We start from the raw sequence: 144,179 nt of genomic DNA, 5'->3' as shown, positions 1-144,179 counted from the left end.
TGTCCTCTCTCTTTGCAGAGGAAAGTGTCCAATGTATGCACAGTAGACATTTTTTTAATGCACCCAGAAAACTATTCCCCAGTTAAGAATCAATCCCATAGAAAATATACTTTTCAATGGAAAGAACAAGATTTGTGCTTTCTGACCTATCACTAAATTCAAGAGAGAAGGGAAAAAATCACTTTCTTTGTGAGATAACAGCACTAGAAGTGAGGAAGGGAATGAAACTATTTTACAGAAGAGCTCTGAAACGTCCGCACCCTTAATGAACTTTGTCCCTGAAAAGATCAATATGAAGAATCTGCTGCAGAAGAAAAAGAATCAATAGCTGAGTGCCTGGTAAATCAGAAGAAACCTTCAAGCATGTGTAACGTGAACATTTCCAGAGGGGGGTAAGAAAAGAGCAGCAGAGTAACCTGGAGGAATGTGGAATGGGAACTTAAAATGTATATTGCATGTGAACTTTTCGTTCAGCCACACAAACCAAAATTCCTTGGTTTCTCAAGAAGAACTAGTGACACTAGACACAATCAGTATCACACACTGCTATTTATTCAATGGCAAAGAGATACATCAGGAATGATTGACGTCCATACAAGAGGAGCAGGGAGGGCTAAGAGTCTAACAGCACCTTAAAGACTGAGAAATTTATTATCGACCAGCAATTCATTAACCAGTTTAGTTAAAAGGGGGCTTTGGCTTTAATTTCCCCATTCGGGATTCTGTTTGGCAATATGCTAAAAACTATATTTCAGGATTAAAGTCCAGCTCAATGCACACAGAGACATATGCATCCTTTCAAGAGCGAAGATGTAAGATATTAACACGATTTATCCCCTTGAGCACAGCAATGTCTTGGTGAAGCTTTTATATTTAGGACAATTCTCCTTGCAACTTGTAAATTTGAAGGGGTGGGGAGAATCTGAATCTCAAACATGGGCCAACCCATGCACTGTTTTTCCTGATGAGACTGGAAAAATGCAAAGCACATTGTAGACTCATCTCTGAAGCAAACCCTCTTGAACATTGTACTTGGAGAGTATTGCAATGGGGATGATGCACTGCACAGCTGGTCTAGCTGAGTGAAGATTATTTTCAACAAAAATGGTTTCCTAAACTTTCCTCTTCTTCCCCCTCCCCCATAAAACAGTTCCCCAGAATAATGCCATGGCTTTATGAAAACGCCATGTAGCAGTACAGTAAAGCCTGCAATCTCCTGCTAGCCATCTGAACCGGAGAAAGGGGAGCCAATGTAATTAAGAATATAACGACACACATGATGGAAAAGTAAAGGTTAGACTGTAACAGAGAACGGAAGCGGCGGAAGAGCTGGCTGCCAGGGAGAGGAAATGATCTCCCTCCAATGAGAATGTTTCTGTAAAACAGGACCCTGAAAATATTTGTGGTGATGGCTCCAGATTTCAACCCCAGGGTCACTTTCAAAACGAAAAGCACTGAAGTCACTATCTTTTAAGACGGAGAATATAGTTAAAGGTTTAGTTTAAGGGGGAGTGAAGATAAGCTCTGGCTATGACCAGCTTCTGAAGCCTGATTAAAAAGTTAATCTGCCAGACAATGACTTTCCGCACTCATTTCATCCACCTTGGGAGATAAGTGTGTCTGTCACTTACTAGAATTTGCCTTAGCAGGATCTTTCCCTTTCCATGTTCAGCCAAAGCCCTTCACTGACACCATCCAGATTAGGACAAAGTCTGGCTCGTCTCATCTAATGAAGGCACCTCATCTGCCCAGGAGTAATTTCATCACTGCCAATTATCATAACTCATTGTGCGGGTCAATAGTTGCATTGATAAGCTACCTTGAAGATGGGACTCTGGCAGAGCAACAGCAACAACGCCCTATCCCTTTGTGCTAGGCTTAAGTGGGGATTCTCCAATTCCCTCCAGCCCTTTATTGGAACAGGTAGTCCAATACCTGATGGGAAGCACAAGTTTCACCAATGATGCCAGAGCATCCACCATCTCTGCTTTTGTCCACTATCCGAAAAGGAAAGTCAAGGTGGCAGAGACAGAACTCTCTAGAGCTTGAGGCTTAGAAGCCTGTGTAGTGGTGCTATCAACATTTTCAGGGATTGATTTTGTGAATTAGTTTGTCCATGTGGGTCTCTACACATGATGGCCACAATCTATCCAAAGATGAGAGTGCTTTTGAACAGCAAACATGGTGGCCATCTCTCACGCAGCCTCCAGGCAGAAGCCACAGTTTAAGGCATCTTCCCCAACCATGAATTCAAATGCAGTTCTCTGAAGGCTTAGCACTGACTATATAGGAATGAAATAATTATAACAAACTCCAGGGTGGTGTAGTGTGCATATTGGGACCAGTGACACTGGAGTTCTGATTCTTGTTCAGCTATGAAGCCCATTGAGAGATCTTGGGCCAGACACTCCTGCCCTCTCTCTCTCGCCCTAGCCTCCATCACAGGGTTGTTTTGATAAAGGATGAAGAAACCATTTATGCTTCCCTGAACTCCTTTGAGAAAGGGTGGCATATAATAACGAAAACCTGACATAGAAATGCTAAGAGTAGGGGCTGGTCCATTAGGGAGAAGGGAGCAGTCCCCAACAACTTCCATCTGCCTTCAGCCAGGCCCCACCTGCCCACCTTCTTACTTGCAACCAGTTCGGGGAGTGACTCTGCCTGTCACTGGCTCTGTCTCCCCCTACTGTTGGGACTAATCTACACTGGACAGTTAAAACATTAAATATGTGTTGTAAACATGTGACACCAGAGGGCACTGTAGAGTAGCGATCTGTCATCAAAGGAAAATTGCATTGAGAGTTATATAACTTTTAAAATGTGTTTTTACAGATCAATGCAGATCCAGCCTTAGTCTCCCAGCCTCCCACCCCATCAATCCCGATCAACACTAAATGCCAAAGGTTTTTTCTGGAGCCTTGTTGTTTTTGTTGTTGTTTGCAATACACACATACAACTGTCTTGTGTGCAATCAATTGCTTTATATTCCACTTCCCCAAAGTGTCTGTTTTGAGAGTGCCAAACAGAAACCATGCATTCAAAAAAAAGCAACCATGAATCAAGGAACTCCATGTTGTTCCATCTCATGCCTCTTGGGCGAACTGCCTTATTATAAGATCTTAAACCCTAAAACCACACAAGTTGAAAATTGCTATATTTAGCATTGCTTCCGACCCTCCCCCTCCAGCCCTGACACCAGGCTCTGCTTTTACAGGAACTCGTCACATTTGGCAGTATAACCTGTACATTTGTTGTCTGATAGCGTATATGCAATGCATTTTCTATAACAAGCACCGCTCCTGTGAAGGTCATCGCAGAAAAGGCAGGGAGGATCAGAATGAGACCGGCGTAGCTGCAAATCACATTATCAGTCCAAGTAGACAGAACACCCTTTGAGGGTATTAATGATGGTGTTGTGGGGAAGAGAGATATCCCTGTGAATATGTGAACACTGAAAGTCTTCTAGGAACAGTTTTCTTTGAAATAAAATAAAAGGCTGTTGTCACTTAACTTTCTTCCCAGCTCTTCTTCAGACTCATCAGTACATTTCAAGACAGCTTCCATTCAAGAGACTCACTACTAAGCAGCACTTGGGGTCATAGCAGCTGAATAGAAAGTAGGCTTTCTCCCACCTCGGTTTTATGATAGTGGTATAGTTAGAAGGGTAGTTTGAATTAGGGCAGAACCACATATTCTGCCTGCACTGCGTGCTGGGAAACCCTTCCGACTGCTCTCAGCTGTAAGATCAGTGCAAGGAGAGGGCACTTTGGGGTTTTTGCCTCCTCCAGCCAGGGTCTTCTTACGTTAACCCTTCCCATCATATCACCACTTTCCCCCTTCACCCTGTCCCCCAATAATTTTCTTGCTAGTGGGATTCCAGGAGTGGTTCTTCCCCCTACACCCCACCTCTCTCTTTTACATACACACAACCGTGCACATAGACAGTGGGCAATACATATAGTTCCTGTTAAGCACAATTGATCTACAGTGGTACCTCGGGTTAAGTACTTAATTTGTTCCGGAGGTCCATTCTTAACCTGAAACTGTTCTAAACCTGAAGCACCACTTTAGCTAATGGGGCCTCCTGTTGCTGCCGCGCCGCCAGAGCCTGATTTCTATTCTTATCCTGAAGCAAAGTTCTTAACCTGAAGCACTATTTCTGGGTTAGCGGAGTGTGTAACCTGAAGCGTATGTAACCTGAAGCGTATGTAACCCGAGGTACCACTGTAATTGATACTGAAATGGGAATACCTGTGTATGGTTGAAAAGGTTTAACCTGGGAAGATTCCGCAGAAGCTAAATTAAGAGGGTCTTTGAGCTCTAACTGAGTCGATAATTAACTGTGGTTGTTTTCTGCTAGCTAACACATGAGTGTTTAACCTTAGATAGCATGAGAGGTATTGAATTGCAAATCACCATTTTGAAAGGAGTTGCCTTTAATCTTTGATCCCAGGCTCTGTGGAAGTAAGGGTGGGTAATTGCAGCTCTCCAAGAAAACAGTCTAAGGCAGGATGGTCAGTGGTCAGGGATGACAGAAGCTGTAGTTCAGGAGATCCAGAAGACCCTTGTACTATGCTCTTAACTCTTGCTAATGGTTAGGCTATAATTTTCAGTGGAATGTGGTTTTATATTGTTTTTTTTCGGCCATCCTGTTGATCCTCCTTGCCTCCTTCTTTCTTCCCCTTTGCTTTGTAAAATGCTTTGCTTTGCAGGGTGGAGGGGTCATAGAGGAAAAGCAGTTCATGAATTTTAACTGAATACAATAAAAGTGAAAATGGATCGACCAATTGCTATGCTGAAACGTATTTTCCCTGATGCTGTAATTATCATTAGAATTTAAAGTCATTTTCCCCTACAGGTTATTACCTCCTCCTAGAGACATCACAGCCGTGCAGCCCCAGTCAAGCCTCAATAGCAGGATATACATTATTAAAATAATAATCAGAAGCTACAGTGGTACAACTTGTTTTCCCTGCATTGAACTTTTTTTTGGGGGGGGGGTTCCCTATGCATGTTGTATTTACTGGAGTGTGGCATTAATTGGGCGGAAGCAAAGATGTAACTGAGCGAGAGATTCCATTCTCCCATTTCATCTGATGGGAAAGGCTTCAACCCAAATTGTCCCTCCTGAGGGAACCCTTCATAAACAATACAAGTTTAGAAAGAAAAACCTGGTAACTAGGTAGCAGCACTACTGTGCTTCAGAATTTCATTTACAAGCCAGATGTGTGTTGACTGAGCCAGTCAAATTTCACTGTGTCGTGCAATAAGACTCAAGTTATAGTGGGCAGGCCCGTGACGCTGCAGCCTTCCTGCAACTCTAGGTCTGGACGGAGGCAGATCTACACTCAAGGTTTGTTATGCAAAGGAAGGGTTAAAGGGTGTTTTTCATAACGTAGATGGACACATTACGTTCTGCCTTTAATAATGCGTTATTAAAATGTGACACCAGACGACACTGCAGAGCAACTGACAGCATTCTGACGGAAGAAAACCAAGAAGGTAAGAAAAACACTTTAATTTACAAATATCACCTGTGACGTTTTAGGACTATATACACACACACACATACACACACACACACACACACACATATATATATACAGTGGTGCCTGGCAAGACGAAAAGAATCCGTTCCGCGAGTCTCTTCGTCTAGCGGTTTTTTCGTCTTGCGAAGCAAGCCCATTGACGGCTTAGCGGATTAGCGCTATTAGCACTATTAGCGGCTTTTAGTGGCTTATCGGCTTAGCAGATAAGCAGATAAGCGGCTTAGCGGCTTAGGAAAAGGGGGGGAAGGAGGGAAGCGCAGGAACTCGCAAGATATTTTCGTCTTGCGAAGCAAGCCCATAGGAAATTCGTTTTGCGAAGCACCTCCAAAACGGAAAACTCTTTCATCTAGCGAGTTTTCCGTCTTGCGAGGCATTCATCTTGCGGGGCACCACTGTATATATATACATATATAATATTGTTCTACTAACATTAAACAGGTCAGTGTAGATCCAGCGAGGGCCTGGGTGAGAGATTACCTGGGAACCTTCTGTATGGCAGCTTGAGCTCCCTGGGAGAATTTTCTTGCTAACTACCTCTCTTTTCTCTGTGTGAACAACACAGCCCTCCTGTCATGTGACAAAGGAGATGTTTCTGAAATGCAGGTGATCTTACAATAGCATGAGAATCATCGCTACAGGGCTAGGGGTATCCTAGATCAGGTGTGGGGAATCAGCAGCCTAGTCTCATGTCGGAGAGGGAGAGAAAAAGGGAAGGGGAAAATGAAGAATAGAGACAAAAGTGATGAACCAATGGACAGAGGGGAGAAGCCCTCTGAAAGCCCTCTGAAAGTGATCAGGTCAGATCTCTGGGGGTTGGAGAGAGAAGGTGGTGGTGAGAGGAAGGGTGGAAAGTGGCAGACAGAGAGAGAGAAGAGAAAATGAGGTGACCTACCCAACACCAGCTCCACCCCTACCCAACATGCAGCCCCTAACAGGTTACCCCTGATTGAATGTGGCCCTTGAGAGAGAGAAATCCACACACACACCACCCTAGATAAATGCTTTGCTGTGGGAGTCTCACTGTATGATCTGCTCTGTCCAGAGCCTGGCATGCCTGAGAATAATTAGATCTCGAACAACAAGAATAAATGGTTGGGGATACATCTGGAGAAGATAATGGAGAACCAGAGAGGGGAGACACACACAGAGAGAGGGGGGGGAGCCCACCTTGTGGGAGTTGCAGCAACTGCAGGAAAAATGACAGCAAGTTTCCAGAAAGCTCAAAGACAACAACTAATAATGAGAGATGGATGGCTGGAGCAGATGCAGCAAGTCCAGATCCCCACCTCTCCTGGGAGCAGGCAAAATTCATCAATTGTCTTCCTCACTGTGGAAGTCAGAGAGCTTCCCGCTTCGGGAAATGCCTGTTTATAATAGATAGGCAGCTAGTTACACTTAATCCATAAAGGAACCCAAGTGGAGCCTTTGTTCGCAACCGGCAGTTTCCAAATTATCCACAGAAACGACTCAGTGGTCACGGCCAGCAGCAAGGAACATCACAAGCCAAGTCTGCAAAGGACTCGGTACCCGAGACCAGGAAAGAGCCCTAATTCATAATTAACACGATTCACAACAGATGGGAAAATGTGAGCACTCCTGTTTGTGAGATGCAATCTCCCGACATTGTGCAAAGCTTGCTATTCGCAGCAGAGTACTCTTCCCAAAGTACCAGCGGTGACTCTGCGTTAAGTGCACTTAATTTTGTTTCGGCCCCAGTTCAGACAAGTGGCCTCACTCAACTGACTGCAACAAATCTCTGCCTTTCTTCAACAGCTACGGAGTTAGCCCTGGGCTCAGGATCTCATTTGAAGGGCCTTGCAATTGCTAAGGAAAGGACTTGTGGCACTTCAAGGAGCCTTATCAAAAGAGTTGAGGATATTTAGAATTCTGTTCTCTGCCATATAAGAGCCAATGTTCATCCAGTATAAATGGCCATGCATTGTACAGCATGTTTTTTAAGGGGGAACACAGTGCCAGCTGTAATGTATGCAGGAGTCATTTTTATTTTTTTTAGTTTTTGTTGTTTAGTCGTTTAGTTGTGTCTGACTCTTCATGACCCCATGGACCAGAGCACGCCAGGCACTCCTGTCTTCCACTGCCTCCCGCAGTTTGGTCAAACTCATGTTCGTAGCTTCAAGAACACTGTCCAACCATCTCGTCCTCTGTCGTCCCCTTCTCCTTGTGCCCTCCATCTTTCCCAGCATCAGGGTCTTTTCCAGGCAGTCTTCTCTTCTCATGAGGTGGCCAAAGTACTGGAGCCTCAGCTTCAGGATCTGTCCTTCCAGTGAGCATTCAGGGCTGATTTCCTTAAGAATGGAGAGGTTTGATCTTCTTGCAGTCCATGGGACTCTCAAGAGTCTCCTCCAGCACCATAATTCAAAAGCATAAATTCTTCGGCGATCAGCCTTCTTTATGGTCCAGCTCTCACTTCCATACATCTTTTTTTAGTTTACTCCCACATAGAAATGCACATGGAAAAATTTGGGTTGCGACTGGATTTTCCAGCGTGTTGTGAGGCCCAGAGGGGGGAAAGGACTCCTGAGGTGGTAAGTGAAGAATTGTTAACCTAGAGGGTGATCACTCAAAGTTGTCACACACCAGGCTGTCGAAAGTAGCATTCAAGAATCAAAGCTTTCTTCCTGTACCTTTAAAAGTTTCATAGATAACCAGCCTTACAAGTCTATTTTTAAAAAAATATGAATGACAGAACTATTCACACAAGACTGTCAGACTTCTAACGGGGCATTTCAAAATGCAGGATTTCCCCCAATAACCATGTTCAAGTTTTCATAGATACTCCTCTCATAGAATCATAGAGTTGCAAGGGACCCTGTGGTTCATCTAGTCAAACCCCCAGCAAGGCAGGAGTATGCAGCTGACTCCCTTATGGGGATCAAACCTGCAACCTTGGCATTGTCAGCACCATGCTCTAACCATGATTTTATCCTGAACCCCTTTCCCATCCCGATACAGCATATTCTGTGAATTGAGAACTGTTTGGGCCAGCTCCTTCCCCGCCTAGCGCCTCATCCTCATTTGTACCCCAGCAATTTGTTGTTCACGCTAAGTAAAGGGACCCCTGACTATTAGGTCCAGCTGTGGCCGACTCTAAGGTTGCAGCGCTCATCTCGCTTTATTGGCCGAGGGAGCCGGCATACATGCTGGTCATGTGGCCAGCATGACTAAGCCACTTCTGGCGATCCAGAGCAGCGCACAGAAATGCCGTTTACCTTCCTGCCAGAGTGGTACCTATTTATCTACTTGCACTTTGATGTGCTTTTGAACTGCTAGGTTGGCAGGAGCAGGGACCGAGTAACAGGAGCTCACCCCGTCGCGGGGATTCGAACCGCCGACCTTCTGATCGGCAAGTCCTAGGCTCTGTGGTTTAACCCACAGCGCCACCTGCATCCCTTCACATTAAGTATATTTGGTTTAATTCACACTGGAATGGGAAGGGCGATGTGTTTTGGTGAAAGGGTTTAACTGGTAGATTCCATTGAAGCTAAATTTAGAGCAAAAAGAGCTGCCTTGATGGGTTGATAATTAACCATTATTGTTCTCAGGGAGCTCTGATTGGTGTTTGAACCTTCGATCACAACTCCCATCGTCTCTGATCACTGGCCATGTTATCTGGGGCTGGTGGGAGTTGTAGTTCAGTAAGATCTGGAGGGTGACAGATGTTGGTCTTCACAATGTCCCCACCTTTGCAATAGGTGTTGATCATATATCAGCTTCCTTTGTTATAATCATAACAGGGCATGATTTCTAGACTGAGCTTTCATCCCTGTTCTTCTTGGTTCTTCCTTGGATTTATTGGGTTCTTCCCCAATAAATAATGGCCAGTTTCCATCGTTTTCTTTTTAAAGACCAGCGTATTATTTTCTTTAGCTACTTATTTCAGGAAGATCACACTGCTGAAAACCAGCACTGTAAATACCACAAAAATAGGACTTAGGAGCTAGGCTTCTAAGAACCTGAAGGAACTTTCTCCACACACAAATACCCTCAAGAGCAGCATAGACAACAGATTGGCATAATCTTTAAACAGTTTGGACTTCAGCAACCTTTGCAGTGCTAGAACATTTACTGATTTATCATTCTTGACAAGCTAGAACATTTCTCCTAATGCTGATTGACACATTGTGGCTGCATCTTTGCATTCCTCGGCTTTCTACTGAATCACCTATTTGTCTGCTTAAATCAAGAGGAAATGGAGGATTATTCTCAATAGTTTTGTTGCAGCATACTGAACAACCGACAGCTGGTTCACACGTTAGACTCTTAATGAGGTGCCATGTATCGTGCAGAAGCCTCCTTTTCGTTGTACTTGTAGTAGCTCATGGATTTGCAAGCCAATACAGGAATCCAGAGCTAAAGAGGCTCCAGCCCATGTCTTGCCTTGGTCTCCTGGGAATCCAATAACTTTCGTCTCTACCTCATTCATCAATGGTGTTGACCCTAGAGACCCTCAAGCAGCCCCACTCCATCTTCTTTTCAGGGGGCAGTGAGATCAAGAAAATGACTGCATGACGCATTTGGGGAAATGATACACAATGAGATAAAAAATATGTTTAAAATGAGTGTGTGTGTGTGTGTGTGTATCCCAAAATGTTTCTGCTAGGGATTATAGAGATAGAAATCACCCCAAAAAATGTTTAAATTGTTTATGTATGTAACAACAACAGCTAGGGTTCGATATGTGCAGAAATGGAAGGAAGAAGAAGTTCCACAAAAGAAGAATGGATAAATAAGATAATGGACTGTGCAGAACTGGCAAAATTAAGAGCAAAATTAAGAGAACCTAATGATGAGTGTTATGTGGAAGAATGATGTCTTTTTTGACTAGTTAAAGAAATATAGTATGATAAACTCGTGAGCAGGATTTGAGCTATGAGCAACAAAAGTAATTAGATTGTAATATTGTGGTTATAATTTGATAGATGATAGATAGATAGATGATAGATAGATAGATAGATAGATAGATAGATAGATGATAGATAGATAGATAGATAGATAGATAGATAGATGAAAGATAGATAGATAGATAGATGATAGATAGATAGATAGATAGATAGATAGATAGATAGATAGATAGATAGATAGATAGATGATAGATAGATAGATTAGATAGATAGATAGATAGATAGATAGATAAATGATAGATAGATAGATAGATAGATAGATAGATAGATAGATAGATAGATAAATAGATAAACAGATGATAGATAGATGAGAGAGAGAGAGAGAGAGAGAGAGGGGAACAACAACTCCATGGAAAGGGAGATGAGAAGTCGACAAATAAGAGAAAAGACGAATTTGTGTTTTGACTGTATATGTTAAAAATGTTGAAACTTAATAAAATATAATGGGGGGGGAGGAAATGACTGCATTGCCTGTGTCATGGATCATAGAATCATGGAGCTGTGTTGACAGAGGTGATCTCTGCCTCTGAATCACTCTCTAGAGGAATCTGGGACATGCCAGAGTCCTTTTATAAACCTCAATTACTCAGACACCTTTCCTTGTGTGTCTACTAGGCTGATGCGCAGGAGTGAGCAGCTGACAGAACCTTTCTTGTTTTTCACACACCGCAAAGGAATGATTTAAAGAGCCTTTTCCTTTCATCTGAGTTCAGGGGAAAGTGGATAAGTGATGTGGTGCCCTTGGAAGTGCAGACATTTACTAATTCTCATTGGTGTTCCTTTTTTCAGATTGCCATTGTGTATTTTATTTATATTAAAAAAAAAAAAATCTGTTGTAAGCTGCCTTGAATATTTTATAGAAAGGCAGGTTGTACATTTTGTTTATGATCCTGGTAATGGTCTACCACCATTCTAGGCATCATAAAATGGAAGTCTGTGAGACCAAATGGGTCCCTCAAACCATCAGTCACATATCCTTGGCGTAGGGGGAACTGTGAAAAGAAAATGGCAGGGTGGTCCAACCTGGTGTTGAGCAGGCAGGCTAGACAACCTTTGGGTTCCTTTGATCAAAACCCAAGATCCACCAGGATGCAGGGGCTGTTGGGATGTAGCCAAGGAATCGGGGGCAGTTGGCAGGCTCCCAGCAGGCCCCAGCCCACCGGCCGGTGTGCCAGGCGATCTCCAGTCCTTAGACCAGCCTTCAGAAGCTGGGCACGCACGACTCAGCAGAGTAAATAACTGCACAACAGAAGTGGCAGGGAGAGGCTGTGTTGAGCATATTTACAAGCAGTTTACTCAGCATAAAAAGGTAAAGGTAAAGGGACCCCTGACCATTAGGTCCAGTCGTGGCCGACTCTGGAGTTGCGGCACTCATCTCGCTTTATTGGGCCGAGGGAGCTGGCATACAGCTTCCCGGTCATGTGGCCAGCATGACTAAGCTGCTTCTGGCGAACCAGAGCAGCGCACGGAAACGCCATTTACCTTCCCGGTGGAGTGGTACCTATTTATCTACTTGCACTTTGATGTGCTTTCAAACTGCTAGGTTGGCAGGAGCAGGGACCGAGCAAAGGGAGCTCACCCCGTTGCGGGGATTCGAACCTCCAACCTTCTGATCGGCAAGTCCTAGGCTCTGTGGTTTAACCCACAGCGCCACCCGCGTCCCTTACTCAGCATACATCAGGACAAAAGGAAAAACATGTCTTCTCCACTTCGTGTCCAAAGCAAGCAGCTTAAAGCAAAAGCTATACACAAACGGAAGTTCCCAGCAAGCTGTGCTAGAGTGTAAACAGGCATGTGACACACAACAATCATGCCTGTACTTAAGGTGGAATGGAATATCCTAACAGGGGCTTGGAATAGGCAGAGTCTGCCATCCTAACTTAGCTGGAGAGGCACCAATATAAGCCTTCCCTCCTTACTCAGCCAGTGCTCAGCCAAGGAGCCCAGGTGAGAGTGAGCCCCCAAAGATGGAGATTCTAGGGGTGCAGAATGGACACTACAGGGCAGCAGTGACTTGCCAGTAGTCAAAACTCCTTTCGGCTCAGCCACATGAGTTAGGGAGTTAGGGATATTTCCTTTTTCATTTCACTTTTAATTTGCATACCGCCTTTCTATATTACTATACACAAGGCGGGGTTTTTTACGAGCGGAGGAAACAACGAAGCAGACAGCAAAGATCACACACGTAATAACAATCGGATCCGATACCAGAAAGTTGCAATAACTTTCAGGTGAACTACTTAGGTCAAATAAAGCAATATTCAGTAATCCCTTAGAATATAATAGTAAACAGTAAAATTTAAATAACAGCAAATAATAATTAGACAGTTTACACTTATCAATTACAATAAAGAATTACTAAACTGCAATCAATAAAAATAACGGCAAGTCACAATGCATAGAATACTACAAACATATGAAACCATGTAAAAGGATCAAATTGAGAAACAAGGACACACAACTTATAAAATTATTATATATATATATATATATATCCCTGAGCTCCAATATACCTGAAGGAGCGTCTCCACCCCCATCATTCTGCCCGGATGCTGAGGTCCAGCGCCGAGGGCCTTCTGGAGGTTCCCTTATTGTGAGAAGCAAAGCTACAGGGAACCAGGCAGAGGGCCTTCTCGGTAGTGGCGCCCGCCCTGTGGAACGCCCTCCCACCAGATGTCAAAGAGAAAAACAACTACCTGACATTTAGAAGACATCTGAAGGCAGCCCTGTTCAAGGAAGTTTTTAATGTGTGACATTTTGATGTATTTTTAATCTTTGTTGGAAGCCGCCCAGAGTGGCTGGGGAAACCCAGCCAGATGGGCGTGGTACAAATAATAAATTATTACTGTTGTTGTTGTTGTTGTTGTTGTTGTTCTCTCTATCCAGCTGCTTCTGCTGTCCTCAAAGTCATAATCCAGGAAAGACTCCTAGGGTTGGAAGCTGGAGCAAGGCAGGGGAAATAATCCCTCTCCTTCCTATAGTTTGGACTGCTCTGCCTGTCTAGGATATAGAATTGTCTGACTTTAAAAGTTGATTTCATAGTTGTTGTTGTTGTTTTAAAAAAGAAGCAGTTCCTCTAAACTTTGTATTGCATTTTAGCCCTGAAAGACTGGCTTTAATCTTTCCCATAACCAGGTTTGATTGCCATCTAATGTGCTTTGGCCTTTCCCCAATGCACTTTTTAAATGAATTTGCTTCCTGATGTCTCTCCTTTTGTCATTACCTGTGCTACAGTGGGCAGACCGGCAACAATAAGCTGGGAGTGTTCAAGCTCCATAAAAAGTATTAGCATCACCTGACATCTTAAATCTGTCTGAGGTCGATGCAATTAACAAAGAGCAGCGTTTCCCTGTGTGGTGTTTGGGAAATGACAAACTGTGTGTAGGCTCATCCGTCCAGGAAAGAGTTTATAAGCAAATGTTGGCAATTTAAAATAAATTACGGTTTAATTTCTATATATTCCCCATACACTCACACAATATGGAGTGATTTGTTCATTTGCATCTGGAGTTTTGTCCGTTTTAAGATAGCTAGACTTTCTGCACCCTACATAGGGACAAAAAAAATATGTTTTTTTGTAAAGGTGCCTCTCTCTCTCTCTCTCTCAAATTAAGAGACACTTTTGCTTGACAGACCAGCCTAGTTGTTGGCCAGAGCCAACTCTATTATTAGGCAAAGTGAAGCTACTGCCTCAGGCAGTAGATGCTGGATAGAAAACAGTGGCAGTCCTCTGACTGTATTTCCTAAGCCACCAGCCACTCTGTGGGGGACAGAGTTCTGCGTGGTGCTGTGATCGAAACCGCTAAGCCTCTTGGGCTTGCTGATCAGAAGGTCGGCGGTTCAAATCCTCGCGACGGGGTGAGCTCCCATTGCTCTGCCCCAGCTCCTGTCAACCTAGCAGTTCGAAAGCACAGCAGTGCAAGTAGATAAATAGGTACCGCGGCGGGAAGGTAAATGCGTTCTGGTTTCCATCATGGTGCTCCGTTGCACCAGAAGCCAGTGGCGTAGCGTGGGGGGTGCCAGGGGTGCCGGCCGCACCGGGCGCAACTTCTGGGGGGGCGCGAGTCCAGAGGGAAGGGACAAGTTCCTTCCTCCGCCGGCCTCCCCGCCCCCGCCGCCCCCGCCACCCTTGCGCCCTAGTGCGCGCGCGCCCCCCGCCGCCACCGCTGCGGCTGCGCTCCACTCACTGCTCGCAAGAGGAGCAGCCACTGCAGCAGCGCCGCCGCCGGCACCAACACCTCCGCACCCCGCCGCCGCCGCCATTCCCTCGGCCCAGCCACAGGCGGCGGCTGCTTCTGCCGACTGGGGGGGAGGAGAGCTCCGAGGGGCCTCGCCGCGCCCTGCGCTCCCCAACACCCTCCGAGAGGAAGCCGGCGGGCGGGCGAGGGTCTCCCGGCTGAAGGGGGCGCCGCTAGCTCCGGCTCTCAGCGCAACTCTCAGCTGGGGGGGGGGTCGGGCGAGGACGGAGCGCGGCTGGAAGCCCCCGGTCCAGGCCGGGGGGGGGAGGAGAGGCGCTCGCCAAGCCCCAATCTGGAGCGCCTCGGAGCGCGGGCTCCACCTACAGCCCAAGGAGAGGAGGGGGCGGGGAGGCGCCCGAGGGGAGGGGGCTTCGGCTGCCTCGGCCCGCGGGGGCGCCGCAAATAATAAATTTAATAAATTCCTGCTGAGCCTTAAGGGGGGGTCCTTGGCTCCTTCGCTCGCCCCCAGCCCCAGTGGCGTAGCGTGGGGGGTGCAGGGGGGCCGGCCGCAACATCTGGGGGGGCGCGCTCGCACTCGAGTGCTAAAATCCAGGGGTTAGGGGGCGCAAATTACTTGCCTTGCCCCGGGTGCTGACAACCCACGCTACGCCACTGCCAGAAGCGGTTTAGTCCTGCTGGCCACATGATCCGGAAAGCGGTCTGTGGACAAACACCAGCTCCCTTGGCCTAAAAGCACCTTTGACTGGACTTAACTGTCCAGGGGTCTTTGACCTTTTTTATTACAGGTAAACTAGTCTGCTGCCTCAAATGCTGCTATCCCATCACCACTGCTGAACTAAGATTCAACTCCCTGTCAGGTCCGCTTTTGAATATGGAGTGAGAAGAGGGGGCCATCTTGTTTTCACCTCAGGCAGCAAAGGCAGCAAAATGCCTTGGTTTGGCCCTACCTGCGGTGGCCATTTTTGATATTCACTATTAAGTGCCTAGAAACTGTTCCAATAACTTCCTGGAGGGAAATACTGTTCTGGAACGTGAGTTGTATGAATGAGAAAAATTAAAAATGGATGGTGATTGGGAAGAAAGACAAGCTTTGGCCACCGTTTCCACCAGTCCAGCACACAGAAATTAGGTAGAGAAGCTCTTTCCTCTCCCTCAGATGGCTTTTCTTTGCACCAGCTACATTTCTGTGTCAGGCCTCTCTTAAATGTCCCAGAGTCTCATCAGATTAAAAAGAAAAAGGCGTTCAATAGACTAGCAGGTATGAAGTCACTACCAGCAAGACGCTGAAGAAGAAGAAGAAGAAGAAGAAGAAGAAGAAGAAGAAGAAGAAGAAGAAGAAGAAGAAGAGTAGTTTGGATTTGATATCCCACTTTATTACTACCTGAAGGAGTCTCAAAGCGGCCAACAATCTCCTTTCCCTTCCTCCCCCACAACAAACACTCTGTGAGGTGAGTGGGGCTGAGAGACTTCAGAGAAGTGTGTCTCGCCCAAGGTCACCCAGCAGCTGCATGTGGAGGAGCGGGGAAGCGAACCCGGTTCACCAGATTACAAGTCCACTGCTCTTAACCACTACACCACACTGGCTGGTAACAACAGTCATTTCTGCCAGACAACCAGGAGCCATAGGACACAGTCAGGGTTGTGGAAAAAGAAAGGAGGAAAGATGGGAAATAAACTGAATTTCCTTTACATTTAAAGGTGAAGTGAAATAATTTGAACTTCCTAAAATCATACGTGAACTGAAGCACAGCCATCCTTCTCCGAAATTTGTGATGTGGCCTTGCAGGTAAGTAATGTGTGCAAAAGTGCATATACTAAAATGTACTTTAAGCAAAATCACACGCACAAATGTGTACTCTGGGATATATTTGCACTAAAGCACTGACAATTTTTTGGTGAGGTTTTTTTTAAAAAAAAAAATGCAAACTGGAAATATGGAGAACTGGACTTAAGATGGGGAAAATGAGAAAGTGAAATTGACAGATTCACCCATAGATAGCCCCCTCCCCCCCAAAAAAGGAATGCCAGCCCCCACAACACTTTCAAGAATGGCACACTCCACGCATTATTTTCAATCAAAACTGTATGAACGATATTTTGGAGGACAGCATTTGCATTTTCAACAGGCAAATGAACCTTGTTTAGTCACGGGTGTATTTCACGAGCTCAGACAAGGCTGCTTTATAATCTGCTTGGCAGTGTCTGCTGATTTGCCACCATGAAACCGAAGTGTCAGTGGGAGAAAGTCATTTCAAATCTTTTTTCTCCTCCTCCCCTGGTCCCTAACTCCACTTAATGCTTCACTTCCAATTGAGTCAGAGGACAGCCATCACAAACAAGTTTTTCTTTGGGGCCATTTTGAATCGCAGTAGAACACACAGTATAAATACTGGTGCTCCCGCATGCTCCTTACCTCCCCTGTTTCCTACTCTATCATTTGCTGTAAGAATTAAAATTGGATAATTGCTATATAATTTCTTCATCCTGCTCTGAATCAGTGCGAGTCAAAGCTGCTCCAGAGGAGTGGGCGGAAGAGGAGCTCGTCCAAAGTGCATTTCTCAAGAGCGCAGAAGAGACAGTGATGGTTGGGGAGGGAGGAAGTCAGAACACCGGACTCCTCACCTCATTGGAGGCAATGACAAAGTGGGCAATAGACGTGGGTTATAACATTGATTTTGAAAGGTGGTTAGAATTATGGAATAATAACACAAAGTTTACGGCGTGTATGGCACTGAGGGAAAATATGTGGAAGATGATATATAGGTGGCATCTTACACCTGTGAAACTAGCTAAAATCTACAGGTTAAAGAACAAAAGATGCTGGAAATGTGGGGAAGCAGAAGGCGATTTTTACCACATGTGGTGGTTATGTAATAAAGTGAAAAAAATTTGGGAACTAATATATAATGAACTTAAAAAAATTCTTAAATATACTTTTCCCAAAAAACCTGAAGCCTTTCTGCTAGGAATGTTGGGTAAAGAGATTAAAAAAGAAGACAAGAATATATTCCTCTATGCCACCACAGCCGCAAGAACTATGCTGGCACAAAACTGGAAAATGGAAACCATACCTAGTATAAGTGATTGGCAGATTAAAATGGTGGAATACGCCGAACTTGCTAGATTAACGGGTAGAATACGAGACCAAGATGAGCAAAAATTTCATAAAAATTGGAGTAAATACTGGAAATATATTGAAAATAAATAGTAGAAGACACTGGTGGGCCTGGATTAACTCTAACAGAGAATGTCTAATATTTAAGATTAAGAGAAAATACGTGAATGTAGGATTATTTGATACTTACTAATAGGGTGGAGGGAAGTCCAGGACTAAATAAAGTCCAAAGGGTTTTGTTTTTTTGTTTTTGTTTTTGTTTTGATGATAAGAAATTTTTGTTTTTTGATCCTTTTTTTTCTTTCCTCTTTTGTAAAAAAGAAAAAATTAACAATAATTTATTTATATGTATGTTTATACGTTCAGTGATATGATGATTTGTACAATGTATATTTATATAGACATGTGTATTATTTAAAGCTCGAATAAAAAAGTATTTTAAAAAAAAAAAAAAAGAACACCGGACTCCTCACCCTGTAGCCTTGCTCAGGAATCTCAGTCCCCTTGCAGTTGGAATTGGGTGAGGGAGAGCAGGGACAAGAATGCAAGCTCCTCTCCCTCCATCATAGGCCCTCTCACCTTCCACAAGTAGGTGGGCTGAACATTTGCAGCAACTAGCTTCCTGTCCTGCTCACAAAGGAACACAGGAAGCTGCCAAATCAGGCCATTGGTCTATCTACCTCATTACAGTCTATACCAGTTGTCATGAACTAGTTGGACGCAGAGGAATGGTGGGAGGAATCAGCTGGGAAACCACCAAGGGAAGAATGTTCAGAGCACAGGGAGTGGTAGTGGGACGACAATGCGTGTCAGGGTGCTGTCAGCAGCTCCCAGCTGGTTGCCCAGGAAATTAGAGTCATACCTCGGGTTAAATATGCTTCGGGATGAATATTTTTGGGTTGCGCTCCGCAGCGACCTGGAAGTTACGGAGCACGTTACTTCCGGGTTTTGCTGCTTGTGCAGGCGCTCAGAATGACATCATGTGCATGCACGGAAGCGGTGGATCACGACCAGTCCTGTTCGCATCCAGAGGTACCACTGTATAAAGACAAGGAAAAGTTTCTTACAGCCCTTTTTTATTCCAAACTTTACAGAGAGAAGCTATAGAACCCAGCCTCTTGGATAATGGTGCTGTCCCAAGTGAATTTACACACACACACACACACACACACACACACATACACACAGCATCTCGCCCACTTCCTCATCTGTCATTATCATCACCTCCTCTACGGGTGCTGTTAAGTGCCCTCTGTCTTCAAGCTCTTTGCTCTCCTACTTTTGAGTTGTTTATTTTAAAATTATGTTTTATTATGTTTTTTTATTGGATCAGATGGTTATTAGATAAATTTATTATTATTATTTAAAGCCCTAAACATCTTCAGCCCAGTACACTCCCAACATTCAGCCCGGACACTGAGGTCCAGCTCTGAGGGCCTTCTGGCGGTTCCCTCACTGCGAGAAGCCAAGTTACAGGGAACCAGGCAGAGGGCCTTCTCGGTAGTGGCACCCACCCTGTGGAATACCCTCCCACCAGATGTCAAGGAAATAAACAACTACCTGACTTTTAGAAGACATCTGAAGGCAGCCCTATTTAGGGAAGTTTTTAATGTTTTATGTTTTATCATGTTTTTAATATTCTGTTGGGAGCCGCCCAGAGCAGTGGGGAAACCTAGTCAGATGAGCGGGGTATAAATAATAAAATTATTATGAAGATGATTTTTGCTATTTTGTTGTTTTTTCAACCATCTTGTGTATTGTAATATAGAAAGGCGGTATAAAAATTAAAATAGAAATGAAATGAAATGAAATGAAAGCAGGTGTGCTACCATTGAACGATGGTTCTTCTCACATTATGGATTTACTCCCAGGAGCCAACATTCCTTGACTCCGCTGCCTGTAGAGTGAAGTGTCATAGCAACACACGTTATGTTGAGCTGCCGGTTCTGTATTTTGTCACTGTGCGTGCATACGCACATATACACACAGCTGTCCCTTGCTTGTTTTGAGCGTGTATGAACTAAAGATAGTGGATTATCATTAAAGGGATTGTTCTGTTTTTTTAAAAAAAAACATATTCATACTGTCACTGCATTCTTTTTTATTTTAAATGGCTTAGGAGCACTCCTCAACATAGCTGCCTCTCACAATAAAGCCATACTTTCAGATTTCAGACTGGCCTGTGGAACGGAACGGCTTTTGCTCGAAAAATCTCTTTTCATGCCTAGCCTTCTTTCTGCTGTCAGCATCAGAGGGGGCAGGGGCTGTAAAAAGGAAAAGGGGGAAAGGTTCGGTTCATCTCTCTGCTCTCGGCTCCCTTTTCTTCTGTAGAAAAGAGCTCTCTGCTGCACTCTAACCAGAACAAATAAGATTTCCAAAAAGGAGACAATTTCATGGAGGATACACTTTAAAGCCAATTACAGCTATAGTTCACCTTGGGTCTCCAAATTCCCTCCAAGTTAAATAACTCCTCACTGGCGTCTTGGACAAAGCTCAGTCACTTTCCTCCATCCCTTGAACATCTCCCTCTCTCCTCTTCTTTTTGTTTCAGAGACCCGTCAGTGACAAAATTTTAACGGAAATGAAACTTTCAAAGGCTATTTGCTTGCAAGTGGTCCTATTCAAAAACAGATCACACGAGTGAAATTATTTCTGCTTTGCACTGACCAGGGTTGGGGGGGGGTGTTTCAGTGTGTGTGATTCAGATGACTCAACATAGATATTTCAGACTTGCTCTCATGTAAAAGGAATGGTAATCTGGCCTGTCAGGAGCAGCCCACCATTGGGCAAAATGCGCCATTTGACCATGACTCCAAATACTTATACATACATCAACCAGTCATCATATTTCGGAGTTATGAAAGGTACTGCTTGAAGACCAGGGGATCAAAAGATGATGAAAATCCAAATGAATGTGAGGTATTGCTTCCAGAATTTTCCAGACATAATCGGTATTCAGCCCCCATAAGCAGTGCCCTGGCAGAAATCAACAACTTTGCCCCCCAAAAATCTCAACAACTTTTGTGTCCAGATCTTCATTTTACATATATATATATATATATATATATATATATATATATATGGACCATAAAGAAGGTTGATCGCTGAAGAATTGATGCTTTTGAATTATGGTGCTGGAGGAGACTCTTGAGAGTCCCAAGGACTGCAAGAAGATCAAACCTATCCATTCTTAAGGAAATCAGCCCTGAATGCTCACTGGAAGGACAGATCCTGAAGCTGAGGCTCCAATACTTTGGCCACCTCATGAGAAGAGAAGACTCCCTGGAAAAGACCCTGATGTTGGGAAAGATGGAGGGCACAAGGAGAAGGGGATGACAGAGGACGAGATGGTTGGACAGTGTTCTTGAAGCTACCAGCATGTTTTTGACCAAACTGCGGGAGGCAATGGGAGACAGGAGTGCCTGGCATGCTCTGGTCCATGGGGTCATGAAGAGTCAGACACGACTAAACGACTAAACAACAATATATATATGGGGCAACCCTATTATTGGTGGTCCTGCAAACAGTGCTGAAGGCTTTACTAAATCATTATCAGAAAGAAAGTTATTTAACATGATGAAGCATATGCTGTATATAAGAAATAAGCAGAGAGGAATAAAAGCAAAGTGCAGACCAAAGTACATGAAGTATTGCTTGTCCCCCCAGTCCGCAACGTTTGCTGTTCCATTATCACGGTGTTACACAACTGAGCATCCACTGCACTGCCTGGTCTTAGGAAACGACAATGCCATCTGTTGTCATAGAAGTGACAGGCATTTTTGTGTGAGCGATACGCAAGGAGTATTATCGTCTGGCCACATTCCAGTGCTTTGGATTGAGAAATACAGGAGGTTTAAAAGCCACTGAACACCTGCCAAGGAACCAGATCTATAGCTTCCACAGGCATTTTCAAATATTTGCCCCAAGATTTTGTGTGTGTGTGTTGCATTTACAAATCACCCATCCTCCAGGAAAAGTCCAGGACAAAGCACAATGAAAAATAAAACAACAAGATACATCAGTCAGTCAGTAAGTAATGAATACTCACCCATCCATGTATCCATAAATAATTATTTTTTTTTTTAAAAAAAAGCAAAAAACAGATCTCTATCACCCAACCTTTTTGGGCCATCTTAGCTCCCATGAAGATGCATTCTCAAGTCTCAGGTAACTTCTGGAGAGCTGAGCATGAATCCTGATTTGTACACACAAAGAACATGTGATTTATTGAGCATTTGCTCTGATTGGTTTTCCTTGCACTTCAAGCAAATTTAAACCCACACGTTCTTGTGTATTTTCCCATCACGTTCCTTATCATAAATAATAATAATAATCTGCTTTGGGGTGGGGAGTGGGTTTGTTGCACGAGATAAATCAGCTTTAATTGCACAGGCTGATTTGGCCAGTACTGAATCCCACTCAAACATAGTGACAGTCTCGGAATATCTTAAGGATCTGACCAGGTATTGCATCGGGGCAACCCACACTGCTGGCAGCCACCCAGGATAATTGATTTTAGGAGAAGAACTGGAAAGCAAATCAAGTTTTCTTGTTTATTCCTATGCAATGAAAGGACAAGCAGGGGTTGGATTTTGTGCTCAGGATCAAAAAACGTGCACCAAGAAATTGACAGAATCTGGGCGGGCGAGAGAATTAGAGTTTCTGCAGCAACAGCTGGTAGCTCCATACTTTGAAAATGGAGTATCGATTCACAATTTATGGGCATTATGAAGTGTCATTTGTCACGAGCTACTTCGAGCCCCTGTGAGAAAAGCAGGATACAAATGTTCTGAAAATGAACTGCTTTTCACACCTATACTCTACCTTTCAGTTGCCGTTTATGACCGTGCTGTATCCAGGGTAGAAATAAGACTCTGCTTTTAATTGCATGAAACTGAAAAATGTGTTTAAAAACATACACACTGGAATCGTGGAGAAGGATTATGATGAAACACGGGGATCTGGGAAGCTAAATAGGTCTGTTTATGCAATAAAAGCTAGCCAGGTGTGTGCATGTCATATTTTTTCTCTCTTAGATCAAAGAAAACATTCTTCCCTTGAATGAAAGCCAAATAAACTACCCATATGCTAGCCTCAGACATTTTTACTGCAGCTGCCTAGCTAAAATCCTGGCTGTCAGGTGAAAAACTTGGATCCTAGGCTGCTCTGTTGTGTTGGGTTTCTTACATATGTTTCTTACATCCTGTGCAATCCTATGCATGCCTACTCAGAAGTTAGCCCTGTTAAGGGTGTCTATAGGATTGAGACAGTTGTAAAACTGTGCCACAGCTGTTTACTGGCTTCCAACAAAATATTAAAATACCGTAATGCATCAAACATTAAAAGCTTCCCTAAACAGGGCTGCCTTCAGATGTCTTCTAAAAGTCTGGTAGTTGTTGTTCTCTTTGACATCTGGTGGGAGGGTGTTCCACAGGGCGGGTGCCATTACCAAGAAGGCCCTCTGCCTGGTTCCCTGTAACTTGGCTTCTCGCAGTGAGGGAACCGCCAGAAGGCCCTCGTCGTTGGACCTCAGTGTCCGGGTAGAATGATTTGGGGTGGAGACACTCCTACAGAGTTTCCCACAGTTTTAATACATACATTTTCTACTTACTTTCATCGTTCTAGTGTATTTGAATTCCCCATCCCCGTCCCTTCCCAGTTTCCCAATTCCTCCTTGTCCCACTGCATATCCTACTTTCTTTCCCTCTTCTTTCAATTTAGTATCCTAATTGTTTATTATTGCTGCTCACATTTCTAATCCTACTCGTACGTTTATCAGACTATTATACTTCTTCAGATAATCCATAAATGGTTTCCACTCCTCCCTTAGCAATGCTTACTCTTGATCCCTAATTTTTTTACCAAAAAAAATTATTTTTTGCCATACTTGCCAGCTCTACGCATTTTGTCCATTTGTTTTGCCATTCCTTCTTAGTCAGAATTTCTTGATCTTTCCACCTTTGTGCATAAATTATTCTTGCTACTGTTGTCGCCTATAGGAAAAGATTAAGTACCTCCTTGGGAATATCAGAGTTTGTTATACCTAAAAGGAAGGCTTCTGGGGTTTGTTTGTTTTTTTTTGGGGGGGGGAGGTCATCTTAAACATCTTTGTACTGCAATTGTTTGCCTTTCACTTCTGCAGGATACAAAACTGACAACAACAGGCTCACTCTGCCTACAAGAGAGGAGGGACTGTGTAAAAGAGTAAAAGAGTATTGGGAAATAACTTATAATGAATTGGAAAAAATGTTTAAAAGCACCTTTCCAAAACAACAACAACAAAAACAGAGTCCTTTTCATTGGGGATAATTCAGATGGAAATTCCCAGGTGTCAAAAAAAGGTTATTTATGTATGCCGCTACAGCAGCCGGTGTTTTGTTAGCCCAAAAATGGAGAATGAGCGTGGTCCCAACCAAAGAAGAATGGCAACTTAAACTGATGGAATATGCACAGCTTGCAGATCTAACTTATAAAATAAGAGAACAATAAGAGCATTCATTAAAGAAGACTGGAAAATGTTTATTGAATATATGGGGGGGAATTGTGTACACTTGAAAACATTGGCAGCATTAAGATAAATTCAACAGTGTAAATAAGTTTTGATGGATGGAATACTGGAATACTGAATGGTTTAGTTTATATAAAATATGCAGGGATTTATGCTATGCAAAATGAACTATGGAAAGAGAAGAAAGAAAGTCATTGATATTTTAAGCTTGTTTAAATGAATATTCTAAATTGTAAAACAGAAAAATGTAATTGTGTGTGTGTGTGTGTGTGTGTGTGTCAGATTTTGCTGAAACCCATGTAAGGTGACTGGATGTAGCAGAGAACAGATACCCCTGTATCTTTAATACAGGGGAGAGGTACCAGTAGCCACCGCACTACAGCTCCCATCATGCCTGGTCACTGACCATATTGGCCAGACGTTGATGGGAGTTGGAGTCCAATAGCATCTCGAAAGCTACAAGTACTCCATCCCTACATGACAAGGGCGATGTCACAGACTGGTTGGACACAGATGAATGGTGGGTGGAACCAGCTGGGGAACCCCCAAGGGCAGAAGACTCAGAGTGGTGGTGGGGTGACAATGAGGGGTCAGAGGGAGAAGAGGGAGAGGACTGGGAAGAGGAGGTGTTGGAAGCTGAAGAGGTAACAGGGTTTTAGTGAGTGGGGCGAGTCTGTGGCAAAGTCCAGAATCAGAGGCAGAAGCTGAGGCACAGATGAGTCTGGCTGGTGAAGAGGCACAGGCGTCTCGGCCCAATATACCTGAAGGAGGGTCTCCACCCCCATCATTCAGCCCAGACACTGAGGTCCAGCTCTGAGGGCCTTCTGGCGGTTCCCTCACTACGAGAAGTGAGGTTACAGGGAACCAGGCAGAGGGCCTTGTCGTTGGTGGCACCCACTCTGTGGAATGCCCTCCCATCAGATGTCAATGAAATAAACCACTTTTAGAAGACATCTCAAGACCGTCCTGTTTCGGGAAGTTTTTAATACATGATGTTTTATTGTGTTTTTCATATTCTGTTGGGAGCCGCCCAGAGTGGCTGGGGAAACCCAGCCAGATGGGCGGGGTATCAATAATAAATTAGTATCATTGTTATCGTCATCATCATCCTGTGACAAGCTCCCCTCCCTGCTGGTCCCCCAGGTCCAGGGGAGGCATAAAGAGGGCGGAGGAGAAGTTAGCTTCCTACATGCACTGTCTCAGATTGCTTGAGGGAAAACCCTGGAGAGGAAGGGACTTAGGCAACTGTGGGGAGGTGCAACTGCTTCATGGAAGCAAGACCTGTTGGAGATGAGTCATTTTGCTCATCAGGCCTGAGACTCTTGGACACATCCTGTTTTTGCTCATAAAGAGTTATCTCAGATTTGTTGGGTGCAATTTACTGCTGGCTCGCTCCTGTCAGGTAGACCTAAACCTTCCTCAGAACCCTTAAAGGGGTGGGGTGGGGGGAAATGGCTTGCAATTGTCTATTTTTGTAAGGAGATTGACATGCAGGGAATAATTCGGCTCAGTTCCTGAGTGAGAAGGAGGAGGTCCACTCTTGAGACCATATGAATGGGAAATTTCCTCTTTTTTCCATTGTAAGTGAAGGAGAAGCTGAGTCAAAGCAGGGACTTGGCAGGCTTGTTTGTGTTTCGTTGTGTAAGTGCTACAACACCAGAGGGCAACGTCCAGTAAGGGAACAAGAGCTGAGGTCATGGCGCAAGTAAATCAAAAGAGTGATGCACTACAAAACCAAAAGCAACGTATCACATGACTCACCCCTGCTGTGAGGTTTTGGCTCCTCTTTAAGAACTGTTTTCATATGAGAGTGCTTTGACATTTTTCTCTCTCCTTTCATTTTTGTTTAAAGCCACTCATAATTTATTGCTGCAATATATCACGTTTGCTGCTACAGGTTTACTTATTTATTTCAAACTGGGGCTTTCGGCTTTCCAATGACTTATATGCTGTCGGGAAAGAAAAAGAAAAAGCACCCTCTGCTGGGAGAAAACCAGTAACTCGTTTGTTCAATAGGTTTAATTTTTAGCCATGCATAGGGAAGAATTAATAAACTTTATTGCACATAACCAAAGGCCTTTGAAAGGAGAAAAAGAAAAAACCTCACATCTTGTTCATACATAATCTCTTTAGCCATTAGCAGAATATAATGGGCATTTACCATATCTGTAAGATCCATCATAATTAAAACTCGTATCTGCAGTGCATCAGTGCACCAATATATCAATTCATTAAATACCATTAAAAGGTTTTCCTTTAAAAAAACAAAAACCTTGCATGTAGTTTACTAGCTGCTGTGGCAAACAGTGCCCTCTTATCAGTAATGTACCATCTTTTATCTATTAACTATTCTATTGCGGTATCTTGTGGCATCTTACTCAAGTATACTGTACAAGAATAGCTGATCAATTTGTCCCTTGGTTCAGTACATGAAGGGCAAAACAATAAGTAATGTGAAATATCTTCAATATCCAAGCACACATTTTTGCTCCTACTGTGGTATTCCTCTATACAGCTCCCCAAAAACCCACAAAAAACGTGAAAAGCATTACTTGGAAGTTAGAACCAACAGACTGGTGCAAAATCTTAACTGCTCTGGAGACACCTTGGACCTCAAGCTTTCCAATAGTACAATGCCAGGTCCTGTGTGAGAATGAGATTTGAATTCTTATATGTCTTTAATTGAGCAAATCTCCAGGTGGACTCTTTCAAGGAGATTATCATTGCCATCTAACGGAGGGAGAGAGCCAACGCTTATCAGGTTTTGTTTTGGAAGTTGTACTGCCTTTCATCTTGGATTATAGATATTTAAAGCAGGATGGTGACTGTCATCTACCAATCAAAGCTATGGCCCAGGTAGCTTTAAGAGATCAGAGGAGCATCTGTCCGATGCAGATTAAGACTGTTTGCGACTAGGAATTACCTGCAACTGAGCCAAGACCAGCTCACGATGGCAGCCGTCTCATCTGCCCACAAGGGAGAAAAATCTTGCTCCCCCTTTAACTACTGAGTCTTCTCCTTTCTCTTCCCAGTACAATTATGCTGATCACGTTACTCTAGATTCAGGAATTAGCAGAATCACGACCAGTAGCACAGTCCAAATGGGACTTCGCAACAGCAGTGCGCCACAAATCCCACAGTGCTTTCCACCCTTCCAGTTTGCACAGCCAGCAGTAGAGAGAGTTTCCACCTGAAATAACTTTTAAAGCTGATTTCCCATGAAGTTGGAGAGCTAACATGATGTCAGAGATGTTACTAGGAGCAAACTCCAACCTTGGCAAGCGGTCTTTCCACCTGCAGAGCCTTTTTAAGTGGAGAAACATTCAGCCACATGATGCCTTCCCAGCATTCCAAAGTGGTATGGTCCAGTGATGACTGTACCATGCGATTCTGTTGATTGGTTAGAATTGGTTCGTGCTGTCTTTTTGTTGTTGTTGTTCTAATAGGAAAGTGTATTTGGTCAAAGGTGTGATGATCTAATTACAATTTCTTTGGATATAAATATTGTTGGCATCTGTCTGTCTTGAGAGACAATAGATGAAGACACTGCTGTGTCAGCAGTAGCTAAGTAACCTCTCTGGGGCACAAGCCCAGGCAGTGTGAATGGAGGTCCTAGACTGTCCAGATGACAAGACTCCCCAAACCCAAATAAAAGAATGAACTGCAGTTACATACCCTCCAATGAAAATAGTGACGTCTTATTGCATAACAATAATAATAATTTCATTATTTATAACCCGCCCATCTGACTGGGTTGCCCCAGCCACTCTGGGCTGCTTCCAACATATATAAAAACATCATAGAACTTTAAATACTAAAGAACTTCCCTGTACAGGGCTGCCTTCAGATGTCTTCTAAAGGTTGCATAGTTACTTATCTCCTTGGCTCGGGGGTCGCATAACTCCAAACCCTCCAACATTTCTCCGATGAAAATAGGGACATCCTAAGGAAAAGAGATTGGGACGCGGGTGGCGCTGTGGGTTAAACCACAGAACCTAGGGCTTGCTGATCAGAAGGTCGGTGGTTCGAATCTCCGCAACGGGGTGAGCTCCCATTGCTCGGTCCCTGCTCCTGCCAACCTAGCAGTTCGAAAGCATGTCAAAGTGCAAGTAGATAAATAGGCGGGAAGGTAAACGGTGTTTCTGTGCGCTGTTCTGGTTTGCCAGAAGCGGCTTAGTCATGCTGGCCACATGACCCGGAAGCTGTACGCCAGCTCCCTTGGCCAATAAAGTGAGATGAGTGCCACAACCCCAGAGTCAGTCATGACTGGACCTAATGGTCAGGGGTACCTTTATCTTTAAGGAAAAGAGGGACATTCCGGGATCAAATGAGAAACCAGGACAGCTTCTGTAAATCCAAGACTGTCCCTGGAAAATAGGGGCACTTGGAGGGTCTGTAGTTACTCAGATTTGACCATGCTTGGGGTCACTTTCAACCCTACACTTTTATGATTCTATGCTTCTAAGACTGGAAGGAGAAATAGGATCCTGTCACTTTCCTCCCTCGAGTTCTACCCTCCCATAAGAATCAGCACACTGGCTAAATTGCTTCATATGGGTTTCACTTTCGCAAATAAAACCCCATGTTAACAGAAACACAGGACAGTAAAGCCTTGCTCAATAAAACATGAGACTTGGCCTCTTCTGCGTTTCACAATGTTATAGCTAATTCATTTTTAATCAAGCCTCTTTTCCTAGCCCATATCTCCAGATACATTTCTTTCCTTCAGAATGCATCTCTTACCCACGCAACCAATAAAAAGTGCCTCCAACTGAGCAATTTATTTTTCCACATTATTTTTATTGGGGGGGGGGTTAAAAAAACACACACATATTTACAGACAATAAAACAGGGAAAAACATACGGGTAAGCATATGGGTTTGTTAGGGTTGCCATACGTCCTGAATTTCCTGGACATGCCCGGGATTCAGCCATCGGGAACTGTGTCCAGGCGGAAATGTCCAGGGAAACCCTCAATAACTTTTCTATCCAGATTTTCACTCCCTGAAATATGGCACCCCTGGGTTTGTATATTGCCTTGTTTTTTGAAAAATTATGGTTATGATGTCCAGATTTCCCTTTTAGGTACAGTCAGAGCCCTGTAGATGTGTTGTCAAAATATGAAGTGCCACCCCATTGCATAGATGTGTTCTTTTCTTCTGGAGATACTAACAGTGCAATTTAAACCAATTTAATACTTCCTTGGTCATGAGCTGGTGAAGTTGGCTGCCCCTTTTTCTCCCCTGGAAAGCTAAACTAGGAAGTTGGAAGAGTGATGTTCTTTCCCACTTTCTCTGTCAGCTCTGAGTGCTTTCCGTCACTCAGATTAATTCTACTGGACCTGACTTTCGCCTGATCCATTGGGGGGGGGGGAATAAAACTACGTGTGCACTGTCCCTCTTTCTGTCTCTGGTTCAGTGATACCTCAGGTTAAGAACTCAATTTGTTTTGGAGGTCCATTCTTAACCTGAAACTCTTCTTAACCTGAGGTACCACTTTAGCTAATGGGACCTCCTCCTGCCACCGCACGATTTCTGTTCTCATCCTGAAGCAAAGTTCTTAACCTGAGGTACTATTTCTGGGTTAGCGGAGCCTGTAACCTGAAGCATCTGTAACCTGAAGCGTCTATAACCTGAGGTGCCACTGTATGTGGTGGGGAAGGCTGTTTCACAGAAGGGACTGGCAAATATGTACATTTCTGTTTCTCTCAATTCCTTATATTCAGACCTCTGCTTCTCCACATCTGTTTGAGATTATTCTTTTTTTAAAGTCCTTGTGAGAATTCATCAGCATTTTGGCAAGGCGATTCCCCCTAATATCAGACGGGGTGTTGTTGTTTTTGCTATCTCCACTGCTAAATGTATTTCCATGCCTGAGTATACCCGAGTATATGCATTTTTGTACATTTTCCCAGGGAAGTGGGACCGAACTGCTCTGGCAATTGTAGCTCTGTTAGAATTGTGGTCTACTGACTAATCTCAGCATCCCTAACAAACTATGAGCCTCAGGATTATTTTGGGGAAAGCCATGACTGTCCAGAGTGGTACGATCCTGCTTTAAACAGATAGTGCAGATGCGACCTTTGTGACGCAGTTCTCCAAGCAAATAATGTGTACAAAAATGGGCATAAAAACACATACATTAGTAAAAATAACATACAATAATGCATTATATTAGGGGGAAGTGCTTGCAAAACTGTGTATATTAGGAGGGATACGCACTACAAAGTTGAGGGATCTTTGTGAGGACTTCTTTTGAAACAAAAATAATAAACCACCGACTGAGGTGGAATTGTGGAGAACTGAGCATAAGACTGGGAAAATGAGAAACCATGAGAAGCCAAAACTGACAGATTCATTCAGCTCTAGCGCCTACTACCTTCTCAGTTGACAAGCTTATATATAGGGAAGTCAGCTGAGAATTGGCACCTGAAATCTCTAGGGGGACGTGCTGTTCTTAAATCAAGCCACTGGACTGAAGGTTTCCTGGCTTCTCAGTTCATTATATTCCTGATAGGCCAGAATCTTGCCTGATGGCAGGGGACAGGAGAGTTCTTAATAATATTTTCCTTTTCTTTCTTTTTCACTTATTTTACCCTTTTACAATCCAAGTCCTGCAAAAATGTTTCAGCTCCATAGTCTCTATAGATCTGCACAGTGCTTTTTTTTTTCTTTTTAAAAAAATGTTTAGGGGTACTCTCATTTTCCTACTCATATTGAAATACTGCCCCGCAATGAGGCCAAACCTAGATTCACAAAATGTTTAGGGGTATGTGTACCCCTGCGTCTCCCCCCCCCCCGAAAAAAAAGCACTGGATCTGTACCAAACCAAAATGGTCAGCCACTTTTCTTCAGGCTAGATGTATAAGACCAATTATTTTAACAATATATCAGTGTTGAAGCAATGATTCTTCCACATCAACTTTGTGGGACTGGTTCATGCTGTGTAGATCTGTGAGTGCTCCAATTGGAGAACAGCCTTTACCAAAGGTGTCATGGGCTTTGAAGACACTCAAACTCAGGACAAAAAGGAGAAACATGCTAAGAGGAAGGCACGTTTGGCAAACCCTCACCATGATCAACTCCCGCCCGGAAACCAATGTTCTCACAGAACTGGCCTCCACAGTCCCTTACAGACTCACTGTTAAGACTGTGTTCATGGAAGACAATCTTACTCAACTACAAGTGATTGCCAAAGAAGAAGATGGGTATCATCAAAAATATTCAGTAACATTAATTTTGGATGACAAACAAGGGTTTCTTTGGTAATGTTTATCATTTCTGTCAAAATTTAATTCCAAAAATCTTGCAAGAGTTGACATTCCCAGCAGAAATGATAATATTTATTAGCTTATTAGTTGTGTTATTTCTTGAGTGTCTTACTCTAGCCACTAGATGGCCCCCTTGTCTTGTTATCTAGACAAAAAGCCTGTTGCTGAAAGTTTGATCAGCCCTCATCCTGGTATTTTCCAACCATCTCTACTTTTCCAAACAACTCTAATTATGTCTTAATTATGCTGGAGTGCAGTTAGCTAAGCACAACAATATTACAAGGGCTTTCTTTGGTCAGTTAATTGCTTGTGTACCACCCATCTGTCCGGGACATTTTGTCTAATCTAACAATTTATTTACATGTGAGATCTCTCGTGGATTTTCCAGGAGAAGAAAAGAGCTCAGCTGCCTGCCTGGGTCCTCGCACATCATAGCAGCAACTTTCGCCACAAACAATTTGGCGATATGGAACGGCTCTCAAAGATGTGTGCGTTAGGCAGAACTTTGCTTCTACAGAGATGAACGAATAGCTTTTGTAATGTTCAAGAGTGTGTTTTGAGTCCTTTGGGGTCAAATTTTATTAATTTGAAAATGCATAGTCTGCTTTTCGTTTCATATGATTTCTCAAAGCAAAAAATGACACCCCCACCCCCACACAAAAGCAATTGAAAACAACTAGTCAATAATAGAATGCCAATAATAAAAAATGCAGCTTATCTCTAAGCCAGAAGCCCCTTTCATATGATCACTCCTAATGCCATCAAAGTTGCTTGTAAGGAGAGATTGGGGTCATGCTCACTGGCTGTGCCCCCCCCATGCCCTCCTCCAACACCCATGGATTAAGAGGGAAGATCTGAAACAGGGAGTCTGCCCCATCACACAAATTTCCACCCTTAGTTGAGTCCGGGGGGGCGGCGCTTTTTTTAAAGCTCTTTTTTGGCAAAGTTGTTTATTGTTGCTGGTTTTTAGTTTTGCCCTAAATTGTTGGGCTTTTTTTTTGCAAAATCGCAAAGTTTTTGAGCTATTTCTGGGGAGAATCAGCAAAAGCGACACTGCCGACATGGGCTGCAATTTGCAAAAACTGCTTGCGACTGAAGCGTTCCGGATATGTCCGGCAAATTCTGGATGTATGGCAACCCTAAGCTCAGCGTTGTATTGTACGACACTCACCATGACCAGGCAGAGTAGCTCCACCTTTTGGGTTGTATCCAATGTTGCTTCAGCTCAAGGTTCAACCACACTTCTGGTTGTCCTGTGATTTGTAGACACAAGTCTGAGAGAGTTTTGTTGTTGTTTTTTACCTCCTGCCACTATCCCCAGGAAATCTTGCTATCTTACTGTTGAATTGGAACAAACCTGAATAGGATTTTCTGTGGGCTGACCTTATTCCAGTTCAGCGGTAAATGGTGGCTTTTCCTGGGACAAAAGGAAAACTTCTCAAACCCATGCCTAGAAGTCACGAATTGGATAAAAAGTTGGACGAAACAGTTAATGAATTAAAAGGTCAAATAAAAGAAGTATTTAGGAGAACTCAGGCAACAGAAGAGGGGTTGAAAAGGACGAGAATAGAATTGAGGGAGGTAAGACGTGAGGAGGAGAGGACCAAAGTAGAGCTATTAGAACTAAGTAAAGCGCAAGAAGACTTGAAAGACATAATTGCCATGAATGAATTAAGATTAAGGGAGACTAACTTAAGACTTAGAGCAGTGCCAGAAAGACAAGGAGAAAACATTAAAGAGAATTTGATTGTAGAATTAGCCCAATGGATGGAAATATCAATAGAAGAGATGGCAAAATCAGTCCAAACGGCATTCAGACTAAAAATAAAAACAACCAGAGCTAAAAAATTTGTAGGAGATTGCCTGATTATATTCAAAGAAAAGGAAATGAGAAATATGATTTTGCAAAGAAATAGAGAAAAAAGACTGTGCATTGATGGGAATTATATAATAATTTTCAAAGATTTACCAATTAGAATTCTGAAACGTAGAGAGCCGTATAAAGCATTGGCACAGATGTTGAAGAAAAATAATATAGAATTTAAATGGGAGTATCCGGAGGGCATCTCATTCATGTATAGAAACAAGAGGCATAGATTAGTTAAACCAGAAGAAACTAGCAAATTCCTAAGAAAATATAAAGAACTGAGACTAGAAAAAGAGGAAGACAAAATAGGAGAGGCAGCAGGGGGTGCTGAGGAAGAGATAGAGGAGGTAGCAGAAGGGTCAAGAAGTGAAGAAGAAGAACAGGAGGAAGAAGAATTAGCTGAAACATAAGAAAAGAAGTAATATAGGTAGGTTCAATCACCATGGCATTAAAGATTTGGAGTTGGAACATTAATGGGATAAACGAGAGGAAAAAAAGGAACAAAATCCAACAAATTTTGAAAAAAGAAAGTCTAGACATTATTTGTTTACAGGAGACCCATATAGCAAGAAGACATAAAAGAATTCTGATAAATAAAACACTGGGAAATGAGTTCATATCATCTGACAGAGTCAAAAAAAGAGGTGTGGTTATTTATGTTAAAAAACAAATTGAGGCCCAGCAAATCTTTAAAGATGAAAACGGAAGGATAATGATGGTACAAATTAAATGGCAGGGACAAAACTTAATTATAGTAGGACTATACGCTCCAAACGATAATAAATCTGAGTTTTATCAAACCGTGGAAGAAAAGCTAGCGGAATATGTAGATCAAAAAATGATTATACTCGGGGATATGAATGGGGTGGTCTCACTAGAAATGGACAGACTCAGAGATGGGGGGGGTAAGGAAGGGAAGCTGCCCAGAACCTTTTTCTCATTGGTTAAAAACTGTAATCTAATAGATGCCTGGAGACTTAGACATCCGCTGGAAAAGCAATTTACGTACCACTCTGAGCCTAACCAATCACTGTCCCGAATAGATCAGATCTGGGTCTCGAACGAATTAACACCAAGAATTATACGAGTAGAGATTCAGGCCAAAACAATATCTGATCACAACCCAATAAAGATGGAACTGAAAGGTCTGGAAGAAGGTACTTTTAGATGGAGATTGAAGGATTATCTCTTAGATGACCAAGATATAGTTGAAAAAGCGCAGAAAAGGATGAAAGAATTCTTTAAGGATAATATGAATAAAGGCACCAAAACTAAGGTGGTGTGGGACGCGGGTAAGGCAGTGATGCGGGGCTTTTTTATTCAGCAGAATGCCATTAAAAATAAAGGAAGAGATAAAGGGAAAAAGGATATTCTGAGACAGATAACGGACCTGGAGGGGAAATTAGTTAAAAAACCTAACAATAAGAGAATAAAAGAAAACATTAAAGTACTGCAAGCCCAGTACGCAACAATAATAAATAGGGAAGTAGAATGGAACATAAAAAAACTAAGACAAAGAACGTTTGAGTTTGCGAATAAGTCAGGGAAGCTTTTGGCATGGCAAACCAAGAAAAGAAAGGAACAAAGCACAATAAACAAAATTGTAGCGAACGGAGAAGAAATAACTAACCCCAAGGAAATAAGGAAAGGTTTTCTGGATTATTATAGAGGATTATACAAAAATAGAGAGAGATTTAACCAGAGAAAAATAGAAAGATTCTTGAAAGATAAACAGGTTCAGAAGATTCCAATAGAGAAAAAAGAGCAATTAAACACCCCAATAGAGACAGAAGAAATAAAATCAGCAATTAAAGATTTAAAAAGAGGGAAAGCTCCGGGCCCAGATGGCTTCACGGCAAGTTACTATAAAGAAATGGAAAATACTGTACTGGCACCACTGAGAGAAGTAATGAATAATATTTTGAAAGAAAAAGAAATACCAGATACTTGGAAGGATGCCTTCATTACTTTAATCCCAAAACAAGACTCAGATCTGTCGCAAGTTAAGAACTACAGGCCGATCTCGCTGTTAAATGTCGATTATAAAATTTTCGCAGGAATATTGGCAAGTAGAGTTAAAAACATATGGCTAGAATATATCCATGGAGACCAGGCGGGCTTTCTGCCTGGCAGGCAAATGAGAGATAATATTAGAAATATAATAAATTCCATAGAATACTTGTCTGCCAGGTATGATAAGCAAGCCATAATGATGTTCGTGGATGCAGAGAAAGCATTCGATAATATAGTTTGGGACTTTTTACTAAAACAGTTAGAATATATGGAGGTTGGTACGAACTTCTTCAACGGAATAAAGGCAATCTATACGGAGCAAAAGGCCAAATTAATTATAAACAACGTGGTGTCAGAAGAAATAACGGTAGAAAAGGGTACAAGACAAGGCTGCCCACTCTCCCCGTTGCTATTTATAATAGTACTGGAAGTACTCCTGAACTCAATAAGACAAAATAAGAAAATAAAAGGGATTAGAATCGGTGAAAATGAATATAAAGTTAAAGCATTCGCAGACGATTTAGTAATAACAACAGAAGACCCGCTGAACTCAATAAAAGAGATACTGGAAGAACTGGAACAATTTGGTAAGGTGGCTGGTTTTAAGTTAAACAAAAGGAAGACTAAAATAATGGTGAAGAATTTAGATTCGAAGGCAATCGAGGAATTACAACAACAAACAGAAATAGAAGTGGCCAAAAAGGTAAAATATCTAGGGATATGGATAACCCCGAAAAATATAGACCTATTTAAGAATAACTATGAGCAGGTATGGAAAGAGATAAAAAAGGACTTGGAGAGGTGGGGGAAGCTGAGATTGTCATTCTGGGGTAGGATAGCCTTAATTAAGATGAACGTTCTCCCGAGAATGTTATTTCTGTTCCAGAACTTACCGATAATCAAGGGCACTAAGATATTCAAAGAGTGGCAAAGAGGAATCTCAAAATATGTCTGGCAGGGCAAAAAACCAAGGATTAAGTTTAAATTGTTAACAGAAGCTAAAGAAAGAGGGGGATTCGCCCTGCCAGATCTGAAGTTATACTATGAGGCAGCGTGCCTCTGCTGGGTGAAAACATGGATAAAATTGGAAAATAAGGAACTATTAGATCTGGAGGGGTTCGACAATAGAGCAGGATGGCACGCGTACTTATGGCAGGGGAAGAGGAAGCACAAGGGTTTCGCAACACATATTTTTAAAGGCCCTCTATTGGAAGTTTGGGAGAGGAATAGATTTTTATTAGAACCTAAAGTACCACACTGGCTATCCCCATTGGAAGTTATGAGCGTGAAAAAAGTAAACATGAGAGGTGACTGGATAACTTATGAACAATTGTTAACAAAAGTAGGGGGGACATGGAAATTGAAACCATATGACCAGGTTAAAGGAAAAGTCTATGATTGGTTACACTATTTCCAAATAAACGAAATGTTTAGACAAGACGTTAAAGAGAGAGGATACGCGGATAAAGAATCTAAATTCCAGACTGAAATAATAAACAATGATTACAAAATTCTTTCTAAAACGTATAATATGCTATTAGAGTATAACCTGATAGATGAGGAAGTGAAGTCTGTGATGATTCATTGGGCAAGGGACATCGGCCATAATATATATTATGAAGAATGGGAGAAACTCTGGAAAAAAAACCTTAAATTTACAGCTTGCATAACGTTAAAAGAGAACCTCATGAAGATGTTTTACCGTTGGTATATAACACCTGCAAAATTAGCAAAAATATATAAAACTTGTAATAAATGCTGGAAATGCAGGGAAAAAGAGGGATCCTTCTTCCATATGTGGTGGGACTGCAGAAAGGTCAAAGGCTTTTGGGAAAGTGTATATAATGAAATGAAAAGTATATTAAGATATAACTTTGGGAAAAAGCCGGAGGCTTTTCTGTTAGGCCTAGCAGGAAGTGATATAAAGAACAATGACAGTAAATTCTTCCAATATGCAACAACGGCTGCAAGGGTCTTATTGGCTCAAAATTGGAAACAACAGAACATACCGACGCTTGAGGAATGGAGAGCAAAACTACTAGAATACGCGGAGATGGACAGATTGACGGGGAAAATTAGATATTTAAAAGACCAAAGGTTCATTGAGGACTGGGGGAAATTTGTGGAATATCTGGAAAATGTAAGTGAAGGTCAGATAACGCTAGTTGGGTTTAAAAAAGCTCTGTGAAAAGGTTGGAATATTGTCTAAAGAGAAAAAGAAGGAAAGAGAAAATAATGTCAATATAAGCTAGGATTTGTGTGAATTTGTTAAATTAGGGTATGGATGATTTCAGGGGAAGCTGAAGGAAGTCTTATAGAAAGAAATCTGTGACAACAAGGTGTAAACTGTTTTATTTTCTTGTTTGTTATGATTTAAAAACAATAAAAATTATGCGAGAAAAAAAAAAAAAAGAAGTCACGAATCAAACGGATCAAATCGCAGGACAAAGGGAAGTATGGATGTAACATCTAACCACTTTGTGACTTGGGACCTCCAAAATGTTGTCATATGTGGACCTTAAGGTCCTCTGCGGGGCATACCAGGAGAGGCCGTCCCATAGGTACGTGGGCCCTAGGCCCACGTGATGCTGAAAGGACAGTATGTCTGTACAGTGGTACCTCGGGTTAAGAACTTAATTCTTTCCAGAGGTCCGTTCTTAAACTGAAGCACCACTTGAGCTAATGGGGCCTCCCGCTGCTGTGCGCCACCGCTGCACGATTTCTGTTCTCATCCTGAAGCAAAGTTCTTAACCTGAGGTACTACTTCTGGGTTAGCGGAGTCTGTAACCTGAAGCGTATGTAACCCGAGGTACCACTGTATCTTTATGTCAGTCATTTTGTTGTTGTTGTTGCAGTTGTTAGTGCCAGGGACTGGCAGGGCTCCAAAGAGTGTGTGGCAGATGCAGGGGTTCCCCAGGAGAGGGGACCAGTGATTTATGGGATGTCACGCCAACCACATGGGGAGGAGGGAGAGTCAGGGCAGTCCGAGGCAGAGGAAGGCAGGCAGAGTGTGGCAAAGGAAGACAGTTCAGGTGAGGGATGGATGGATCAGTAGATTCCCCACCTTCCCCTGCCCCACTGTCTCCTAGAATGAAAAGAGCAGAGCAGAGACGACTTTCATACAGGACAAATCTCAGGCTGTATGCACACAAGCTGTCAGAGGACCGTAACTTTAATAACTGGTTCCCAAGTTTGCTTCCCCATCTCTTTTTCTTTTTGTGGCATGTCTTTTAAACTGTAAGCCAAAAAGCAGGGCACATATTATTATTATTATTATTATTATTATTATTATTATTATTATGCAAGTTACTCTGGGAATCTTTTCGGCTGAAGAGAAGGGTAAAATTATTTTAAATAAATATTCAGGGCTGAATGCTCAGATGTTGCATAGCCACCCAGTACCACACATTTTCACCTTGGTGACTGCAGAAAACAACAATTAGGATAGGTGCTATATTTCGGCATGAAATCGTCTGGATTGCAAAGACAAATGAGCAGCCTGAGCTTGTCATATCATACGTTAATCGGGCTGCATCAGAGATTTGGCAAAATTTAACGCACTGCAGCTAAAAGAAAAGCGACACAGTAATTGTGTAAAGAACTTGGGATTTGATTTCCTTTCTTCGTGCCATCAATTGTTTTTATAGCAAATGTAATCACAGTTCCGGTTGTGGTCAGTTCCTACATCTGCTGCCGTTTAGGAACTATTAATTTAAAAAAAAAAATGGAAAAGAAGCAATTTAATTGCATTTCCTAATTTCTTTCCTGTCCTGAACGTACAACCAGAAAACTATCGGTTGCATCAGCTGTGGTTACGCCACATGGCGGAGTTCTGAAACTCTCCTATGATGTTAGCACTTTGGGATCTCCAGGCCTACCAAACTCCTGTTTCATGTAACCACTGTGCTGGTTCGAAATCTCGAAAGCCCCAACGCCATTTCCTCCCAGGAGTATACCAGAGGAAGTACAGCCTCAGAGCTGGGAGAGGCACCAATTCTATGAGTCAGTAGCTGCACGAGAGATTTGCTTCTATGCAGACTTTTATTTTCTTGGTGAGGGGAGGCTATCATGTTCTTAAACAGAAGATTGATTCAGCTCTCCAGTTCCATGGGTTGAGTCATACCGCGGCCATTTCCACCAATCACTTCCAGGAGCACCTAGTGGCAGGGGGCGGGCAGGATCCTGCTGGACTCGCAGCTAGGAGACATTCACACAACAGCAAACTGGGCAATTGCCATTATTTTCCCAAACAGTTGCTTTTTTAAAAAGCCTTCACAATTGCAGTGGATTGTGGGTAGCAGTCGCATGGCACACTGGTTCATAAAAACGTCATATCCTCAGGAGAACCACCCAGCGATGATTCACCATACCTCTGAAGAGATTGCACAGGGACCGTATGGATAGACTATTCCAGAAACTTGAGAAGCAAAGGGCCACCCCTACCAGTAGACAGAGTGAGGCAGCCACCTTGGGCAACTGATTGAGAGTGTCATGAAATGGCAGCAAATTATTCATTGCTTAACTTTGTGTTATTGTAATTTTTCAATGCTTCTTTTTTAAAAAAACTGTTAAAATGTTTTGCCTCATGTGGAAAAATAACTGGGTTGGTCTGGGGTACTATATAAACTTGAGTAAAGGCAGGAGGTGTAATTTACTGCTCTGACTCAGGCAGCAAAATATTGTGAGCGAGCGCTGGAAATATCTGCCTCTGTGCCTAAGTGTCTCCCTCCTTTTATTCCTCCGGTCCAACCTACTTTAGTGAGAGACACAGCATGATGCACAAACCTGACAGTTGTGCAAATGTCTACAACAATTCTGGCAAGACCTACAAAGAAGAAAATTCACCATCTGATTTTCCTGCAGCTTCCTGATCTGTCTACAGAAACCCTGTAACTTTATTCGTAATTTGATAGCAAAAGACATCGAAAAGGATATTTTGCGGGGGGGGGGGAGCTTTCAATTAAAAAATAACTTTTAATCGCTTTGTGAAACCAGGCTGGGTTTTTTTTAATAAAACGTGTTGGAGTTTTGTAAGGTAGATTCTGAATTGAACACCCATGCAAACATGGGAATATAAGCAATCTTCCTTGCATCTGTGAAGCTCATGGTGCTCTCATTGCTTGCATTGAGAGCAGGGTCAATTGACATTCATGAGGGGATTTGAATGCCCCCTTTTCTTCCCCCTGCCATGGTGAGAACTCTCCATCGCAACTGTGAGTTTCAGAATGAGACAATGTGAACCTTTTTAACCTCAGCTCCACCCTGTGCTCTGCTGAAAGTTGTGGTTAGCTACCAGCTCGTCCGTGTAGCTAGAAACAGTTTTGTCGTGCAGCAGATACTTCTCAACATATTAGAGTCGTCATGCTATGTAAAAATGCAAAAATAAAAACGGAGAGCAAGATTGCCTTTCAGCTGGGCAGGAGAGGACTTCCCTAGATTAGAGACCATCTTCTTGTCCCATTGCAATCAAGAATGAACTTTTGGTCACATCGTCATGGCATCAAGTCATATGCTGAGAGTTCACAAAGAGCTGTTTTTATAGTAGCCATTTCACCATTGAAATTGTCCTCTTCTGGAGATTCACTATACAGTCGTACCTTGGAAGTCGAACGGAATCCGTTCTGGAAGTCCGTTCGAATTCCAAAATGTTCAAAAACCAAAGTGTGGCTTCTGATTGGCTGCAGGAAACACCTGCAGCCAATTGGAAGCGGCAGAAGCCCTGTCGGACGTTCAGCTTCCCAAAAGCATTCGAAAACCAGAACAGTCACTTCCGCGTTTCGATCATTCGCAAGCCGATTTGTTCAGGAGCCAAGGCGTTTGAGATACAAGGTCCAACTATACCATAGTCCTGAGCAGCTTCTGTTGTTGGTAGCATGAGCCTTTTTCTTTCCAGAAGCCATTGTACTGTGAAATACAGCAACATTTTATCTTGTTATCTTGCTCTTAAATAAAATATAAATTTTTGATGCCTCTTGTGATCCACGAAGCAGGGGCGAATGACTTAAGAGTCTGTCTTTGTAAGATGATGGATATGCAGTGCTCCTCTACATCAGGAATGGGGAACCTGTGGACATCCATTTGTTGTTGGACTTGGTGGTCGACTTTGGGCTCTCAAATCTCACTGGCGCCCCATGGCTCTTGCGCTCTGTTCTACAGCATTGTTGGGTGCCCCCTGCAGCGCAATGCCCGGTGCAACCAAAGCGGTCACACTACCCTAAAACCACCTCTGGTTGGCCTTCAGGTCCCATCAGTCCCAAGCAGCACGGTCAATCGTCAGGGATGATGGCAGTTACTCCTGGAGGGCCACAGGTTTCCACATCCTGGCGCTACTTGAAAGCAAGATCAAAATGAATTGCCCCGGAAATGACATGGCATTAATATGAGACTCCAAACTTGCCAAGTATTGGAATATCCTCTTTTAGCCATTTAACTTATATGCAGAATTCATCATGCAAAAGGCTGGACTGGATGAATCCCAAGCCAGAATTAAGATTGCCGGAAGAAATATCAACAACCCCAGATATGCAGATGACACAACTTTGATGGCAGAAAGTGAGGAGGAATTAAAGAACCTTTTAATGAGGGTGAAAGAGGAGAGCGCAAAATATGGTCTGAAGCTCAAAATCAAAAGACTAAGATCATGGCCACTGGTCCCATGACCTCCTGGCAAATAGAAGGGAATGAAATGGAGGCAGTGAGAGATTTTACTTTCTTGGGCTCCATGATCACTGCAGATGGTGACAGAAGTCACAAAATTAAAAGACCCCTGCTTCTTGGAAGAAAAGCAATGACAAACCTAGACAGCATCTTAAAAAGCAGAGACATCACCTTGCCAACAAAGGTCCGTATAGTTAAAGCTATGGTTTTCCCAGTAGTGATGTATGGAAGCAAGAGCTGTACCATAAAGAAGGCTGATCGCCGAAGAATTGATGCTTTTGAATTATGGTGCTGGAGGAGACTCTTGAGAGTCCCATGGACTGCAAGAAGATCAAATCTATCCATTCTGAAGGAAATCAGCCCTGAGTGCTCACTGGAAGGACAAATCATGAAGCTGAGGCTCCAATACTTTGGCCACCTCATGAGAAGAGAAGACTCCCTGGAAAAGACCCTGATGTTGGGAAAGATAGAGGGCACAAGGAGAAGGGGACGACAGAGGATGAGATGGTTGGACAGTGTTCTCGAAGCTACCAACGTGAGTTTGACCAAACTGCGGGAGGAAGTGGAAGACAGGAGTGTCTGGCGTGCTCTGATCCATGGGGTCACGAAGAGTCAGACACGACTAAACAACTAAACAACAACAACAATACGTCTAACATTTTGAATCACTAACACCGATTGCCTTAGGGTCGTTTTGGACATTCTCCAGAAATGGCAAGAGCATAAGTGACTCATGTTTCCAGGAAGACATCCAAGTTAGGAGAGATGTGCACCTCTCCCGTGCATTCCTCTGACACAGACACATATCAAGCAGAGAATGCGCACATCTCTCTCCTTCCAATACAAAGCAGGCGAAGACAAGGGAATCCACACTTTGGGAGAACCTCTGAAGTGGTACCTCCAGTTATGAACTTAATCTGTTCCAGAGGTCCGTTCGTAACCCGAAACCGTTGGTAACATGAGGCGCGCTTTCGCTAATAGCGGCTGCTGCGCTGCCAGTGTGCGACTTCCGCTCGCATCCCAGGGCAAAGTTCGCAACAAGGGGCACCAACTTGTGGGTTAGCGGAGCTCGTAACCCACAGCGTTCACAAGGAGGATGGTACGTAACACGAGGTTCCACTGTACCTGATGGAGATGCAAAATGCCCCCATTCAACCTGGGTAAATCTATGGGAAGGAGCCCTGTATCGAACCATGTATTGAGCAAAGTCTTTCTAAACTGGAATCCATTCAAGGCCAGGCACCAATCCTTTTATATATTATTTCATCGCCTCTTAAGACAGTGCAGAAAACAACATTTTATATTCTATTTCAGCCAGACTCTGAATCTGAAGAGCTTGGGAAGCAGACCGGCCTGCACTGATTTATCCCGTCGGTCAGAGTTAGGCCTTTGGTGCAAACGAAATTTCTCTCAGCTCTTTCTGCCTCTTCCATGTAAATGTGAGAAAGGAGCAACCTGCAATCTTTTGTAGAAGTCTTTAAACTCTGAAAATAAGCTTCAGTCCTTCATTACAGGAGAGAGAGAGAGAGAGAGAGAGAGAGAGAGAGAGAGAGAGAGAGAGAGAGAGATGCAAGAGGCACACCAACAGACTTGGTACTCCCACCTCCCAGCGGTACAAGGGCACAATTGTAATAGGGTTGCTGCGGTGCGGACACAGCAAAGCAAACACTTCAAAGGAGCTCTCTCTCTCTCTCTCTCTCTCTCTGATTCAGAGTTCGGAATTCCGAGAGGATTCTTCTTTTCTGCCAGCTCAAGAGAACAGACCTTAATGGTGGCTGGCAAGGAAGGGGTCAGGGTCGGAGCGGACAAAACATATGAAGCAAAGAGGGGGAGGGAAGAAATCACAGAACAGGAAAATGTGAGGGAAGGCGGGAGAGAGAGAGAGAGAGAGAGAGAGAGAGAGAGAGAGATAATAGAACACCCAAAAAAGCAGAGGAAAGTAGAAAAATAAATGGCAAAGTCATTAAAGAAAGGAGGAAAGAGGTGGAAACAAAAAAGCTGGAGAAAACCAGAAGACAAGATGATGGGTGATGCTCTTGAGGGGATGAACAATTATGCCTGCACACTTAGATTTGCACTAACGGGATGAGCCAATTTTCACACAGGCTGAAAATGTTTCAAGGAGTTGGCCCAGTCTACCCTTATGTGCTGTCATTATCTCTGATCAACCCTCCATTTCCTGGTTGCCTTCATTAAAATGGATGGCCAAGCTACACATTAGGTTAGACCCCCATTTTTTTAATAATAAAAAGTCTCTCTTTTTATATATAGATAGAATGCTATTTCAGAGCACCTTGGGTTTTTTCCTGTTCCCTGCTCTTTTCCTGAAAGCATAATGAAGCAGTTGTAATCACCCAATGACGTTTTTTTTAACCCAGAAAAACTTACCCAACCAACTTGCTCATAACTTTAAGAAAGTTTACTGAAGTTTTTCTTTATTTCTCTGTCTGTCTGTCATGAATGTTTTAAAATTCATTTGCAAAAGCTTAGGGCTTTTTGCAAAAAAAGCAAAACAACAACAACCTGTGTTTCGTCTGCTGTTGCTCGGCTAGCATTTCACTGTTTTAAATTGAAGGGAATCTTGTGTTTCAGCCATGTAATATAAGTTGCTTTGAGGACCTCACTTGCGTCACAAACACATGCCTTCCAACGTTTCATAACTGAAAATAGGGCCTTACTTGCAGCATCCCAATTATTATGCTAAGAATCATTGCCCAGCCCGTCTTCATGTACATATTCTTTAGCTTAAAGCAGAGCCAGCCCACCCAGAAGGCAAGGAGCAGTAATGGCCTCAGGCGGCAGAATCCACAGGGGCAGCAGCTCCAGCCTCCAAGGAATGGAGCATTGCCCACTGCGGCTGCTGTGGTACCGCCAATGGCTATGACATGGTCCTTGGAGGCCAGATCTTACGCCACCTTGGCAGGCCCCACCCACACATTCTGCCCTATAGCATCCTCTTGGCAAATAGGAGGCACTGGTGGCCTCCTCCCACCCCTAAGGAGGAAACTATGGAGGCTGTCCTCTGGAGTCTCTGGGCTCTGCACCTGCCCAGCAGAGTACAGTGGTACGTCGGGTTAAGAACTTAATTCATTCTAGAGGTCTGTTCTCAACCTGAAACTGTTCTTAACCTGAGGTACCACTTTAGCTAATGGGGCCTCCCGCTGCCGCTGTGTAATTTCTGTTTTCATCCTGAAGCAAAGTTCTTAACCCGGGGTGCTATTTCTGGGTTAGTGGAGTCTGTAACCTGAAGCGTTCTGTAATCTGAAGCGTCTGTAACCTGAGGTACCACTGTAGAGCTCTTTCCCAAAACTGCCCCATGGAGGCTGTTGATTTCCAGTTCAACCAGCGGGGAAGGTTGATTTGATTCCTGCCCTTTTCTCCAATGTACAGCTCTGTTAACTCTCAGTTCCTGATGTAGATCTTCACTTACCCCTCCTTCCCTGGCCGGGGGGGTGGGGTGGCCCATTTTGTGATTAGTCTCAGGTACCAAAATGCCTTGGGCTAGCCCTGGCTTAAAGGTATTCTAGATGCCAACGGCATTGTCCTAATGCATGGCTGTCAGCCGTTCAAAATATACCCCAGCAGCTGAAACATAAATAAAATAAAATAAAATAAAATAAAATAAAATAAAATAAAATAAAATAAAATAAAATAAAATAAAATAAAATAAAATAAAATAAAATAAATAATAAAATAAAATAAAATAAAATAAAATAAAATAAGTCTGCAGAATGGCAGCCTGTGCACTAAATGGTTCCTTAGGGGTTTCATGGGCATGTTCCAGTGTGCCATCAGAGACTGAGATGTACCTTCTGAGCATAGGAGCCAACTAATAAGACCAAGGTCTCTTCGGTCCCCTCCAATAAAATACTGCCCCCCCCCAAGCTGATGGACATTGCCATTCAAATGTTGCATGTGACCATGTCATGTGATCAATTATGTCAGACGGGGCTTACCTGGGCACCCCAATAGCTTATTCCAGTTGGTAGCCCTGCTTCTGAGGATGCTGTAAAGACAGTGGTGTTCTGAAGAATGGCAACCTTTGCAGTTCACTCTCAGCACGTGTACCAGAGTCCAGTGGACCTGAAGTACTGTCTCCACTCCCATCATTCAGCCCGGACACTGAGGTCCAGCTCCGGGGGCCTTCTGGTGGTTCCCTCCTTGTGAGGTGAGGTTACAGGGTACCAGACAGAGGGCCTTCTCAGTAGAGGCGCCCGCCCTGTGGAACACCCTCCCATCAGATGACAAGGAAATAAACAACTACAGCGGTACCACAGGTTAAGTACTTAATTCGTTCCGGAGATCCGTTCTTAACCTGAAACTGTTCTTAATCTGAAGCCTCACTTTAGCTAGTGGGGCCTCTTGCTGCCGCTGCGCCGCTGCTGCATGATTTCTGTAATATTTCTGGGTTAGCAGAGTCTGTAACCTGAAGCATATGTAACCCGAGGTACCACTGTATCTGACTTAGAAGATATCTGAAAGCAGCCCAGTTTAGGGAAGCTTTTAAGGTTTGATGTTTGGCGTGGACAGGCGGAGTCCCCAGATCCCGAGTGGTCCCCCCGTCATGTGGAATAACGACTCTAGACAACGTGCTATGGGATTAAATTGGCCACAACTTTATTAAATTTCAAATGTGGGTAGACCTTGGCTCAGGCATTGGGCGTTCTCCCTCCCTAGTCCCCAGCCGGGGACCTAGGGAGCATCAGGGTTATCCAGTGTGTGGGGGGGGATGGGCCGGCTCTGGAGAACATATGTTCAAGCAGAGATAGCCGCCCCCGTTACGCTGCCGTCGCAGGGGAGAGCAATGACGACCTTTCGGCGTACGGCCAAAGCCTCCCTTCAAAAACCCCTTTAACGGGGAACCCTGGTATCGCCGCCGCAAAGAGGAAGATGGACTAAAGGATTCCGCCCAAGGCCTGATACCGCCAAAGTTGTGACGTTTTGCTACGGGAAAGGCGAAACCTGCCAATGCAGGGAAATTCCTTTCTGGCCCTTTAACAGCGACCTTATCGTAGCAGCGCCCGCATACCTGTGGAGACAGGTTAACCTGCAAAACCTATGAAGAAAAGTTAACCTGCAAAAGAAGACATTAACTGAGGGTGGGTAGGGTGGGAGAAGCTCTGGAGCCAAGTGAGGATTAACAATTAAGATCCACCCTCTATTGTGTGGGCAGGTAATCCCTCCCCTTACCTGGCCTGGTTTCCCTGGCAACACTTCCCCCAGGTGGGATTGGACAACTCGCTGGGGTAGGCGGGGACCTCCAGGTATCCCACCTGAGGGAAGGCAAAGCCTATGCTGATGGGGCCACTCCAGATCCAGGGCTGCACGCGTCCACGCAAAAGGCGCCCCCCGTTTTAAGTGGGGAGCGGTCATTATTGTGCTTTTAATATTCTGTTGGGAGCTGCCCAGAGTGGCTGGGGAAACCAGACGGACATTGGGGGGGGGGCAAATTCAGGTGTATTTCCTCTGCTTTGGATGACTCAGGTCTAAGAACCCAAATAAATAAAGCATGCTTTAATTTAAAATAACAATAACAATGCAGATTCATTTTAATGTGGCATTATCTCCTTCACAGAGTCTAAGATTACAGACTGGGATCTTGACTGATGGCATTCCTTTCAGTATTCCATCCCCATCTCTCTTTCCGCAAGTCCCCATCACACACCCTTGCTGCCTATGTAAAAAGATTCCAGCGAGCCGTCTGAGCACAGATCCTCTGAAATCTCTTGAACTTGGTGGGAAAAGCCTCCGCTCACTGAGCCTTTTATGTTCGTTCATCCTATTAAAGCTCTTACCCTTTGTTGTCCTTCTCTGAACCCTCTTCAGGGGCCTCAGCAAGTGTTCTCCCTCCACACAAACAAGTTTAGTGACAAGGCAGACTCAGTGCTGTTTTGTTAATGAAGCCTAGCCAGAATGATGATTGCAAAAGGTTCATTTCAATTTCCAGAGAAAGCGAGAGCCCATATTATCTGATATTGGAGGAGGGCTGTTGTTTTTTGGGTCTGCCTGCGGTACTTACGGATCTCTTGCATAATTATAGTCCTAAATGGAAGAGCGTTGACAAAAAACAGGAAATAACGTCCCTGTGGAAATTGTCCTGAAAGAAAGTACAGCAGCAGAAACAGTTGCTAAAGTACAGTGGTACCTCAGGTTAAGTATTTAATTCGTTCCGGAGGTCCTTAACCTGAAACTGTTCTTAACCTGAAGCACCACTTTAGCTAATGGGGCCTCCTGCTGCTGTTGCGCCGCCGGAGCACAATTTCTGTTCTCATCCTGAAGCAAAGTTCTTAACCCGAGGTAATATTTCTGGGTTAGCAGAGTCTGTAACCTGAAGCGTATGTAACCCGAGGTACCACTGTACTGACAACTTTGATATCGCTGAATTTGAGGCTGGGAAACAGAAAAGAAAATCTGTTGGACATTATGAAATTCATTCGTACAACATCCTCTTCCTAAAAAGGGAGACTTCTGTGTCATTTGCCTTCCCTGCAATTGATGATAAATGTTGGGTTGAAAAGACAAATCCTTAGGGATAGCTCAGTCTTAATCTAAGGGTTCTGGGTTCGAGCCCCATGTTGGGCAAAATATTTCCACATTGCAGTGCTAGATGCACAGTCTTGCCAATCTGTCCAATGCTTCCAGTTGTTTTATGCATGTGTACAATGTCATTTTGAAAAACTGTTTCTAGATAGTGAAACTTTGGGAAATTATCTTTAAAACGATATATGACATGTTAACTATACAGTGATACCTCGGGTTACAAACGCTTCAGGTTACAAACTCCACTAGCCCAGAAATAGTACCTCGGGTTAAGAACTTTGCTTCAGGATGAGAACAGAAATTGAGCGGCAGCAGGAGGCCCTATAGCTAAAGTGGTACCTCAGGTTAAGAACAGTTTCAGGTTAAGAACAGACCTCCAGAACGAATTAAGTTCTTAACCTGAGGTACCACTGTATAGGAAAATAAAAAATAGGTCTGGCATGTTTTCATGGGACTATCCTAATGTGAATCATTTGCGGGGTTTGAAAGTAAATTACAAATGCTGTAACACAGTTGTGGAAATCCCCTAGGATATAACAGAGAATATTGCAGCGGTAATGGAAGATACCTAAGGTGCTTTTAGAATCTCAGTTCGAACATTTTGAACAAAAGCTTGACAATAAGCTTAAGGAAACCAAGAAGGATTTAGAAAGTTGATTAAAGGATATTGAAAGATCCTTATTAGACTTTGAGGAGACTGAAGGAATTAACTGGTCCAGAGCTTTACGTTTTTTAGCGTTTTAAAGGAAGATCAAGAGGTATTAAAGAACAAATCAAATAAGCAAAATCTTCTATAAAAAGTAATGAGCAGTCTCCAATGTGGGGAATGCATTTAATGTCTGGACTCTTGAAGATAAAGTGGACCATTTAATAACTCGAGTACATGCCATAATATCAACATTAGAAATTTAAGGTGGAATCCAACAGTGTCTGTGTACTGAATTAAAAAAAAAATCCTTCGATGCCATTTGGAGAAAATGTGGAATATAGATCGGAACCCACAGCAGCAGAAGAGGGGAAGGAGATACACCTCAAGCCCCTTGAAGGAAAGGTGGGATAGTAATGCAATGGTAAAATAACACGTGTGTTTTAAAAGGCCAGTTGTGATGGCACTAATCCTGGTGTTCATATGTACCTATGGCCTCTCGTACACAGTGGAGTTAGATGCATTTTTTTCTTTTTTTAATAATTTTTATTAGTTTTTCAACATATCATTTTCAACAATAATTAAACATACTTTTACATCTTATACAATTTTTTTTGACTTCCATCAATCACATCTGAAAATTTTCCAATCTATTTACTTAGTTTACATTTCTTATTTTCACTATTACATTTAAATCTCCTAACTAATATCTCTCTTCTTTCTCTTCTTTGCAATATTTCATGTATTTCTCTTTACAAAACTTCTTGTAGTCCTACTAGCGTAATTTGTTGATTACAGTTGCTCTTCAAATAATTCATATATTTCTTCCAATCTTCAGTAAATCTCTGGTCCTGCAGGTTTCGAATCCTTCCTGTCATTTTATCCAATTCTGCGTAGTCCATTAATTTTGTCTGCCATTCTTCTTTCGTCGGTATTTCTTCTTGCTTCCATTTCTGGGCCAACAATACTCTTGCTGCTGTTGTTGCATATAAAAACAGTTTTACATCCTGTCTATAAATATCCTCATCTATAATGCCAAGTAACAATGCTTCTGGTTTTTTAAGAAATGTATATTCCAACATCTTTTTCAATTCATTATATATTATTTCCCAGAAGTTTTTTACTTTCTTACATTCCCACCACATATGATAAAATGTTCCTTCTTTTTCTTTAGATTTCCAACATTTATTATTTGTCTTATACATTTTGGCTAATTTCACAGGTGTAATATACCATCTATACATCATTTTCGGAGTTAGATGCATTTCATTCCACAGCACTGCGGAGGATGTTTTTCTTCCAGGCAGGTCCTCTGTTTCCTTGACAGCCCTGTCCGTCATACACACAAAGCATAAAGGAAGCCTGAGAGAACTGCAAAGAGAGCTCTTTTCCCAACCCCATCAGAGTCCAAAAACAGCAATTCTCTGAACATGCAATCTACCACAATCTTTTTTGGTATCCCAACAACTTCCATACAAAAGGCTTATGATGTAAGGGAAGCAGCAAGCAGTACTGCCCTTAGATTACAGTAACACATACCGAGTGATTCATGCAGTTTGGTGCCATCCTGTCACACCCATCAAATCCTGGTCTGAAGAAGAGACGCCTCAAAGCATTCTTGACAGACAGGAGAAGCAATAGTTCAGAAAGGCTTTCAGGCTGCTTATATATCCAGAACCAAAAAAATCAAGGATTTGGTGGATCAGAGCCTTGCTATTTCTGAAAAATAAGTCATGTCAGACTAACCTGATCTCGTTTTCTGACAGAATTACAAGCCTGGTAGATGAAGGGAACGCGGTGGATGTAGCCTACCTTGATTTCAGCAAGGCATTTGACAAGGTGCCCCATGATATTCTTGTAAAGAAGCTGGTAAAATGCGGTCTTGACTATGCTACCACTCAGTGGATTTGTAACTGGCTGACTGACCGAACCCAAAGGGTGCTCATCAATGGTTCCTCCTCATCCTGGAGAAGAGTGACTAGTGGGGTGACACAGGGTTCTGTCTTGGGGCCGGTCTTATTCAACATCTTTATCAACGACTTGGATGATGGACTCAAGGGCATCCTGATCAAATTTGAAGATGACACCAAACTGGGAGGGGTGGCTAACACCCCAGAGGACAGGATCACGCTTCAAAACGACCTTGACAGATTAGAGAACTGGGCCAAAACAAACAGGATGAATTTTAACAGGGAGAAATGTAAAGTATTGCACTTGGGCAAAAAAAAATGAGAGGCACAAATACAAGATGGGTGACACCTGGCTTGAGAGCAGTACATGTGAAAAGGATCTAGGAGTCCACAAACTTGACATGAGCCAACAGTGTGACGCGGCAGCTAAAAAAGCCAATGCAATTCTGGGCTGCATCAATAGGAGTATTGCATCTAGATCAAGGGAAGTAATAGTGCCACTGTATTCTGCTCTGGTCAGACCTCACCTGGAGTACTGTGTCCAGTTCTGGGCACCACAGTTCAAGAAGGACACTGACAAACTGGAACATGTCCAGAGGAGGGCAACCAAAATGGTCAAAGGCCTGGAAACGATGCCTTATGAGGAACGGCTAAGGGAGCTGGGCATGTTTAGCCTGGAGAAGAGGAGGTTAAGGGGTGATATGATAGCCATGTTCAAATATATAAAAGGATGTCACATAGAGGAGGGAGAAAGGTTGTTTTCTGCTGCTCCAGAGAAGCGGACACGGAGCAATGGTTCCAAACTACAAGAAAAAAGATTCCACCTAAACATTAGGAAGAACTTCCTGACAGTAAGAGCTGTTCAACAGTGGAATTTGCTGCCAAGGAGTGTGGTGGAGTCTCCTTCTTTGGAGGTCTTTAAGCAGAGGCTTGACAACCATATGTCAGGAGTGCTCTGATGGTGTTTCCTGCTTGGCAGGGGGTTAGACTCGATGGCCCTTGTGGTCTCTTCCAACTCTATGATTCTATGATTCTATATCAGATGTGTGTCTTCTCCCCAAGAATGGCCAACCAGGTGGGTCTCTGGATGCTCTCAGGCAGAGAATGTGAAGGGCAGCCCTGTGCTTTTTGCGGGGAACAATATTCACCTGGGGCAACTAACTAAAACTGCTTTCCCCCGCTCCCCAATCATTGTATTTAAGGTTGACAGGGTCAAGAGTTTCTGTCAGAAGCCAAAAGGGTAGTCAGTTGATAGTGAACATTCAGATTGGACTCCTGGAATTTCTTTTTCTGCTGAGGATAGCAAGAACTGTAGCTGTTCATTGCAGTGATATTTATCACTGCAGTGATATTTTTGCACTAATCTTTTTAGTAAATTGAGTATCTTGTGTTCAGAATTTTATACTGTTAAGAGAAAAGTAGGGTATAAATATTAAATCTGCATAATAGGCTAGCAATGTCCTGTTTTTCTTCAGCACCCAAGAGGTATGCTGTTTCTAAAACATGGGTAGGCCCAGGGGCTGGATCTGGCCCAATCGCCTTCTAAATCCAGCCCACGGACGGTCCAGGAATCAGCATGTTTTTACATGAGTAGAATGTGTGCTTTTATTTAAAATGCATCTCTGGGTGATTTGTGGGGCATAATAATTTGTTCATCCCCCCCCAAAAAAAATATATAGTCAGGCCTCCCCCCCACAAGGTCTGAGGGACAGTGAAAGTTTGCTGACCCCTGTTCTAAAACAAGAGGACTGTTTTGGCTCAAAAGTAAATGCATACAAGATGGAAGGGATCACATACTAAGGCTAGGGGAAGTGTAAAAGAAAGCCATTTGCAACTGAATCCAAAACCAGAGGGAAATAGCTGTGGCAAACTCTGCTGGGAAGGGGGGAATCCCATAGTGATACCAGGAGAGGAAGGAGCTGTTCTGAGACTGGTTCGTCTATGGATATGAAAGTAGGGCATGGGATTCTCCCATCTCTATTATTGTCATTTGCACAGGCACCCGCAAAAATGCCACAGAAACTCCACACGGGGTGGGGAAAACCCAGTGGGGTGTCCCTGTGTTGCTCTCCCTAATATTGTAAAAAGAGATTCCAAGGCTTTCTTTGGCTTCCCTCAAGAAAAAGCTCTGCTTCTTATGAAAGAACATGCACTGTTTATTTGAGGAGAAAAACCACAGCTGAGGAAACAGAGTCTTTCACCACAGTCCTCCATCTTACCAGCAGCAATGTGTGTTCGCCTTTCCACACAGTTTTTGGGAGGCGGGTATGTGTTTGGCTGCCTGAAAGCATTTCAGTGCGAGGCGCGGCTCAGGGCTTAACATCAGTCTCTGCTGGAAGATGGGTAAATAAAGCAGACAGAGTCCAGTGGGAAATGTTTGCTTAAAAAATGAGAATACAACTTGAGCAGAATGAAACAAAGACGTTTTGCTCCTTTTTTTGACAGACCTTGTTCAGAACAGTTAGATTCAAGTACAGGACACTTCAAGAAAACTCCCTCGCAGCTGGACAGCCTATCAGAGCGTGTTCTGCCTCTCTAAGGATCATGCCACTTTCCCTGGTTGCTAGGCAACGCCTCCACCCGCCTCCCTCTTGGCTGGTTGACTTACGGACAACAAAATTAACCCTTAAGTTAGGCAGTGAACGATCTTTGCTGTTGCCCTTCTAACACCACACCCATGCCTCAGGAACGATGGGATCATTCAGTGACTCCTGAGGCCAGGGCCAGCCCAAAACATTTTGCTGCCTGAGGCAGAGCCACTAATAATACCCCTGCCCCAAAGGGGGTGAGGGCACTAGGCAGAATGCCCTTGTGTGGACTCCAGCTCTCCTGGACGCTGTCTCTGATCGCGCACTAGCTGCAGCAAATTGGAAATAAACAATTAGAAAGAAGCAAATGCACATATTTCAAGTGAAGAACGGGAGTGAAGACTGCTAATTGAAGGGACCTCTGCGAAAGAAGAGCAACAGGTTGGATCAACAGGAATATATCATGAAGAATAAATCAAAGGCTTGGTATATCGGCAGCAGGATTGGATGGGGGGGGGTTATTTTCTTCTATGTGATTAACCAATAACCCCTCCTCAAGATAGAACTGTTGCTTAACTCATCCAAGCAGGATGATTAAGAACTGTGTGGAAATGAATTCTAACCAAAAGTTTGCTTTACGGAGATTGAGAAAAGAACAAGAGCTTTTGGAATGACGCAGCAATAAAAAACAGAGTCGCCAAGTTGGCTGGTTTTGTCGAAAGATTTACGACCAGGAGGAGGAATGGACTTGTTTTCATACTGGACTCCTAGCGAACTTCCTCAAAGGACTGAGAAGGGAGCGACAGACCAGTGAAGATTAACGACGGTAAGAGCGTTTTTATTTATGGAAGCGATGATATATGGAAGCCGTCTGATATGGCTCTTGGATGAACAGAAAAAACCTACACAGGGTTACAATTTGTCTTAACCCGCTTGTGGAGACCATCAGAGGTCACAAAGAGAAGGGAAAAATATATGAAAACAACAAGAAGAGATGTGGAAAACAACAAGAAACAACAAGAAAGGATTGGATAGAACTGTGAAGATTATTTGGACAGATTTGTGGACTTGAAAGCAGCAGCAAGAAGATGATTGGACCCCCTTCGGAACTTGAAATATGGGTACCCCCAACAAAAATTTAAAATTCGGCTTTGTAATTTGTAATTTATGTGATTTGATTTGATTTGATTTGATTGGTTGGTTGGTTAATAAAAAATATTTTAAAAAAATAATAATACCCCTGCCCCAAACGCACACCACCGTGAATGTACAGAGCATCCAAGGCCAACCAAGTTATTTTGCCACCCGAGGTGGAAAATTTCACAAGTCTGTCTCTTTCTCCCCACTTGGTAGTCTAAAAAAAAGAAAGAAATCAATAATAGCTTAAACTCCTGCCTTTTTGTGACAGAGAAGATTAGCTGCCAAAAAATGGCTGCCCCGCTAAGGCTGAGATGCTGCAGAATTACCAACTACAGAGGACACTGCCTGTTGTGTCTCTGCGTGAGTCAGGGCTGGTCCATCCATGAGGCGAGGTGAGGCAATTGCCTTGGGCAGCAGATCCAGCTTCCAATAAATCAGGGGTCAGCAAACTTTTTCAGCAGGCGGCCGGTCCACTGTCCTTCAGACCTTGTGGGAGGGCAGGATTATATTTTGGGGGGAAAATATGAACGAGTTCCTATGCCCCACAAATAACCCAGAGATGCATTTTAAATAAAAGCACACATTCTACTCATGTACACCTGGAAGAAGCAGACCATTTGGATCCCTTCCAGTCGCGATTCAGGCCTCATCATGGGACTGAAACTGCCTTGGTCGCACTGGTCGATGATCTCCGGCGGGCTAGGGACAAAGGTGAGAGCTGTTTCCTAGTTCTGCTGGATCTCTCAGAGGCTTTTCACACCATCAGCCATAACATCCTTCTGGACCATCTAGAGTCTGTCTCACCAGAGTGGTGCATGCTCTAGTTATCTCTCGCTTGGACTACTGCAATGCGCTCTATGTGGGGCTACCTTTGAAGGTGACCCGGAAACAAGAACTAATCCAGAATGCGGCAGCTAGACTGGTGACTGGGAGCGACTGCTGAGACCATATAACACCGGTCTTAAAAGACCTACACTGGCTCCCAGTACGTTTCTGAGCACAATTCAAAGTGTTCTTGCTGACCTTTAAAGCCCTAAACGGCCTCGGTCCAGTATATCTGAAGGAGCGTCTCCACCTCCATCGTTCTGCCCGGATACTGAGGTCCAGCACCGAGGGCCTTCTGGCGGTTCCCTCACTGCGAGAAGCCAAGTTACAGGGAACCGGGCAGAGGGCCTTCTCGGTAGTGGCACCCGCCCTGTGGAACATCCTCACACCAGATGTCAAAGAGAAAAATAACTATGAAACTTTTAGAAGACATCTGAAGGCAGCCCTGTTTAGGGAAGCTTTTAATGTTTAATGTATCACAGTATTTTAATATTCTTTTGGAAGCCGCCCAGAGTGGCTGGGGAAACCCAGCCAGATGGGCCGGGCATAAATTATTTATTATTATTATTATTATTATTATTATTATTATTATTATTTAAAAACCACCAGACAGGCCCCACAAATAACCCACAGATGCATTTTAAATAAAAGCACATATTCTACTCATGTAAAAACATTATGATCCCGGGACCGTCCGCGGGCTGGATTTAGAAGGCGATTGGGCCAGATCTGGCCCCCAGGCGTTAAGTTTACCTACCCATGCAATAAATGATTCACCAGCTGCTGCTGATGTGGCAACTCTGACGGCTGTGATGCACACCTTGGAGGCCGGATCTGCCACCCCCTCAGCAGCCTCTTGTCAAATAGGAGGTGCTGTGGTCTCCTCCCAGCCTTGATCCAGACGTCAATCTCCCCCCCCCCCCAGTTCCTGATATAGATCCTCACTCGCACCTTCTTCCATACCCTCCAACATTTCTCCGATGAAAATAGGGACATCCCATTCCATAATAATAATTTTACAATTTAGACCCCCCCACATCTTCCTGGGTTGCCACAGCCACTCTGGGAAGCTTCCAACATATATATGAAAACATTAAACATTAAAAAGAAACTTCCCTATACAGGATTGCCTTCAGACGGCTCGGATAACTCCATACCCTCCGACATATCTCCAATGAAAACAGGGGCGTCCTAAGGCAAAGTGGGACATTCCAGGATCAAATCAGAAACTGGGACAGCTTCTCTAAACCAAGGATGCCCCTGGGAAATAGGGACATTTGGAGGGTCTGTTCTTCACTGGTGGCGGGGGGCACCATTTTGTGGCCCAAAATGTCTTCGGCCAGCCCTGCCTATGGGGATGGCACCAGGCGAGAAAGGGAACAGGCACAATAGATGGTACAGTGGTACCTCGGGTTACATACACTTCAGGTTACATACGCTTCAGGTTACAGACTCCGCTAACCCAGAAATAAGGCTTCAGGTTAAGAACTTTGCTTCAGGATGAGAACAGAAATTGTGCTCCAGCAGCGCAGCAGCAGGAGGAGGCCCCATTAGCTAAAGTGGTGATTCAGGTTAAGAACAGTTTCAGGTTAAGAACGGACCTCCAGAATGAATTAAGTACTTAACCTGAGGTACCACTGTACTCAGCTGTCTTGTTTCTTCTTTTACAAGAGAGATTTCAAGCATCTCGTATCCATGTTAGAGTGACAACCCTAATTCCATCGCCTTCTAGCTACAGTGGTACCTCGGGTTAAGAACTTAATTTGTTCTGGAGGTCCGTTCTTAACCTTAAACTGTTCTTAACCCAAAGCACCACTTTAGCTAATGGGGCCTCCCACTGCCGCTGCGACACCATTGCACGATTTCTGTTCTCATCCTGAAGCAAAGTTCTTAACCTGAGGTACTATTTCTGGGTTAGTGGAGTCTGTAACTTGAAGAGTCTGTAACCTGAAGCGTCTGTAACCCGAGGTACCACTGTATTTATCTTTGCAGCAGTAGACTGCATCTGCCTTGCAAAGCTTTTTCTTCACAGCTGTGAAAAACAGGGAAAAAATTACAAGGTCACCCTTCCAGCAATACCTACTTGCCCCCATTTCATCTTGAGGGTAGAACAGAAATCTAAGAAACAAAAGAATTCAAAAAGGTCTATAGTAAGAGAGCATTTTCCAGATACAGACCTGACATTTCCCTACCACCACCACCGACAAGCAAAAGAAAAGGAAGTGATCACAGATGAAATCATTGCTTCCGGTACAGGCAGACAGATGGAGAGAAATCCCAGTCTGTTTCCACTTTTTGTCTTTGGGGCATTTTTGGAATTTCCTCCAGGAAGTAAAAGGTTGCGACCTACGAAACCTCTTTCGGTTAGGCAGCGCAGTTTCCCACCATAAACGTTAGAGAGAAATGACACAGCGCCTAAGAAGGTGAGGATTATCTTTGCAACCCAACTGCATCCTGTGCGTCTCGGTAAAATTCCAAGGCATTACCTAGAGAGAGGGAAGTGGAGGGGGCAGGAAGAGAGGAAACGCCAACATATGGAGAGATACAGGACCAAGCGATCGAAGTCCAAAGCTCTGAATCACTGCACAACACATCTGCAGCAGTTTTACATCTGCTACAAAACCTGTTTCAGATTCACATCATCTCAAGATGCACAAAATTAAAAGTTTGCAGAAATGTTTTGGAGCAAGAGAGAAAGAGAGAGAAAGAGAGAGAGAGAGAGAGAGAGAGAGAGAGAGAGAGAGAGAAAGAAAGAAAGAAAGAAAGAAAGAAAGAAAGAAAGAAAGAAAGAAAATTTGGCTCTCAGAAACTGTTCAAGTTATCCAATTAATCAGGACTACTGGATATTGCTTGGACATTTATCATTTGCAACCAGGAAAATGATTTTTAATATAATTGTGGTGTGTATGATTAATGAGGCATCTGCAATTAAAGGAACAGTGCCGTCCTATATGTCAACTTTGAAGCAAACCCTAATGAAAGATTGCAGTCCAATTTTATGAGAGAAACAAAAGGGAATTGAAAATATTGTTGTAACATTTAACATTATTGTGCAATGTATTATTAGCATGATATATTCTGTATATGTATTTTTAATAAAAAAATAAAACAAGATCTTGAATATTAGTGCTCTCTGCATGAAAACATCAGGTGGGGGAATATTCTGATCAAGGTGTCCAATCCTGCACCCCACATGTCAGAAGAAAAGACTGTTTGCCACCACTCTAGCACAGGCCATTACGGTAACTTAAGTGCCTGTCATTGCTCTGGTTGTGAGGAAGCAAGTCTACACCCTTCTTCCCTTGGCACAGCACAAAAACAGGGCTGGGGATAAAAATCAGAGACTAGCTTCCTCTAGCTTCCTTGCATATTCTTATTCCAGAGCACTGATATATCCATGCAGCAGAACCATGTGCTAACCTCCCCAAGAGTGAACCATTCAGATGGCTGGCAAGGGCTGCTCTTTTGATTTTGTTCATTAGCGGCTTTCAGTGCTGATGTATTCACAAGATATCCTTCTGTCCTGTCTACTGAAGTGAAAGGTCCACATGGCTAGAGAACAAAAATATACAAGCAACCGAGGTGTTGTGATAGGGAAACGGGGACCAAAAGATTTTCCTTCAATATGTCAGGACTGGAGTCACTGGGATCAGTGGCGTAGCGTGGGGGGTGCAGGGGGGGCCAGCCGCACCGGGCGCAACATTTGGGGGGGGCGCGCTCGCACTCGTGGCTCTCTGCCCCTACCTGGCTCACTCTCTCTCTCTCTCTCACTGCAGTGCTGGCTGTGCAAATCCGATCCGAGCTGCCGGGTCGCCGCCCACTGTGGAGGGGGAGGGTGCCAGGCGTGCGTTGCGGTGCGGAGCGGAGAGAGAGCGAGGGAGGGACTATCTGGGGGAGGGACAGTGCAGCGGCCACCCAGCGCAGTGCTGAGCGCCGGAGAGAACCACACCCGACCAGCCCAGGCAGCAGCAAGAAGCTGGCAGCGGCGGCAGGTTAGGGGTTAGGGGCGCAAATTACTTGCCTTGCCCCGGGTTTGGGGGCGCAAATTACTTGCCTTGCCCCGGGTGCTGACAACCCACACTACGCCGCTGACTGGGATACTGAAGATTCAATTCCAAAAAGTTCTGTGTGTGTGTGTGTGATTTTAGTAGTCCTTTTTTTATACCGCCCAATTACTAGAATTGGAAGTGTTCATGAGAAACAGTGGGGCGTCCTTTGAAATGGGTTGCTTTCTACCCTTCATTACCTCAGACCCGCTAATGAGCAGCTCTTCGTCTTCTGCATTTTTCTTGTGTTGCCTTTTGCAAGCGTGGCTGAACAAACGTTCGCATTGCGAACAGGTTGCAGCTCAGAAATTGCCCATCTCCTTCTGTGTGCAATGAGGCTGTCCCTGCAACTCCCACCCTGTTCTTTCCCAAAATCTGCTACTCAGCTTATTTCTCCAGGCTGAACTGAAGCCATTGCTTCATCCGATGTTATGTTGGCCTGTGGCACTCTCTCTTGCTGCATATGCAAGGGAAAGAATTCACCCCACAGTCATCCCTACCCAGGTTTTAATGTCCTCAGTGTGAAAGTCTGTAGAGAGCATTTGCCTGCTTCTTGTGCTTTAATTTGAACCACAAACACTTCCCTCCTGCTTGAGGCCAGGACATGTTGAATGACCTAGGTCTGGCACTGTCGCATTTAGGTTGATCTTAATTGCTGCAAATGTATTGCTGGGAAAAGGGAGTTTAATTACTCCAATTGCTACCTGCCCTGGTTTGAATGCTGCCTTGTTGAACCGCTGACCAGAATTTGCTGCTCTTGACAGGTCTTTTGCATCTACGTGTTCTGTTTACCACACAAATGTTAACCTGCCTCTCCTGGGCATAGAAATAATGTGAACTGTAAATTGTCCAAAAGACTGTCGTAAGAATAGGTACAGATAAAAATGCGACAGAAGGAATGTTCACGGCAGAACTTGTACAAAACCCTCAGTTTATTAATATTTAGAGGTCAACGCAGCTATGTGCAAACTGTACAACCAAAGTCAGAATCAAGTTAAATTCTATTTTTGTTTTTACAAAAAGAATTGCACTAGGAATACTAGAAGGCCGGCAGTCTTATTTTTTAAAAAAAAACACCACTTATATATTCAACCAATATTTGTACATTAATGCACTGAATTCAACAGTCCTGCACAATTACCACAGTAACACTCTCGGACAACAACCTTCAACCGTTGGGTCTGGGCCCACATCACTGAACACCCCACTGCCAATTTCTTTTCAATGTTTAGATTTGGAATTTTCGGCACACAAAACATGAGCACTGTAACTCAGCTATGGCCCCTCCTCCCCAAAGGAGGAAGAGAGTCACTGCAACTTTTTAACAGCTGCGTAACAAAAGTAATTTCAGGTGGCCTGGCTTTTTGTATCATCTAAATTTCCTACACAGCTGAAATACAGCAGCTCTGCTATCCTCCTTTGCATCCAGTCACTCTGTTTGGAGATGAGGGAGGGGGAAAAACTTGAGAGAGGCACCAAATAATTTAAACCAGGGACTCAGCTACATTCGTAAAGATAAAGGACTTTATATGCATTATAACACTGCGACACCAGGTGGCGCTGTGGAGTCCCGTTTTTCGCCAACGGGATTTCCCACTGTGAAGTTTACAACGCGTTTAACTAAATCGTTTCTTTGATGTGTTTAGAACCAGCCCAGGTCCCATGAGATTTAAGGTGAGTCCCAAATTATTGATACCAATGGAAAACTATTACTCTTAGCACAGGACAGCTACTATCCTGGTTAGCTTCTCTACACACTGTACACACAGAATGTACACACAGAATGTGTACCCAATTAACTCGGGTCAAATATATATTTATATATATATATATTTACACACACACACACACAGCCCAGCAATTGATGCTGTGGCAAATTACATTCAATTAACACAACAAATACTTTCTGTGGACATCGGCAAACTTATAAACACCTTTTAAAATTGCAAACGTTCTGGGATCTAAAAGAATCTGGGGTGGAATGCAGACCATTGGCTTCATTCAAACTTTATCCAGCTTTCAAGGCTTCAGATGCCTCCAAGAGCCATCGCTTGGCCTAAGCTATGATAGGATTATTCTGAGAAGAAGTGAGACAATAGTTTGTATGGCCCCTCATGCGCCGAGGTGCTATCGAAATTGCTAACAATAAATGCACCTTGTTATTGAGTGGCATATTTATCAAATCAATTTAATGCCAAGGTTCAAATGAGGCCCCTTCCGTTCCAGACACCCCCAGCCTAACTCAAGCGTAGTCCCATTCAATTCAGGGGAATTCAATGGCAGCATGCAGGGAGAGGCAGTGTTCTTCAAACTAACCATTGAAGCCCTCCATGCCCCAGTTCCCACCAACTTTTAATTGAAAGTCAAGTGGCGCTTTGGCCAATCTTGAAGCAAAACACTCAGATTCTCTTTAGATTTACCCAGAAGAGAATCGACAGGGAGATTGGCTCCCCTCGCTGCTCAGTAAGGTGGGGAGGGCTGTTATTCAAAAGAAGAAGGAAAAACCCAGTAAGCTCTTTATTTTATAGGTTCACATTTTTCTGGAGAGGAAAATAGTATTTTCCACCCCCCCACCCACTCTCATTCAACAGGTGTCGTTTCACCAAGGTTTCAGTCTTCAGAGTTATATTGGGCATGAACACTTCCAGCAACCCTAAGTGGCCTTGTTGCAATCCCAAACGACACACAACAAACTTCCAGGGAGGAAATGTTTTCAAGTCACACAATCTGTCCCCGCTCCTCCCCTCACAAGTGCCACACAACTCCCCTTCCAGCCTATCCCTTCCCTCATCTTGGCAGGAGAGATGTGATCAGAACCATTCCACGCGTCGGCCTTCGGCGGGCCCACGCCTCCTCCATTCGAGAGTTCCTACGATGACGAGGTGACATTACCCGAAGACACAATAGTTTCTGGAGAGTCCCCCTCATCTTTCTGCGGGTGGGAGGAGTTGTCGGATCTGCTACGGCTGAACTCAATTCCCCCAATGATGGGCCTCTTGAATTTGGTCCCAGAGTCTGCAGTGGGACATTTGCAGCATGACATAATCTTGACAAAAGCTCGCCGCATCTCCTTGTTCGTTAGCGTGTAGATGATCGGGTTAGTGGCCGAGTTGAGAACCGCCAGTACTAAGAAATATTCGGCCTTGAGGAGAACTGGGCAAGTCCGGACTTTGCACCGCACGTCCAGTAAGAGGAGAATGAACAAAGGAGCCCAGCAGATAATGAACACACTTAAAACAATGATCACTGTCTTGAGCAGAGCTAGAGACTTCTCGGAGCTCCTGGTGGCTTTGGCCATGTTCTTCCGGAAAGTCAGCTGACGGCTCTTGGTCCTTACCAAGATGTAGATCCTGCAGTAAAGAACCACGATAGACAACAAGAGGCCCGTGAACACCGAGGTGCAGAAGAGGATATAATACTTGTGGTAGAGGGGCAACACGGTGGAACAGCTTTGTAGACGTTGGATGCAGTTCCAGCCCATAATGGGAAGACCTCCTAATATCACAGAGATGACCCAGCAGGCACTGATCAACAGGAAAGAACGGGAACTGTTGCTGCTGTTGTGAAGCTTCATCTTCAACATTGTAATGTATCTCTCAATGGCGATGGCCAGGAGGCTGAACACAGAGGCGGACAACGCCACAAACATGCTCCCTTCCCTAAGAAACCACTGGGCAGGGGTGAGGGTGTAGGTCTTGTGTCCAGACAGTAAGAGGTTGGCGACATAAGCCACCCCGGCCAGCAAGTCAGAGAGTGCCAAGTTGCCAATGAAATAGTACATAGGCCTGTGGAACTTCTTTGTTTTCCAGATGGTCAGAAGGACAAAGATGTTCTCCAGGATGATGAAGCAACAGATGATGATGAAGACCGCAGAACTTGCTTTGATCCCGGTGTCCGCATTTTCATTTAGCTTCCCCGTGAAGTTGTAATGTTCTATGATGATCTCATAGTTGAGATAGTCGCTGACTCCACCGAAGGCCTTCACGTGGGGGTCCTTGGTGGAGTCCATGGTGCCGGCCTGAGTTGCAGTTCTCCAGACGGCCACCAAGAGGCGATGTGGAGCAGGTAGTTCAGCAGCTGCCCCGGGCTTCAAGGTCCAAACGTCTGCGGCTTCCAACGTCTAGCTCCTTCTGGGTAACCTCAGTAACCACAGTCCTTAAAAGCAGGAGACACAAGCAAAAAAAACGTTAATTTAGGAGAAGTGATTTATTGTTATTATACTGTTGTTGCAAGTCCAAAGTGAACATTCTGAAAACCCAAACATGAAATCCTGCAAGTTTGCTGCTAGTATGCCCACTGGCAAGTAAAATGACATACCCGATGGGGTATATTATTCAGATTTTATTAGTTAACTAAACCTCATCCAGCGTCAGCTGAAGTGCTAACAGCTTATATGAAACTGTTTACACCTATATCAGGACATAACACCTAACGGAATAAAGGTGTTAGCACTTCAACTGATGGCAGATTGGGTTTATTTAACCAATAAATAACACCTCAGTAGCACAGGGGAAGGCAATGGGTAAAAAAAGCCACACTGACATCCTCTGCTTTTGACACATGTTCATACATTCATGCTTATAGCCATGAGACCGAGAGAAACTCTCTCATTTTATATAAAAGCTGCCCAGATTTCCACACCGAAAGCCAAGTCATACCGTTTGCAATCAGATCACAGCAGCAAAGTTAAAACTTCTGTCCTTTTTTTAAAAAAAAAGGCTCACTCTCGACATGACCGCAATCTAAAACTGCTGACTTGTCTCATTGTACACGGGGGTAATGCATAAAACAAATTTGACTTTTGAAAGGATTAAACAGAAGGAACCGGATAATCTATCCGCTGCACACGCCTACCCAGAGGTAAGCAAGGTGTGTTTAGGACTGCAGTGGAACCCACCCTAAATTAGCTTTGTAAGAGAGGTTTAAAGGAAGGTGTAATTCAGAGGTGAGGAACCTGCTCCCCTCCAGAAGCAATTGGATTCTCATCAGCCACTGGGGAAAGACTGAATTTGAGACATGTGTATTGCATGCAGACATCTCAAGTTCAATCCCCAGGTATGCTCCAGAAATACTCATCTGAAACGCTGGAGCTGCTGGTCAGTGTAGACCAGTGTTTCTCAAACGTGGGTTTCCAGCTGTTTTGGGACTACAATTCCCACCATCTCTGACCAATGTTTCTGCCAGCTAGGGATGATGGGAGTTGTAGTCCAAAAACAGCTGGAGACCCAAGTTTGGAAAACACTGGTGTGAACAATATTGGGATAGGTGGACCCGTGACTCAGCTTCCCAGGTTCCAGCCCCAGTCGGCATGGCCCAAAGTCAAGGCTGATGGGAGATGTAGTCAAGCAACATCTGGACGGCCACCGCTTCCGCATCCCTGGCATAACTTGCACAAAATTGGGGAAGTTGCCCTCTGTCACGAACAACAACTGAAGAAAGTGTGGTGTCAGCAAAAATAAAAATCAGTAAAGCTAACAGAAAGCGAGGAAATAAAATGCAAGTCTCCCGGTACTTTCTATTTGGGAGTTGAGAAGAGATAACAGAATGGCCTTTGGCTACTGCCCTGCATGCAGTTTGGAGATTTGTGTCCCATGGATTCTAGTAGCCCAACTCGTATCTGTGCAGGATTTGCCATCTACAATTAAGTTAGCAGGAGGAGGAAAGTAAGTGTAAAAGGAGCTATGGAATTGAGGATTAACAGAGCACAGAAGGCACCCACAACACTGTGACCACACTACTGATTGTGGTCAATTAGCTTGACAGAGGAAATAAAGCTAAAACCTTCACTGCAATCCTGAACACACTGGTAAATCCCAGTGAATTTATTATTAATTATTATTATTATTATTATTAGAATTTATATAACACCCTATACCCAGAGGTCTCAGGGCGGTTCACAGAACAAAATCAAAATATAAAGCCACAAAATATATAATCAAAATATGCTTAGGAATGTACTACAAGCTTTTCATGAAAGGGAAAAGTGAAGCTCACTCTATTCATTGGATACCCTTCATTCAAGGCTGAACAATACTGACTTTTCAAAGGGTGAGTATCATAACAAAGTCCAAATCACACAAGACCTTTCCCATTGAGTTACAAGACATACCAGCTTAAGTTACACACACAAACCCAATCATCAGTTTCAAATGGCATATACCTTAAGCCTAGAATCAATGGCTGAACAGGCACGGCGTCATTTAAACGTGATGTACCGAAGTTTCAAAAGTACAAATCTGAGTCAGGCTTGGAACCCAAGCAGATCCTCACCTCCAGACCCAGAAATCATGCAGCCCTCAACCAGATTGCTATCCCTAGAAACACACCACATTCAGGAATTGAAGATAATTGGGCTCTTACATAAGCCCTGTGAACGCATGAAAGAGAGGAAGGGGATCTGTACTTTCTGCAACTTCTTCAAACCTCCACGCATTCTGCTTAAGTTCTAAACAGGACCTAAGTTCCCACAAGTTGCACACACAGTCCAGTAATGCTGCCTCCTCCAGAGTTCCTAATCGCGCAACACGCACCAATGCGCATACAGCTAGTACTTTGCCCAGGATGGGTAAGTTATGAGAGGTGACAGCAAGCAGAGTTGAACCGTCCCTGCTTCCCACACGTACAACAGGCACAGGGATACCATACGACAGAAAGAGCTCTGAAGGTCATCAGGTCCCGTGGACTCAAGCAGGACCAAACACTTTTCAGTTTATGAGTCCATATGATTGAAGCCAATGGCTGAAGGGGCCCTGGCGGACTTTGGACAAAAGGGTTTGAGCAAGTAAGATGCTCCCACATACGACGAAGAGGAAAATAAACTGAGTGCATTGGACGAAACGAACAGAGTGAAAATTAAACAAATTCCTTCCAGTAGCACCTTAAAGACCAACTAAGTCAGTTCTTGGTATGAGCTTTCGTGTGCATGCACACTTCTTCAGATAGGCACACGAAAGCTCATACCAAGAACTGACTTAGTTGGTCTTTAAGGTGCTACTGGAAGGAATTTGTTTTGTTTTGACTATGGCAGACCAACACGGCTACCTATCTGTAACTAGAGTGAAAATTGCTTACTATTCCCAGACATGGCAAGGCTTTAAACTCACGTAGCTTGAGAACAAAGCTCCTGTCCCTTGGATCCTCCAGTAAATTTATGTCCTGTTCCTTTGACGTCCGCTCTCAAGTTTGCCTCCCTGCAGTCCCCCCTGGGAGGGGGCGGGTGGAGGAGAACACCCTCTTTTAAAAGAAACAAATAGTTGTTCTAGTACCTTGGTTGCACTAAACCATCCACTAACCACTTTCTTGTTGTAATCTGCCATTTCTAACTCAATACCCAAGTACATCAGACAAGGGTTCTAATCTAACCACAGAGCTCCCTTGGGAAAGGTTTCCACAGAAAGCCTTTCAGCAGCCGAACCTTTGGCTCCTGAAAACCTCTCATTTTTTGCGCATTAAAAAAAATAAATTGCACAGATATACTTGGGGAAATCTCCGTCTTATGAACATTTCCCATTCTCAAGGCCAGCATATCAACTTCTACACCATCATCAAACTCAGCGATGCACCCATACCTCTACATAACAGGATATGGCTTATGCGCTGCCAATATCTCTAGTACATCTTATTCATTCATTCCGATCTTCTCCTGTGCCTCGCTTCATAAGGCATGGATCCCAGGCATCGCCTCCTCAGTGGAGTCTGCACAGTGAAAGCGCGTGCCATCGCAGCCCTTGGAAGTTAGCCCCCGCAACTGAAGTTAGCTTGTCGCCAAACAAATGCAAGTTCGTTCTCAGTTGCCTGCAGGACCAGCCGCTGACTGACATGTGGCAAGGAGCCTTCGGGGATCAAATATACAGATCAGACCCAGAATGCTTCTCAGCAGAGGAGACCAGGACCTGCAGGACCAGACTAGAGGCAGTTTGTATGCTCAACTGCTAGGCACTAAGTATGGAGAAAGTTGAGAGAGGGGGGCACCAAGTACACAAATCACAACATCCCTGGGGGAGTTTGCTGCTTCAGATTAACACAGTTTATTCCTAACTTTCTTTCCCCAACAATTCAGGGGGGCAAGCTGAGGTTTTCTGGCGAGATCCCAGCAAATAGATCCAGGCCACAGCCCCTTCCCCAAACCCCCAAACCCATATAATTCCACCGTGTCCCTTCCAACACTACTATTCTATGATCCTGCGCATGCTTTCCTAGAGTCTCACTGAACGCAATGGGGTTCGCTTGCAAGTAAGCCTGCATAGGGTTGCATTTAAAAATAAAATAAATCACAGCCAATTCCACAGAACGACAACCCCCCCCCCAACAAGGCCAGTCCATTCCCCCACATTACGGAGATGCAAAGCTGGGGTTGCCGTCGAATGCACGCTGGAGAGTTCACTGAGGCGAGCACTTGCAAACGCGTGTCGTTTTTACATTCACACGTGCACCCAGCCAAATCGGACCTCGCCGAGACCCAACACCCACAGCCAGCAAGTCCCCTTCTCCCAAATCTTACCTCTCTCGGGCAGGACGCGGGTCTCTCCGGAGGCGGTTGCGCTTCGCATGGCGCGCGTCCCGCCGGCCGCCTCCTTTGCAGAAGAAGAAGAAAAGCCGGGCAGCTCATGGAAAAACCTTTCCCTTTCCCCCCCCCCCTCTTTTTCTTTTGTGCAAAGTGGCGCCCACCCCTTCGCAGTTTCCTATTATTGTCGCGCTTCCCCGCCCTCCCCCTTACTTACGCGGCTCTCCCGCGTTAACTCTTGGCAAGCCTGGAGCGCACGGCGCGCAGACAACGCGGAGGCGCAGCGCTCGCTCTTCGCTTGCCAAGTCCCGGGCAAAACTGGCCGGCGGCTCTTGGGCGGCGGCTCTTAAACGGAGCGCAGCTGCGGAAGGGTTAACACCTGTTTCCTTCCTTCCTTCCTTCCTGCTCGCCCCTACCTCCCCCCCCCCAAAAAAAAAAAAAGTTCGCGTCTGGCTCTGTGCGGGGACTGCGCGCGCGCGCAGCGGGAGAGGCGGATTTCACACGAGAGGGAAGTTGTCCGCGGACCACGCGGCTGCCTCTGACCCCTGCGGCCTCAGGGCTGCCATCGTCTGGTTGCAAACTGCTCCTGTGCCTTTAACAGCCTCCGGATTTGCAAGACTGAAAAGGCTTATCTGCATATCTTGAAAAGCTTTTCTTTCTTTTTTTCTGGAGGCTACACTGCTGCACCAAACCAAGAGCCGGATTTTCCCTCCTGGCCAGATGGGAAAACTCTTACGTGGATCTGCACGTGTTTCACATAACCCTAGAATTGTAGGGGTCATCTAGTCCCACCCGCTGCAATGCAAGAATTTCAGCTAAATCATACGTGATAGATGGTCATCCGACTTCTGCTTTAAAACCTCCAAGGAAGGACAGTCCACCACTTCTTGTGGCAGTCTGTTCCACTGTCCAACACTCTGTCACTCTGAGTTACTTGTTTTAAAAAAGCAACAGATAAGCTTAATAGACAAGGCAAATCTTTCTGCGTCCAGTTCACACCACACATTTAAAATACTTGTGTTCCCCCCAAAGAACCATGGGTTTTTAGTTTATTCCTCCCAAAGCAAGGATTCCCGACAGTTCCCATGATTCTTTGAGGGAAATCATGTGCTTTAAATGGATGGTGTGAATGAGACTGCCAGTCCAGCCTCTCTCTCTCCCTTTCTCTCTCTCTCTCTCTCTCTCTCTCTCTCACACACACACACACACACACACACACACATACACAAACAGAGTGGAACAGCTTGGAAAGGCAGAATGAAATCAGCTCACCTGCCTGAATTTGATAAATTCCAGTATTTCTTCAAAATCCAATGATTCCTTGAGTTTATTGAGGACTAGAAAGCTTGGTACCACACTATTTTCATCGCTATACAATTGCATTATCCATCTTCACTCATCTCCTCCTTACCTTCAGCCTCTTCTTCATCAGACTCCTTCTCACTACTGGCAGAACCAAATTCCTCCTTCCCTGCTTGGTCTTTGGCCTGATCCCGCGTCTCCAGGAAGTCCTTTAGGAAGGTGACGCAGCCTGTCGTTTCTGACTCTGCTTTGATCTTGGCGATGATCTCAGAAATTTCAAGGCATCTCCCACTTCCTTCAAATTCCTCTCCCTCATCATCTGGACGGTCTTCTTAGATCACTTCCCAACAACCTGGTTACATCTTGATCTGTTTTATGGGAGGTCAGAAGATGTTGCGCCGAGCAAATGTTATCCCAAACACTCTGGTGCCTTTTCCTCTTGCTTATCGCAAAAAAAGCCCCCAAAATATTTGAAAAGCAAGTTTGTTGGGCAAGAGCTCCATAATAACTTTAATTGCACAATCTGTCTTTGCCAGTATGCAATTGAATCCCATCCAAAAATAGCAGCGGTCTGGACAGGCCCTTAATATCCTTCCTTTTTGTGCAAGGTCTTGTGGAGAATAGACTCTCAAATTCTGTGGAAGTGCAAGTTGAGCTGTCTTCAGGGCAACTCTTCAGCTGATGGAACCACTAATAAGGAGAGCAGAGGTGGATTGAATAGTTGGCACAACCATATCCAGCGAAAGGAAAGGGTACGATGTGCTTGTTCATGCATGCATTAGTCACTCGATGGCACACATGAACCGACTCCACTGAAAAGTATTTTTCTTTAGGTACCATTGGTGACTGGGAAGTTCTGGAGCTAGGACTGGTCAAAGTCACCAATCATGTCTTGATAGGTAAAGATTGCCATTTTATCACACATGCTTTACTATATCTGCTCTCTTTTCTTCTGGAAAAAAAAATCTCTCAAAGGACCAGTTGATGGCATTTTACCATTGTACTGTTGAGAGTGTATTAACTTATGGTCTGTGTGTGTGGTTTGGGAGCTGCACGGCCAGGGAAAATACAATGCTGTCCAGGGTTGTAAAGACTGCGGAGAGAATAACTGGGTGCACTCTTCCCACCTTGGATCAACAAATCTATGCTTCCAGGTGCCATAAGAAAGCTGCAGAGATAGTGCAGGATAGTGCCCTGGAAATGATCTCTTTCAGCTTCTGCCTTCTGGAAGAAGGTACAGGGTTATAAAGACTAGGACTAGCCGTCTGAGAAACAGTTTCTATCCAAATGCGATTTTGGTTTTAAACGCAGTGTAAGGAGTCTCTATGGGAATATATTGTATTTTTAAAATGGGGTATCAGAGTTTTTAGGGGGCTAACCAGGTTGGGATAGCAGGGATAGCAGGCTTGTTGGTTTTGAATGTCTTATGTAGATTTTTTTCAATTTCGTTGTTCTGTATGGGACAATGACAATAAAGATTATCGTATCGTGTGTTTTTTAATTTTAAAAATCCTCTTTACCATTCAGCACAATGTTCGATGAGATATTCCACTCTTCTTCGTGGGCTGATCAAAAGGGTAGCTGCAAATACTTGCATGGGTGTCACCCAAGGAACCCCATTGGTGGAAGCACTCCTCTCCACCCCCCATAGAGCCCCCAAATTGGCTCGAGGGGACCCCAGAACAGCATGAAGGGGAGGAGAAGGAGGGTCATCCCATCTGGCAATGCTCAGATTAAATGTTTATAGTGCTGTGGCCCTGAATACCACCTTCTGCATCTATCCTGTTTAATGTACACACCACACACGTGAATCGGACCTTTAAAACCTAATGGGTTGGTTATAAAGTATGTCTTTCAAAATCCCTGTTGAAAGCAGTGGGGGAATGGTGCTTAACTATGCTTCCTGCTCGGCTCCTGTTTGCTTTGGCTAGCTCTCTCCTACATCGAACAAGGCCCCTTAAATGTGTGCACACCAAGTTGGATGCTCCCCCTCCTATCCATTCTGAACAGAGCAGAGGTGCAAAGCTGCTATATACACATCTATCAATGTGGAGTAACAGCCGTCCCCCTGAACCCCTGCTCCCACAAATCAGAATTGTCCTTACTCCGCCTACGAGCTTGCATAAAGAGTGAAAATATCAGAGCGGCGTAGGAGTGGCAAAAAAGTATTCTGATTTATCATCTCGATTTGCCAGACGAGGTGGTTAACAGGGAGGTAACAGGAAACGACTCTGTACTGTCTTTGGCAAGCTCTTCTTAAGGGGGTGTGATAAAGCCAGAGAAATTTCCTGCAAACTTGCAGACACAAATGAAGAGGATCAGGTCTTCTACCAGCAATTGCCCAGTAGGGAGCAACTTCCCGTTGGGATGGGTATACACGTGAACCCAAAGGTCAAATGCCCTCCCTTTTTCTGGCACCCTGCCCCACTAGCTTAGGGGGATACTGATTCACTGCTAGCGACTGTACTGGGATCTGCACCTTATTCTGGGCCAGCCCAGTTAAAGAAAAGAAAGAACGAAAGTCAAGATGAAGCAAAGGACCAGGACGACTTTTCTACTTCTGGCCTCGTCTGTTATTCTCATGATCACTGATCCTAGCTGATGCATAGTGGGACTGCTTCTCTAACTTTCTCTCCACAACCCGAGAGATGGATTTGTGCAAAGAATGCATCAAAAGTTTATTTCCTCTTGCCTAAAACATCTGCACACTACCTACCACTTCATTTTGTAACAAAGTGCAAATATTTCCTCTTTCATTCTTTCATTGCTTGTTGTTTGTGCCACTCTGATATGGTCCCATATCTGAAACCATTAATCAGCCTGATGTAATTTCCCCTTGTCTCTGATAACTGTTGAAGATCTCTAAGATTATAATGGCAAAACAAAACAAATTCCTTCCAGTAGCACCTTAAAGACCAACTAAGTCAGTTCTTGGTATACCAAGAACTGACTTAGTTGGTCTTTAAGGTGCTACTGGAAGGAATTTGTTTTGTTTTGACTATGGCAGACCAACACGGCTACCTATCTGTAATTATAATGGCATTTTGTGTAAAGGAGTATATGATAAAGTGCACAAGATATAGGAGAAATAGTCCTTTATCAGTTTGGGGTGGATTTCTGGGGGTGTTCAATATGATGTTGGAGAAATTATAAACCTGCTATCAATATATTACTCCATTTATTTTGAACAAAGGAAACAATAATGATAATCTCCGTTGCTGGAAATGTAATTGGAAGGGAGGTCTTTGGTTTGATTTCATTAGGTACGTATTGGGAAATTTTTAATGTCTCATGTTTTACCATTTTTAATATATGTTGTAAGCTGCCCAGAGTGACTAGGGAAACCCAGCCAGATGGATGGGGTATAAATAATAAAACTACAGTGGAACCTTGGTTTTCTAACGTCTCAGTTGACGAACATTTCGGAACCCAAACACCGTAAACCCAGAAGTAAATACTTCCATTTTCGAATGCGCCTCAGAAGTCGAAGTTCTGAGGCAGCTTCCATTTTGAGTTTTCCTATTGTATTGAGGCTTCTGTACTGAGTTTTCAGTTTTCGGACGTTTCGGAACAGATTACGTTTGAAAACCGAGGTTCCACTGTACTATTATTATTATTATTATTATTATTATTATTATTATTATTATTATTTTACTACCCAGAAGACGGTTTCAGAATAAGCCACCATTGAGGTCTGCTCCTGAGTTGGAGCAGTCAAGATTTAGGTCAAGATTTGCCTGTGCCATAACAACCCAGAGCAGATTCAACAGGTGGGGTGTGGGGGAGAGACTCCCAAAGGAATTTCTTGATTGATACCTTTGATCAATGACTGGCCAGAAATCACTATGAGTAATTACTGAAGGAACATCTGTTGTCCCTCCATCAACTAACAAGCTTGAGGACTTCAGGCCTGGGGACGTGCTCCTCATCAGTCTCAAGGGCTTTGGCAATCACTGGAATGTGTCCTGGAACTGTGAGAATGCCTCTCGGAGGACACGAGAGGTGTGCATGTGTGAACAAAAACCCTCTAGTTTTTGTTGTGTAGTCCAAATTGTACAGTACAATTTGCCTCTGGCCTCACCCACCGATTCCAAGAACTATGTGGCCCTTAGAAGGCTAGCCATGGGGGAATACAACCTTTGGGCTGAAGAAGCTTCTCTGCCACTGGTTTCTAAGACCTGAGAAAGGAAACGTTCCAACTTGGCTTGGCGTAAACGGTGAATATGATCCATAACCACAGGATACTAATAATCACACGGGGGGAAATTCCTATCCTGTTAAATGGATCTCTATCCTGGGCATTTTTCTCGGCAGTTACAAATTATCAGGGAGCAGAACAGAACGCCTCACTTATGCACTTAACTTGCGTGTGTGTTTTGCAAACCATCCGTTTCAATTGCCGCACGCCTGTTTCTGAATGACTCAGATAAAACTGCTCTGTCAATTCCATCAGCCGTGGAACCCTAACACGCTCATGTTTTGAGTTGATAGACGTCGGACATAACAAGAGAACCGTTAAATTGCAACTGTCAGAGAGAAAGCATGGAGAATCACGTAAGGAAACCCCTTTGCAAACGGCCTCACGGCTACAGCCTGGACATATTTTGCTAATTTATCGAGACAACTGAAAGGAAGTGAGCTAATGGAGGCTGAAAACAAACAATATGTTCCTTTCTTTGTGAAACTTGTTCTTATGTATCCTACTCGGAGGGATTTGGTATGTCAGAGTAACATTACACAATCGAAGGGATGGAGTGACTCAGAATGTGTGGTAATAGGATATAAAGGTTTCATTTTTAGATAATGTCAGGATTGGAAGCCTTCTGACGCCATGGCAGAAAACGCATTGGTTCTTGTGAACAAAGGCAAACAAAACAGCACAAGATAGTCCTGCAGGAGTAATTGGATGACAAATGGGCACAACCCTGTACACGTCTACTCAGAAGCAAGCCCTGGAGAGTTTAATGGGGCATACTCCCATGTGTGTATAGGATTTTCTCACTGCTGTCCACACGAACAGCTCCTTAAATATACCGTATAACACTCACTTTTTTCCTCCTAGAAAGTAAGGGGAAATGTCTGTGCGTGTTATGTTGGGAAAGCCTATGGGTGGCATGCCTACGGATTTTCCACCTCTAAAAACTATGTGCGTGTTATGGTTGGGTGTGTGTTATAGAGCGAAAAATACGGTAACATTTGAAATTCTGCCTTAACATACTTAACTTCTGCATTCTGAAGCAGGGGCAGAGGAAGGGGGGACGGTGGGGGTGGTCCCTCCCGGGTGTCATCCCTGAGGGGAGTGACATTCAGTGTGCCCCCCGCCCGCAACTCCCAAGCCTACCCCAAACCACTGGAGGAAGGGGCGGAGCTGTGCCGCCTTGCCAGCGGCCTTCCCCCTTCATTTTGACAGCTCGGGGGAGGTTTGGGAGTCGTGGGTGGGCAGCACGCCATTGCCCCCCGCTCCTGGGTTGCTTCCTGGGGGGGAGAGCCTCCCCCGAGCTGTCAAAAGGAAGAGGGAAGGGAGGAAGGCTGCTGGCAAAGCTTAGCGGCTCCCTCCTCCCTGCCCAGGAAGCAGCCAGCCATGGGTGGCTCGCTCCACCCCCTATGGGCAGCTAGCTCCTTGGGACGCTCACTGTGGTGCCCTCCTTGGACGCTCGCTGTGGGCAGCACCCCCTGGGATGCTTGCCCCGCCCCCTGAGACACTCGCCCAACCCCCGGGTGCACAGCTTGTGCGCCAATCCAGGGGCCGAAGCAGCTACCTCCACCTCTGTTCTGAAGAAAGAACCAGAGGATGGGTTAATATATAAGGAGCATATGTCCATCACCAGTCAACCATAGAGAGCATGACTGCACTAAAGGAAGCAGAACCAAGCAGAACCTCTAGTTCCTAGGATGTCCTCAGAAAACGTGATTTCAGTGAAGGTTATTCACTTGGGAGGAAAGGACAACAGGGTAAGATACCTCTGTTCAAACCATAATAGAAAAGTAATAAGTTAAGACATGTACAAGGTCGGTGGTTCGAATCCCCGCGACGGAGTGAGTTCCCGTTGCTTGGTCCCCGCTCCTGCCAACCTAGCAGTTGGAAAGCACGTCAAAGTGCAAGTAGATAAATAGGTACCACTCCGGTGGGAAGGTAAACAGCGTTTCTGTGTGCTGCTCTGGTTCGCCAGAAGCGGCTTAGTCATGCTGGCCACATGACCCGGAAGCTGTACGTCGGCTCCCTCGGCCAATAAAGCGAGATGAGTGCCGCAACCCCAGAGTCAGTCACGACTGGACCTAATGGTCAGGGGTCCCTTTACCTTTCTAAGATATGTACTCTTCCAGTAATCCCACCCCCGCCCCTTTGGGAACCACTGGTCTATAGCACTGCAGGCAGAGTGAGGCTTATCTACATGCTGCCTCCTTGTCTGCACCTTAACTAAGTGAAGAATCTGTTGCTTACAAGAAGTTTGAATTAAAAGAGCTTTCATGAAGCAAGGGCTACTACTTGTTTAAAGATCTTTGTTGCCAGTAAAACAAGACTGTGATGATCTAATAGGAGCATCTGGTTCTAAACTGATTTAGTGGCTTTCATGCAAAACTGTATGTGGGCATTTCATTAAATTAACCAGACCAGCTCATTTCCACTAGCATCCAATGGCAAATCCCGTTTGCCTCGCACGTGGCAAGAATCACAAGGCTGTTGCTGTCTTCTATAATATCACTTTATTTCGATTTAGTTGGGATGAAGAATGACTCATGATTTCCCGAAAGGTATTTTAATGAGGTAGGAAGATGGGAATATTGGGCTGTCTAAAATAAATTTATAGCAAGACGGATCTGTGTAGTTCTGATATCTTCATGGTTTGAGCCATTGCAATGTTTTAACATTATCCTTTCCATAATGGGTAGGTAAGGTGAATCAGTTTTCTGTCAATATTCATGGAGTTTAAAAATTCCATATCTTCTTTTTTCAGACTAAAGTCAAAGACCTGAAAAGAAAAAGATGTCAAATGTTATAATACTCTTGGTATACTGCTAATGCAACCATAGCAAACTCAACCTTAGTCCTGGTTTTGGTTTCCCTGCAAATGGCCCGGTTCTCAAACACTCTGCACTTCAATTGGAAGAATGCTGCACTTGCAGAGCTCAGGGAATGCTGGATTTCGGCATCACTTGGGAAGACAGGCAAACTAATGCCAGTGTACTGGAAGAAGCAAAGATCACCGGTGTCGAAGCAATGATTCTTCAACATCAACTTCGTTGGACTGGTCATGTTGTTCGGATGCCTAATTATCATTTTCCAAAGCAACTACTCTATTCCCAACTTAAGAATGGAAAATGTAATGTTGGTGGTCAACAAAAGAGGTTTATAGACACTCTCAAGGCAAATCTTTAAAAATGTAGTATAAACACATTTAAATACTGCATGTCCCCACTGTGGAAGGATGTGTGGATTCAGAATTTGCCTCTACAGTCACTTATGGACTCTCTGTTAAGGCCGTGTTCATGGAAGACAATCTTACTTGGCTATGAGTGATTGCCAAAGAAGAAGAAGAAGAAAAGAAGTCCTGTTTTATACAATCTACTGCTACTTAGGCTAACAGGATCTGCATGGTTTCAAAAACCAGCAAAACAAATCTGACCAAGAGAGAAAAAAGTTGGCTGGAATAACTGTATGGAAATGACATGGGATTAGCAAAACACTTCTCAAATCACTTCCAATTCACTTAAAAACAATAGTCTGTATTCAGCTTGTTTGTAGTAACCTTGAATGCCTATGGGCCAAATGACCCAACATAGATAGATAGATAGATAGATAGATAGATAGATAGATAGATACACACACACACACACACACACACACACATACATAGTACTAACTTTAAAAGTCCATTTCATTTTAGCATAGGCACTGTCATAGCTTAATCATGCTTCAGATTGTGAAGGTCATTATTTGGAAACAAATTTGAAACCATTCTCAATCCCCCCCCCTTTTTTTTTTACTTAGACCAGCACAAGTTGATGCTTTCCTTTTGCAAAGGAATACTGTCAGGTGGAGTTATTACCTTCTCTAAACCCAACAGATGCACAGGGAGGGGTGTAACGGTGCTCCTAAGGTGCCTGGGTGAATTCATAAGTGTTCTCCTACACTTATGCCTCTTCAAAAGCCTCATTATGCTTTCATTCACTGGGAGTGAGAACCTGAGGAATTCTCTCTCCAGAAGCAGGAACAATGCAGTGTGTGTCGACCTCAGACCGATCAGTGCACAAACTGTTCCCTTAAGTTTGCATCACAGTCAACCCTGGACACTGCAGAAGAGCTAAGTTTTTTCTCACGGAACTTCTTAAGCATATGCAATTCCACCCAAATAGCTGACTAGAACTCAATTCATATGTTAGCAGCTTTTGGCAGCACCCACACCCCCAAAGCTAACATCGTAGCTGGTGCCAGAGGAATATGCTTAGATAGCAATACAAATATCAATCCTTAGAAAGAAGGATTCAGGCATGCATGGATGAAATTTGTCTCCGGTTGGATAGAAGTGGTCACTGATCCAAAGGATGGAAAGCAGGGCTTCACAAACAAAATCATAGAATTGGAGAGTTGGAAGGGACCACAAGGGTCATCGAGTCCAACCCCCTGCAAATATTCAGATGAATCAACTGAAAAATACCGTATTTTTCGCACCATAGGGCGCACCGGACCATAGGGCGCACCCAGTTTTTTGGGGGGGAAATAAAGGGGGGGAAATTATTTCCCCCCCAGGCGCGGGGCTGGGACGGGGGAAGCTCGAGCTTCCCCCGACCCCAGCCCCCAAACAGGCAAGTCTCCGCAAGCAGTGGGAGCGCTCCCGCTGCTTGCTGAGAGGTCCGCGAAGCCTGGACGCGCTGAGCTCAGCGCGCGCAGGCTTCAGCATGCGGGCAACTCTCCGCAAGCAGCGGGAGCCCAGCACTGTCCCCCAAGTTTGCGGGGCTGGCGACGGGGAGGAGCAGGCTTCTCCCCCCGCCAGCCTTCTAACCAAGTTGGGGGACAGCGGGATGGCGGCGTTCCGCCTCCCCGCTGCCCCCTGAGCTTGTGGGGCTGGCGGTGTGGCTCTCCTGAAGCCTGGAGAGCGAGAGGGGTCGGTGCGCACCGACCCCTCTCGCTCTCCAGGCTTCAGCGAAAGCCTGCATTCGCACCATAGGACGCACACACATTTCCCCTTCATTTTTGGAGGGGAAAAAGTGCGTCCTATGGTGCGAAAAATACGGTAACCTGAATAAGCTAAGAAACTATTGACTCTGTAAAGCAACATCCGGGAAATAGTAAAAGAAAAATCCTGAAGAGGTGCTCCATCATGGGAAAAGGATGCATGGCAGAAGGAAAAAAATGATCCTTCAGCTGTAGAATGAAAATAGGGGTGAAGTTTATAGTAGAATTCCTTCAACTTAGAATTGCATTATTGCCCAAACGTGAGCTTCTTTGAGATCTCCCAAGCCCTTTGTGACTGAGCCGCCTTTTTGATCAAAGAATCAACGTGCCCTACCTCAAGAGAAACAGAACACACAGCATCTTGTGATTTATATTATATAATGTACCACAGAAGTGGATGAAATTTGCAGGGTGAAAATTTATGGATGAAATAGATTAGCTTCTCCAGAGTAGATAAAGCCTGTTAAACTACAAATAGCTCCAAAGGCCTTTCTGATGGAAACCTTTAAGGTTTTATTTTTTTTATTAAGGAAACATCTTAAAACTTTATTTTGGGGTAGAACTGGATGAAATTTGTAGACAAGATCACCCTTTTGGAGGTACGAATCCTGTAAAATCTCAGGAGGATAGCTGCTGTAGTTTTCCTGCAAGGGCAGCAGTCACAGGTTTGGAGTAGGTAAAATAAAAATCACTTAATCTCCCAATGTGTTTTGTGGGCAATTGGTCTGAAAATTGCAGCTGTGAGAGAAACCTGCCAAACTGCAGACAAGCAGGTCTGCGAGCTTTCATGATAGGCACCTTTAAAGATGCCTGTGCTTTTCTTTTGTCTGGAGCAGGGGGAGGAGAACTAAAACGGATTAGTTTTCTGGGTGAAATCAGAAGTGCTTGTGCTGACAGAACAAATGCCATGAATACCATCCTTTATATATTTTCCACTGAGAGGTTACTGGAACTTTGGGAAGTAGGAAACAGATTGGGAACAATGGGAGTGGTATGTCGTATACTTTGATGTATGCTGAATGCCAACTTTGGGTATTATGTGGTGAAGAAAGTAGAGAAACTGCAGTCATATAGAGACAGCTAAAGCAAGCTTTCAAGGGAAATTTAACAGGATCTCATGGCAAAGTTATGCCAGCAAATTCATTCTCTCACACAGGTGCAGAATTTCATAGAAGCCTGAGAAGTGTGCTCAGTAATCAGACATTGGCTTCCCAAATTGGAAGTCTTTGTTGGAGTCATAAAGAGTAAACTGTTTAACTCCCCGCGGGGCATTTAGAAGAAGCATATTTTACTCTACCAATATCAAACATACAGAAGAGATCTGACAACTAGCAAGCCTTGTTTACTTCGGCAAGGGAACTTTCATCTAAGAGCAGAGCTTTGAAAAGGCAGAGCTCACGTCACCCTGTTGTACCACTTTAAAGGGAAACAGGCTGGTGTTTACTACAGTATATCAGGCCCATAGTACATATATTTTGACTCTGAGGCTTCTGAAGTTATAATTTCTGCAGCCTGCTTACTGCCTATAGAGCGGTGACATAATTATCTTCTAGCTTAAGTTGTGGGCAAGGAAAGGAGCCGTAGCAGCTTCAGTTCTCTGCAATCAAATGTACAGCTTGGTCAGAAATGCCTTATGTGTGCATTTTACAACCACCATTGGCATTTCTCAACTGGAGGGTCTGAGCTGCTTTTCAGTCATATAATAAGCAAGCTGCAGTGAAGAAGAAGAAAAAAGACTGAACAAAAAGTGGAGATTAAACAGTCTACCCTCAGAAAAATCAGACAGGAAACTCTGTAGCTGGGCAGCCATCAGCCTCACCCTTCCCTTTTGACTTTTTTCGTTGTTGATCTTTCCTCTTTTCTTTATTATTTCACAGCCATTTCCATTCCCCCACTGATCATTGGAGCGGTCTAGCAAAAGATGCTATGTTGTGGCTTAAAAGTGTTCAGATTATCAGGACTTCTGGCCAGGTGTGAGGACCCAAGCTAAGTGGGATTTCCCCTGAAAGCTGATTTTTGCTTATCTGCAGAAATAACTCTAAATTTCACTCCTGTCCTAAGTAAAAGTTGTGATCGAGTGCAGTTGACTGCCTACAGTTTCCAGATGAGCAAAACCTAAGCTATCTAGAGTGCCAAACTTAGTATCATAAAGTCATGCTAGGCTGGCTCCCAAAAGTAATTTATTTATTCAGGGGGTGCCCCACAATAACTTGCATTCGGTGGGGAAAAATAAATCTGAGCTGAAAGTTCTCACGGGGAAATTTCTGACTTGAACTTGCAATAAGAGTGCATAGCAAAAATGGTCCCCTGAAATCCAGAGTTAGTGGCAGCAACTCTCTCCCACCCTTCCTTCTTTCAAAAAATGTGTCTAATTCTGCCATCACAGACAGTGACAGCCCAGAACCCAACCACATGGTGGGTTGGACTCCAACTCCCATCAGCCCCAGCCAGCATAGCAAGTGATCAGAGAAGATGGGAAGACCAGCCAACTCTGCTTTTAAAATCTGCAAGGGAGGCTCTGCTTGTGATCCTGCCTGATTGGCTAGGGTCTTCTCTGTGGCAGCCCCTCAGTTATGGAAATCCCTCCCCATTGAGCTATGTCTGTCGGCCTCATTGGTTTTCTCCCTCCCTGCCCTCCACCAGTTGAAGCACACATTTGTCTGTCCAAGCCTGTTTGGGAAAGGGCGATTGGGACTGATGTCTTTATCATTTCTGCTAGCTGAGAGGTTCTGTTGTTTTACTGCAGTTTTTGCGAGAGTGTTTGTAGTAGTTTATTCTGTTGTAAGGCTGGATTGTAGGCACGCCGCCCTGGTCTCCTTTGCAGGCAAATATATAACAGGTGCAGAACAGCACCTATATTACACCAAACCTCCCCAAATATGTTCTGTCGAGGATGTTTCAGATAAAGAGTGAAAGAAGCATGAGTGATTTGCGTGCTTCTAGATCTTGACTCAAAGGAGATACATAAATGCATCCCCCCGAGGAAAGATGCACAATGGGATAATGGAAACCTGTGGGGAAATGTACATTTCTATCCCCTGGGCAAGACCCAAATGCACAATGAGAAGCCTTCCCATCCCACTGCCTTTTTGGAACATTAAAAGAAGATTTAAAAATACTGTTTAAAGCGCATCACTCTTGAATATTGATCACAGAATAAATAACGACTACAAAAGCCATTTTTAAATTGAAATGTATTGAAGTGGAAAACTTGCCTTTGTGAAAACAACTTTGGGGTCCCATCCTATGAACTTATGATTCAAATGTCAGCCCTATTTGTTTTACTGATATTAACATTTATAAGCTGTGACACTCAAGTTTAGTCCAATGGGACTTGTTTGCAAGTAGGCATGCACAGAATTATAGTATTAATCTGCTTTATGATGAAAATCAGCAAACAGTTGACAGATGCATGGGGAAATAACAGAGGAAAGTTACCAAGTGCCCAAAGAAGGAAATTAGGGATGTTGTATTTGTTTTAAATAGGTACGGTGCGTTTCTTAATTATCTCTGGCACTGAGGGATACACTCCTGGGTATTGTATTAAGAGGAAACACGAGGTGGGGCTCCATTTGTGCTTCACACACTCTGAATTGTCTTTCGAAACAATTTCTTTTGGTCAAATGTTTCTGTTTCTAATGCAAAAAAGGACATGCACGAGTGGTATTGAAATTTGAACAGCGGCACCATATGACACTCCTAACATAACTGAGCAGCTCTTTCTTCCTCTTTCTTTTTAAAACACCACTTTCAGGTCACTCCAGACATAGATAAATCAATCAGTCAATTAATAGTCAAGCTGCTTTATTGCTGCTGCTATTTATTAGTCTTATTTATGATCATCATTTATAGAGGCTCAGCTTACAAAGATCCATTAGCCTGGTAGCGTGATCAACTGTTTGCAGGTAAATCACACAGGGGTGTTCTCTAAGTTGGGAAAGAGCTGGCTATGCCCTCCCACAACAGACCATTGCTAAGCCACAAATGACTAACATAAGTAGGCATGCACAATCACGCTCTTGTGAACATTTTGGCAGGCTAGGAACAGCTGATGACATGGATCCCCAAATCTCTTTTCTGATGAGAGCAGCTTTTGCATCTCATTTAGAAACCAAGGACCCAGAGTCTGGAGGAAGAATGGGGAGGCACACAATGCCAGATGCTTGAAGTCCAGTGTGAAGTTTCCACAGTCTGTGTTGATTTGGGGAGCCATGGCATCAGCTGGTGTTGGTCCACTGTGCTTCATTAAGTCCAGGGTCAATGCAGCCGTCTACCAGGAGATCTTGGAGCACTTCATGCTTCCTTCTGTAGATGAGCTTTATGGGGATGCTGACTTCATTTTCCAGCAGAACTTCGGCACCTGCCCACACTGCCAAAAGTACCAAAACCTGGTTTAATGCCCATGGGACTACTGTGCTTGATTGGCCAGCAAACTCACCTGACCTGAACCCCATAGAGAATCTATGGGGCACTGCCAAGAGAAAGATGAGAGACATGAGACCGAGCGATGCAGAAGAGCTGAAGGCTGCTATTGAAGCATCCTGGTCTTCCATAACACCTCAGCAGTGCCACAGGCTGATAGCATCCATGCCACGCTGCGCTGAGGCAGTAATTGATGCAAAAGGGGCCCAAACCAAGTACTGAGTACATGTGCATGCTTCTACTTCTCAGAGGTTCAATATTGCTCTATTTGCAATCCTTGTTTTGCTGATTTCATTTAATATTCTAATTTTCTGAGATTGTTAATTTGGGGTTTTCATCAGCTGTACGCCATGATCATCACAATTATAACAAACAAAGGCTTGACATATCTCGCTTTGCATGTCATGAGACTATCTCATATATTAGTTTCACCTTTTAAGTTGAATTACTGAAATAAATGGACTTTTCCACGATATTCTAATTTTCCGAGTTTCACCTGGAGTTCTGAGGTTGCCAACTTCTCTTTCCTTTTTCTTTTCTTTCTGCTCCCGTACATTTAAAAGCAGAAGTTCAGCAGGTCAAACGTTTCAGTACACTGAGCATACCTGGAAAAGATTTAACCTGATTTGTGAGTGTGTGTCTAGCCCAAGAATGGGTCCAGTGTGGCAGAGTGGGGGGGGGGGAGTTGGCAACTTTAGCCAACACCTGCCCTGTGAGGTTGTGTCAATATTATTTTATTTGCCAGGTGGCGAACTGAAATGGATAAGTTTGTGGACTGACCGTGTGCCCATCACTGTCTCTCAGTCTAATATGCCTGACAGTGTTGTTTTGAAGAGAGGGAGAACCTTGACACCACCTTTAGCTTGCTGGGAGGGTAGGTGGGGTGAAAATGTCATTTATAAATAATACTATTAGAAAAGCCAGGCCTTGAGATATGCTGATAAAAGCGTGTTCTTTCGCCCCAACAAACAATACAAGCAACACGCAGACCAGTATACTAGATAGCACTGTAATTCTTATTGCATAATAGACATGATTTAGTAACAAAAACAAAATGTGTGCACTTGTAAATTCTCTAATATATTTGAAATCAATTGAGCACACCTCTGTCAATCTTTGAAAGTCCGTAGAAGTATAATAAGTCTATGCTTAAACAAAGTAATAGATGCTATCCTGTGGGCTAAGCGGTAAAACTTTTTAGGCGTTCATTCGCCCCAGCTCTATGAAAACGTGCTGAAACCATCTCTGAAGGCAAAAATTTACTTCTTTTCAAAACTGTTTATCAAGCAATATGAAACTTCACAGGCCAAAGTTATTTCCTGGTCAAAAGAACCGAGAGCAGCTTTTTCCTTGTTTTCTAAATTCAGCAGCATGCCAGAAAGCTCGAGAAAAATTCTCTACCAGTTAATGGAAAGCTACAGCAAGCAGAACACAGGAAGACTCCCAGTTTATACGAGAAAATAGTATTCCGTTCATGAGATGCTGGGAGGAGACTTTCTTGATAAGTGTAACACATTATGTCTGCAAGGAAGATGCTGTGGGCCAAGTTGGGATCTGCACCTGTGCTGTGCTTTGCGCATTGTAGTATAGCATGTCTTCAAATTCTCAGGGATCCTTGTGGTTTTTCTCCAGCACCCTATTTCTAGGGATCTGCTGAACCTGTGGTGCTAACTTGTACAACTGCAGCAGAAGCACCATCCTTACTTTTGCTAATGAGCAGTGCCATTTTGCACTAACGTCCCAAGTTTGTTTGCTATCTTTTTAACCTTTGTGATCCAATAACTGCCATGTGCTGCTTAAGGACTGAGAACGAAGCACTCTGCACAGCTAACTTTCCCATGTATAAATGCTTAAACCTTCACACTCGATCTTCTGCAGCACATTCTAAATGCAACCACCAATCGAGCTGTCAGTTGCACTAGAGAAGGCTGGGCCTCATTTTTTCTTGCTTTAGGTAGCTTTACTCAAGAGTTTCCCTCCCTCTGCACTGTAAGGAAGTCAAGCAAATAGCTGTCAGGATCAGCAATGGTGGTGAAAAGCTTTGGGGTGGGGGAGAAATCACAGAACACAACTGTTACTTTCAGTAACTGTTCTTTGAAAGGAAGTGTGCTTTCACACAATTTCCATGTGCTGGTCGCACCTGCCATTACACCCTCCTCACTGTCAACAAATCAGCTTTTTAAGGTTAGAACACAAGGTCAAATGGTTAGCTGGATCTAATCTCCAGCCAACTCAGGCTTGCACTGCAAAAATAATAATAATGAAGAAATACTCAGGTGTAGCTTAGAGAAGCTTCCGCACTTTTGCTGTAGCTGCACTCCTGATTCCTACAGGAAATACAAATGGCCATTTAAGAGGCTTACCCTGGCTTAAAGACCCCAATTCTGTGATGGATGTGTGGCCACATTGGCACATCTTGCCTAAAGCACAAAAATGTAATGTGCAGCACACAGTGTGTGTGTGTGTGTGTGTGAGAGAGAGAGAGAGAGAGAGAGAGAGAGAGAGAGAGAGAGTCAGATGAATCTTCTCCCTTAAGAAAGAGGAGAAGGAGGTGGAGCGCCCAACATCGGGAACTTTCCACCCTTCATGCAGTCATGAACAGGCATCCATGTGGAGGACCTGCAATATGTACAGTGGTACCTCAGGTTAAGTGCTTAATTTGTTCCGGAGGTCCATTCTTAACCTGAAACTGTTCTTAACCTGAAGCACCACTTTAGCTAATGGGGCCTCCTGCTGCTGCCATGCCGCCGGATTTCGATTTCTGTTCTCATCCTGAAGCAAAGTTCTTAACCCGAGGTACTATTTCTGGGTTAGCGGAGTCTGTAACCTGAAGCGTCTGTAACCTGAAGTGTCTATAACCTGAGGTACCACTGAATTATGCAAAAAGGATTTGGGGGAGTGCACGGCCATCTTCTCCTCCACCACAGGAACAAGATTTTAGGGGCAGATAAGCTTCTAAGTATGATAAAGGTAAAAGGTAAAGGACCCCTGGACGGTTCAGTCAAAGGCGACTATGGGGTTGCGGCGCTCATCTGGCTTTCAGGCCAGCTTTTGTCTACAGACAGCTTTCCGGGTCACGTGGTCGGCATGACTAAACCACTTCTGGTGCAACGGGACACCGTGATGGAAACCAGAGTGCACGGAAATGCCTTTTACCTTCCCGCAGCAGCGGTACCTATTTATCTACTTGCACTTAATATGCTTTCGAACTGCTAGGTTGGCAGGAGCTGGGACAGAGCAACGGGATCTGTTGCGTAGATTCAAACCATTGACCTTCCAATCAGCAAGCCCAAGAGGCTGAGTGGTTTAGATCACAGCGCCACCCACATCTAAGTATGAAGGACATGCATATACTCCCTGGTGAATATACTGGGGAGATGTGGTCAGAGTTCCACAGTTCATATCAGCCATTCAGGGATCTGCCTTGCACATTGTGTTTGTTTATTGAAGGAAGCATCAAGGTTGCCATAGAAAACACAACAGCAAAGAATATAAGTAGCTCCTGCTTTCCAACAAAATAGTAATAATTATAATAAACCTCTTCACAAATTAAACTTCTTAGGTATACATCTGAAAATCTGCAATGCATGCATGTTTTCAAATAATTTTAGCTTTTCACTCATCAACTTGATCTGCTCTTAAGTACAGGTAGGTAGCCATGTTGGTCTGCCGTAGTCGAAACAAAATAAAAAAATTCCTTCCAGTAGCACCTTAGAGACCAACTAAGCTCATACCAATAACAAACTTAGTTGGTCTCTAAGGTGCTACTGGAAGGAATTTTTTTATTTTGCTCTTAAGTACACACTCCCGAGTCAAACCTTAGTTTGCAGTCACATAGCATGTGAAAAAGCCCAAACTTTACTGGAAGTGAGAGATGGACCAACTGAACCCATAGGAAAAGTGTCTCTTAAAAACACGATCAAATGTAATTTAGGGCGTGGGCCTTAAGGCATCCCTTCAAAATGTTTTCAGAATCTCCCTCAGGAGTTGTAATCAAGGGGAGAAACTTTGTCTCCGCTCAAAGTGTTAGCAACAAAACTTCAGGGACAAACAACAATACCAGCTAGCTACAAGCTGGGATGATAAAAAAGCAAGGAACTTTTGTTTTGTGATACAGCTAAAACAGCACAGCAGTGGGAAAACTGCTGCAGGAAGTCCTAAAACAATATAAATCACAGTCAGACTTTCCATACACTTCTAGACACAGGAACTCTGAAAATATCAGACAAGCATGACTGCATACCTAATGCCAGGCTGATAATTCAATGGGCAGAGGCTCTGTCTAAAACATACACTACATATACTTTAATGCAAGTTTTAATACTAGGTTCCAATGTCAAGTTTTTACCCCGAAATCCAACCTAGATGAAAACTAAATTAACTTGTAGTGAAGCTGAAACAAACCCAAGAATCAAAACATCTAAAGGCTTTCCAAATACTGTTATAAGCAGGAGCAGTGGAAGATTGACAAGTAGCTAAATCAATGGAGTTCACCCTGAGGGGCATTTAATGCCTATCAAGATTTGCCTATCAACCTCCATACAGCCAAGAGGAATAGCTGTGGCTGAGGATGAGGAAAAGAGTCCTGGTGAAGTAGATTTGGCACTATCAGCAGTTAACCCAGTCTCCTAATAGTCTCCTAATACTGTAGAACCAATCGATCAGATTTACCAAGGACATTGGGGCCATCAGGTGAAGAAGGTGATACCCACTTCCTATCCCTTAATCTTTGTTTCAGCATTCCGTGAAGCATGAGCATCACATCCTGAAGACCTTGAGTTGAGGTTGGGGTGCTGAATATTGTTCTCTACTATCTGGAGATGGGCTATCACGGCTACCAGAATCTTCATGAAGACCCTGGAGGAAGAATGGCAGGACCCCATGGGGACAGTCTTCATTCCCATAGCTGAGCCTCAGGAAGTGATGATGCAGGTAGGCCTCTATCGAAGCTCGAAAATCTCCCCAGATCAGGCTCATCTAGATCTATTACAGATTCTCTATACTGAAGGTATTTTTCTTTAGAACTCGTTCACACCTATATGCATAAAAATTTGCTCTGGTGTCTCTTGACTGGGGGGGGGGGGGGACAGAGATGACCAAAAAGCAGATACTAGCTCTATGGCACTTATTGCCATAAGATGTTGGATGGCCTTGGCAAAACAGGCACAATTTTCTGGGGTTGCTTGAGTACAGAAGAACCAAGCGAATGAACTAGAGAATTCAAAATAGCAGCTGTCATTCACTTTTTACGGATCTGAGGCTGTTTCCCTGCAGATGCTTGCAAATGCTGAAATTTTAGTCCCCACTGGTGTCAAGGATAACTTCCAGTCAGAAGGAATGGGGCGCTTCTTACTGGAGTTCTGGAGCACATCCTGTGCTGGTATGCATGGAAAGGATGAGAGGGACCTAAGGAATGCTTCATGCCTGAGGGCTGTTTCTTAGGAAATAGTGGAGGGGCTTTTTGCGTCAAGTTGTACTTGGAACAGATCCGTTGACGGAAATGAACATGACTAAATTAGGCCCAAGGGACACGGGTGGCGCTGTGGGTTAAACCACAGAGCCTAGGACTTGCCGATCAGAAGGTTGGTGGTTCGAATCCCCGCGACGGGGTGAGCTCCCGTTGCTCGGTCCCTGCTCCTGCCAACCCAGCAGTTCGAAAGCACGTCAAAGTGCAAGTAGATAAATAGTTACCGCTCCGGTGGTAAGGTAAATGGCGTTTTCGTGTGCTGCTCTGGTTCACCAGAAGCAGCTTAGTCATGCTGGCCACATGACCTGGAAGCTGTACACCGGCACCCTAGGCCAGTAAAGCGAGATGAGCACTGCAACCCCAGAGTCAGCCACAACTGGACCTAATGGTCAGGGGTCCCTCTACCTTTACCTTTAAATTAGGCCCATGAATGTAAAGTCTATACTCAAACTTAGTTGAATACCACCCATTATTATTACAGTATTTATTTATTTTTTAAAAAATGCTAGATACAAAATGACAGGGCTTTGCTGGAGCAGAAAAAAGAAGTATCAAACTTGTTGGGAAGGCTGAAGAGTGATGATGTCAAACTGTAAGGGCTTGGGGGAGAAAAGTGTAAATTCTACCTTCTCTGTTATTAAGCTACATATTACCACACCCAAACAGATTGTGCAGCTAATTATCAAGGCAATATTTCATTTCATTTTGCATTACTGCATGAGAATACATTACAAAAGCAGCATTGTCCCTTCAGATACTATGGAACTTACAACAAGAATCCAAGCTTTGGCATCTAAACAACTGGGGTTGGATCCCAGGAGACATGTCTCCCATCATGCATTCCATTCAGAATTGCAACATCATCTTCTGCTAGGGAAAAGTCAAAGACCTAAGGGGAATGTATATGTGGTTAGTGGAACACATACAAGGCAACAATAAAAACCAACTGCCTGCTTCTTAAAAACACATCAGCATCCTGAATCATAATTTTGGTTCAAGAGTTTGTATCTACAACCAGATAGTTAGAATGTCATAGCTCTACTTAATTTGGAAAATACTTGACTTCCTCTCTATGATGTGTCTAGGCTCACATATTTGATCTATTTAGACTGTTTTACTAAGCCAGGGATGCCCAAACTTTTTTCAAAGAGGGCCATATTTGATGAAATGAACATGTGTGAGGGCCAACCAAAGTTGTTGAGCTTTTTTAGGATTGAAGTTGTTGAGCTTTTCTTAGAGTTTAGGTTTACCGCAAAGTTGTTGACTTTGGATATGCCTGTACTAAGCCATTTCTCGTCCATCACTGTTTGTTCCCAACTTCCCACACTCTCAGTGCAACATAAACTGAGCATGAACGTAATGTAGGAACTTAAGAAGAGGCTGCGGGACACATTTAGTCCTGCATTCTGCTCTCAAGTGGCCAAACAGATGCCTTTGGAGAAGCCCACAAGCAGGATCTGAGCACAACCAGTTCGCCATCAGAATGAGTAGCCAATGGTAGCCTTATCCGCCATGAATTTATCTAATCCTCTTTTAAGGCCACCCAAGTTAACAGCCATCGCTGACTCTTGTGGGAGACAATTCCACAGTATTCCATAGCTAGCCCTGAAAGCAATGTGGTTGGACCCTGAAGTCTCATCTACAGCTATAATTTCACAATCTGTTCCAAAACCAAGGGATGCCCATAAATACCACCTGTTTCTTTCTCCCCACACCCCTGTAAATCACCATTAACGATTCTGGGAGAAATGTAGGTCAAAACACCAAGTGAAGTAGAACTTGGGAAAGAAAACCACAACGAAATAACAAGTCTTACACTTTCAAGACTATTTAATGAAGCCAGTGTTCATTGGTGGGGGGGGGGGGGACACAGTGATGACATAATATACACAGAATGTTGATGTGACTAAGAGCTTCTGGGAGAAAGGGGATTCCCTGGCTGGGAGGTTTTTTTAAAAAATCCCTTCTCCTAGCCAAACAAAGAGCTATCCCTCCTTGTAAATATGCTTTCTGAGAAGCACAGGTTTAGTTCCTGGAACACACCAGTTGGCACGTAGAACTGCTAGAATGGCTCCTGGGGGAGGATAGACACAGGACTCTTTCCTAGAGTTTACGAAGTTCGATCACAGGCGGCGCATGTCATACGGTGAAAGGCCATTTCCTTGCCTGCCTCCCCTTTCCCTTGCCTGGTTCCCTGAACTGGGAATTCCTGTAAGCTGTGTGCATGGATAAAGGCAGAGACGGCAGCATTAGATGTGCAACTGTTACGCTACGCACCCGGCATATCCTGAGCAAGTCCTTCTCTTCCCTTGGCTGTCTCAGAAGCAATAAATCCCTTATTCCCCAGGACTACCTGAGGTGTGTGTTTTAGCAAAGTTTTTAAAAGGACGGGATTGCAAGCATTTATTTCTTCAAACTGGTAGCTTAGTTAACTAAAGCACTGGTTCGCTGTTTTAACTGGTGAAGACCAAGTGGAATAACTGTGGGACTGTTCATGGCAAAATGTTCACGGCATATTTTGCCAGCCCATGCTTTCTGTGTTGCCTCCCTACCACCTCATTTGTGCTGATTTTCTTTGGCAAGGGGGGGGGCACTTAAATAATAATAACAACAATAATTTTATTATTTGTACCCCGCCCATTTGACTGGATTGCCCCAGCCACTCTGGGCAGCTACCAACACATATAAAAACATAATTAAACATCACACATTAAAAAGCTTCCCTAATGCAGGTAAACTGCATTATTGACCGAAATGCTTAAAAACACAACTGCAATGCCCGGTTGCCAAGTATGAACTGACAAGCTAATCAGAACCTTCCTTGCGCCTTCTCCTTCTAATTGCTTCCTGCTCAGTGTAGCATGGCCTTAACAAACCCTAATTTTAGTTGCTTTTATCTGCTGAACTTGCCTTTATTTTATCTGTTTCGGCTCATATGCTGATTGTATGATTTTATTGGTTCAGTCACTGTTAGCTGCCCTGTGTGATACAAAATGCATTGAAAGGGTGGAATATACATTTCCTAGCATGTAAATCAGGGTTTCCCAAATTTGGATCTCCAGATGTTATTGATCTACAACTCAAACTACAAATAAATGTCATGACTTCTCCCTCAGGTGACCCATAACAGCTGGTCTATGAACGCAGAGGTTCCATTTAACTATCAAGGATAATTTTATTTACGGTACTTATTTATTTATCTATCCAGCTATTTCCCAGCTTTCACCCTAAGGTCGCAATAAGACTTACATGCATTTGCTAAACCCCTTTTAAAGCCATCTAAGCTCTTGGCCATCACAGTCTTGCGTGAGTGATCCTCTGTCTCACTGTGTACAGTGAAGTTCATTACCAAGTAAGTGTGCAGCAGACTGCAGCCTTAGTTCTTCAAAAACCTTTCCAGAAAAAGGTCTCCCAGATGCTGAAAACTAACGTTAAATAAGTTTTGTGCTTCCCTGCAATCTTCCTATCCTCTTTCAATAATACTTTCGAATCATTGCCATCAAAGAAACCAACCGCCTCTCTCTGGCTGATTTCCTGCTTCTGATATATTTAAAGAAATGTGTTACTTGTGTCAGTGTTTTTAGCAAGGTGCTCTCCAATTTCCTTATCATCAACTGACATTTGTTTTGCCAGAGTTGGTGCCCCTTTTTATTTTTCTAACTTGGCCTAGACTTCCACTTTTTAAAGGAAGCCTTCTTGCTTTTTATAACCTTCTTGACTTTGCTCACCAATCACACTTGCATTCTCTTGGACTTGTTTGTATATTTCCAATTTGTGTTCATCATTATATCTGTACTTCTGGTATTCTGGTATTAAATAACCTCCAATTCCCCTGTAGACAATTGTCTCTTGAATGTGCCTTTTAGCTTGCTTTCAACTTACCCTCATTTAAGTTCTGTCTTTAGAAATTACATGCAACTGTTTTGGACACCCAAAACAGCTTTCCATTCATTGCACAATTCAACAACACACAGGGCACTTCCAGACTGCCATATTTTGTGAGTGGGATTGAACTGCATACTGGCAAATTCAGGCTGTGCCATTAAAGTGGGTGCGAAGCTCTTGCACAACAAACCCAATTCCTCTCCCTTCAAAAAAATCCAGACTTTTTGCAGTTAGGAAAGTGATGGGAAAATGCACTAGAAAGTATGGGATAAAACTCCCCCACTGTCAGGGGACTGCCACTGGAACAGGGAAGGGAGGCAGAGGGGCAGCTGGGATACAGGGAACCTCTAAAAATCTTGAGAAGCAGTTCCTCTTCCTGCGGTGAGGAAAGCCGCACCTCTGGTGGGGAAGAGGGGAAGGGACCAGAGGAGGATGCTGGGAGCCCCTGTGCCACACCTTGCCAGTCTGAGGGTGGAGAAAGCCACACCTCCAGGGGAAAGGAGGGGAAAGGGCTAGAGGACGCTGCTGGGAGCCTCGGCACCGCTCCTTGCCAATCCCACCTTGCGCAGAGGTGTAAAACGCAAAGAAGGAAGGAAAAGGCTGGGGGTGACTAAGCTCTTATGTTGGGGGAGGACCCGGAAACGACCACTCCCGGATTCTGCTAGCGATTGAGGCAGACATGAACTGATGGTTCTGCACTGTAAATAGTTTTGCACCAAGATAAAACCTGTTACAGCGGTGCCCCACAAGACGAACGCCTCGCAAGACGGAAAACCCGCTAGACGAAAGGGTTTTCCGTTTTGGAGGCGCTTCGCAAAACGAATTTCCCTATGGGCTTGCTTCGCAAGACGAAAATGTCTTGCGAATTCCTGCGGGTTTTTCCCCCTTTCCCCCCCTTTTCCTAAGCCGCTAAGCCGCTTATCAGCTGATCTGCTGATAAGTCGCTTAACAGCTGATCGCTAAAAGTCGCTTAACAGCTGATCGCTAAAAGCCACTAAACCGCTAATAGCGCTAATCCGCTAAGCTGTCAATGGGCTTGCTTCGCAAGATGAAAAAACCGCTATACGAAGAGCCTCACGGAACGGATTAATTTCGTCTTGCGAGGCACCACTGTATAGACAGGTCGGAGTCCTGCCTGGTTACTCACAAGCAACCACCACTAACATCTGACACCCACAAACAAATCAGAATGACTGCTCAATAAACAGCTGATACTGTATATATCCTGTCCACAAACTTTATGCAGAAAAAACCCTCAGTACATGTACTGTCCGGAAGCAATGTTAAGGGTACAAGGGTCTTAAGCCCCCCCCCCATCCTGATCTTGTTCACTCTGCTTCCCACCCCACCCATATTGCAAACATAATTGCCCTTAATCTCCTTAATTGCAGGGGAACTGTCCCCTTCTAAATCTACACTTTAGTGTTAAATATTTTCTACACTTTGGTCTCCCAAGAACTAAAGCTAAACTTCATTCTACTCCTAAGCCAAACTTTTTTCTTTTTGGGAACAAATATTCTTGTGTTCTACCCAGAAACAGACAAAGAGAACAATCTCTCATAGTGGTAATTGACAACATCAAGTAGAATCAATAAAAAAAGAGGTATCTAATACTTTACCTCTAGAAATGTTACTAAAATCACGATTTTTAAGCATACAATCAAATTCAAATTCCTCCTTTTTTCTGCCTAGTAAAAAGAGGAGAGCTATCCCCTCTATAAGGAACTTTGAGTTTCAGCAGGTGGAAGTATGTTTAGGTTATTACTTATAAGGCTAAATCTTCATTTTAGCCCACCTCATTTTAAAACATACAAATTTAGCTCTATCTGTTTCAAATTTAGCTTTAGGTTCCTCTTTTAGCACATGATGCCCTTAATACACTGTATTATATTTCTTTAAATAATGCAGTGATTACACTTTTGTTTTTTGTTTTTTTTTTTTAAAAAATAATTTTTATTGATTTTACAACATAAACAAAAAACAAATAAACATAACACGACTTCCCCGAACCTCCCCTTCACTGCATCCATATTTTAAAATTTTTAGCAATTCTTCATCCCATTTTTATATTTAATTCTCTTTAAAAAAAATTCTATTTTATAAATTTCAATTTATAGCTGTAATTCTTTGTATCCAATCCCTTGACATCTTAACATTCCGAAATTTTACAACAATTTTTAAGATAGATTTTAAATTTTTTCCAGTCCTCCTCCACTGTCTCTTTCCTCTGGTCACGGATTCTGCCGGTCATCTCTGCCAGTCCCATAAATTCAGTCACCTTGGTCTGCCATTCTTCCAGAGTAGGTAATTCTTTAGTCTTCCAATACTTCGCCAAAAGGATTCTTGCTGCTGTTGTTGCATACATAAAAAAGGTCCTATCTTTCTTTGGTACCAATTGGCCGACCATGCCCAGGAGAAAAGCCTCCGGTTTCTTTACAAATGTCCACTTAAGGATTTTCTTAATTTCGTTATAGATCATTTCCCAGTAGGCCTTAATCTTTGGGCAGGTCCACCAAAGGTGATAAAAAGTTCCTTCACATTCATTACACTTCCAACAATTGTTATTGGGCAAATGATATATCTTTGCAAGCTTGACTGGGGTCATGTACCACCTATAGATCATTTTCATTATGTTCTCTTTCAGGGCACTGCATGCCGTAAATTTAATACCTGTGGTCCATAACTGCTCCCAGTCAGCAAACATAATATCATGACCAATATCCTGTGCCCACTTAATCATAGCTGATTTAACCGTTTCATCCTGTGTATTCCATTTTAGCAGCAGATTATACATTCTAGACAAATTCTTAGTATTGGGTTCTAGCAATTCTGTTTCTAACTTTGACCTCTCCTTCTGAAATCCTAGTTTTCTGTCCTGCTTAAAAGTTTCATTGATCTGGAAATAATGTAACCAATCTCGGACTTTAGGTTTCAATTTCTCGAAACTCTGTAGTTTCAACTTTTCACCATCATATTCTATAATTTCACAATATTTTGGCCAATCTGAGTCCATGTTCAGTCTTTTTACCGCCTTGGCTTCCATTGGTGACAACCACCTAGGGGTTTTACTTTCAAACAAATCTTTATATCGATTCCATACATTATACAATGCTTTCCTAACAATATGGTTTTTAAAATTTCTATGTACCTTTACCTTATCGTACCATAAATATGCATGCCAACCAAAGTTATTATCATAACCTTCCAGGTCTAGAATGTCTGTATTCTCAAGAAGTAGCCATGGTTTCAGCCAGCAGAAAGCTGCTGCTTCATAGTAAAGTTTTAAGTCCGGCAGGGCAAAGCCCCCTCTATCCTTTGCATCAGTTAGAATCTTAAATTTTATTCTGGGTTTTTTGCCCTGCCAGACAAATTTAGATATGTCTTTCTGCCACTTCTTGAAACAGTCCATCTTATCTAGGATTTGCAATGTCTGGAACAGAAACAACAATCTCGGCAATACATTCATCTTGATAACAGCAATTCGGCCTAACAAGGAAAGTCTCAATCTTGACCATATATCAAAATCTTTCTTCACTTCAGCCCAACATTTCTCATAATTATCTTTAAATAGGTTCACATTCTTAGATGTTAAATTCACCCCCAGATATTTTACCTTTTTAGTAATTTCCAAACCAGTTTCTCTTTGAAAACTGTCTTTTTCCCCCACCGTAAGATTTTTTTCCAACACCTTTGTCTTATGTTTATTTAATTTAAAACCTGCTACCTGACCAAATATTTCAGTAAGTTCCAAAACTCTTTTTGTACTGGTTTCTGGCTGTTGTAATGTCAAAACTAGATCATCTGCAAATGCTCTTAACTTATAATGTTTAGTTCCGACCTGTATACCTTTAACCAGCTGGTCTCTTCTAATCATATTTAGGAAAACCTCCAGTACCGATATAAACAATAGAGGAGAGATTGGGCATCCCTGTCGTGTCCCTTTCTCTATTGGAATTTCGTCCATAACCATACCATTTACAATTAGTTTGGCCTTTTGCTCAGAGTAAATTGCACTTATACCATTTTCAAAGTTCTTGCCTACCCCCATCCCTTGGAGATTCCTCTTCATAAAGCTCCAACAAATATTGTCAAAGGCTTTCTCTGCATCCACAAAAATCAAAACAGCTTTTCTATTTATGTCAGTTTCCAGAAGTTCTAGAATATCTATAATATTCCTCACATTATCTGACAATTGCCTGCCTGGTAGAAAGCCTGTTTGGTCCCTGTGAATCTCCTCTAACAACACTTTTTTGAATCTTTTTGCTAAAATGTCTGCAAAAATTTTATAATCCACATTCAAAAGTGATATAGGGCGATAATTCTTAACTTGATGTTTCTCAGTTTCTGTCTTCGGTATAAGTGAAATGAATGCTTCCTTCCACGATTCGGGAGCCTTTTTCCCTTCCAAAATTTGATTGCAGACTTCTTTCAATGGTTGTATTAACCAATCCTTCAGTACTTTATAATATCTCGCGGTTAGTCCGTCTGGTCCTGGTGATTTTCCCAGCTGCATATCCTGAATGGCGCTCTCTATTTCTTGATCTGTAATTTTCTCATTCAAACTCCTTCTATTATTTTCAGAGATTTTTGGTAGGCCGTATTTTCCGATAAATTCTTCTATCTCCTGTTCGTTTTTTGGCCCTTGTTTATATAATTTCTTGAAGAAACTTTGAAAACAATTGCTTATCTCATTTGGTTTATTAATAAACTTCCCATCTACTTCAAGTGATGTCACTGTATTCAATTTTTGCCTCTTTTTCAGTTGCCAAGACAGTAGCTTCCCACATTTATCTGCGGACTCAAAAGTCTTTTGTCTCATTTGTTTAATTTTCCATTCTATTTCCTGATTCATCAATTCCATATATTGTGTTTGATAGAATTTTATTTCTCTTAATATCTCATGAGATTTAGGCTTAGATCTCAATTTCTTCTCCCCTTCTTTTATTAGGTTCCAAATTTTCTCTTTCTTCTCATTCTGTTTTTTCCTCTTTATTGAATTCTGTTGTATTAGGAAGCCACGCATCACGGCTTTACTTGCATCCCAAATAACTCTTTTTTCGGTGTCTGATCTCATGTTAATCTCGAAGTAGTCTTTAAGTGTTTTTTGGGCCTTTTTACAAATTTCCTCATCTCCAAAGAGGGTGTCATTCATTCTCCATCTAAAGGTTCCAGCTGTTGTCAGTTTCATTTCCATCTTGACAGCATTGTGGTCAGAACAGGTCTTTGGGCAGATTTCTATTTTTTTAACCTTCGATGCCAGATTACTAGAAGTCCATATTTGATCAATTCTAGTCCATGTCATTTTTGCTTCAGAGAAAAAGGTCCCCTCCCTTTCCAGAGGGTTCCTAGTTCTCCAAATGTCAATCAGGTCCATAGTGTCAGTCAGTTCAAAGAAAGTCTTTGGTAGTCTTCCATCATTAGATATTGTTTGTCTTTGGGCCTTGTCCATGTTTGTGGAGACGACTCCATTCATATCACCCATCATTATGATTTTAAAATCCAAAAAGTCCATTAAAGTCTCGTGCAACTTCTTGAAAAATTCAGCCTTCCCCTCGTTTGGTGCATAAACTCCAACAATCAACATCTTTTCTCCATAAATTTGAATTTCCACTGCCAGGTATCTTCCTTGGTCATCCTTAAAAATCAGTTTTGGTTCAAATTTTTCCTTAACATAAATCACAACTCCTCTTTTCTTAACTCTATCTGATGAAATAAATTCTTGTCCTAATCTCTTGTTTATTAAAAGTTTTCTATGTATCCTGGCAATGTGGGTTTCTTGTAGGCAGATTACATCTAGATGTTCTTTCTTTAATAGATGAAATACTTGGCCCCTTTTTCGAGGGTGGTTCAAACCATTACAATTCCAGCTGTAGAGTTGCAGAGACATTTTTGTTATTGGGTAGCTCTTCCACCGACTGCACCAAGTTGTTGTTCCTCCTCGGTCGGTGCTCGGTTCAGTCCAAATGATAGATTTGAAATGTCCGGTACTTCCCCCTCACTAACAGTTCCTTTCTGAAGATCCTCTTGATTTCTTTCCAAAAAGAGTTCTTTATCCTGGTTTGATTTTATTTTAATTTTCTTCCCTTTAAAGTTAAAGGACAGCCCTTGTGGAAATTCCCACCTGAATGGGATATTATTCTGTTTAAGTAGATCAACTAATTCTTTAAATTGAGATCTAACCTCCAAAAAATATTTAGGAATATCCTTGAAAATCTGGATCTGAGAATTTTTAATGACCAAGGCCTTCTGGAAATGTAGGTTCAGTATTTTGTCTCTTTGTTCCTTTGATCCCAGGGTAATTAAACAATCTCTTGGCTTCTTCCCTTGCTTCCTGCCAATCCGAAAGGCTGAGGTTATCACAAATTCATCTTCTTCTCCATCTAGCTCATCATTCCAAAAATCTTGAAATTTATCTGTGAGGAATTCCCCAAGCTTGTCCTCTTCCTCTTCTGGAACCAGTCTTAGTTTCAGGTTCTTGCTTTTCCTTTCCAGTTCTAGTAGGGCTAATGCTGTATCATGTTCATGTACTTTTTTTGCAATAGGCGCAAACTTTCCTTTGGTTTCTTCGGCAGTAGACCTAGCACTCTCAGCTATTCTCCTTGTTTCCGTAGACTCTTGAACCAAACGGTTTATAGAATCTGTGTTAGATGAAATTGTTGTTGTGTTCAGGTCTAATCTTGTTGTCAACTCCGTCAGTTTCTTAGAGTTCTCTGTAGACTGTTTAGTAAGTTCTGCAGATTGCTTGGTGAGTACTTCTAATGACTGATTTATTTTGAGCAGAGCCTGTGTCATTGACTCCATTGATGCTGCTGTTATTTTTTCTTGTGCAGCTGCTGCTCCTGATAAAGAGCCTCTTTTTTGAGCTTGTTTTTGAGCCTGCTTTGTTTTACTTCTTGTTGAAATCTCTTCTGGCGGGTTGCTCATAACTCAAGGTCATTCACACAGGAAAGTTGCAAGTGGAAAGTCCCGCTGGATACACCGTAATGCAACTAAAGCCCTCTAGAGGGGGAAATTGTAACCATCCAAAGTCACCCACAACAAAGAAACAGAAAGTCCAGAGGCAAAAGTCCCACTAAGGGTCTTTAATTTGTAGCACTTTACTGTTAAAATTGTAATCCACCAAAGTCCCGTTAATATGTTTCAAATAAGTCTTATTTTATAACCACTGTCCTTTGACAGCTCACTTGACAGTTCCTTTTTCAGGCGATCGCTGCTCCGGCAGCCTGACCAGAAGTGTCGGCAGCAGAGGTTTTTATTCCTTATCCCTTTCTATTGCAGGTTAAATTAATTCTGTTTCCTCCCCCCCTTCCCCTGCACTACAGGGGGGAGATCCTTTCGATGTCTGGTCTAGTAAAAGTTAAAAAGAAAGTCCATTTAAACACAGCTCGGTCTTTTCATTGCTCCGTTAATCATGCAGATCCGGGAGGCTGACTTCCTTAATTTTTACCTTCCCGTTTTCAGCCAAATCTTCTGGATTTTTAAGTCCCGTTTTAATTTTGCGTTCTTACTCACGGGTATTGTTGTTGCCAATCGTTAGTTTCAGAAAGAAATCGGCGCTCTCCGTTAATGGCGACGCGGCTTCACTCCGTAAGCTGGGTAGCGATCCTCAGCACCGCGCTCACCCCGATGCCGCTCCGGAGCCTTTAAAAAGGCTCTTTCACGATGCCGGGGGGGCGCAAAGGTGCCCACCGAATCTCCTTGCTCACAGGCTTCAGTGCCTGTGATTTTAGGGGTCCCCCGCTTGCCGTAGCGGGTAAGACCCGAACTTACGGAGCAGTCCTGCCTCGGAGCTCGAGGCTAGGACCGCCATCAAACGCTGGCGCCGACCGGAAGTACAACACTTTTGTTTTTCTCATGGAGGTGCCTACTTCAAGTGGCTCCTTGCGATTTTCTCAATGTTTTGTCACTAGGATTGTGATGTTTCGGATCAATCAACAGCTTTTTAACTTCTCGTTGTTTCCTTACACGTGTGCTTACTAAAGTTCTGATTCATTCTCATGTTATTCCCAAATATTCCATCTTATGTTAATAGACATGGGATGGCAGAAGAGGAGTGTAAAATAATGAAAAGTTATGTCCAAAGTACAATAATTCATGTACATCTGGCAAAGGCAATCTGCTCTTACCTGACAGTTTTCCAGGACCCTCTCTGGTTTTGTAGACTTTGGAATAGTGACAATGCCATTCTAGGATGAAAAATAAAAACAATTTATGTATTCCTAAAGTTCTATTTTTAAAAAGAAAACGGAAAGAGGGAGTGGGAGAATGAATTAGAACTATCTCACCCAAGTCAATGTGTCTAATTAGTGGAAGTTGTCAGTGACTCATCTCTTTACAAATGTTAAGTTAACCTGAAACAATTCAGCTTAGTTGAGATGATAAGCATGTGTCTGGAATGTACCAGTGGGGAATTCTAATGATTGAAAGCTCTTCCATATAAAAACCCCTGCACATGGAAACTAGGTGTCAGGGAGAAGTATTTTAGTCTACTCTTCTCCCTGATGTGCTAGTTTCCTATGAATCCTGTAAACCTCTATCCTCAGTGGTACAGCCCACATACAGATTTACTCCCTTCATCTGCTGTTTGGAAGCGCTAGGCCAGGCTTCCTCAACCTTGGCCCTCCAGATGTTTTGAGACTACAATACCCATCATCCCTGACCACTGATCCTGCTAGCTAGGGATCATGGGAGTTGTAGGCCAAAAACATCTGGAGGACCGAGGTTGAGGAAGCCTGCACTAAGCCAAAATACCTCCTTTAGCAAGACGTCTGCAGTCACTTTTGGGTCCTATGTGTCTCCAAATATAACAATATTAGAAGTCTCTCTATAAAACACTAATACTGAAATAACTTGCAAGTGTATCTATCCATTGGAGGAGCCGTGCGCTCATCAAACACAACTCTGCAGATCAAGTTTGGGCACAGTGGCATTGACAAAGAATTAATCCACATAGGACCCCACTTCTTGCAGGCCAGTTTTTCAGCCTCCGTAGTTCTACACTGACAGAAGAAGAGGATGCTCAATTTTTGGATCTCTTCCACTAACAGATTGCTTGTGTAACACTGGCAGGAACAGCCAAGCTAAACTTAGTCCCAGGGACAAGGTATCTTTCAATCTCTCTACCCAACAATCATCTAGACTTCAAGCCAATTACTTTAAATAGCCACCGAACAACCTTGAAACATCGGTGTACTCCTAGCGCTGAGGGCACTAAGAGACACACGAGGTATGTCTACTATTACTGGGCATGTTTTATGTGGGTGGGCAGGAAATACGTTAATGTTTAATAGGTTATTGTATTTTAGTGTTTTATTGGAAGCTGCCCAGAGTGGCTGGGGAAACCCAGCCAGATGGGAGGCGTATAAATAATAAATTGTTGTTGTTGTTGTTGTTGTTACTACTACTATTATTATTATTATTATTATTATTATTATTATTATTGACAAATGTTTAAAACAGAGATAGGTTCAGGGACACCAGCTCCTAGGAGCTGAACCCCTTTGAGCCTCCTCCCCCTTCAATATTTGTTAACAGGGGGCTGAGCCCCCCTCAATGTTTGTCCTGGTGAGATGCTGTACATGATGCTATCACATGAGCCAGGAACCTGGTGGCTCCTCCTCTTCCTGCCATGGAGAGGAAGTGGTCCCCAGCCTGTGACAGCAGCAGGAGAAGGAGGAAAAGGTGGAGGAGCCACTGGAAATGGAAGCCAAGCTGCAACACAACGCACAAACATCACATGTCACATCCGGGTGTCACACACAACATCGTGCGTGACGTCAGCCCCTTCCCCCAGTCTCTATTCGGATTCGGCGCACCTGGACGGGACCAAGAATGCTGGCAACTTTAGAACTTACCTGTATGCTCCAGCGTATACATATTTGTGCAGGAGTTCTGCCATATTTCTTTGCAAGCTGAATTACGTCTGGATGACTAAGGGCTTCACCTTTAGCAAGTGGGCAGTAGCCTTCGAAAACAATATTCCTGCTTTGGCAGTAATCCACTAATTCTTGAGGCCTATGGAAAGGGTGGTATTCAACCTTTAATAAAAGAGAAGAAACTTTGCAGTTAAAACCATCGCCAGCTTTTAATCTATCACAATTCAAAGGTCAAGCAACTGAAGTGTTACTTCTTATTTGACAGAGTGCTATCAGTTTTTTAAAAAAGAGGAAAGAAGAAATTGATATTGATATTTTCTCTTCCCTTCAAAATGCCAGGAAAAAGTCCCTTGGGTGGAAACATGGTACCCTGGAAAATTTGTACGCTGGCTGCCAACATCAGAAGTTACAGAGATGCACCAACTCTTTGTAGTAATGTTTGAAGCAGTTTGCTGGGTGCATTAGAACTCTGTCCCAAGACATCAGTCATGCAAGATCATTGCCTCTTTCTCCTCCTCCTCCTCTCCCATGTTCCTATGAACAAGAGACTGAGATTACACTGTGTTCTCAGAAAAGAACAGCACAGCCATACATGATCTGCCTATCACCAAAATGCCACTATACAAGTACCTGCCTTCACCTCAGTTGTACAGTTCCACCTCTTTGTAGAGCAAATTCACACAGTTGCTCTTCTACCATCATGAAATGATCTCAGCACATGACCTATGTGGAGATGAGTCTTGCAGAATAGCCTGGCAAGTATTCACCCATCCCATATGATCAAATTTGACCTCATTTGTAAGGCTTTCATCAAAATCTTCAGTTAGGTTAGTTGGTTGTGCATAAATCTTAACAGAGGGTTACGGGAAGGACCCCCCCCCCCAATGGTGCAGCAGTAGCATGTTAATAAGGGGCAACTTGGGGAAACATAGGCTTTCTTAAACAACACACACAACATGGCTGAGATATTCTTAAAATGGAAAATCCCATTAATTTAAATTTGTAGCAACTTATCCAGTTCTTAAATATATATATATTAGACAGAGCATACGTATCTCTTCCCTGCTGACATATGGACTGGTTACACAGTGACATTAATCCAGCCAACATTCTGTAAACCTTATGGTATAAAGCAAACAAAAAAGGTCAGGTCCAAGGAACTTAAAGAGTCAAAGGGGGAGAAGTGAAGGAGAAGGGTGGAAGAAGAAAGAGTACCAGGGGCATGAACATAGAAAGATTTAGAAGGGACGGGGAATTGGGCAAAAAAGGTGTGTTGGATGCTGAGGCCAAAAATGGTCCCACTAGGGAAGCTGGTCACAAACAAAAAAAGAAAGGAAGGGGAGGGGAGGGGGGAGGGGGGAGAGGGGAGAGGGGAGAGGGGAGAGAGGAGAGGGGAGAGAGGAGAGGAGAGGAGAGGAGAGGAGAGGAGAGGAGAGGAGAGGAGAGGAAAGGAAAAGGACAATATGGTCCTTGATTTCTCATTAGTCTTAATTAGGCTTGTGATTAGTGCACATGCATGCACACACACACTTTTAAATGAATAAATATGGTGAAATCTCCACTAGTGGTTATGACTATGCTACCCAAGATTTGCTAGGGATTAGAGCAGAATGTAAAAGTTTACTCTTTCATAGACTGGGAGAGAGGTGTCACAGTATACCTGCTGACATAGAAACCTGTCCTTTAGTTACAATCATGGGTCAGGAAAATGTGGAGTTTATTAAATGAGGAGTGTGGGCAGAAGAAAGAAAAAAGGCATATAAGTTAGCTTGCTTGCACAAATCATCTGTGCAAGGAGCTTTGCTGGTGTGTTCTGTTTGTGTGCCCCATCCAAACCGATGTTATTGGTTGCAGTGGCTCAATGATGGTGTCCCACCTCTCAAAATCAACAGTCAGTTCCTCCTGAGGAATAGGAGAATAGGAGGAGTGACAGGCAAGAGGAAGAAGGACTAAATATGTGTGAATATGTGACGAATATAACTGATATAGGACCCCAAGATTCTCGCAACAAGTCATTCTGTGGCAAAACGTAATAAAACGTGAACTATTCTGATGTTACCCCTGCCTGTAATTGAAGCATGGATGATTAAGCAAATCCAAAAAATGACACGGTTCCGGGACAGAAAAACACAAGCCCCTCATGTGCACAAATCCAACATAAATTCTCGGGGGGGGGGGGGGAGCTGCTTTAGCTGTCACACGTGACCTAACCGTTTTGCGTACTTTTGATGGAGAAGACGACACGATATCTTAGTTTAGCACCATGACATCAACACAGGGAATGTGGAAAAATTCGTCCACCCCGAGGAGGATGAAGGACTGCTTCCTGTTTCTCATCTTTAGTACATGTTGTCTTTCCAAGCAACAATAGTCAGGAACAATAGCCTGGCATCTGCTCAATCCAGACTCTGAAAAAACCGGGCTCTCAAAGGCTAGGCTGAGTCAGCCTAAACCGACTGTGATCAAAAATGACGGGCTGGATAAGAGACAAGGTTCAAACAGCAGACACATCCATCTCTTCAACCTTTGAAGTTTCTTGACCTCTCTGTGGCATTCAGCACCACATGTTTACAGTTTGCAGAGACGTGATGGGGGTGGCTGATGTGCCCATGCTGCTTGCACCTGAACAGGCTATGGGGCATGCCCAGTATTTACTGTTGAAGACTCTGAGGAAGAATGGAGAAGCAATACTCCAGGTGGAGATTTCAGACTCACCAAATGCCAGAGAACTAACAGTGTGTTATTTCCCAAGGGAGAAAAATGCTGGGGGGAAGTGCAGAAAAGGTCAACCATAAATTATCAGTACGTTGGAGTACCTTGGCATGTGTGTGTGTTTTAAGAAACATGCAGATTATGGAAAGGATGGGATAAGAGATTTATAAAATTATGCATCATGTGGGAAAAGTGGATAAAGAAGCTTTCCCCCTCTCTTATTGCATTATAGTAGAACCCCTAGGTAAAGGTAAAGGTACCCCTGCCCATACGGGCCAGTCTTGCCAGACTCTAGGGTTGTGCGCTCATCTCACTCTAGAGGCCGGGAGCCAGCGCTGTCCGCAGACACTTCCGGGTCACGTGGCCAGCGTGACAAGCTGCATCTGGCGAGCCAGCGCAACACACGGAACGCTGTTTACCTTCCCGCTGGTAAGCGGTCCCTATTTATCTACTTGCACCCGGGGGTGCTTTCGAACTGCTAGGTTGGCAGGCACTGGGACCGAACGACGGGAGCGCACCCCGCTGCGGGGATTCGAACCGCCGACCATGCGATTGGCAAGTCCTAGGCGCTGAGGTTTTACCCACAGCGCCACCCGCGTCCCTAGTAGAACCCCTAGTTTGGAATTATTCAATGAAATGGATTGTCAGGAGGTTCAGGTCTCCTGGCTCTCACTGGATGAAGGACTTGAACTTTGTGTACAGTTTCTGCCCAAACCTTTAATGCTCAAATCAGTACAGTACATAGGCAAAATAGGTGCTATACGTGGCTATTGATCCAACCCTTGGGTTCCATTATATAGGAATGGGGCATGCACAGCTTCAATGTGGGACTGAGTAGCGGCTGTTGCCTTGGGATTTGCCCTCACTTTGTTGGGTGTGTGGTGCTGGATTCAAGCCCTCTCATGCTCTCCATCATCTCCCCAAAACACCAGTTTGCTAGTCAAAGCCTTCTAACCACTACGCATAGTATACTCACCTGGTTAACGTGTGGGGTTACCTGGCAGTCTTCCTTCAGTTGTTCCAAATGAGAAATAAGAAAGTTGCTTACTCCAATAGACCGGCATAAACCTGAACAAAAGCAAAAAGGTGTGACGTGTTTATAACATTCTGCCATGGTGGGAGATAGGAGAGGGGCCTAGTGCACACATTATAACCAGGTGGCCCAAAGAGGGTTGGGTTTAACAGTACTTCGGCCTGTTAAACATGGAAATGGGGTCCACTCCCACATACAATTTCTGTAGTCACTCAGGGAACCCCTGCCATCAGTGAACACGTAGAGGTAAAGGTAAAGGTAAAGGTAAAGGTAAAGGTAAAGGTAAAGGTAAAGGTAAAGGTAAAGGTAAAGGTAAAGGTAAAGGTACCCCTGCCCATACGGGCCAGTCTTGACAGACTCTAGGGTTGTGCGTTCATCTCACTCTAGAGGCCGGGAGCCAGCGCTGTCAGCAGACACTTCCGGGTCACGTGGCCAGCGTGACGAAGCTACTCTGACGAACCAGCACCAGAGCAGCACACAGAACGCCGTTTACCTTCCCGCTATAAAGCGGTACCTATTTATCTACTTGCACTTAAGGGTGCTTTCGAACTGCTAGGTGGGCAGGAGCTGGGACCGAACGACGGGAGGTCACCCTGCCGCGGGGATTCGAACCGCCGACCATGCGATCGGCAAGTCCTAGGCGCTGAGGTTTTACCCACAGTGCCACCCGCGTCCCTACTGAACACGTAGAGCCGGCAGACAATTGCTGACACCGTGTGTGTACTTTACCATTTAAAATCTGAATACTTTTGATACCCAAATTTAAGTAGTAGAGCATGCCTTGGCTGTGTCCGAATGGCCCTGTGCAAATAACTACCTCTCAGCATCAGTCATGCTGAGAGATATGAGATAAGAAAAGGTTGTTACCTACATACAAGCTCTCAGAAGAGGGTGGGCTATAAAAATAAATACATTTTAGGAATGATGAAACGGTCATCAAGTGAGGGAAAGATTACACACACCCCAATTTATGCATAATGAGAGTTCTGAGTAATATCATAGGGTAATTTTTTAAAAAGAACAACACTGAACTTGCAGTTTGACAGCATTATCTGAGGACACAATTCAATCAAGATCCCTTTAGGAAGCAGTTTTATAATCTAAACACACAGGGGGCTCCCTGGTGGATTCAAGCTCCAGGCTAAATTCTGGGAAAAGCTGGTGTAGTGTAAGCAAAGAACAATTGGACTTTGCCAGGTTGAAAAGGAGGAAATGGTGTTCTGAACAGCCTGCCAAAAGCTCAAAAGAAGTGGAACATGCGTAGAAGACTAATAGGGTGTAAGAAAACACAAGGACAAACAATCCAAACAGACTTCTGACTACTTTCAGGTTATTACTGCAAGGAAGACATTCAGTAAAAGAAAACCCACAGAAACTATACTTATGAAGTCAGGAATTAAGAGCACAAATCTATAGCTGGGTTTTGCATTTTCTAACGCTGCCTGCCATCAAAGGGCCATAATTACATGCATGCAGCTCAGCATGCTTCCACAAAATTATGTGTGTATATAGAACTGTGCCAATAGTTCCAGAAACAGCTAAAAAGAAGGGGGAAATTTGCCCTAATTTGCTAAACTAAAGCGATTGTTGCATAAGTGGTTTCATCTGCCATAGGCAAACTGATAACATCCAGAAAGTTTAAGGCAATCTGTTTTCTCTGAATCCATCTCATGTCTTTATTGGCAAGGGTTGCAAGCTTTCAAGCTGCACAGAACTCTTGTTTCAGAATGAAAGTATTATATGGGGCAATTATCAGCCATACTGATTTTTTTGTGCTTCACAGCAGTGCTAGATTAATTATCCTGTGTATTCTACAGAATACTGCAATGGAAAAGTACGAGGTCATCCTGCTTCCTTGAACAGTGGAGACAAGGGTAGTTTCCTCCCTTCCCCAGAGTCCTGACGAACAAGGGTCAAGCTCATTGATGGAGGAAAATTTAAGACATGGGTAACAAAACATGGAAGCTACTTAGACAGCCCAAACACAGCACAAGGGGCTTGTGAAGACAACAGTTGGACAGGGAACAATGGGAGAAAGGAATAACTCTGAGCAGCCATCAAAATGATGGGGCATTGTTCTTGGCTAAGAAGCAGCCATGCACTAATTTTTATTTCTGTTTTAGAGTGCACATTATGGTAAAGTGAGCAAGTTCTGGTCCCTTAACCCTACCAGCCCAACAAAAGATGTTTTAAAAACAATTTCTAACGCTGTATGGAACCTACCTAACAACCTTCAGTTAAGTTCACCCTCGAATAAATCTGAATGGTGTTCACGCTTCTGCCACTGTAGAATTCCTGGGAGAAGAAAGTTCTCCAGAAAAGGTTTGTTCAGAGAAAACCTCTCTCTCTTAACCAGACGCTTCAGATGAAAAACAGGAGGTGGCTAGTTCCATCACACCCTAGTTATGAGCTTACTTGCAGTACCTCTTTATTGGGTAAAAGGACTGGATGGACCTTTCATTTGAGGCAGTACACAAAGTATTATATTTTTTATGAATAGCCAGAGACAGACCATTGGTTCCAAAGTTCACATAGCTCACTTCCCCGAGAGCACAGGGTAGACAACAGCGTTTTACTTCAGTGACCGCTCTATTATAACAAATATTATAAAGCTTTTAAAACATGAAGTAAAAGTCTCTCTGTGTGTGTGTGCACCCACCCACCAAAAAAAATGCCATTAGGACCTCCTAAGATACGATCCTGTTTAATAAATGAATTGACAATATGATCACTCAGAACTTATGAACAGACTGCTTACCAAATTAGACTTTGCTTGGATAAATATGACAATATTTGGAATGTGTTTATACAAAATGTATAATAGGCTATTAATAGTTACATATGTATTCAGATAAAAATTGCAACTTTAGAAAAGAATGTATGGGTTAGGGTATTTTTTCGCACATATCCATATATTATTTCTTTCTCGACACGTTTTTGTGCCTTTTCATTTTTCTTTTCGTTCATTTTTCTTTGTATCCCTTCATTTATTTAAAATTGAATACTTTTCAATAAAATATTAATACCAACAAACCTTTAGGAGCCAAAGCAAACAGCAGAAGATCGAAGCTGAACATTCCCAACTTTGGAAACCAGAGTGTACGCAAATTCCAAAAGATACCTTCAACAATGTCATTGCATGAAAAAGCCCTAAATCCATATTGAGGCTGAGAGAAAAGGGGCTTTTTCCAATGGCAACATTTGAATAGCAAACGTCTTGGACCACAACAACAGCCTCTTAACTGCTACATGCACTGTGTTTATGGACATGATAGGCTGGATCTTTTGATTGCTCTTAGGGACTGCGATATGACACAGAAAAGGAGTCAACCTTAACGCGTGATGAGGCTCAAGACTAGCAGCGCTTTATCAGGGAAGGCCAGGACTTTAATGTGTTGCTGCACCGAAGCTTGAGGGAGCCGACAGCTCCCAGAACACGGAGGTAGCATAAATCCAGCAACCTCTCACTCGTGAAAAGGTGAAAACGGAACAGACACAAGTTAATCTGAAAAATACAGCATGAGACAATTTCGAAAGGATTATTAACATGCTAATGAATTGGCACACAGCCACCCTATGTGTGGAATCACCACTGATTTGTCTTGTCAGGGGAATCATACATAAATGGAACAGCTAGAGGGAAGGAACTCCTTGTCCGTCTCAAACAGCTGTGTTGTCGAGCTCAGCATGCTTGCATAATTCCCATTAATGCTAATAGGATTCGGGGATGTATAATGGGGTGGACACCTACCTTGATCCGGGATTTAAATATAAATTTATATTAACATAAAAGGAACATTTGCAATTCAGATGCAGCGCTCACCATACCATTTGCATGCTAGAGAGGAGCAGCAAAATATGGCAATGCATCAATTTTACTTGTTATATATATGTGAGCTGCACGCATTCATACGCGCAAGCGGCAATACATGGCCTTTAAATCGGTAGATACCTTGCCCTGAAGGTCCTGGAACGAGGAAGATGTTCACAATATGAGGCCATTTTCCCGAAATGTCAGCGTTCACCATGCACAGCCAACAAAAGTATGAATGTACCTGCAACATACTTCAATGAAGAAACACATAAAAGCATTCTTCATGGACATATATTACAAGTATATCCATCCATTGGGGGGCGTGGTCTAATCATTGATCGTGCATAGGCCTGGCCAATGTATTGATACATCATCCTGCAGACTGTCTTGCCAGAATGGTGCATGCTCTAGTTATCTCCCGTTTGGACTACTGCAATGCGCTCTATGTGGGGCTACCTTTGAAGGTGACCTGGAAACTGCAATTAATCTATGCCCCAAATGAGGGGAAGTCGGAATTTTACAAGAAGTTGCATGAGACAATGTTGGATCATATGGATTACTGAGGAGATTTCACCCCTCCCATACCCAAGAATCTCCTGAGAATCTCCTGAGGTCTCTGCTGACTCTGCAGAGAGGAGGAGCAATGTACTGCTCTCTACTTAATTAGTCAAGTGAGTGAGTCTCTGTGTGAGAGAGAGAGTCAGTCAGTGTGTCGGGGAGAGAGTGCAAGAGATCGTGTTTATAGATAAGATTGCTGCTAGGAGCAGCTGCAGGCACTCAGAGTATAGCATTGATGTATGCTCAGAATATTTAGCTCTCTATATAGTTTTGTATTATAGCTGTAGTTATAGAATAAAAGGAGGATATTTTACAGAGCTGCTCTCCGAGTGGTTTATACTCTGCAAGACTCTGCAAAACGCTGCTGCGCAACGACTGTATTATTGAGACAGTGAATCCGGTGCTCTCAGCTCCAAGCTGTGAGTCCACAGCACTATGACCTGTTCCTGTGAGAAAGGTGGTCTCTGGCAGTGCTACCCAGCTCGCCTAGCCCAGTCGGGGCTGTAGTGCATGAGTCCAGTTGGCGCACTGGCTCAAGGGCGATGCTGACAATTACAACAATATTATCATGATGGGCGATATGAATGGGGTGGTATCCACAAATATGGACAAGGCACAAAGACAAAACATGAGAAAAGACGGCAGACTACCTAAAACCTTTTTTGACCTAACTGACAATATGGACTTGATTGACATTTGGAGAACAAAAAATCCCTTAGGGAGAGAAGGGACTTTCTTCTCTGAAGCCAAAATGACCTGGACTAGAATTGACCAAATATGGATAACTAGAGGACTAGCACCAAAGACTAGAAAGGTGGAAATCTGCCCCAAAACCTGCTCCGACCATAACGCTGTGAAGATGGAAATGAAGTTAACATTAACTGGTTCCTTTAGATGGAAGATGAATGCCACCCTAGTAATCAAGAGATTGCTAAGAAGGCCCAAAAGACCTTGAGAGATTATTTTGAAGTAAATTTGAAAACTACAGTGGAAAAAAGAGTAATCTGGGATGCAAGTAAAGCGGTCATGAGGGGGTTTCTGATACAACAGAATGCTATAAAAAAGAGAACCCATAAAAGCATTCTTCATGGACATATATTACAAGTATACCCGTCCATTGGGGGGCGTGGTCTAATCATTGATTGTGCATAGGCCTGGCCAATGTATTGATACATCATCCTGCAGACTGTCTTGCCAGAATTGTGCATGCTCTAGTTATCTCCTGCTTGGACTACTGCAATGCGCTCTACGTGGGGCTACCTTTGAAGGTGACCTAGAAACTGCAATTAATCCAGAATGCGGCAGCTAGACTGGTGACTGGGAGTGGCCGCCGGGACCACATAACACCGGTCCTGAGAGATCTGCATTGGCTCCCAGTACATTTCCGAGCACAATTCAAAGTGTTGGTGCTGACCTTTAAAGCCCTGAACGGCCTCTGTCCTGTATACCTGTAGGAGCGTCTCCACCCCCATTGTTCACTGAGATCCAGCACCAAGGGCCTTCTGGCGGTTCCCTCATTGCGAGAAGTGAGGTTGCAGGGAACCAAACAGAAGGCCTTCTCGGTGGTGGCGCCCGCCCTGTGGAACACCCTCCCTTCAGATGTGAAGGAAATAAGAAGCTATCTTCTTTTTAATAGACATCTGAAGGCAGCCCTGTTTAGGGAAGTTTTTAATATTTAATGCTGTATTGTTTTTAACACTTGATTAGAAGCCGCCCAGATGATGATGATGATGATGATGATGATTATCCAGGACCAGTTTGAGGGCCAGAGCACAATGGTGCCTTCACCCTGCGGTATATCATGGGTGGTGCTTGCCTGCTGCCCAGCGCCTAACCTTCCTTCTCCAGCTGCCTCCTTCCTCCCTGCGACGGGCGCTGGCGGCAGTGGGAGTGGCAGCAGTGTCACCCCAGCACCTCGCAGAGCCGGGGCTGATGCTCCTTGCTCCTCCCTCCATGCACCACACGCCGGAGGGAGCTGCGGCGGTTTCGCCCCGGCACCTTACACGGTTGGTCTCCTTCCTTTCCAACACTGCAGTGTATCGCTATACAATGGTGATACATCACAACGTTGAAAGAAGGTGAAAGACTTCTGGGAAAAGATTTATAATGAATTGAAAAAAATGTTGAGATATACATTTATTAAGAAACCAGAAGCCTTTTTACTTGGAATAATGGATTACTTGGATTTGCCCAAAGAAGATGTCAGATTGTTTTTGTATGCCACAGCTGCAGCTAGAATTTTGTTGGTCAAAAATTGGAAATCACAAGAGGTACCAACAGTGGAGGAATGGCAGATGAAGATGATGGATTTTTTGGAGCTAGCTGACCTGACCGAAGAGTCCGCGACCAGAAGGAGGAGGAGTATCAAGAGGAATAGAAGAAATTCAAAGATTATTTAGTTAAATATGTTAAGATAAATTAAATAGAATTACTTGCGAGAATCAGATTGGCCTAGGATTTAAATATGTGATGTTGTAGAATACTATGGATAAAAGTTAAAATGAAAAGAAAGAAAGAGGTTAATGGACCAAGTAAATTTTATGTGAAACTAGTTTTGGAAAACTACAACAATGATATATATGGAAACTCAGCCAGGGGGATTTGAGGAAGTCACCCAACAATGATAACAAAAGTGGAATTTTTACAGTTAAGATATATGTTTGTTTGTTTTTTGATGTTTTTTGTTTATGTTTATGTTTGTGGACATGTTTGTTATAAATTTGGAAAATTTAATAAAAAAAATTTGAAGAAAAAGAAAAGCTGATATCGCCCAGCCCTAGTTCTGCATGTTATATATGGACCCTCACTGCCTATTGCACAGCATCCACTACACCCCTGTTGTCAGACATATGCTGACAAATAACAAAAAACCTCATACAGGTGACTGGTATTTTTTCAAGTGCTTAGAAATTCAGAAACTTCACCTGCCAATGTGCACTTGTGATCCTTAGTTCAGACCCAACTGCATGCCGTCAATGGCACTCCAGCTTCTAAAAAGAGCAAGCAGTATTTTAGTAGATAGCAAAGGAAATATTTGCAATGTGGCTTTTTACACAGTTGTGTTAATATTATCACTTTTAACTACACTGTCCTTTACAGGTTCCTACCCAAAGGAGCTTATAATCTAAAGTGAGACTTAATTTTGCTACAGTCCCAGCAACACAAAGAGCCAAGCGAAGGGCAGGCTGAAAGACAATGCAAAATCCAGGGGGAGATGGAGATGTCCTAATTCTTGGCTTCCAAAAGGCATTTGGAAAGTAGACCCGTTAATCTTGAGCACTGGGCTGTTTGACAACTTTCATTTAAACTAACGATCATGTGCTCAATATGTGTCCTGTTAATTGGGTTACAACCCACGACACAGCAGTTTGCATAATTTGAATTTAATCTGCGAGAGCAGGTCAAGCTCCCAGAGTTTAGGCCTATGGCGGAAGAGAAAACAAGTAAATAGATTCACCATGGTCTACACAACTAATAAATCAATATTTCAAAAGAAGCCTGGAACAAAACATTACTTCCAATTGTAATATGAAAGGGAATGGGGCAAAGATGTTCCACTTTGTATTGAAAATCTTAACTGACGTTGATTTGAAGAATGAAAGAACTTACAAGAGCTGGCAATGAGAACCGTAGAAGATACAAATGTATTTTAAAGTGTGGGTTGCTGGTAGATCACTGTCCTGCTCTAAGATCAGAGTTTAATTCCCCAAAGCAGATTATTTTTCAGTGGTCTGCTCATTTTAGTTTCAGGTTTCTTAATACAGTGGTGCCTCGCAAGACGAAATTAATCCGTTCCGTGAGGCTCTTCGCATAGCAGTTTTTTCGTCTTGCGAAGCAAGCCCATTGACAGCTTAGCGGATTAGCGCTATTAGCGGTTTAGCGGCTTTTAGCGGATCAGCTGATAAGCGGCTTATCAGCGGATCAGCTGATAAGCGGCTTAGGGCTTAGGAAAAGGGGGGGAGGGGAAAACCCCCGCAGGAACTCGCAAAACATTTTCGTCTTGCGAAGCAAGCCCATAGGGAAATTCATTTTGCGAAGCGCCTCCAAAACCGAAAACCCTTTCGTCTAGCGGGTTTTCCGTCTTGCGAGGCGTTCGTCTTGCGGGGCACCACTGTAAAAGATAATAGTTACATCTCTATCCTTTTTTAAGCCGCTAGTTTCTCATTTGTTTGGTTTCAAGCTGGGTTTCCCAAGTTTGCTTTCCATTATGTCAAGAATGCAACTGGTTCAAGCCTCCCCAGACCCAAGCAAAATGGGCTTTGTAGTGCTCAGTGTGGGCACAGGACTGGTTTCATGGAAGCAGAGAGTTGGAAGGGGCCACGTGGGTCATCTAGTCCAACCCCCTGAAATGCAGGAATCTTTTGCCTGACATGAGGCTTGAACCCACGACTGTGAGATTGAGAGTCTCATGCTCTACCAACCCAGATGGGTTTCATAGCTTGGGGGAAGATTTTAATTTCCTTACACCATCCCTCACAATTATGGTATCACATGAAAAAACTTGAATGCTTGAAACTCTGTTGGTTGAAAGAGTGGATGAAATTAGAAAACACGGAACTGTTGGATTTGGAAGGATTTGATAACAGATTCGGTTGGCACGCATATTTATGGTATGATAAGAAAAAAGTTCATAAAGGTTTTGAAAACCACATCTTTTGAAGATCTCTCATAGAAGTTTGGGAGAGGTATAAAAACCTATTGGAACCAAAAATACCACATTGGTTGTCTCCGTTGGCGGGGATGAGTGTAAGGAAGATCAATATGAGGGGGAAGTGGATAACATACGGGAGTTTAACAATGAAAGAAGGAGGTAAATGGAAATTGAAACCATATGAGGAAGTAAAAGAATATGTTAATGATTGACTGCACTACTTTCAGGTTAAAAAAATGTTTTAAAAAGATGTTAGAGAAAGAGGTTTTTCTGATAAAGAATCAAAGTATCAGCAAGAAATATTGAATAATGATTTCAGAATTTTATCTAAAATGTATAAATTGCTGCTGGAATGGTATACAAAGGATGAGGAGGTTAAGTCGGTTATGATTCACTGGGCCAAAGACTTTGGATATAATATACAATTAAAAGACTGGATAAAATTGTGGAATGAAGGAATGAAATTTACTGCCTGTACTGCAATAAAAGAAAATGTGATGAAAATGATATATAGATGGTATCTTACACCAGTAAAGTTAGCAAAAATGTATAAAGTAAGCAATAAATGTTGGAAATGTAAAGAAAAAGAGGGAACATTTTATCATATGTGGTGGGAGTGTAAAAAGGTGAAATGCCTCTGGGAAATGATATATAATGAGTTGAAAAAAATGTTGAAATATACATTTATAAAGAAACCAGAAGCATTTCTATTAGGAATAATGGGAAATGAAATTAATAAGAAAGATTGGAAATTGTTTTTGTACGCAGTAACAGCAGCAAGAATATTATTGGCCCAAAAATGGAAACAAGAAGAACTACCTACGATTGAAGAATGGAGGATGAAACTAATGGACTACACAGAACTTGATAAACTAACAGGAAGGATCCGGAACCGGCGAAACCAGAAGTTCACTGAGGACTGGACTAAATTTACAGATTATATGAAAAGTATATGTAATGACCAGATAACGTTTGTAAGTTTACAAGAAGTTCTGTGAAGAATTAATAGTAGAAATATTGTAAAAAAAGAAAAAGATAGGATAAGTTATTATTATATTGCAATATTAAATAGGGAATGTGTAAGAAGTGATTAAGATGGGAGAATTATCAGACGAGCTGATGGAAGTCCAAAAAGATTGTGTTGGTGATAAAGTGGATGTTTTTTCTTTTTATAATTTTACATTGGAATATATATATATGAGAAAAAACTTGAATGGGAATTGGATGGGGGAAATGGTCGATGGATGCTGCATATTCCCCTCCGGGTCACATTTATTTGGGCTGAGCCTTCCCAAACCCCAGTGTGACATGAGAACAAGTTACCAAGTTAGCCAATTGCACAAAGAAAATCAGGGCAGGAAGAAAGGAGGAAGATCAAGATGGAAATAGCAAGAGTGCATTGGTACAGACACACATTTAAGGCATTTGATGTAGGTCCTAGAGTTGCCTGTGTCACCCCCAACCAATGTCAGCCTTGTTGTTGTTTAGTTGTTTAGTCGTGTCCGACTCTTCGTGACCCCATGGACCAGAGCACGCCAGGCACCCCTGTCTTCCACTGCCTCCCGCAGTTTGGTCAAACATGATCATGGATCACTGCCTTGCCGTGGCAAAGGGGCTTGAATAACTCAGAGAAGCTATGAACTATGCCGAGAAGGGCACCCAAGATGGACTGGTCATAGTGGAGAGTTTTGACCAAATGTGGTCCACCTGGAGCAGGAACCAGCAAGCCACTCCAGGATCCCTGCCAAGAAAACTCCATGGACAAAGACAACAGGCATGTAAAAAAATGTCAGCCTTATCCACAGTTAATGATTGTGTTGGGAACAACTTTAAACATGGTTAACACCAAACCGACTCCATTAACAGCTTCAAATGCTGGTGTCAAATCCTTGCTACGCATAGAGCCCATGCATGTGCAATCTTCGTGTATGTAGGCATGCAGAGATAATCCATTGAAGGGTTTCCCAAACTTGGGTCCCCATCTGATTTTGACGACTACAACTCCCATAATCCCTAGCTAGCAGGACCAATGGTCAGGGATTATGGGAATTGTAGTGCAAAACCAGCTGGTGACTCAAGTCTGGAAAACCCTGATCTACTGCAAAGCCAACTGTTTCTTTCTGGATAAATTGTGTCAATATCACCCTGTTCTAGTTTATTCACAGTCCTTAGGACTACTCCCATCAACCTTTTAGACAAAGCTGCTGTTGTGAATTATGACAAAGGAAGTTCAGAAACAACTAAGTGATAATACTTCATATGCACCTATATAACAGCGGTCCTACTAAGGAGATTTTGATTCATTTGTGTTAGAGAAGACTGGGTAATGTCTAATAAAAACAACTAATTTTCTTTTCAGCAAGTATCCAAGAATACTGATTATTTCTATGCTTCCAAAAATACAAGTACCTAGCTGTCTACTATCAGGGAGATCAGTCATTTGGAGCTGAGGATCTATTTGGAACCTCTATCTAAATATTAAGGTGTTGTTTTTAAGAGCTTAATTTAGATTCATTTTTATGAGGTTTGTAGTACATAATCCATCTTCTATCAGGAAAACAAAATACTTTATCATCAAAGTTGAGAAGCTCTGTGTTCAAGAGAGTACAAGCACTGCATACTGATATATCAAAGGAGGATAATATGCAGGTTTTACAAATTAATTAGGTTTACATGACGATTTATGTTCACCTACTCATTTCTTATTTGATTTAATGGATATTATTCTTGGGGAAAGGGGGGCAATTAAGGAGCCTCTTTCCAAATATGACTGGCTTCCTGCAGAGTTTTCCAACAGCGGAGACTATGAAATTGGAGTTACATCAATATACGTGCAAGTCAAGTATTGAATGTACAACTTCAGGCCACCTTTGGAGTGATTTATTCGGGACTTCAAAAATATCCCTGCAGGATCACTCTATTAACAGAGACTGATTGTGCTTTGTTATGAGGTTGCCGTTAATGGATTTATCACAATGGTTTTGTTTGAAAGTGCCTGAAGTCGGTGATTTGACAAAATAATGTTAATGTTCTTCTGATGACTGTGGATGGTCCCCTGAACTGACAGGGATGGGCACAAGATGAGTGCTTAAATTTCTATACAGTTCAGGTAGTTCTGTCCCTATACCGTATTTTTCGCTCTATAAGACGCACCAGACCACAAGACGCACCTAGTTTTTGGAGGAGGAAAACAAGAAAAAAATATTCTGAATCTCAGAAGCCAGAACAGCAAGAGGGATCGCTGCACAGTGAAAGCAGCAGTCCCTCTTGCTGTTCTGGCTTCTGGGATAGCTGCGCAGCCTGCATTCGCTCCATAAGAGACACACACATTTCCCCTTACTTTTTAGGAGGGGAAAAGTGAGTCTTATAGAGGAAAAATTACGGTAATTCCCAAATGAAAAGCTTCTGGTTTATTCATTTTTATGCGACTACAGCGGTAAGAAGGTTACTCGCCCCAAAATGGAAAGAAGCAGAAGACCCAGCAAAGGAAGAACGGATACAAAAACTTATATGCAGAAATATGCGAAACTTACCAGAAGAATTAAGAAATCAAGATAACAAACTTTTCATAAAAGAATGAAAATGGTTTATTGAATATTTACAGACAAATTGCAAACGGATAAAAATGTTGGCAGGATTACTTAACAACCTGCAGTTTCATAAGAGTACATATTTAAAGTAGATAATTAAATGAGCAGATTAAATGAATTTGCATATGCAGGAGGTATTTAAAAAAATTAATTTAAGGAACCGTGGGGGTGGGAGGAAGTCAAACTTTGAAATGTGAAAACGATTGTAAAACTAGTGAAAGGTATAAGCCTGGTGAGTATAAATAAAAACTTTTTAAAAAGATGAGCGCTTAAGGATCGCATGCAAGAAACTGCAGCGTTGCTGTTAGTACAATGGGCAGGCTGGTGGCAAGAGACTGCAAGATTTCTTGCCGTGGATTTGATATGGGTTAGCAGTTCTGCAACTTGCAGCTATGTCTCTGCGTCCATTTATGTTATACTTGTAACTAAAGTAATATCGAAGACACAGCACGTTTCCATTGCTACTACGTCTGGAACTAACCAAGAAAGCGAGGAGAGTGCAGGCAGTGACCATTCTGCGCACATCCAATTGATGTGTGACCCCCAACACCCGAGTCCTTTTGGAGCTGGAAGAGGGCAGAACAGGGGCATAACAGGGGGACGGTATGGGGGCAGGGCAGAACGGGGCCAGGCTTTTGCGTGCTGCGCCAACACATGAGTGGGCCAGGAAACGTGCAAAATGGTCACCACGTGTGTAACAATATCACTGATGGATTATCAGCACACCAGCATTCTGTAACATTCAGTGGTTTAGAACTTAGGTACTTTCGACGGGGTGAGCTCCCGTTACTCGGTCCCTGCTCCTGCCAACCTAGCAGTTCGAAAGCATGTCAAAGTGCAAGTAGATAAATAGATACCGCTCCGGCGGGAAGGTAAACGGCGTTTCCGTGCGCTGCTCTGGTTCGCCAGAAGTGGCTTAGTCATGCTGGCCACATGACCCAGAAGCTGTACGCTGGCTCCCTCGGCCCAATAAAGCGAGATGAGCGCCATAACCCCAGAGTCGGCCGCGACTGGACCTAATGGTCAGGGGTCCCTTTACCTTTTTACTTTCGGGTGGACTTGGTTTCAGCGTAAGCAGTAACAGGGCCGGTGAGGAAGTGCAAGCCAGGGAGCGCATACCATTAAATGCGCCTGAGAACTGTTGGGGCAGCCTCAAATATACCTGTGTGGCCTGAAGAAAAGCGGAAGTGTGGCAAACGAAGGTGATTGAATATATGGGACTGGCAGAGATGACCGGCAGAATCCGTGACCAGAGGAAGGAGGCGGTGGAGGAGGACTGGAAGAAATTTAAAGCGTATCTTGAGAATTGTTGTCAAATTAAGGACTGAAAAGATGTCGAGGGGTAAGAAATAAAGATTTACAGCTGTAAACTATAAACCATAGGGAAGAAGTTTTAAGGAGGTGATATGTAAAAATTGACTGAAGGGTTGCTAGAGAGAATTGTGAAATAAGGGTGCAGAACAGGAGAGGTATGGGGAAGTCTTCAAGTTTGTATGATCTGTGTTTTTTCTTTTTCTATGTTGTATTGTTATTTTTTCTTGTTATGTTTATGTTGTTATGTTTATGTTGTGAAAACTTAATAAAAATTATTATAAAAAAAAAAAAAAGAAAAGCGGAAGTGAGGAAGCCTAGGCCAGAGAGCACATACCATCAGTTCCAGACACAACTATCAGCTCAGAGAACTCTGTTGGTCTATATTTTGGACCATTTGTTGTAAAAACTGTAAACGGCCATAGGTACCATGGCAGGAAGGAGGTATATAAATGCAGTCATTCCATCATTTGACGGCCGTTTACTCAATCTGTTTTTCAAAATACCAAATCAGCTTCCTTTTCTGCCAAAGAGGAAGTTGAAACGTACACGTGCTGCTGTGTTTCACATCTCAAAACAGCCTTTTAAAGAATAGCCTTTGGCAACTTTTATGACTAGCTTTACTAAATACTAATAATGATACCCACCCATCACAATAGGGTCCCAGGTCATGTTATAGTAATTTAAATGCACAATATTAAAAACAGTTTCAAGCAAATTCTTGTGACGGATTGGGCTGCTGGGGCATGCTCTCAATTGCTCTTCTGATTGTTAAAATTGCCTCACGGGCGTGAAAGAGATACAGACATGGATTCTTCCAGCTTGCTCTTTTCCCTATCCCGTCACCCACTCTGACCCGCTGCAGGGCAGAATGAGAGTCCTGCTTGCTCCAGCAGGCCAGAAAAAGAAGATAGGCGGGGGAACCAGGGAGAGAAGGACAGGCTGTATCAGGTATGCAGTTGCAGGCAGGCTGCAGTACAGTGGTGCCCCGCAAGACGAACGCCTCGCAAGACGGAAAACCCGCTAAACGAAAGGGTTTTCCATTTTGGAGGCGCTTCGCAAAACGAATTTCCCTATGGGCTTGCTTCGCAAGACGAAAATGTCTTGCGAGTTCCTGCGGGTTTTTTTCCCTCCCCCCCCCTTTTCCTAAGCCCTAAGCCGCTTATCAGCTGATCCGCTAAAAGCCACTAAACCGCTAATAGCGCTAATCCGCTAAGCTGTCAATGGGCTTGCTTCGCAAGACAAAAAAACCGCTATACGAAGAGCCTCACGGAACGGATTAATTTCGTCTTGCGAGGCACCACTGTATTCTGGCTGCAATCTGGAAACTCTAGTGACTTGACAGACTCATGTTAAAGTTGCTCTCCAGCCAACATCATAATTGTCTTGAGATGGGGGAATGATATTAAAATTAATCAACTATCTTTCAAATCCCCACTGAGCCATGAAGCTTGCTGACAGTTCTAGGGCTCATGAACTCAGAATTGTAGAGTTGGAAAAGACCCCGAGGGGCTTCTGGTCCAACGCCCTGCAATGCATCCATGACAGATGGCCACCCAAGCTCTGCCTAAAAAGCTCCAATGAAGGAGAGTCCTCCACCTTCCAAGGTAGCCCATTTATACAAAGGTGAAAAACTTAAAAATATATGTGGAGCTAGATCCATCATGCATATACAGTCATACCTCAGGTTATAGGTGGCATTTTTTCGGGTTGTGGACCGCCGAAACCCAGAAGCACCGGAACGGGTTGCTTCCAGGTTTTGGTGGTCACACATGCACAGAAGCGCTAAATCACGCTTTGCGCATACGCAGACACGCCAAGTTGCAACCCACACGTGCATAGATGCGCCGCTGCGGGTTGCAGATGTTGCGGGTTGCGAACGTGCATCCCGCACGGATCATGTTTGCAACCCGAGTGTCCACTGTATTTTGCTCATGTTCAAAAAAATCCAAAGGGGAGGCGGAGGTAACCCCAAGCTAGTGCACATTCATTCATTCTTTCTTTTTTTATGTTGCTTTTCTACCCTCCCCCCCAGTGCTCAAAGCATCTTACAACAATACATTTGAAAATCAAATGCAAAAAGAATTTGCTAATGACATAGCAAATCATGGTAGCAAATATTATAACATACAAAAGAATTTTCAGAACTGTAAGTATAACAAGATTACATAAACAACACCCAGCATCCAATAACAAAAACAACAATAAACTAAAAATAATTTACAGTTTCACCTTGGTCCCAAGAGCTCCCCCCCTCCCCATGTTGCTCAGGGTCCCTTTCCTGGAACAACTTGCAAGGCTTCCAATCGCAAAGGGCAGTACATCTGGAAACAGACCTCCCATGATGTTCCCCCTGGCCACATGCCACATGCCATTTCAAGAAATCAGATTTGTTACCTAACTAATTTGGGGGTTTCTCAGTCATGACACGCTCAGCAGGCCTCTTGGAAGAGGTGGGAGCATGCAAATCACAATTTCTCCCAGACTGCACCCAAATTTCCAGGGTGTTCCACAACAAGTAGGAAAAGCAGCTCCACTGGGATGAGTTTGGGAGTCCATCAAATTGCCTGACCTCACCACCTCCTTGGGCCAGCCCAGCAGGAAATGAGGCTGAACACTTTGAATGCTGCCACACTGCATTTTCTTGCCAGAAAAAGCTTCAAAACAAACTCCATGTGAAGATTAAAAAGAAAAAGGAGGAGGGGACCTTCAGAGTAAGATGGACAAGCTGATCTCTTACCAGCAAAGATTTGTAAATAAATGCTCTCAGCACCCGAGCTTTGTTTGATTACAATAGCTTGCCTTATCTCTCTTGAACACTGACATGGGTGTTTTTATCAAGGCTTTCAAGCCTTAACTGTACTAAGTTCAGACATCAAAACACTTTTTAGAACTTTTACTAGCTCTTAACAATTTCCTTAGGCGATGTTGCCTCCCTCATCGCACGCCAAAGCAAAACATGCTGCAGAAACAAGCTTTGAATTTGTGAGTCATCACTTTTCTCCTGGCACAGGCTCTGTATCAAAATGAATAATAGGCAGGCATTCAACAGGTGTAGCCTTTCCTGAGATGGGGATTGTGATTGTGTGTGTGTGTGTGTGTGTGTGTGTGTACACACTGGGCGAATTTCTGCATTGTATGCAACTGTAAACATTCATGTCACACAAGAAGTCATGCAATTCAAACTTGTCACACGATTTCAATTTGTGGGACTGCGTAAGGAAACTTCCAGCAGAAAGAGGGGTTCTGCATGGCAACAGAAAAAGTCATCAAAGTGAGAAAGTGTTGAATTTTGCCTGCAAAGGAAGAATCAAAAGTGCAAAGTGAACTTTTTCCTAGGTTTACTATGGTGATATACAGTGTAGTGTAGTGTAGTGTAGTGTAGTGTAGTGTAGTGTAGTGTAGTGTAGTGTAGTGTAGTGTAGTGTATATACTATGAGATATTTCACATTAGGCAGCGGCGTAACTGCTGTAGAAAGGGAGAGATTATACAAGCAATCAGTTGAAGGAAATTAGATGTCTACCATATAGAGAACTTGTTTTTTAAAAAATAAAAAGTATTCTAAAAAAATCCATTATTGTAAAAGGTGCCAATTGGACAACAGGCACTGAAAAGTTGTGCAGAAATCTTTTAATTAATTACCCACATCTTTGCTTACAAAAATGTGTAGCTTCACGTTATGCTTCTTAAAAGCTGCTTTGGAAATCATTACTGTTTAAATGAATGCCACGTGAGACTTGAGTTTGTTTTCTTGAAGAGATACCATCATACAGCATCCCTTATCTGATCAAACGGGGTGTGGTGCAGCGGATATCACTCATAAACCACCTCCAACCACAGGAGGAAGCTCTCACCTACATGAGTCTCTATTGTACTGTTACTTTAAAAAAAAAAAGGCGTAAGGAATTCAAAAGTTAGTCCTGTGGGCAGGTGAAGGTGATGGAGTACATGGAGCTGGCGGAAATGACTGGCAGAATCCGAGACCAGGGAGAAGAGTCGGTAGAAGAAATTTAAAGACTATCTACAGAAACACTGTAAAATTAAGGAATGTTAGAAGGATGTTGGAATGAAGTTATGTGGTTTTAGCAGTAATGTTATAAAGGAGTATTTAAAGATGGATTATTAACAGGTGAGAATGTAAAGTTATAATATATTAAGATAAACTATTAAGATAAAAGCAAAAATGGAAAGGATTTGCTGAAATAACTAATTGAACTAGAATACAAAAAAGGGAGGTGTGAGGAGGCCAGGGAAACAAGGATATGAAAGTTAAGATATGGAAAGGTTGACTTGTTTTTAATTGTTTTTACTTTTTTGTATTATGTATTTTTTGTTTCTTTTTCTTTTCTTTTTTTCTATTCTTGTAACTTTTTTGAAACTTTAATATTATTTTTTTAAAAAACCCAAAAAAACAAAAGTTAGTCCTGTGGCAAAAAACCCCCCTGCTTCCTCACAGGAATGAGCGAGCATCCATTGCTCAATTCCAAAATAAGTTGGAATTGAGCAATGGATCAAATCAAATGTTTTATGAGCATCTGCAGCCTTCCCTGCCAGTCCCTTGCCCTCCTCACCTAAGAGAGGAAACATGCATCAAATGAAACTTCGCCCCACCCCAGCCCAGTCCACAATGAGGACACAGGACAACTCAGAGTAAGCTGGCCTATCTCACAAGCCTGCATCTCAAGGAAACTCTTTCCATACCAAACCGCCCTCGCCCAGCAGCGGCCGAGAAATTAAAGCACAAGTTGTTGCTGTTTATTGCGGGTATTTACAGCCCAGTCTTCCAGCAAATGTGCAGGCCTGTTTAAATAGTCAGAATCCACAAAATCAATTAACAGGACCCAGCAGCCGCATCCACAGGGCAACCTTTGGATTATATTCCTGCTGTTTTTCTCTCCGCAACAACCCATCAACAGCGAGCAGCTCCAACAGCTGTGGGTTTGTAGCCCAACACTGAGAGTACAGTCATACCTCGGGTTGCGAACGCTGCGAGTTGCGCTTTTCCGGGTTACAGACCGCGCTGAACCCGGAAGTAATGGAATGGGTTACTTCTAGGTTTCGGCGCTCGCACATGCGCAGAAACACTAAAGTGTGTCACGTGCATGCGCAGCGCTGTGGGTTGTGAACGCTGTGGGTTGCGAATGTGCCTCCCACACAGATCATGTTCACAACCCGAGGTTCCACTGTACTCAAAAAGGCACCAATGGTAGCTTTTTGAGGTTGAGGGGCAGGCAGGGAAGTTCATGTTTGGGCCACTCACCAGACTTGATGGTCCAAGAAAGGCTCCTTAGCTATAAGGACACCAGAGTGGAGGGAGGTTAAAGTCCCTCTCCCTGTTTGCCTCCTTCCTGCCACTGCTGTTACACGCCAAGGTTAAACTATTGCTTAAATTACAAATCCCAAAACCTCAGAGGCTATCAAAGACCATCTTCCTTAATTTCTCAAGCAGGCAGGCGCGAGGGGAGACGTTTATAAATAGCTTGAATTGCAGCTTTTATAGAGAACATCCCCATTAACTTTTATGACTCTTAAGTCACATTCTCATTCTGTTCTTGGAATGCCCCATCCTTTTCAAGCATAAACAAATGGAAAACCCTTTAAAAAAACAACAACGTACGCTTAGAACACAGTTTTTGTGACAATCAAAATCAACTCCTAGAACAACTGTGTAATAAACCATAGTGGTTGATTATTACTGTCTTTTAAAAAAATAAAATAAAAAACCTAGAAAGCGTGAACAAGCAGATTTAATAAATGCATTTCATTGCTTTCACTCAGTCTTGTAATTTTTGCTCCTGATCAAATGCCTCATCTTCCAGTGTTCTTTTTCATAACTCCACGTGTTTTAATTTTGCTAATTGTTCACACTTCTACAGTATGCTTTCAAAGGGTCAGTGAAAAAGGTTTGAATCGTTGTTTGAGGTACTGGATAAAATACGGATATAACTGGGCCTGCATGAGGTGGTTGGTTGTTTGGACAGTATGGCTCACCAAGTGAGTCTACAGCTGGGGCAAGACTTGAAATAAGTTCTTCCCAGCTTATCCTAATTACAGCACAATCCTGTGCATCTGTAAACGTAAGTTGTTCTACTGTAAGTCAAAGGGGACTTACTCCTGTGTAAGTATGTTTAGAATTGAAAGCTTGGTCACAGTGCTACACAAGCACTCAGCTGTGGAAAATAAATGATCAATTAGAAGGAACAATGCTATTTAAAAAAAAAAAAACTGCTTCTAAACCCCAGGCCAGGGCCATAAGTCAAAAGGGATGATTAAGCATTATCTGAGTGTCAACTGAAACTTTAGTGGTTAACCATGCAAGCAAATTATTTAATCATTTCTTCCCTCATGGGGTACTGCCTATAAACCTCCAAATTTATTAACATTTGCATATCACTTCAGAAACACATGGCCAGAGGTTCAATTTTTCTGCATTGCTTGAGGCAGAAAGGGGTGATTTGTGGGATGCAGGAGCCGATGGACCAGATAACAGAAGACTCAGGACAGAAAGGCTACTTTAATTGGAATGAGATTTACGTGACGTTAATTTAAATAATGTAGCTTAGGGTGGAAATTGTGTTCGGCATCCATAGGTTCTGTAATGAAGTTTCATGCAGGGGTGATAAATCGAGGATGTGCCTAACATACAGTTTTAATTCCTGACGTTTCGCTCGGCCTAGGTGCAGATAAACAGCCAAGTTAAATTAATGCACATGATGAAGGAAACAGTACAGAAGAGGGGCACGAGTTGTGGGGGGGGGGGGAGATTCAGTTCAAAAATCTTCCAAAGAGATGCTTTGTAAGTTAATTAACCTGGGGGTGGGGGAAGAGAGAGAGAGAATCAAGTTTCAATTCCTCGTTCAGGCAGTCAACTAAAACCCTTGCCCCAAACCACCAACAGAAAATTGTTACACCAATAATATCCCCACCATCACCACAAGGGCTCTTTGGTCCCAATTAGTATCAGCTTTGAACAGTATTGGTAAGGCTCTGAGAATCTGCAACCAGACCCACAAACCCACTGTAACAAGAGTACTTGGGTTTGAAGCCATGACACAAAGCTACTTCAGTTCAGCGGCCTTGCCTTTTTTTAGCATTCAATTCCATTTGAAAACAACGACAAGACTCTGGTGTTTCGGAAAACGTTTCTTGAGGTTGTCCCTCCTCTCCCCGATTACAGTCATAGGAAAAAGAAAGAACACCCTCTTTGAATTCTGTGTTTTTACATATGAAGACATAATAACAAACCTCTGTTCCTTGGCAGGTCTTAAAATTAGGTAAATACAGTGGTACCTCGGGTTAAGTACTTAATGTGTTCCGGAGGTCCGTTCTTAACCTGAAACTGTTCTTAACCTGAAGACCACTTTAGCTAATGGGACCTCCTGCTGCCGCCGCGCAGCCAGAGCATGATTTCTGTTCTTATCCTGAAGCAAAGTTCTTAACCTGAAGCACTATTTCTGGGTTAGCGGAGTGTGTAACCTGAAGCGTATGTAACCCAAGCTACCACTGTACAACCTCAGATGAACAACAACAAATGACATATTACACTGTGTCATGATTTATTTATGGCTCTAGATTTGGGGTATCCAATGACACTGAGGTGGGCTGTTCTCTTGATAACCCACTTGGTCCTTCCCCTCGGGTCTAGGTCACCCCCCCCCAATCTGCTGTGTCCCACTCCAGGGTCAGAGTCCTTCAATGGGTCCTGCTCATGATTTCCCTCTGTGTTGGGCCTGTCCCACGTCAGACACCTCCGATCCCCAATCTCTTCCCACTCCTTCTCTCCACTGGACATTTCCAGAGAGCTCCAGACAGCAATGCTGCTTCTCATTCCCACCATCACCATCTTATAGAGGCCTACTCTGAAAAGACTGTCTTTAGGCCTCTTCTTCACTGGACCAAGAAAGGAGCAAAGTTCATCAGGATTGCTAAGTGTTCAGATGTTTAAAAAGCACTGCAGGGAAAGGGTAACAAAACTCCAGAATGGAGCACTGTTCTGTGACACTTCCGAGGCCTGGTATGAATGATATCAGAACATAGCTGTCAACTTTTCCCTTTTCTTGCGGGGAATTCTATTCGGAATGAGGGAATTTCCCTTAAAAAATGGGAAACATTGACAGCTATGCATCAGATTGCCCTAAGATATACCCCGAGTGGAAAAGATGGTGAAAATGTGTCATGATATCCCAACAGAAACACTCTCTGCATTTTTGCAACTGTGAAAAAAATCAGCAGCAACTATCAAAGCCACCCCACCTTTCTCATACAACTCTTCCATGGCTTGCCAAGTCTCTGCTCTGACTTCTCGATTGCTTTTACCAGGGATGTGCGAGTCAGGCCAATGCACCAAGTAAAGATCTAAAAAGAAAAAAGAAAATCCAATGTTGCTTTTCATGAACAAATCACACCAAACTTGTTTTAAAGAACCATAAAGCTCCCAATGAAAAAGTAAATCAGCTGTTGAATTGGGGAGTTGCAGTCTCCACCTGTGAACCATTAGTACAAAACACCGAATGGTGCAACCTCTGCTAGTTTTAATGCAATTTCAGTGCAAAAGTTCCAGTGAAGCAGCCTTAATATGCAGGTAAGCCCAGTTTCCTAGATGCTCAAAGACACAGCCACTCCGCAGACAAAAAGCAGTATACAAAAGCAGTTTTGTGCTGAGCTTGAGAAACTGCAACATCCCAAGCAGAATGACTTAGCAGCCCTGAGAACTGCAAGACCTCTGGCCTGTTCCAATATGTGGGGCTTTCATCCTTCCTCGAATCAGTGCCTCCATGATTCTGCATGCAAGCTGCATCTTGGATGTCACTGGTTCTTTCAGTGCATACATTCAAGTTGCATTTTGCAGGGTGAATATATACAAGTGAGGGGAAGTATACTGGCAGTAAAAAATCACATGTTCAATTACTGTACAAAGAGGCTCTTCACCTCAGCACAACAGAGAGTATCTTAAGCATCAAGTTTGTTGGGTTCCTTAGAAGTCCTTTCAGGCACCGGCACACCAGAGATTGTCATAATTTGTACAGTATTTATACAACAAAGCAACACAACTTTGGATGTCCCAAGGTGAACATATTACATGCTTATAAACCCCTCCCTCCCCATCTTCTTGAAATACCTGTCAGAAAAGAATAAACCAGGAATCTTCTTGGGAGCTTCATTAACTATGAATCCCAAAACTGAAGATAAGCTCCCAACTGGTGCCAAAGTTTTGTAGTCGTTTTGCAGCATGAACCCAGGTTTAACACATTTTAATCTTATTGTATTGGGTACTCTGCACACTGCTTAGAGACGAATGTGATTAAGCTGTATACAAACTGCTGAAATAATTAATAAAGAAAATCCCCATCATGGGATCTATTTTTGGTCATGTTAATGCATGGCGAAACATCAGGAGGGTGTTACGGAATGTCGGGAACTGGCTTTTCAAATTAATAAATAGAGTGTTTAACAAGTCTTACACCTTGCTCACCCTAACAGCTATGAGCAAATCATTATTATTTTTCTCTTTTTACTGGTGAAGGTCTGAGGGCTGACCAAAGCCACCTACCCAATTTACAGGTGAACTCAAAGTCCAAATCTAGTCCTCTACCCACATGACCACAGAGGTCCAAATGAGATGACCAGAGATTTTCAGTGCATTGTTTCTTATGGGCAAAGTTCATAATGTCCCCTTTACCACCAGATAGGAAAAACAGCCACTTAGTCACATGAGAGCTGGTGGAGTTCATGCTTTTAATAGCAATAAGACACATGCACAAATGGATGGACTGAGCTGAGGAGTGAATGGAATCCTGTTCTGCTGCTGACACTGCAGTAGTGTGAGCAAATGCTTAGTCATCATTTGGAGTGGCTTAATGTGCAACCTCAGCAAACAGCATTAGAAATATATATTTTTTTGTCTTTAAAAAAAAAGGAGGGGCCACTTCTCTTGACTTTTTGCCCTCTCATATGTCTAGCAATTATGACATATGCATACATTCCATCAAGCATGAATGGTGTGGATATCTGTGTCCACGCTCCTCTTTAGAAATAATTCAAATATACCGTATTTTTTTGCACCACAACACTCACTTTTTTCCTCCTAGAAAGTAAGGGGAAATGTCTGTGCGTGTTATGGAGCGAATGCCTGCGGGTGGCGGGGGGGATCTGCTGCAGTCGTGAGCAAAGGATCCATGGTTCCCCTTCCTTCCCTCCTCCATGGTTACAAAGCATGGATCCACATGGATCCTCAGGATTTTTGCATTGGGCTACTCCAAACTCACTGTCAGATCACATGTCTGTGGCCACAGCATGAACCACAAAAATCATATATCCACTATTTCGTTTAGAATATTTTTTTTTCTTCCTCTAAAAACTACGTGTGTATTATGGTCTGGTGCGTGTTATAGAGCGAAAAATACGGTAAGTGATTCCACTTTTAAAATAAATGGGGAGCGCATAAAAAAATGCAAGCAGCCACTGTTGACAGCAGCACGTACTTATGCTCAGGGATGCACACCCAAATACAGGAAGTCAACTGAGAATTGGTTCTAGCACCACTGACCAAAATAATAATTTCAATTCTGCTTTATGCTTTGAACAGGCTTTGAAAAGAGTCCTGCTGCAGGTTCATATGCTGGTTTTGTTGCCCTTTGGGGTTCATTATGTTGTTCTGTTTGTTCTTCTTAATGCTGCCTTTTAGGTATTATTTCAACTGCAAGCCACTTTTGAAAGCCTGAAAGATGGGTTATCCTTTGCAGAGCAATAATTGTCCGAAAAGCAGGATAAAAATGCAGTAAATAAATATACAAACCAACCAAAATATTTAAAAGGAAACCATGATTCTATCCAAAGTTAAGCAATTCTCGTCTTTGCAATACTTATGCATATGTGGCAATATGATCCACTGAACTCAGTGGAACTTATTTTTCCAAGTAAATGCACGTTGGATTGAACTGTAAGTCCCACTGATCCCTGTGGGAATTATGTTTAACTCTCCTACTGAAATCAAGCCTTAGAAAGATCATGTCTACATGTTTTAAACCCCAGCATTCAGGGTATATATATATATTTGAAACTAAGCCTTAAGATTCAAGTGTTTCCTGGACTCAGTATTATCTGCAGCAGAATAAAACTGCTATTTCACTGTGCAAGAAGCGCTATAGCTTTTAGCCCAACACAACAGCTATGCACCAAAAAGTGAGAAGGAAGCCAACATTCTTCAGACACACATCTTCTGCTCACTACAGGCAATCAAATTAATGTTACATGGTGGCAAATCAGAACCAAATGCCAAAAACACAAAATAACCTAACACATCTCAATGTATACAGTATTTTGATATACAGCCAATTCTGCTATTGCAAGTCAATGGCCATCTCATTAATTTTCCGTTGTTGTGCGTTTCCCGGGAGTTGTTAAAGCTTAGAAGAAAAAGTCCCATTCAAAATGTAAGGCTGACTTTGCATCGTTAGCAGTCACCAGCATGCTTGTGAGTGGAACTAATATTTGCAATTCCATCCGAATTCCCAACAGAGTCAAAGGGAAGCTGCTAACAAAGACCAGAAAGTGAGTCAAAACACACATGGGAGAGAATAAAACAGATTATGCATTCAGCAAAGCACTGACCATAGTCAGAGTGATGGAGAGTTATCTGCAATGAACAGTCTAAACAAATCCCAGAGTATGCAGCCTCTAAAGCCAAAGCCAGAGATTTTATATTTCTGCAATTTCATATTGATTCAGTAAGAATGCTTGCCATTGGAACATAACTCTTATATGGAAAGAGTGAAAATCATAGTCCCCCCCCCACACACACAATGTAATGAGTGGAATGTATCTGTTAAAGCCATGTTCCACAGCTAAATACAATACACTGTGATTTGTCGTGAGTTGGACACAAAACCTGCAGATGGCTTTTGCACAAAGAACATGCACTCACAGTTCTTTAGAAAAACTCTAATGCAAAATCAGGAAATGAGAAAACCTGCACAAGTCAGCATGGGCCCAGGTGTCACAGCAGCTCAGTGTTAGACAGGAGACATCTTAGCGCATTTTGTACCAACAATTTGGAAATGATCCCTGTTCCAAACACACTGAGATCAAAAGGTTTCTGCACAAGTGTACAACTGGAGGCTGCCCATTTGCTAAAGTGGACACTCGTTTTTAGCTCAGGGAATTATCCCTTGGTAGATTGTGCATTATGATAATTAACAGGTAAGCAAATGCATTCTTGAGATCTTACAGTTCAAATGATTGGAGATTTGGTGTTTGTTTGTTTGTTTTTAATCCAATTTCTGCAGATACCCCCACCTGCTCCAATTGCCCCTGAAAGTCTTCCACCTTGGAAGTCTCTCCTTGGCTGCCAAGGGTCATGTGGTTTGTAGTCAGAAATCAGGTGAACCGTGTGTCATGTGCTGCCAAGGGGAGTCCCTGCAGAGGCACTCCTAATCCATTCTCAAGTCCTCTGCTGCCAACTACTTCTCCTCCATTTCCCAAGATAAGAATAGGAGTGGAAGGGATCTAGCAGGAAGGGAGGAAGCAAGGTGAGTTGCAAGACCCATTAAAAAATGCAACCCAGCTTGAAGAGGGCTACACTATGAGTGGGAGGGAAGCTGTTTTTTAAAGGCATCCTGTGCCTCAATATTTGTCACACGCCTTATTTTGGCTTGCATGCAGTAATGCCTTAATGCACCTCACTGATGCATCCAAACTAAGGGCAGGTGGCACCCCCTCACCAGCTACAAAGCCACTGGGGTGCCTAAGTCACAGTTCATATTGCACAGCGAGTGAGGATAAACATATCTTTATGCAGCTCCTATTCATCCTAATGGGACTTGGGGAGAATTTTTCAGTAGCTTTTGCCTCTTGTGTTGCCCGAGATGGCAGATTGGCAAGGCAAGTTATTTTGAGACAACTCTGAACTGCCATCGGATGCAACAGCACCAAGTCCCACAGAAGGAAAGTTTATGTAGTATAAAAACCACTATGGAGGACATACCTATGTGAACTGCAAATCACCAAAAAACAGTTTTACTGTGGCAGGTAGGTCACAATTGTTGGACAGGGTAATTAAGAACACTGTACTTTGAAACACTCATGAACAAGTGGCCATCCGTAACTTCTGAAGCAATGGTGATGGGAGGAAACCAGCTCATCCTTAACTGGGAAAGTGCAAGCAGAAAGCCTTTAGACCTGCCTTCCAAATGTTGCTAGGCTACATCTCCAATCAGTTCCAGCCAGTATGGCCAATAGCCAGGGGCACTGGGAGTTGTAGTCAAGCCACATCACATTGACTGCCTCTGTTTTAAACCAGGTATCAAGGCACATGCTCCTTAAGGTTCTATTGGGCAGCTGGCTCAAGGACAACATGACATCTGGGGGGTGGGGGGAATATATTTTTGCATGGAAATACTTCTGAAGCAGCAGATCCAAAGATTTCTTTGAAGAAATCCCCCAAACCAAATGCAAGTGTTCAAAGAGCAGCAACAAAATTTAAGGAAGTAACAAGAGGAGATGCTGTGTCATTGTGAACTTAGTTCTGCAGAGCTATTGCAACAGCATTGCAGACAAACACAAGTGTCGGGATTCTGGGTCATGACACACTGCCAGTTTTCTTACTAGGAGCCAGTGCTGATGTAACCAGGGCAATATCTTAACCATCGTAAAGGGATTGGGTACTGGACACAGAACACACATTCCCCCAGACTGAATTCTTCCCTTCTGCCTCAACCATTGATGTCAACAATGGTTAAGAAGAGTTTGGATTTGATACCCCGCTTTATCACTACCCTAAGGAGTCTCAAAGTGGCTAACACTCTCCTTTCCCTTCCTTCCCCACAACAAACACTCTGTGAGGTGAGTGGGGCTGAGAGACTTCAAAGAAGTGTGACTAGCCCAGGGTCACCCAGCAGCTGCATGTGGAGGAGCAGGGAAGCGAACCCGGTTCACCAGATTACAAGTCCACCGCTCTTAACCACTACACCACTCTGGCTCTTTTAAGTTCCCCACTTAGCTGTCTTCAAGAGCTGGTTATGGTGGGAATCAGGTCAGTCTTATCTATCACCAGGGCTTTTTTCAGCTGGAACTCACTGGAACACCATTCTGGCACCTCTCAGTTGGGCACCATTGTCATTCTAAGAGAACAAGGAAGGCGTTCACGGTGAGTTTCAGCACCTCGTTTCCTAGAAAAATAGCACTGCCTATCAGTAATGCTTCTCTAGCATATTTACAGTTAAGGGACACATGAAGAATTAGCTTTGAGAGGCTGTGAAGAACCAGCGCATGATCCCACTCCTAAGCTCTTTTCCATGACTTAAGAAACCTCTCCATGATGAAAAGCCTAAGTTTAATATAAGAGGTTTGGTAAAAGCATTTTGCTGCAAGGACACCAGCTGGGCAAGCAATGCACGTGCTAAATATTAATCCAGATTTCCTAACAGGATACTGCAAAGAGAATTAGGGGGAGAAATGCCATACCTAGATACTCAACACCAAGTCTCTTGCACGACTCTAAGCAGGCTTGTTTAGCGTTCTCATAGCCATAATCTGTATGCCAGAGCTTGGTAGTTATCCAGAGATCCTCCCGTTTTACACCACTCTCCTTGATGGCCTCCTGCAGGAGCGATTCACAGCCATATCTCTTTGCCGTGTCAATATGACGAATGCCACATTTCTGAAGCGCATACACCACAGCATCATGGGAGTAGCCACCATAATGGGATGTTCCTTGAAAACACAAAAGGCAAAATTTTCATTATTTTATGAATACGTTTTTCGTATTTCAAATAGGACTGCAACAGTGACGTGGGGTGGAAATTTTTTCAGTGTTTTCTTTTCCCGTTGAAAATCTTCCATTGCATATGTCCATCAGCAACGATGAAAGGAGGCCATCTGCAAATAACTGTTAGGCAAGCCTGGCAGTTTGAGAGTTTTTAGCTTTGTTTACTAAATGCAAGTAAAAGTAAGCATGAAAAACCAGATCACTTGTATAAGATTTTCTGATGCCACTGATTCCCCCCTCCCATGCCAATCATCTCAATTCCAGAGTTTTTTCCAACACAAAAAAATCTGGAAAAACCCACATCGCTGGGATGCAACATATAACAAGTGAAATGAAAATAAAATGAAAATAGATTAAGTTAAAAATTGATACCCAGGGATAAAATCCTATATTTCATTATTTTGGGCACATCTGTCACCACTGCAGTTAAGCTACTTCACACTTCACATCCTGCAAATTTTGCAAGGGGACTGACGATTCTCTATGAAAGTTGTCTAGCTTCCTGTCTGTGGTTTCCAGGATTCATTGGGAAGTGTGAAATAATTTATTTTACATGGATTGTGCTTGAAGTGGGGAATGTTGTCAGTCAAAACAGGCCTAAGGTGCCTCATTACTAGATGAAATCTAGTAGTATTGATGTATGACTTTCTTTGCATCCTACATTGAAAACTCAGCTTCTGCTAAGAAGGCATACCCCGTGATGTGCCTTTCCATGTGAGACGTTTGTGTCAAAGTGATCCAACAGAGTTTTGAGTTTGACTGATCTGATAGATAAACTCAACCCATCCCCAATGGCTTCTGCTGGCCTTTGCTTTCCACGCAGAAAGGAAACATGTGGTTTGCTTTCTCTGTGGCAAACTATGCTGCAATTGTGATATGCGCTGGGCAAAATTCATTTGAATTGCTCATCTGCTGACGATTGGCAGCTGAGTGTTTCAACAGATTCCAATGAGGTGACATTATAATAATAATAATTTATTATTTGTAGTCCGCCCATCTGGCTGGGTTTCCCCAGCCACTCTGGGCAGCTTCCAACAAAGATTAAAAATACATCAAAATGTCACACATTAAAAACTTCCCTGAACAGGGCTGCACTGATGGAAATGACAGTTCCATCTATAGTTTAGAAAGTTTAGAAGTGTGAGCAAGTTGCGGGAAGGCATGGTTTCATTCAAAGAATCTATCTATAGTGCACAGAGAAAACTAGTGAGGGCAGGGTTACATCTTTTTTACCAGAAAAACCCATAAACATACCCCATGCCTCTAAAGTGGAGCGGGCAAGCACACAGGCAGGCTAGGAGCCACGGTCAATTCACTTCCAACAACAGTGCAAATGAAATTATAGTAGCAAGTATCCAATTCAATTCATGTGCTGTTTTTAAGGTTTTCTTCTGCCTACCAAAAATCCAAGTTCTGTTGCACAGATGTGCGTCCATTTTGTTAGTTCTGCAAAACTTATGCTTTTTTCATTATTCATGTTTTCAAACAGCTGAGAACTGTCAACAAACAAAGGAAGGAAAAACAAAAGGAACTGAAAGTCATTGTGACATTTTGAACCTCTTTTTTGAAATCCTAAGAGCTAGAAACTTGTATTTTTAAAAACATAAAGCATTGCAAAACACATACAATGCTCTGGTTTTAAGAGCAGGAAAAAATTGTTTGCAAACCCAAGAATGCAAGTGATTTTAAGGGGTCTGAATAGGGAATGACGTTCCTAGCAGCCTAGATGCATGGTGGTAAGGTGACATATGCAAGCATATTGCACAGTACGCAAGCCAACAGGAGAGGAAATGGCTTAGCCAGAAGAGCAATTAGCAGGTGGACTGCAAGATAAAGAACATGTACCCTTGCGGGTACAGCAGGGCCTGCGTTTATCTCATAATTTCTGGATATCTGTTTTTTCCTGCCTACCGCCCATCTGCCTACCAGCACAACAACTCGAGGAAGAGCCCACTCAACTCTCAGCCTTCGGTCAGCTCTACACTAAGTTTCCAAGCTCACCCATTTGATATGCTAGTTCTGTGGCGCCTTATATAATTTTTTGTTGTTGTTAAGTTGTGTCCGACTCTTCGTGACCCCATGGACCAGAGCACGCCAGGCACTCCTGTCTTCCACTGCCTACCGCAGTTTGGTCAAACTCATGTTCGTAGCTTCGAGAACACTCTCCAATCATCTTGTCCTCTGTCATCCCCTTCTCCTTGTGCCCTCCATCTTTCCCAACACCAGGGTCTTTTCCAGGGAGTCTTCTCTTCTCAAGAGGTGGCCAAAGTACTGGAGCCTCAGCTTCACGATCTGTGCTTCCAGTGAGCACTCAGAGATGATTTTCTTCAGACTGGATAGGTTTGATCTTCTTGCAGTCTTTTAGTACATGCTAAGATTTGCGCATGCGCTTCTGAATTTCTCCATGCAATCTTGCACCCTTGAATGTGATAGAAAAATACCACATACTGCAAAGGCTCTTCCATACTTCCTGGCAGCAGCTACAATCGAGCCTATGGCTGGTCACTCACCATGTACTCTGCCCAGTTCAAACGTCATTCTCCCCATGATCATTTTCCACACACACCTCATGTAGATATTTTCTGCCATTTGAACGAGCCCAGAGAGATGGTCACGTGGGTTAATTTTGTTCTCATAACCTTAGTACATTTTGTTCTACTGCCCCAGTTCCTGAGATTGTTTAGTTCACTCTATATAGCTTCCTGACCCTTCTCTGTATTAACAATGCTTTTAGTCATCTGTAGTTTTCATTAAGTAATCTCCCCTCTCCTCCCGCAGGATGGAAAGTAAAATACTGCAGTGAGGGCAAATGAGATATCTCAACTAGATAGTTTACTCATACGTCTTTTTAAAAACTTGTTTTCTTCCCTTTAACCAGTGTAGTAATAATGATAATGATAATAATTTATTATTTATACCCCACCCATCTGGCTGAGTTTCCCCAGCCACTCTGGGCGGCTCCCAATCGAGTGTTAAAAACAATACAGAATTAAATATTAAAAACTTCCCTAAACATCTTAAAACAAATGGACAGATATACAAATGCAAGGGAGCATACAACTCTCTTGCTACAACAGCTTCCTGGCTACGGATCTGTTTCCGGACACTATTTAAAGTGGTGGTTATAACCTATAAAGCCCTAAACAGCTTAGGTCCAAGCTATCCCCTTATGAAAAACCATATCCCCTTAGGGAAACGTGCCCGATTTTTGAGATCTTTGGGGAAGGCCCTTCTCTCAGTCCCATCACCCTCAGAGACATGTTTGATATGGCCATGGAACAGGGTCTTCTTGGTGGCTGCTCCCAGACTTTGGAACTTCCCCCATAGAGAAGGATGGAGCAACTTCACAACTGGTCCCACCCACAACACACACATACACTTTGAATTCATTGTGCACACAAAACTACCCTCAACACTGGAGTTAGCAGGAGAGACCCTGCTAGCCGAAGACCTCCTTGGGTTAGTGTTTCTTCCCAATTACATGGTCCTTAGATTTAATTGCTTACCATTTTTCTACCCTTACACTATTTATTCTAACATGTCTTTCTGGAATTCCAACACTACGGTCATAGCCCTTGTTCAAGTGCTGAAGTGGCAATCAATATGATACATTCTAAGCAATTAAATATTTGTACAGGTTAGCCTTACATTTTGGTAATTTATTTTATTTCATTCTGAACAATCTAGCCAACTGTGCCTTCATGTCATTATTTATCATGACTACTTGCAATGACAACTTAAGAATGATTGCCAGGAAAATGGTAAATTCAACATTGACAGGATGTGTTCCATATTAAAATGCACAAATTGTATTTCTATATAACGATACATGCTACAACTGTATTTAAATGTTACCAAGGAAGTTAGGAAGTATCCAGAACCAACACACTACAGACATGGGAGGAAATGAATGTGCTTATATAATTATACCATGGAGATATTAATGGAATGTTGAATTATATAACTACCATAGAAAAGCTACTACACTTTTTTTTCATAACAAACTCTTCCCTTTTAATAAGCTGGTGTCGGTGCCAAGGAAATGAGGTTGTAGCTATTGTGTCTCTTTGTGTCTGAATAGCCACTTCCAAGCACACCAAATGAATGGAGTTCATTCAGAGGTCTTGCAAATGGGCTCAGACCCCTTTCGTGCATAATAGAGTCCAGTAAGAAAATTTAGGGCACACAGATCTTCTACAAAAGCCCACTCCTGTATGCAAAAGAACCTGGATCCTTGGTTAACACTGCTCTTTGGGTGTGTTAAGTACGGTATGTTTGAAGGAACTGGCTAGTATCTCCAGATATCATATTTACAGACAGCCACATTTGCAGGAAGCTGCAGCGAAATTTCATGAAACAGGCAAACAAACAAACAAATGAACCAGCCTCTTTCTGAAAACCTTCAGGAGCAGCTTCCCTTCTGGTGGAATCCATACAAATCATAAAACAAATGAACAAATCGTAGATTTGTAGAGCTGGAAGGGACCCTGAGGATCACCTAGCCAAAAATTTAATATTGCAGATGGCAGATAGTTCCTCCTCACCTCCCTTCCAAATTAACAATTAATATACCAGCCAGCAGACACAGACTGGAAAATTACATAATTGCCACCAAACCTTAATTGAAAAGTTGCAGCAATGGCAGTATTGGGGGCGGGGGGAGGATGGCCTCTGAATCCTGAACACCACCGCAGGGACCAGCTGACAGCCTTCTGAGGATTGAATTCTGCCTGTAGGCTGCCAGGTTTCCAGCCTTTATCCAAACCATGCCAGATTCATGCAAGAGGAGAAAAGCTTTAATTCAGGAGTCTTTTCCTTCTCACAGCTTTTAAAGTGATTTCTATGAGCAAATAGCTATGATTTTTATTAAATTTTAATATATAATTATAACAACAACAGAGCAAAATGTAAATAAACAATGCTCCCTCCCACCCCATTATCAAACTAGCTTGCCTGAGAGTAATGGTCTCTTTCTTCTTTCCACAGAGGTTCGGTACAAGGTATTACTGGAATCCACAAGTATTTGACCTTTCCGACCTGGACCAGGGTCCACGATGCTTATCCAAAAATGTCCACCCAAAATTTGAGACATAGATGAAGACCATATTTCTAAGGCAGAGGCTAGCAAACCGGTGTCATCAGTTTACAAAACACTGAATCAGTGGCGTAGCGTGGGTTGTCAGCACCCGGGGCAAGGCAAGTAATTTGCGCCCCCTAACTCGTGGATTTGCGCCCCCTAACCCTACCCCTAACCCCCAGATGTTGCGCCCGGTGCAGCCGGGCCCCCCTGCACCCCCCACGCTACGCCACTGCACTGAATGTCTCTGGCTTTTCTTCACCTCATGAACAGCTATTTTTATGATTTAAAGTTGCAATCCTGTACACACTTACCTAGGAGTAAGCCCAACTGAACTCAGTGTTCTAAGTAGACATGTACAGGATTGTGCTATGATTCTTACTAATTTGCAAATGTACTAAGGAATCACAATCTCTTTCTTGATCTCCCCTTCCTTTCAAGCAGATGGTTTTAAAACTTAATATAATTATGGTAAATTGTGAAAGCAGCTACATCTGCAACAATCACCTTTCCTCCCTAATCTGGCTGCACACTTTCTGTTCCGTGTATAGTTCTGGATGGAGACCCCAAGAAGTCTGCACAATGCTCTGAACATTGAACAAAAGCTATAAAGTGGTATCCAGCTAAGACAAACCCAGAATAGACCAAATTGCTAAAGTGTGCTAAATTAGTGATGTTCTTTAATTTCAATGGGTGAACTCTGAGGAGGACTACTAAAATCCAGAGATGATAAGTAACAACATTTTATGTTATTGACTCTTTGGCAGTTATACAATATTATCATCATCACATTATATAAACAAAGGGACTGCTCTTAAGTTTTTCAGAGTTATGTTTATCTTTTATTCATGTATTTTGCCTCGGCTGAGAATATCCTATTACTGTTTTTTAGCCCTCTGAATTAATTTCCTGACAAAAAGGCTTAGAAGTTTTTAACTGTTGAGCTTCCTACAGTACAATTCGGAATGACACCCCAAATATTTACAACCTTTATCTATATCCTCTGAAATGTTGTTCCCATAAAAACAGGATGTGTGCTAAGGAAACCTATAGGTAGTTATACAGAACTCATTAACCTTGAGTAAAACCATCTTGTGTCTTTAGCTCTAGTTAAAACTGAGAAGAGTCCTTGCAGGATGTGGCCATAAAGTGGAAAGCTGATCCATAATAGCATACGCATACTAATTTATTTTGACATCCAGTCTTTCATTTCTGTGGAGTTACTCAACATTTGGACTACATCGTGGGAATGTTTTAGCTAAACCTGGATAGGCCTTTCAGTTCCACTGTTTTGCTTAAGATTTGTATCATTTCCAAAGCAAGTCTTGCATAAAAGAATCAGGCAACTTCATGTTATTTTTTTTATTAAAAACAATTAAAGTACAATTACATCTGTACAATCATGTTTCAGTAACACAGCTTTAAAAAAACACAAGCAACCATGAAACGTTCAGCATGCTTCTCTTTCTTTAAATCCTTGTACAGACTATCCTTACAGCAAACCAATGCACTAAAGTTAATTCTTTTAGGAAATAGTGACCATGTGTGAGTTCTGATATTTAGAAATTAATTACACCAGAAGGGTCTCGCTAATATATTATGCCAACTTCCAAGAAGACAAGCTCATATAGGAACATAAGCAGCTTATACCCCAGCCAGATGGGCGGGGTATAAATATATTATTATTATTATTATTATTATTATTATTATTATTATTATTATTATTATTTTACATATTCAGACCATTGGTCCATCTACCTTAGATACTGTCTACCTTAGATACAAACTTGGCCCTCCAACTCTTTGGGAACTACAATTCCCACCATCCCTGACCACTGGTCCTGTTAGCTAGGGATGATGGGAGTTGTAGTCCAAAAACAGCTGGGGGGGCAAGTTTGGCCATCACTGGTCTACACTCACAGGCAGTGGCCCTACAGGGTTTCAGACAAGGTGTCCTTCCCAGCCCTACCTGAAGATGCTGGGGATTGAACTTGTAACCTTCTGCAGGCAAAGCAGACACTCTATCCCTGAGCTTCAGCCTTCCCAAACACATACAACTTTGTATATGTACAACTAGTTCTCAAAATATTTGCCTTAAACATTCATAGAGGCATCCCACTAATCAAACAATCCTAACAGAACATCAGTCGTTTCATTTCCAACACACCTTTTACTTCTGAATTTTTCATTTGGCACCTGAGACTGTTAAAAAGCAGAAGTAATAACAGAATGAGAAAAACTGAAAGACTAAGGACCACAGGGCATACATAAAGAAGCCATAAACATTAGCATTTAGGATGAAGATAATACCTTAGCTATGGTTAGTGCATAATTACATACTTGGAAGTAGGGTCCTCTGTTTTATTTTTGGCACCAAAATTACTTCGGAATGCATTTTCCACAACAAAATTATTACTTCAGAGGCTAGTACACCCTTCTACACATCTCTGATGTAGGACATCTGATCAGTTTATCTACCCTTCCTTCTTTTTTCAGTTCCCCAAGTGGTTTCTCAGCATCCCACCACAGCAAGTCTAAGGGAATGTTTATGCGTGACAGCTACAGGGATGACCTATGGCTACGTAGGAGCAGGAACCATGCTCCTGTGTATTAACAGTATTTCTGAGAGTAGCATCACTAGACAGCTGAGCAGGCAGAGGGCTCAGTTCAAAACAGGATTCAGATGGAGAACGAGGCAGATCCCACTTGATGGCCTAAGCCGTGAATGGGGAACCTCAGCCCCAGGGGACAAACGCAGCCTTTGAGCCCTCTCTGTCTGGCCCTTCAGACTCTCCCCAAGCCACATCTTACTGGCTCTGATTTGCAGTCTTCTTTATGCCAGGCTAGAATGAGTGCTTGAACTTGTGCTTCTTGCTTGCTTGCTTGCTTGCTTGCCTGGAGGACAGGAGTTGCTCTGCTTGTCCTGCTCACCAGTGCCATTGTGGTCCCTGGAAGTTGGGCCAGAATGGGACCATGGGCTAAAAAAGGTCCCCTATGCAGATGCTAGTAAGCCGGTCCACACAAATGTAATGTGGGAGGGTCAACCCCAGGACAGAATGACCTAGACAAGGACCTAGAAACATTTATAGCCTGGGCAGAGAAAACCAATAGGATGGAAAGAGGGAGGCTAGCCCCAAGAGACAGCCATTCACACAACAGGAGGCTCTTGGGTGAAGACCAGACTGAACCTGACAGACAGCACTCACTCCAGCAACAGAGTAAAGATTCAGAGCGCGCTGCATAATACACTAGTGGCCAAAATTGTAGAAACCTTTCGGGAAAAGTGTATTTCCAAGGTTTGATGGCTCATAACACCATTTTTTTTTTTTTTAGTAATACCATTAAATTATATATCAATGGAATGACAAATTTCTAAGTGTCTAACTTGCTTTAAATAAAAATTTAAAAGGTATTTCTGCAGCTCACTTTAAAGTGTTACCTGCAGTAAAGAGGAGAGGATGTGAAACCAGAGCACAGAAAGCCAGGTGATTAAAGTCCCTTCTATGCAGGAAATTTCATAAGCTGTGCTACAGCCCAGCACACTTTTATTTAAATGTCTTTATGGAGAAAGTGCCAAAATCTTGAAGCCTTTTCTTTCACTCAGCACTTTCCCACCGTTGTGAGAACTATTTCTCATTAACAACCAAATTGTTTTTAGATGCTCTGCTATAAGATGTTTCCTTAGAAACCGTTTGGTAAAAGGCTGTGGCTTTCTTCCATAGAAAATCTCAAGCAGTGAAAAGGCAGATTTTCTGGCATAAATCAAATCCAATTTCCAGGGTTCACTAAACCTTTTCTCCTCAGAATAATGTTTTGTGACTAGATCTGAACAGTTAATAGTGCACGAAGAATTGCTGGTGTGAACCAGTTTTCAATGATTTCCACTCTACTCCTTTCGTTACAGCCAATTGAAATAACTTCCAGTACTTCTTATACCTGGACGGATCCTTGGGCTTGCCTGTTCTTCTTTTCTTCCCACCATCAGATAGGAAGAAACCAAAGAAGTATTGTTAGATCTGTTTTTCACATGAGAGAAATCAAAAGAATTCACAGATTTATTACTTTCGGCACAGGATAAATTCCTTCCCTTCTAAGATTAAGCCTTCAGATTACCTGTCTGAAATAGCTCAGTATATTGTTTTGCTGCCTATTTAGAATACTGTGTGTGTGTTGTGACACAATTAAATATCCTGAGACAATTAATGTCTCAACTGCAGTAGTTGTGGCACTTTTTCTACCTAAGGGATGCTATTACATCTGACTAAAAGCATCATAATTGCATTATAATTCTGCATACTGAAGAC

General features: G+C 43.1%; 2 protein-coding genes across 6 annotated transcripts; both read right to left on the bottom strand.

Moving 5' to 3' along the window:
• Nucleotides 1–60,649: 60,649 nt before the first annotated feature.
• Nucleotides 60,650–69,786, bottom strand: S1PR1 (sphingosine-1-phosphate receptor 1). 5 transcript variants are annotated; one of them, XM_081866843.1, is made up of 2 exons: nt 69,650–69,786; nt 60,650–63,890 (listed from the first exon to the last, which is right to left on the bottom strand). In XM_081866843.1, exon 2 carries the CDS (start codon nt 63,742–63,744, stop codon nt 62,605–62,607), a length of 1,140 nt encoding a protein of 379 aa, XP_081722969.1. In that variant the 5' UTR covers nt 63,745–63,890; nt 69,650–69,786; the 3' UTR covers nt 60,650–62,604. The 5 variants fall into 5 exon arrangements, with proteins under 5 accessions (XP_081722969.1, XP_081722972.1, XP_081722970.1 ...); XM_081866846.1 differs by lacking the exon at nt 69,650–69,786 and adding an exon at nt 69,511–69,530; XM_081866844.1 differs by lacking the exon at nt 69,650–69,786 and adding an exon at nt 68,456–68,633.
• A 6,436-nt stretch (nt 69,787–76,222) lies between these two features.
• Nucleotides 76,223–136,294, bottom strand: LOC309343926 (putative oxidoreductase ZK1290.5). The gene is made up of 7 exons (XM_081866165.1): nt 136,198–136,294; nt 134,495–134,743; nt 128,288–128,389; nt 106,053–106,144; nt 102,344–102,526; nt 100,616–100,675; nt 76,223–76,511 (listed from the first exon to the last, which is right to left on the bottom strand). The coding sequence occupies exons 1-7, from the start codon at nt 136,232–136,234 to the stop codon at nt 76,410–76,412; spliced, it is 825 nt and encodes a 274-aa protein (XP_081722291.1). The 5' UTR covers nt 136,235–136,294; the 3' UTR covers nt 76,223–76,409.
• Between the last annotated feature and the right edge of the window lie 7,885 nt (nt 136,295–144,179).

The sequence above is a fragment of the Podarcis erhardii genome (assembly GCF_964252035.2).
Source record: "Podarcis erhardii genome assembly, chromosome: 6".
NCBI lineage: Eukaryota > Metazoa > Chordata > Lepidosauria > Squamata > Lacertidae > Podarcis > Podarcis erhardii.
This window is presented reverse-complemented; position numbering and strand designations above follow the sequence as displayed.

Excerpts from the sequence above, each read along its gene's own strand:
- S1PR1 (XM_081866843.1), bottom strand. The coding sequence starts at position 63,744 with ATGGACTCCACCAAGGACCCCCACGTGAAGGCCTTCGGTGGAGTCAGC.
- LOC309343926 (XM_081866165.1), bottom strand. The coding sequence starts at position 136,234 with ATGGACGCACATCTGTGCAACAGAACTTGGATTTTTG. Across the intron at positions 134,744-136,197 it reads CAACAGAACTTGGATTTTTG|GAACATCCCATTATGGTGGC; the intron begins GTAGGCAGAAGA and ends TGTGTTTTCAAG. Across the intron at positions 100,676-102,343 it reads GTATACGCTGGAGCATACAG|AATGGCATTGTCACTATTCC; the intron begins GTAAGTTCTAAA and ends TTTTCATCCTAG.